The 121896-nt window shown below is 38.3% G+C and overlaps 2 protein-coding genes across 3 annotated transcripts; both read right to left on the reverse strand.

The window, feature by feature from the left end:
* Positions 1-22708: 22708 nt before the first annotated feature.
* LOC752046 (homeodomain-interacting protein kinase 2) lies at positions 22709-104739 on the reverse strand. 2 transcript variants are annotated; one of them, XM_030989473.1, is made up of 15 exons: positions 104329-104739; positions 84334-85477; positions 63455-63578; positions 58405-58524; positions 49630-49772; positions 48561-48689; positions 47357-47531; positions 43370-43558; positions 42684-42785; positions 33683-33859; positions 32884-33011; positions 32081-32213; positions 29977-30149; positions 29283-29639; positions 22709-28858 (listed from the first exon to the last, which is right to left on the reverse strand). In XM_030989473.1, the coding sequence occupies exons 1-15, from the start codon at positions 104333-104335 to the stop codon at positions 27592-27594; spliced, it is 4368 nt and encodes a 1455-aa protein (XP_030845333.1). In that variant the 5' UTR covers positions 104336-104739; the 3' UTR covers positions 22709-27591. The 2 variants fall into 2 exon arrangements, with proteins under 2 accessions (XP_030845333.1, XP_030845334.1); XM_030989474.1 differs by lacking the exon at positions 104329-104739 and adding an exon at positions 87028-87189.
* A 4872-nt stretch (positions 104740-109611) lies between these two features.
* On the reverse strand, positions 109612-118183 carry LOC105440275 (dentin sialophosphoprotein). The gene is made up of 12 exons (XM_030988855.1): positions 118127-118183; positions 115212-115356; positions 114851-114870; positions 114018-114206; positions 113594-113692; positions 113089-113187; positions 112155-112343; positions 111734-111832; positions 111251-111349; positions 110829-110911; positions 110447-110546; positions 109612-109859 (listed from the first exon to the last, which is right to left on the reverse strand). Exons 1-12 carry the CDS (start codon positions 118181-118183, stop codon positions 109854-109856), a joined length of 1185 nt encoding a protein of 394 aa, XP_030844715.1. The 3' UTR covers positions 109612-109853.
* Positions 118184-121896: the final 3713 nt, after the last annotated feature.

Genomic DNA, 121896 nt, shown 5'->3' on the forward strand with positions numbered 1-121896 from the left:
TGGTGTACATAATTATATTTATTCAGAATTTCATTTTGGAAGAAGTTTACATTTCAGTATCCTAGTGTTATTATGATGTCTTTGAAAGTTGGATCGCAGTCGGATTGAGTGGTGGACGCTGGGCCTGACCGAATAATAGTTTTAGACCGTGTGGACTATTAAAGGGGGTGTAGCAGGACGAGACTACGTGTCTTTCCCGTGGCCTAGCTCGGGGCAAACGCGACCGCAGTATTCACGTGCGTGCTACATACGCGAAACCAAAGCGTAAGGAGAACTTTAGCGCGCGCTGACCATTGATCAAGTCAATTCGTTTACGTGCAGTTGTCCAAAAGAAGTCGTAGATGGCGTTAACCAGTATTTGCCATGCTACACTCCCTTTAATTCTTTATTAAGCCACACAAATAATCTCCCTGTTCAACATTGTATTCATCATGATTGAGACAGATATACAAACAGCTTCAAGAGTATTCAACTGCTTACTATTTAGGGATAATTAAGACAAGAATTGTGTTGCAGCAATCCTTCCGTCCATTGGCGCGGATTATTTCGTGCAAAACTGCAATTGTGGCTAACAAGTGACCGCGTATAGAGAGGCAAAGGAAACAATCGAAGAGTTCTAACGTGGATAACTGTTCGCATTTAACTTCAAGGCTTATGCATGAGAAATTCTCATCCCTGTTCCGCGAAAACAGTTTCCGGGATAATAAACATGATATATTCCTTCGCACATGTCTCTTTATTTGGATTCATGTCCACATTTCAGATCAATTATTCACAGTTCACACCTAGCCCCCATTTGAATCGGAAATGAAATTCACTCACGGGCGAAATACGATGCCCCTTCAGCGGCGTGAATGGTTCTTGGATAACACTTTGGATGTTTCAATCCGGGTATTTTCTGAAGGCCCCTTTCGAACTTAAAGCCACGCTATATATTGACGCACCAGCTCTAGCGCCATTTCAGGTCTGATGTAGCAGTATGGTTCCGTAACTCGCTGCGCGCGCGCTGTTGGTTCCACTGAACTGGCGCTTGGAATAAACAGCAGACTAGGGCAGAACGTTCATCAGTTCAGTATTGCTTTAATGAGCCCAAAGTTTTGGACAGTCTCCCTCCAAGCCAATTAAACATATAATTGTTAAAATTGCTTTAATTCAATGAGTAAATATCAGCAATATGCGTTACAAAATCGTTATCAGTTGACGAAACATAATTCTTTGTTTTCTTTGAAAGTACAGTAACAGATTTCCTTATATTTACAAATTACAAATACTCTATATTATTATTATTATTATTATTTTCTTTTAACTATTATAGGTATTCCATGTTGGTGTTTGTTGCTTTTTATTATTTATTTATTTACCTAATTTTTGTTTATTAATTTATTTATTTATCTTTTGATATAAGTATATATATATATATATATTCATTCAGTTAAAGTAGTCAATTGGTTTTATAATTATTTATTTATTCATGCAACCATATATGTATGTATTTTTATATACTTTTGTTATACTTATTCATTCATTCATTTATTCATTTGTTACCTTATAAATACCTACCAATTCTTTTGCTTATTTATCTATCTATTTATTCACTCACTCATGCATTCATTCATGTATCTATTTATTAAATTAATTATATATTCATTTATCTAGGCCTATAATGTGTTTAGTGCATTCCAAGATGATCCATTTCTTTCGCTTTGTACGACTTTACTATGGTTCAGCCAGGTCCGGATTCTATAAAATCAAACAAAAATGAGGTAATGTCATGATTTCCCCTTTTTTCTCTCTCTCTTCTCTTCTTACACGAGGGGAATTTCTGTTTTGTAATTGGTCTTTAAAGATAAAGTTAAGTTCTGGTCATGCGATTGCAGTGTGAAATAAGAGATGTGGAATCGATCAGCAAAGTTGATCATCTAGCATAATTATAGGTATTGATGTGTACTGCAAGGTTCTGGAAGCATCAAAATGATAAGAAATTTGGCCCAGTCTTGGTAATTTACAAGCACTGTACACAGAAATAAGTATATGGGACTACACAAACATATGGCATAAAAATCCGTCCCAATCGTTATGCTGTTACATGCTATATTTAGACTAATAAGGCATTTGAGGAGCTATGCTTTTCAGGAAATACTTTTTATCTGATGTTCTTCCACACTTGCATAATAACAACGATAGCAGTCGCAAATTATTTTCCACCTCTTCCCAGAACTCAACCTTCCCTTTAAATTGCCCAGGTATGAATGTGATAGACCGGAAATGAACTCCTCTCATGGAAGAAATGCAATACCCGATTCGGGACATGAAAGTAATTTGCCCACACTTGGCATGTTTATATCATCGATTTTTCAATTTCTCAGGCCCGTCTTCAAACTTGAAGCACACATTTTTAGAAAAGCATTCACACTTTCTTTCCCCCTCCCCCAACCAATAAAAAAGACAAAGCTTTACATTTCTTGAATCCATTATATTCAAATATCGGTGTGTATTATATTTACTTGTATCACAAAATCATGGTAGAATATTTCCACAACGTGGACCAACATGCATACCATTATCAGTAAGTTTATCAATTATTAATTATTCTTTCTCATCTGTAATCTCAATATTTGTGTAAAATTTACTTCCTCTTAGCATACATAGATACAGGTAATAGCCATATTAGACTTTCTTTGTTTGTAAAAACAAGTTCGATCCCACACTTTTGTTGATGGGGGTTTTTGAAGAAAAGAATTAGAGGGTGTGGTTCTTTTCCTCCAGTATGTACTCTTGTATAATGTGTTCAGACATTGCATTTTTTGTATGAAGACGGCTTTCCGGAAAACAAAATCACTCATTTTTGCCCCTTCTTTTTCACTAAAGGTTGAAAGTGAGAATCGCCGCAATTTGTAGGCTGTCTATTAAAAAAGAAAATGTTCGTCTATGAAACGGAAATGAATTCTACTTCTGCGTGCAATACAATACCTCGCCGAGGACATAAAAGCTAATATAATTTCAGCTGAAATGCACCGGAAATTTCTTTATCGAATCTTTTCGAATTGAATTCGTCTTAAAACTTTGACATTATGTATTCGATATCACGTATAGTCTTCCTCAATTCTGCAAATTTTTGCATTATTGGTAGACTACACCTGAACATCAAATTCGTGGAAAATACATTTTAAAGTGAAAAGTCGGAAGGTCGACCGCCTCGGACGAAAAATACCCATTTCTAAAGAGAGAGAGAGAGAGAGAGAGATGGAGAGAGAGAGAGAGAGAGAGAGCTGGGACAGCGAAGAGTATTACGCAAGTATAGAGAAAAGGTCTTCGTTTCGAGGAATTTGTTTTTTGCCCTATTTGGTTACCCTGTATTCAATAAGATTTCATCCTGTAATGTATCTCTATATCAATAATAAATATCGACTACAAACTTTTTCTTTCGAGGTAAAAACCGCGTAAGGTGTGTGTTCATTGATTTAACTGAACGACACATACACAAATCAATACCATTTCTTCGATATCCTTACAACCTTAGAGCTGTTATTGATTTAGTGCGAAATTGTGATGTTATTCCGACATAAACGAATTCATTTGTAGCTATTATGACATTAGAAACATTCCTAACAGTGTTATGTTACCATACGATAGCTTCCTTCTGATGTATAAAAGTAGAAATAAACCCTTTTTTTTTCTTCTTTCTTTTTTTTCTTTTTTTTCATACTAAAACGACAACAACTACTTTCGAAAAAATCAACCTAAGGCAATTTTAAAGTAATCACCCGAAGAATCCAAAGCGTTTTGAATTGATGCAAAATTCATATCATTGCAAAGCAGAAGCCTTACCGATTAAATATAACAGCTCCCCTCTTCAAAATATGTTTGGGCCCGCGGTAATCATCTCTCAAAAATGTTAATTTTGAGATCCTTATTTTCTGCCTTCAGCGGTCCTCCGTAGAGCATCACGATTCGTGACGTCACATGCGAGACACAGCTAGCAACAAAGCATTTTACGCCTTTGCATGATATCTATATAATGTTTCAGCTGATTGTTCTTTATTTCCAAGAGAAAATCTTTCCATCCATATATAATTTTTCCATACAAATTATTATCAGTTGTCGTGAATTTTCTTCGGGTGACTACTTTAATAGCCCTTTGCTTCACCTATTGAAATTGGCGAATATGGCAATGATGTATTACGTAACCATTACATGATTACTATGTGACGTACAATACATCTATATTTTTCAATAATATCAATGTGTTATGCTGAGTAAAAGCTCTTTGAAAAGTCGAAATCTAAAGCTTTGAAAATCGAAAGAAATAGCTAGTATCGACTTGATAACATGTAGTACGCATAATTTTATTTACAATGACTTTGCATTAATTTAGCACTGCTTATCGACTCAGCTATAGAAGCGAACCGATCGAGGCCACACGTTATGTCGTTACCGTAACTGTGGTAAATTGGGGTTTTAATTTGCATTAAGTGCAATACTACAAGAGGGAACATATTTTTTATGCCTTAATATTTGTATCCTACGTTCATTCAGCTTTCCATTGATATAAAGTTGTATTTTCATCGGATAGTATCTTTAAGAATTCTGGCTAGCATGGCTACAATAGAAAACTGACCTATAATAATAATATTCGCTTCTCGTATAGCGCATATCAAATGATATAATGTCTCTATGCGCTTCCAACGAGCTTTGGGATTTATTACCCTATATTAGCTCCGGCAGCCGTGATCAACACACAGTGCACTTCAAGGAATAATCATACCAGGTACCCATCTACCTCACCTGGGTTGAGTGTGGCAAATGTAGATTAATGTCTTGCCAAAGGACATTATTGGCGCTGGAGCAAGACCTGAGATTACAGCGGGAAGAAAGACATTAAGTATTACCCTAGCTTTAGCTCTGGCAGTCGTAATCAGCGCACAGTGCATTTCAAGGAAAACTCCTACCAGGTACCCATTTACCTCACCTGGGTTGAGTGTGGCAAATGTAGATTAATGTCTTGCCAAAGGACATTATTGCCGCTGGAGCAGTGTCGTAGAGCCGAGATTACAGCGGGGAGAAAGGAGAACCAACATCACTCTTAAGAATAATGAGGATCGGTCTTTCGAGAGTGTGATTTATTCCGCATCTTCAAGGACTACATTCTTCATCTCCAAGGGATCGTGAAGTGGGTTCGAGCAGGGTTTGAGGCTTCTCATGAGGAGCCACATGATTGCGTATTCTTAATGGCTCGTGACTACCATGTACGTCAAGGCGTTCCCTTGGAAAATGTGCACTTAAAGATGAAGTTGAGTTCTGGTCATGCGATTGCATTGTGAAAGAAACGGTGTGGAATCGACCAGAAAGGTTGATCATCTAGCATAGAATTTGTGTGTATTGCAAGGTTCTGGAATAATCAAAAAGATAAGAAATTTGGCCAAGTCTTGGTAAAGTTACAAACACTGTACACGGAAAGATGTATATGGGACTACACGAACACGTGGCGTAAAAATCCTGCCTGGATTTTTACGATGTTACATGACATATTTAGAATGTGAAGGCATTTGAAGAGCCATGCTTTTTAGGGAACATGTCTTATCTGATGTTCTTCCACACTTGCATAATAAGAATGATAACGCTCACAAATTATTTTTCACCTCTTCCCAGAACTCAACCTTCTCTTTAAAGGTGTTTTTCATCATTTGAGATTATATTCCCGAAGTAGTAATTTGTTTTAAATAGTCACTTGGTAGTATATAGTGAGAAAGAGAGAGAGAGAGAGAGAGAGAGGGGGGAGAGAGAGAGAGAGAGGGAGAGAGAGAGAGAGAGAGAGAAGAGGTGAAGGGAGAAAGAAAGGGGAGGTTTAGTGAAAAAAACATTTATACGTGCCAATGATCCGATGCCATTTAAGATGTTAACGGAAAATGGCTGAATAAAGAGAAAGAAAAAAGAAAAATAAGAACATTCCAACCGCAGTACAAGCATGAAGTTACATAAAGGAAGGTAATAGCAAAACCCATTATATGGATAAATAATTATGTGCAACTATTTTTTCAATTTAGACCAATGTTTGTCGGTCTCCTTTATGCTCCTGGGTAATGGATTTTCCATGCTCCGTTTGTATTGAGCGACTGAATCAGTATGTATTGAACTTTTCTTTTTTTCTTTCTTTGCCTCATCAGAGGATTTATTGATTATATATATATATACATGGTTACATTCAAAGATACAATACTACAAATCAAATTTACATAATCGCAAAAACATTATGATTGTCATAACAAAGAATTGACATTAAGTTTTGCTTTGCAAAGCAATTGAATCATAATTTTGTTTCCCTCTCTTTTTATTTTTCTTTTCTTTTCTTAAAAAAATGTATGTATTGAACTAGTTCCATTCCACTCCCATGATGTTCATTTCGTATGTATCTTTTTTTCACTGTTTGTCATTTTCTTCTTTAACTTGTTCCCCTTTCTCGTCTTTCTCTCATGATTCTCCTCTCTACCTCATCGTATACTTCTCCTCGTCATTCTTCTACTTTTATTTATGTTTCTTCCTTTTCTTCTTCTTTTTCTAGGTTTTCATTTTCTTTTTTCAATGCATCTCCTTTTCCTTTTCTTTTCTGCTTCGTTGTTTTCTTCTTAATTTTTAACTTACTTTTTCAACTATGTTCTTTATTGTGCAAACAATTGATATGAAATGGAATTAATTCGAATCAATCAATAATCAATCTTATTATCATTATTATTTTTATTCCTCTTGTTTGTATTTATCTTTCTTTTTCTTTTCTTCATTTTCATCTTCCCTTCTTTTATCTCATTCTATCAGATAAACCCGCCCTTATTACGTTTCGAGACATTGTCTATGCATAATGTCTGTCCGTCTGTCATCACGTTCGTGCGTTCCAATTCTCCTTCTTCAAAAGGTTTCTTCGCAAAAAGAAAAAAGAAAAAAGAGAGTCTTTAGATAAAGGATCAAGTCGTAAGCGCGGCGGTGGAAAAACAGATGAACTAACCTAGATAGACGGATAGATACCAATTCTGCTGAAAGAAAAACAAAACAGAGGGAGAGAATAAAGAAACAAAATCTTCTAAACACGACTGCCAGCATAAATGGAAGATTAGAGGGCTTAGGGGGATTCCGCGCGATCACGTGACACAGTCCAGCGGAGATTAAGGCGCTCGATGAAACAACATGGCCGCGCTGGGAATATGAAATGTGTCTACACTGACGAGCGATCGAAATGGCGCTTTTTTTTTTCTTTCTCGCTGGCCTGAATATTAGGGGTTGATAAATAATGTAGTGACAATGTGACTGGATGTCCCAGGATGATTTCACTTTCTGGTCACACTCGGTTTACCTCAATTTTTCCTCTTTCTGTCTTTTTATTCCTCTCATTCCCAGGGTTCCTACCTCCCTTTCTTTCTCTATCCCTCGATCTCGCTCTCCCTCTCCTTCTGTCTCTAGCTTTCTCTCTCTGCCTCTCTCTGTTTCTGTCTCTCTCTCTCAATCTCTGTTTGTCTGTCTCTCTGTCTCTCTTTCTTTCTCTCGTTCTATTTCTTTCTTTCTTTTATCTGCGTATCACTTTTATATAAAATGAATTACATAAAAAGACGACTGTATAAACTATATAATTTTCCAATTATTATTGTCTATAGAACGATATGAATCATGAATTTAAAAAAAAAGTCATGAATAAATAATAAATACATAGACTTTTCTATAAAGTTTTTTTTTTTTTTAACTGAAGGACGGAGAAGAAAGAAGAAAAAGAAAAAAGCAAATTGCAAATTATTTACCTTTGTTTCTCTAAAATCCCCCCCCCCCCATTCCCGAAATGATCTCAGTAGGTCTTTCTAAACCTATGATTTCTCCTCTCTCACTTTCTATTTCGTCCTTTTTGACTCTTCTCCTTTACCTATAAAATTCGCCAATTCCAACTTTTTTTCAGCTTTCTTCCTCTTTCGTCAGCTTACCTCGAAGTGTCTCTATAAGTTTGTTTGCATTGCCAGGGCAGATGTTTTGACCGTAAATCTCATGGGGCACTTATTCGAATTGGATTGAATCACTTTCTCTCTCTCTCTCTCTCTCTTTCTCTCCAATACTTTCTCTCATGTTGTAATCCACCTTTTTCACTATAAGTTATCGATGGGTATCTGCATTTCTTTCTCTCTCTCTCTCTCTCTGTCTTAAATACGTTCTCTCATGTTGTAATCCACCTTTTTCACTATAAGTTATCGTTTGGTATCTGCATTTCTTTCTCTCTCTCTCTCTCTCTATCTCTTAAATACGTTCTCTCATGTTGTAATTCCACCTTTTTCACTGTAAGTTATCGATGGGTATCTGCATTTCTTTCTCTCTCTCTCTCTCTCTCTCTCTCTCTCTCTTAAATACGTTCTCTCATGTTGTAACTCCACCTTTTTCACTATCAGATATCGTTGGGTATCTGCATTTCTTTCTCTCTCTCTCTCTCTCTCTCTTTATTTAGTCTCAGTCTCAGTCTCCCTGATTTACTCTGTTTGTCTTCTCCAATCCTTCCCTGCCTTTAGTCATTTCCAACAATATTATCCTGTTCTTTTAAAACATGGTGGCATCCCACCCCCTCTCTCACTCACACTCACATATAAACACGCATAATTATGTGAGTGCATATACGTAAATTTGAATTCAAACCAAATTTGTTATAGTATTCGACAATATTATAGCTAATGGTAAAAAAATGACTGACTTGCCTACATCTGACTTGAGTGACGTGACAAAAACAACAACATTAACAAAATCTCTCTCTCTCTCTTCTTTTCTCTCTCTCTCATTATATATGTTGTCATTAGGTGGTCTGTCAACGACAGATCACCTATTGATTTCGTTAGAATTTTCTTTCTTTCTTTCTTTATTCTTTCTTTATTCTTTATTTTTATTTCTTCCGTACACTTTTTTGTCCACACGTTTACTCAAAATCAACATGGTCAATTGCCTTCAAATTTCTGTCAGTTATCAAGCCCTATGATTTCAAGTAAAATTAACTTTTTCAAGGTCATTTGGTCATCGTGACGTCATCCAGGCGCCATTTTGTAAAAATCAGGTCATTATCATATCTCGATAACGAGTCATCAAAAATATACCATATTTGGTATACATCAACTTCAGGTCAAAGGTCAACTAAAAATGTTAACAAATTCCGCGCGCGCACCTTGACGCGCACGTACGCGCGCATCAAAATTTTATAATGCTCCGATTCGTTTAAAATTAATTTTGCATACGTTTCAGGCCATTTTAAGCATTTTTAAAATTTGCGCGCGCGTAATTATGCGCGTGCGTTTCCGCGCGTATCCGCGCGTCCTGGAATTTTGCAACGTGGAATCGCCAATTTTTTTCTGTTATCATATTTATTACATTTTTCCAAGCATTTTGATACCTTGTTTACCTTTTTCCGACCAGTAATAACGCAATTAGCGGCTGTCAAAGTTGAACGCACGCGCCGACCTGCGCTATCTGTATCCACAATACATGGGCAAAAACATGCCTATACAAAATTCATTTTAACTCTTCAGAATGGATAGATACCCCACAATTTCTTTCATATTTAAATAGATTATGAGTTGGAGATATGATTTCATGTCTCATTTGACCCTCAATTAACTCATGACGTCATCATAATGGCCTCCGAACTCAAAATTTTAATTTGCATATTATGACGTCAGCAGATTTTTGGAAAATTGATTCTATCTCTGTAAATATTGATTAATTTTCTTTCAAATTTTGATATGTTCTACCTGAGAATATTCTCTACAAATGCAGTCTACACGATATTTCATTTTGACAATGGTATCATGGCGTATTTTTGCGATTAAAGAAGGCATGTCAATTTTTCACATTTTGCGTGTATTCTCTATGGGACATGACTTTTTCTCAAAACTGGATTCTACATTCTCGTCTTTCGCGAGCAATATCTCTGTCGTTTTATCTTTGTTTACGCTGAGCTTTTAGTATGTTGTAGCTGAGACAATAAGCTATCACAAGTGTGTCATTTATTTTTCGATCAGATGCCGGAATCATGCTCATATTTCACTTACAAAGTGGGATTTGTAAATTCTATTTTCCGTTTACGTGTAATCTCTACGGGAAATGTTTGGTATATCGGTAACGCACTTGACTTCCGACCTCGAGGTCCCTGGTTCGAGTCCGGGCGTCTCCAACAATTTCTTTTCTTCACTTTTTTTTCTTTTTGACCTTTCACTCTACCATCTCCTTTGAATATTAAAACACGTAGAATCGCAAATAATGTAATAAACAACCATATTTACTTTATTATTACCCTATTATCACTTGATCCATTACTTTTTGCGTGTAATCCTTATGGGAGATGACTTTTTCTCAAATCTGGATTCTACATTCAAGTCTTTTGCGAGCAATATCGCCGTTATTTCAGCTTGATTTTTGTTGATTTTTGAGTATGTTGTAGCTGAGACTACACGCTATCTAAAATGTCCCCTCTTTTTTTCAATCAAATGTCATCATGGTATGTTGATGATGATCATCAACATCACCATGATCATCATCATCGTCATCACCATTACTATCAAGATCATCATTATGATCATCATCATGATCATCATTGTTTACAGGTCTAAATAACTTTTCCCTTTTTCAATATAGTAAATATTGAATTAAAGATGAGCATGAACATAGGAATTGAAGACAGACCACCTAATTCGTCCCCATGACGAATTAAATTTCTAGTTTTTAATTATATATCACAGGAATCTAAATCGCTGTATAATTAGTTACCAATATCCTATCCCAACTATCCCACTTGGCCACTGCCATCCCTTTCCGCTTATAACTGGTAAGATCTGCATTCGTCGAATGCCTCAGGAGTTTTTTCCGGTAGTAGAAATACACCTGCGCATCGGTAGTTTGTTTCATGATTTGATTTTCTGGGACTGCTTATTGAATAATTGGCTCATAACTGCCCGGATTCAGCAAGAATTTGGGCCAAGAATTTCTTCGAGCAAGCTGGCTAAATTACCTGTAGCCTTATATTCATGCATTATATTTGTATACATATTGTATTTTTACAATCTCTCTCTCTCTCTTTCTCTTCCTCTCTCTTCTCTTTCTAGTTCGTTTACCCATCCCCCTCTCAATCCCTCTCTTTCTCCCTCTAGGCAATTATACTCTCTCAATAATTAAGCTCGCCTTTTTCAATTTGAAATTAGTTGGTTTTCATAACCAACAAAGCAGGTTTCAACCGTATTACGCCAATTTTTACCTACACCCCCCCCCCCCCCCCCCCAAATCGGGCGCATCGAGTATAACCCAGACAACTAGGCCTACATTATAAAACAAACTTCCCCAAATAAATATTTTGGATAACAACTCGCTATCATGACAATCGAACTACATGGGCTTTTTATATGGTAGTCCTAGTGCTAATTGTCCGGATGTCCTCGTCCAGGGGCAGCTATTCTAGGGGTAATTGTCCGGGTATTCATGTCCGGGTCAGCTATTTTAGGGTAATAGTCCAAAGTGGTTAGTATTTAACAAAATGTCCGTCTAATGTCCGAATATTCTTTCAATGTTACAGTCATTTCGGACTCCCGATCTATCCACATCTTCATTAGATTTCAACGTCCTTTTCCGGGTCAGCATTTCTAGGGATGATTGTCCGGGTGTTATTGTCCGGGGAGCTCTTCTAGGGGTACTATTGTCCGAGGTGGTTAGTAATTCACACAGCGCTCTTATATTCTTTCGGTGTTACAGTCATATCGGACTGTCGATCTGTCCACATCTTCATTAGATTTCAACGTCCTTGTCCGGGTCAGCATTTCTAGGGATGATAGTCCGGGTGTTATAGTCCGGGGAGCTCTTCTAGGGGTACTATTGTCCGAGGTGGTTAGTAATTCACACAGTGCTCTTATATTCTTTCGGTGTTACAGTCATATCGGACTGTCGATCTGTCCACATCTTCATTAGATTTCAACGTCCTTGTCCGCGTCAGCATTTCTAGGGATGACTGTCCGGGTGTACTTGTCCGGGGTAGCTATTCTAGGGGTAATAATATTATCAGAGGTGGTTAGTTATTCACACAGTGTTCGTATTACATACACTTTCAGTGTTACAGTCATATCGGACTGTCGATCTGTTCACATCTTCATTAGATTTCACCGTAATCTAAATCAGATGTGAAAGGACCGTATATTTATTGAATGATGAAATTTATATAAAATACAATAAATCGTTGCAATTGATGTTATATGTATCTTAATTGGTAGTGTCATCATAATTATTAGCATGAATTTATGGAATATGGAGACATTTTATTGAAGTGGGGGCGCGTCCACCCCCCCCCCCCCCCCCCCCCCCCCCCCCCCCCCTCCCCGACGACGCTCTTGCTTGGGGGCATGTGTCAAGTAAATCAATATAACAGCCACTCAACCGAGCACTCAAATTGTTTCTACTGTAACGGCATCATTTATTATTTACTCATGGCTTCCTTTGAGATAATGTCATTACCGTAACGATAATGTTGTTTTTCATCAGTTTAGGCATATCAATGTATCACAATAATCACTATCGCAATTTTTTTCTCTCGAAAATTAATCTAAAACATTTTTTAAATAGCTTGTCAATCAGTCCATTACCTTTTACAAAATAATGCGCGAATATTCCAATGACATTATTACGTACTCCGAACAATATGCCATTTTCGTAATGTAACCAAATTTATACTCAAGTACTACTACAAATCATTTCATTCACCTGTTACTAATAACTATATTTCAATAGTCCGAATGCAAATGCATATACCACGCGTTGTTAGGTAGGGCAAGCTATAATATTTGTTTTACCTGGCAACAACTAATGTATGCAGTTCCTGTTCTGACCGTTGAAAAACAATTTTTCGTAAAAGATGAATGAAATAAATTTTCAAAGGCGAATGCATTATATTTCGTTACATTATGAAAATAGCCTATTAAAGCAAATACATTGATCTTAGATCTTAATAGTGAGTATCATTACACATCCCCCCCCATAATCCTGGCGATGAGACAACGTCCATTTCGGGTTACCTTATGTGTGTTATATGTCAGGAATGCCTCAGGCAACTGTCTTGTAGATGAGATAAACCCTTTTGTGACAAGTCGGAGTAAGAGCGAAAAATAATTACATTACCATGATCACTGACAACATTACCTGTCAATATCTCGGTTGAATAGACAACTTAATTTGACGTTGATAATAGACCCGTTCACAAATGCGCTCACATTCATGAACCGTCAACGCCAGAGAATCCGTTGTATTCATCTGTTACGTGTTATCGTAATTGAATGACCAGAAAGCTACAAGAAGGACGTTAACTCAAGTACTTGAATATGTTTAACACAGAACAAAGTTTATTTTACACGCCCCTGGCTCTGATCAGACGATGTATTACGTGTTGCTATATCAGAAAAACCTTTCACAAGCCAAGGGTCCTCATTAAGATCCATTGTAGCAGATAGTCTATCCCTTCATTGCGCGTACATGTGAACTGGTATTTTGTTCATCAATAAATTTGTCGCGCTATCTTGGGTGTGCGATATCCCTCATTAAATATGCGTAATATTAGTTGAGTGGTTTGCAGAAAGCATTATAAGAAGGAAAGTAAATATAGTTTTCATATTATAACGTTGGCTGTACCATTATATTGTATTCAGCTTTTTTTGTAAGAGCTTTTCCATCTAGTTACTTTCGGTTAATAATAAGTGAGCTGATGATGACGTATGAATACGAATTGATTATGATAATTACTTGTTCGTAAATACTAAGTAGTTTGGCTAATAGTCTAGCGGATGAAACGTATGTGGATAATAATATTTAGGACATTAATATTAACCCCGCCCTATGCCACGACAGCCATAATCGACGACAGAAAATCTATGAATACTTTTTTATCTTCTTCTTCTAGCTTCTTCTCTTCCTGTTTCCTTCCTTTTCTTCTTCTTTTTCACTTATTCTACTTCTTGCTCTTCTTCTTCTTCTCTTTTATCTTCCCCCTTCTCCTCCTCATTCTCCTCCTCTTTCTTATCGTTCTTCCCCTTCTCTTCATCTTACTTTTTCAATAAAGAAAGGTGCGGGCCTGTGCCCCTGTAGCCCCTGGATCCACCACTGAGTTCGTGTATTTGTGTGTCTGTTTGTTTGTTTGTTTGTCCGTTTCAGACTAGCAATGACATACTCGTCTATCCATACTGTTCGTGTGCTGTACTTTCATTTAAAAGAGGCACACAAACAACTTCAATAACAGGCCTCATTCCGCAAATGCTTTTAACAGTTACTTTACAACTGCTGCACGGATAGCCACATTTAGAATCATATGTTACAAATTATTGCATTTCAAAAGCCCGGAAAGCAAGTTGAAAGAACATTTCTTGTTGCTATGTCGGGTAAGACTGAGTCAATGTTTAGCGTCACCTAAAAAAGCTATACCATTTTAACCAGAATGAAACGGAGACACATCAGTCTTTCAATGAAGAAACACTGAAAACAAATCAGTTAATCATTTCTTACCTTCTCCGTCGACGCGTGGGCTTCGCAAGTCTCCTTCGCAAATCTCGCCTAAATCTTCCTAAATATCCAGAGCTAAAGAAGAACAATAAAACGCAACAATTTTTCCAGATGCCAAAATAATACTCGAGCTTAAACAAAACAGAATAGCCGGAAGGTATAATCACGCAAATATCCAATGCGAGTCATAAATACAGACGAGAGAGAGAGAGTTTTGTAGGTACACTTGTTGTGAAAAGCGCGGGAGGAATAATATTCTTTCATCAGCGATCGTTCGACGTGTCGTCTGCAAACTGTCGCTTCATTTATCACAGTTGGAAGCCGAGTTTTCCCGGTCAATGTCCCCAATTATACAGCGTAGATGTACATAGTACGTGCACGTCTTTAGATGGAATTGATGATGATTGAATACGCGCGCGCCATATTCAATGGCAGACATTTCATAAAAACTTGCAGAAAGCTTACGAAAGGCTTGTTAAAATATAGCGCGGTAAACTCCCTGTAAACAAAACTGTAAAATACGTATTTTCCAGATCTGTGAGTAAACCAACGCAAAAAAGAGCCGCCGCTGTTGTTTTTACTTTTGCGCGCAACAAAGAACATACACATAACGTCATCATAAAAAAAAAAGACGGCTGCGGTTTTTTAGCAGAAAGGGAGTGACACGGAAGGTGACAAAATAATAAAGCAAGAGAACGAGGAACATGGGAGAGATAAAAATGAAGGGAAAGAGAGGGGTGAAGAGATGGAGTGATTACGAGACGAAAACAAAATGAGAGCGAGAAAATGAGAAACGGACAGAGGGAAAGAGAGTGGTTGTAATGGAGGAGACGAAGAGAAGAAGTAAATAACATTTAAGAAAGCAACAAGTGAATTATGACAAGAAAGAAAGAAGGACAGAATCATTACAACTAATGGAGAAGGCTGAACAAAAGCAAGACACTATCGTTGAAATCATGACACGTGCGGTATACTTTTCCATGACAATCATTTTCCAAGCGGGAAATTGACTGATAATTGAGTTTTTCAATGGATAGGATGTCACGAAATGGTACATTAGTGATGCCAAAATAAAGAGACGGCCAACGCACCAGTCGTCAGCGGAACGATCGCAAACACTTTCAAATAATCAACTTCGGGGTAATTTTATTCTTCACAATTTAATGGAAGTCACGTTCATGCAGACCTAATAATGTCATTGTAATGTTCCATAGGTGATTCACAAGGCTATTGCAATTACCATTTTCTCGTTGTTGATTGTGTTCAGCATGCTTTTAAATACTACTTTGCCATGTAATTTCATTTGATGTTTGAGACTTTTTGACGACTTGGTCTTTGGCTTGCCCAGGGCAGTTAGCCTTGAAATGTGTAAAACATGCAATGTGAAAGTGAGATGAATATGGAAGAGAGTGAACAAATCTATAATTTCGCCTTGCGTCATGCATGCATGTAGGGTAAGAGAAGTAGACGATTTAGGAAGAGAGAAAAGAGGAAAAGGAGAGGCAATATTATAAGGAGGAGGAGGAGGAGAAGAAGAAGAAGAAGAAGAAGAAGAAGAAGAAGAAGAAGAAGAAGAAGAAGAAGAAGAAGAAGAAGGAGAAAAAGAAGAAGGAGATGAAGAAGAAAAAGAAAAAGAAGAAGAAGAAGAAGAGTAAGAAGGAGAAGAAGAAGAAGAAGAAGAAGAAGAAGAAGAAGAAGAAGGGGGTGATCATAGGTTTCAAAGGGAGGAGAAGAATGAAACAAAGAAGGAGATAACGATAATAATGATGATGGTGATGGATGGATGGTGATAATGGTGATAATGGTGATGATGATAAATGTGTGCTGTTGAAAAGATGATAATAAATTATTGCAAGGGAGAGGGGCAGGATAACTAAATTTTAAAAAAAAAGCGTAACTGCAAACAGAAAGCAAAATAGAATTAAGGAAAGAAGGAACAGATTAGAAAACACGACGGGTATCATATTTACGCTCTCCTATCCCTTTAAGGGCCTTGATCGACTCCCCGATGTATTTCTCAGCAGCAACACACACACATCATCGCACCCTCTGGCGTCCTTCTCATTAGAATTGCCTATCTCCCGTCGCCATGGCAACGTGAAGAAGCTTTCTGATGCGATCCTCCATCTCCGAGGAATTAAAAATTGAAAGAGAGAAAGAGAGGGAGAGGGAGACATAGAGGGAGGGAGAGGGGAAGAGGGAGTGGAGAGAGAGCGAGGGAGAGAGAGATATAGAGGGGAAGGGGAAGGGGAGGGGAAAGAGAGAGAGAGGGGAAGAGAGAGAGAGAGAGAGAAGAGAGAGAGAGAGAGAGAGAGAGAAAGAGAGAGAGAGAGAGAGAGAGAGAAAAGAGGGGAGAAAGAAAAACAGACGTTGCTCCTTAGAGATGATTTAAGATTATAAAGCGTTGCTGGGCTACCGTCCTGCGCGTTGGGAGCAGTCGGTTGCCAATTTTAACGATTTTGTTGAGAAGCTTAGTTGGCTGTTTGCATCAGCAGTTGTATCCAGTTACAGGGGGTATATAGAACATTTTGGTTATTTTAAGGGGCTAGGCGCAACGATCTACAAGAGTGGCCCAACTGTAATTGTTATTAAACAATTATGATGGTGTTGGTGTAATCATGGACCAATCAAGATGTTATAGTTTTAAAAGGGTAGAAACACCAATAGAAATTTTAACCTTTTCTTTTGAGAGCCAGAATGGCGTTAATTAGTGTACTTTTAACATGGTTAATACTTTCTGGCTCTCAACAGACGTCAATTTGCTTTTAATAATAATAATAGTGGCTATTTGTATAGCGCACAGGTCCACCTTTCGGTGCTCATGGCGCTTAGAGAAAAGGACATGTAACAGACATAAGAAAGAAAAACAACAATAAACCGAAAAACAAAAATCGAAATTCTCCTAGACATGGTAAATTAAAATATTACAATATTTACAACGAAAGAAACAAATAAGTTTTCAGTTGTAATTTGAATGTTTCTTTTGATGACAGTTGGCGTATTTGTAGAGGGAGCTTATTCCAAAGTTTTGGACCCATTGCGGAGAAAGCCCGATCGCCCCAAGCAAGTTTTATTCTGGGTGTATTAAGTAATAGTGTGTCTGATGAGGAGCGAAGACTTCGTGTAAGGTTGTATTTTGAAACAGAGTTGTTCAGGTATGTAGGGGAAGAAAGAGAGTAAACTGAATGATGAACAAGTAACATAATTTTAAAAATAATCCTTTTGTCAACTGGCAACCAATGGAGAGAACGGAGAATTGGTGATATTGAATCAGATTTCTTAGTGAATGTTAATAGGCGGGCTGCAGAATTTTGAAGTCGTTGAAGTTTTGTGATATCTTTTTTTGGAAGGTTACAGAACAAAGAATTTGCAAAATCTAAACGAGAAGAAATTAAAGCATGAATTAAGATCTCAGCCGCAGGTTTAGATAAACACTTTCTTATGAAACTTAGATTACGTAATTGGTACCTTACACTCTGTTGGACATGTGTTATATGATTACGAAATGACATTTCCTGATCAAATATTACACCCAAATTACGAGCTGTTTTTGATGGAGTGATACATGTTTTTCCAATATGGAGATGACACGATTGATGGTCAACCTTCCGTAACATGTGCTTGGAACCTAATAATAAAAACTCAGATTTATCATCATTCAGCTTAAGGCCATTAGATATTAACCAGGATTTGAGTTCTTCAAGACATGTTTCAAGTTTTGAAATTTTTTCTTATTTTTGTTTTCTTCAATTCTGTTAGCGCGGAGGCATGTTCCACTCTTGATTGCCTGTAGAACTTTCCATCTATTTCTGCCGATTCCACCACCCAAACCCCTGTTACCGCCCCCTCCTCCTTCCCTGTCATTTCCCCTTCTTTCTCTCTCGATTTCGCTCGACATGTTCAAAATCACTCCCGTCTCCAGTTTTGTTGTAACCCTTTGTATTTCTTTACTACCACTTTGTTCTCTTCCCCCTCTCTCTCTCTCTCTCTCTCTCTCTCTCTCTCTCTTTATCTTCTCTATCATTTCTCTTTCCTTAAGCTTTTTTTTCTCTCTCTCTCTCTCTCCTCTCTATCTGTCTCTTTCCTTCAATACACATTAATCAAATGCAACAAATATTCAACAATACGAAATGTCAGGTAGTTTTTTTGCAATGCCAATAAAATAGCTTATTTATTTTTGAAACATATTGTGCCCAGTAACCTCACAGGCAAAGATTTTTTTTTCACATTTTTTTCCATAGTTTTTTTCCTTTCTCTCAAGTAATTTTCTTTGATGAAGAAGAGAATGCCATTCAAAATATGTAATCCTAACAAGTTTGGTGTACAATATATATAACAATCTAGTTTATGATAATAATCCATGCTTTATTTCTTGTCGGTGCGAATGGGTTTCGGTGTAATACAACACAATACAACCCGACAGTACACACAAGGGGGAAACAGTACCGCTTTAAAGTTTCAGACAATCACTATCACCGTAGTACATTCATTTCAACTTCAAATTGGCAACAATATACATGGTTAACTAAAACTCCAAATTCTCAAAAATTTTCAGGCTGAATTGAAAAAATCCATAAGTGGTGACCACTTTTCCAGGTAATAATACAAGATCTTTAAGAAATCAAACACTTTAATTAATTAATTTACAACCATGTACAGTGCAGTACCGTCAGTTTTTCATGAATGTACTAAAGTTAATAATCATAGCTACATACGATGTATCTAATCACTTTTCTAGGCGTAGAACTGCTACCGATTATCACCTAACGATTGCAATTTCTTTCCGTACGAAGCTAAAACGAGGAAAAGGCAAAATTCGCAACAATTTCATCCTGCTAAACACTACAATCTATTATCCGTATTGCACACACACAAAATGTATACTGTCGATAAACACAACAAAAATGACAATGAATCATAACACTAATGCTAGATGACTCTAATTAACACACACACAACCCCAGATACAAACAATAACTGGATTAAAATTAAGTGCAGAAAGATTTGCAACTTCATAGCAAACAAGCCTAAGGAAAATTAAACACTTCACTCTTATTACAAAATAGTAATACTTATATACTAAAAGTAGATTATTAGAGGGTTCTACTTTAAACATGAATTTCATGTTGGACGTTAATTGGATTATTAAAAAGAGGAAAAGGTATTGATTGGTATAAATAAGTATGTATGGCTGGATATAAACCCACGATTAAGCATTATGAACTCATTTGAGTTACGATTAAAACATTAAATATCACATTATACGCAGCATTGTCAAAATTATTTCATTTTATAATTGCATACTCCCTCTACAGCCCAAGTAAGGTCTGTTGAAAGCCAGAAGGGCGTTAGCTCGGCATTAAAATGTGAGTCGACGCCCTTCTGGCGCTCAGCAGACGATACACTATATAAGGCTTTAACACTCTTCTTTGTCTTTTTACATCTTAATCAATCTCACAATTTTCTTTAAAAAACAAAATAATGGAATAATACAAAGTCATGCCTTGAAGAAAAATCTGTGAAACTTAATAAAGTCCTATCAACTTGGCAAAAAGCAATGAAAAGACCATTCTTGTTATCAATTAATATTATCTTCATTATAGTATTGAACTGTGTTGTTTGTTTTTTATCACATTAATTTACACGAAAATGGTATGGTAAATTGGCACGGTGTAATTCAAATACGCTTTAAAACTATGTGGACATGTACACAAGATTAGATGCATAACAATAATATAACCATATGGAAAAGATTGTTGGGTATACATGTATCACTAGTATATATCTAATTCGAATTGAAGAAAATTGCTTGCTAACAATAAAAAATCCAATATTTACTTCTCTCTCTTAAAAGGCACATGCAAGAATTTCTTTCGCAAACATTTCCAAAAACACAATTGTTCAAAAGAAACAAGAAAACTCAAGTTTGTTTTTTCATTACTCTTCCCCGCTCTACAAACACTAATAATTTGGTGTGAATATAAGAAAATTCATTCACAAACATTGGAATATGAAAAAGCATCTATAATATATGAGGGGGCATGTGACAATGATATCAAATGAAAATGGGGGGGGGGGGGGGGGCAAGGAACTGCTGTTTTCTGAAAATAACCTTTTATCATCTGCCGCAGAAATTATTTTGTGGGCTGTCAGTTTTCGAGTAAGACACCAAAGAAAAAATGCCAGAGAAGCATTGCCCTTTACTTGCTAAATTCCAGGTAATCAAAATCTTATTTCCTTTTCAATTCCATTTTAAAACAATAAAAAATCCTCTCATTTAAATGGCAGGGGTGGGGGCACAAGCTTACCCATATTTTAAAAACAAAGATGAATGCTAAATCACCTGTTTAACATAGGTGCAATAAGTTGTACATTGTCCTTTCATATCTATGTGTATATGTATATAAATAATCATACATGAAATATATGCTGGTATAGTTTATTAAATAGTGAGTCTGCCAAAAGTTTGATCCTTGTTATTCTTAAAAATTTGTCTGTTAATGCAAGAAGGACCTTAAGGTCATTAAAACAAATAAGCTCCCTACTGCCTCTGAACATATCATCTGTTCATAACCAGAAAGACATTAACTCAGCGTAGAGTATGAGTTAATGGCCTTCTGTCTCCAAACAAACGATGTATATATTAATGATGTTCTTCTGAATACAGTTAAATTCAAATAAAAATTGTTCGTTGATGGCCAGAAAGGAGTAACTCCATGTTGAAGTGAGAGAGGTAATGCCACTTTAGCTGCAAGCAGACATTTTTTTCTTGCATCATTACGGTACTGGTTGAACACCGGATAATGCCCTCATTAATAATTAATAAATATCAATAATATTCATGAAATGGTAATTCAATCGAGCAAGGCCAGCCTGGCACAAAGCAGTTTGACAAAAATAAAGCATTATTAGGAAGCAAACAGTAAAAATAAAACATCAAAACTTCTATACTTGGCAGATAATTCAAAAATATTGAAGTGAAATACAATATATGCTGTTAGAAATACATAATAAATCCAAGATATGTGAAGTAATCTTGGTTAAATGATTAAAGCGTTACTATCTAGGTCTATTATTTGCAGTGTCGGAGTGTGTGTGCATATGACAGAGTATACTAAATAGTACCACACCATAACGTACCCCTGGGACTAGTTTGAAAAATCTTGTGAGTTAAACAACACAATCTATATGGATATATAACTAAAAAGAATTCACAGCTATGGATATATTAAATTAAGAGAATTCACAACAAAATTTGGTTAAAAATTCAATGTAACACCTCAAACAAGCCATTTAAAACCACTTAGAAAACTCGCCACGCAAAAAAAGTCATAAAATTCCTTTACAAACACACAATATCTTCAGGGAAAGTAAATAAAACAGAGCAAAAATATAGGTAACATCAATTGATTGATATACGATACAACTCACTATGGGTTAACAACTATTTCAAACTATGTATATTAAATGCAAATATATATATGTATACGGACTTGAAACAAACAAACAGACGACTTCTCGCAGAAGCTAGCTAGCTACGATTCAACGCACTCTCAGACGAATAATAAGGAATGGATAATACTGTTATCGAAAGATACTTTAAATATTCATCATGAAAAACGTGCACGTTAACTATATTGCTGCGACAAGACAAGTCATCGTATACCGGTCATTAATAAGAGACAATAGACCTATTACAATTTTAAACCAGTTACAAATGACATCATGTCAGTTTACTACATGTATGTGACAATATTTTCTTCAAGAGCACTTCTGTACTATGTATAACTATCTAGGCAGTGACTTATTACAGTATTATATATATAGTTGTAAACATTCAAAGTAGTGGGGTATTGTGGTGTAAATTGCAAATTGAGAGAGAGAGAGAGAGACAGGGAAGGGGAGGGAGAGAGGTGGAGGGGGAGAGAGGGGGAGAGAGAAAGAGAGAGAAAGACAGATAGAGTGAGATAGAGAGAGGAAGGGAGAGAGGGAGGGAGAGAGGGAGGGAGAGGGGGAGGGAGAGAGATCCAAGCTTTCTTCTTTTAAACCCTTTTGTGGGAAGAAAAAAAAGACTTCATGCCATAAAGCTATTCACCATTTGTTTTCAAGTGACACCGACTTCAAAAAGGTCTCGACTTCATTTCATAAAAACAACAACTCATGACTTTACTGTCGTTTGTAAACTTGGATGGTTACACCAATATGTGTAAAAAGGTCTTAAGTCCCTTTTTATCAAACGGACAATGACAAGTCATAACCAATTTACTTGATCAAGCTGTCCAGTATTTTTTAACCATCATAACCTTAAAAACTCCAAACATAGTCTACACATACGGTACATTCTTGGATATTTTTGGATAACAACTACAAATACCCCAAAATTCATCAATATTCATTGATTCACAACTCTCGGTTTAAAATAACATCCTTTCACTTCAATGGACCCTTTTTGTGGATTACAAAAGGGAAAATAGCATTTTCTTTGAAAATTATCAAGAAATTCATTTCGAAAATTGTACACGCACCAGTCAAGGTAATTTTAGCCCAGCACAAAATCGATCGTGCCATTGCTAGAAATGTTGTATCAACTTGGAAGCCTATATTAGTGTCTCAAACATCACTACACATCATATATATATATATATTTATATATTCACGAAACGAAACGTCTCACTGAAACTGTCATATGCAATCAACGCTAAATTTCTACAAAACACCAATAAAATCTCGACTAAAAAACACAGCCTAATTAATATGCCTTTGCTAATCATACCCCAAATCAAGAACACAAAAAAAATATATATATATTTTCCTAAAACAAAACCGGCACGTAAAAGTGGCAAAAATGCACTTATATTGAAATGACAGAGATAAAATACAGAGTACAACACTAACTTCAATGAAACTGAACAGCTCTCTGTCAAGACTAAACTCTCAATCGCTAGAAAAAGAACAATTCCGCTACATGATATCCTCATGCTAAAAATTTGCATATATGCAAATATATATATATTTATATATCTATATATATACTTGTACTGACAGACGCCTCGCTGATGTGCGACGTAATGACATTTTTCGAATAACCATCTAATGTGCGTACCTCCTCGCTCTAACCCCTTCACACGATACACAATTTCAGGCACACATTAATAAACAAGTTACTGAAAACGCAGTTCTGATAATAGTTAACATTTTTCATAGATTTAGCACCTCAAAAACAACTATCGACACGAATGAATATAATACAGGCAAAGTTTCGGTAAATCTGGATAGAGAAAAGAAAAAAATATATATACGAGACATCAGTCCATGATTATAAGAAAGATACAAGCTCAAATTCATAAAAGAACTACATACTACGCGATACCATTGAACATTAACCTAGAGTAAATCAGACTATGAAAAACATGAAATCTGCTAAGCGTTAAATACAATCAAATCATTTCAAATCGAACACAAAATAACTACAAATACGACTTTTCAAAGCATCTATGGTCAGTCTCTGACGCTATTCTTATTTACAATACCAGTTCGAGAACTGGTTCCTTTGGAATGATCATAAGAGGGTCAATATCCTAATTATTTCAGGTGGACGAACGATGAAGAAGATCAAAAAATGGTCAAAAGTTCCTTTTTTATGTACAGGACGAATTAGTTGATAATTTAAGTTTCATTTACAATCGTAATTCTATTCACAAGTTCAGGAAGGAAATTTATTTTACAGAATTTATTTTACAGAATTATTCTATTCACAGGCAGGGGAAGAAAAAAATTAATTTACAGAGTTATCTTCTTCATAGGAAAAGTAAGAGAAGAAAGGTACAATTTATAATTTTATTCACAAGAAGGGGCAAGAAAAGAAAGTTATTTAAAGATTTTGACCGCCTTTCTTTCTCTGTTGTATATAAAGACAACAATTCTTGAAACGCACGGAGAGAAATCCAATTCAACTTAAAAACTTGCAATTAATTAAAATGTTAATAACTTGAAATTAATCATATTTCCTTAGTTATAACAAAAACAATTATTCAAATATATGAATAAATATGTGATATGTTGCAAGTAGCATAGAATATAGAAAATAGAAGACTTCTTGGTTTATACAAAAAGTTATAACTGTCTTCGTGAGCAGTGTAACAAGATTTGAAACAAGAATAAATATTTGAGCTCAACTCAAATGTAATTTCACAGGGCAAAAAATCCGCTAACTCTAGGACAAATCTTTCAAGAAAGACGGAACACATGCTTGAAAATCACACGGAACAAAGGCCTATACTTTTTAAAACTTCTACTGAACAAATGCAAAATTCAATAATGCTTCAACTACGAACATACAGCAAGATGATCCCCATAAAATGTGCAATATCTCAAATAAGGTTTACCTCAAAAATTGTCCTTTTCTCCAAATTCTCTAGCAAAAATAGTTATTCTCTATGTTTACAAACTTCATCGTTCACAAAATGTACAAATTTTATTCACAAAATGTTTCAATTTAGTTCCACAAATTCCATCAAATTCACACAAAATCCATCGAAAGTTATACCATCCATAAATCACAAAACTTTGAGAAACACAATTCCAAGATGAAAAATTTGGTAACCTACAAATTCTTATGTAATGCATTTTGCATACATCTCAACAGACATGGACATATATGAGAATATGAAGAAGAAAAAAAAACTCTTTTGGTATCGTATCGTCTAAATGACAGTCTGAATGAAAACACTCAATTCTACAAATCCACAGAAGAATGATACAAAAAGAACAATTCCAAAACTTGCCTTCAAATGCCCACTAAATCACATCTATGCCACAAATTACAAAAATACTCGGATTATCTAAAATATCAAATACTTCTTATTAAAAATGTCAAGTATTTGTCCAATATCCAAAACGCTACACACATCGAGTATAAGACAACGATTACTCGCGCCAAACCTGACATCAAATGCTCATGTGAACTAGTATACAACTTGAAGTAAAATTTGGATAATGCTATATGAACGTGAAGACAGAAAATACCACAATTAATTTATGTTTAAAACTATGTAGCACCTGTTAAAATTCAAATATATCAACGTTAATCTTCTCTAAAGAACTTACTTTTCGTGACTTTCGTCAGAAAGAACACAACTATTCGCCTAAGTCCTCAAAGTCGAGGAGCGAATTAAACAGTTATATGAAAATTACGCCATTCAGAAAATTCATTGTAGTGATTTCTATCTCGTGCTAGCTCAATTAGTCTGTATTTCTAGTTAAGAATGGATATCTAAGACATTTAATCAAACATTTTCCGTAAATTCCGCGCCCCTCATCTCACAGAAGACTTAACCTCCTTCCGTTTTCATAAGTCATAAGTCTTTACCGCTAAAAAACAAAACACATCTCAACTATGAAAGAACAGAATAATAAAAGCAGGAAAGGATTTTTGCCCGTAAATACATGCTTTTAAAGCTTCTCAAATACAAATTGGGAGGAAAAAATATGTCACTATCATTTTATATACAGGCGATGAGGTATATGTTAAAAGGCAAAAAATATATATTGCAAAACGTGAACTTTTTTATACAAAGACAGGGCGTAAGTAAAGAAATAACGCTACGGGGACCAACGTGTTAACAAGAAGAAGAACGAGGTCTAAATTTAACAACGGTATCGTGTACGAAGGGGAAGATATAAGAAGGTTAAAAGCTCGAATCCGTAAAAACATTAATGAAAAAAGAGCGTGCATGCTAAAGAAGAGAATAAAAAGCGCTAGTGCGCAATAATGCCTCAAATACTGATGAAAAAACATAGAGGCTTTAGACTGGTAGCGGCGATCTAAATAAGAGCTCTCTCTGAAAACTACTAAAACAAGGCCCTGAATTTTTTTTCAGGGAAAATTAAAAATAACGATATGGGCAAGACAAGCGATGGGCCCACCAGCTGCACTCTGCAAACTCTTTTGGGGGGTTTCTTTTGACACGAGGACGGGGTCTCCTAAACACGATCAAATTGGCAACTATGCATGAATTAAAACGGGGACGCTACAGAAAATTGATTCTCGCGCTACGACACGGGTAAAATGAAACTGAAGGGTTGAACAAGACATTTCAGCGTATTGTAAATATCAGGATAACCCCTGAATTATATGAAGACAAAACTGTTTATTGATCCCCATACACGATGCATCTGGCTTATCAACACTATTATACTGGTCTTGATGGTACTCAAGAATTAAAATATTATTGAAATTGTACATACTACATATTGGACTACGCCAACCATTTAATTAAAACGAAGCTACATGAAATTAGCTATGCTATTAGCCAAGTTCTGATTCCGGACATATTGTTTTGATTTAATATAAAATGTACCTCTTTATTTCATTTACATTACTTTGTGATTGCTCATTATATATTCTGAATACATTATAATTTAATAATAAACAGTGTTTAATATTGGAAGATTTGCTGTTTTCACTATATATGATTTCATTCTGACTGAAATCTAGACAGCAAATATGAGACTGAGTTCCACATTACATGTTTACAAAAGGGAATTCCCCTAGCTATATTCTTGGGGAATCCCCCTAGTTGTCAACACATTACAAATCCAGTCTATGCTTTAATAATGAGGTCTGAAAAAGCCTGCCCATTTTCACAATTCAAAGTTAATTTAAAACAGAGCGAAATCCATTTCATGAAACAGATGGTTGCAATTGAGTTTGCTAACAATTTCAAACAAATCACTGAATAAAATCACTTCCATTACTTTCGTTCTTGTAGGTACAGTTGACTGAGACTGTGAGACATAATAAATCAAATCAATTTCATTCCCTGGCCCCATATATAGCAAATTGTGTCACCAGTGTTGACAATTCCCTGATTGGTTCCATTGTTCTTATTCCATTGGGTTGGTTGTATTGAAGTTATTTGCCAGAGATGAAGTGTCGACATTCCCTGCAGACACCACCCCGACCCATCCCGAGTCTAGAAAAGGCCAATCATTGAGATGGTTGCCATCCCATCCCGAGTCTCAGAGATGCAGCTGGGAGAGCTTGTCTTGCACCAGCAGAAGTCAATCACCTTGGTAGACGTACTGGTAGGGTCTCGCCCTTGTCGGACTCAACGGGTACGTACTGTATATGTTACCAGACGGAGACCGGACGTAGAGAGGTCTGTTGTAGGGAGGGTGGTGGTGGTATTGGTGCTGGGGTGGGCCTGGGATGGGCGAGGGGTGGTAGACTTGGGGCGGGACCGTGGGCGAATGCAACACCTGCGGCGGGAGGGGGCCTGGAATGTTGGCAGGGCGGTAGTGGATCTGATGCGGCGCCAAGGTCGGCAACGCCCCTCCTGGAGAACTGATGGGCGTACTCCCGTAGGAGTAACTCACCAGTTGCGACGTCGACTGCAGGTGGTGTGGGGGTGCCTTTGGCTTGTGGGAAGGGCTACCAAGATGAGCAGCGGTCGTTCTGGAGAGTGCTGCACTGGGTGCTACATGCAGCTGTCTCTCTTGGACCAACCCTAGCTGTGAGTGGGGTACCTGGTTGCTTGTTCTTTGGGTTTGAGGTTGATCTGTCCGATTTGAACGTTTCCTTGATGCATCTCTCGATGCTAGTACCGACGTTGACAAGTTGCTGTTGTTGTAAATGGGGAGGGATGGTAACATGCTACTACTCGAGTTGTTATTGTTATTCGCAGCCGTTGATGACGGTTGTGGTGGTATCGACGGCGTCTCCACGTTTGAGCCTCCAGCCCTTTCCGTTTGTAATAACGGAAGATTGACAAAGGCGATTGAAGAGTCTGACCGATTATGCAATGGCCTCTCTTTCTTCAGTCTCAACTCACTGGCTTTACCAACCAGCCCGCTCGCTGTCTCACTACCCTGTCCCCCAAAATCATCAACATCAATCTCTTCTTTAATCCTATCAACACCTCTTCGAACCCCACTCCCCCGAGCAACCTCATTGACAACCTTCACCGTATTATCTTTAACATCACTGAACGACCTTTTCTTTCCCGCCCCACTCTTGGTCACACTCTGCTTCTCCGCGTCTCCTCGAGGGCCACCCTTCCGCGACGTCCTGGTGTCCGGGCTGGGGTTAGGGCTGTCAGGGATGGTCACGCAGCTCACCACGTTGGGCCTGTTACCCTTGACGACGTCCCCGCCTGTCTTGGTGATTGGGGAGGGACTCAGGGAGGAGCAGGAGGAACCGGGGGATGAGGCAATGTTGTGGCGGGCGTGGCCATCAGGACTCGCACTCAGGATACTGTTGGAGCTGCTTAGTGAGCAACTGTGCGTGATGCTGTTGTCGTTGCATGCTGTACAGCCCTTATCTTCACACCTGTAAGTAAAGAGAATGAAACCAATTACATAGTCCTCTTTCTTTAGACACAAAACATATTTGATTATTTTTAACCTACTGTCAATAGGGATCACAAAAGTTTGAAAGTAATTATTCAAGAATGTTATAATGAAAAAGGCTTTAAATTCTGCCATTCCCCCCCCCCCCCACCTCAAAAATAAAATCAAGTTCTAAGTTTGACTTATTAGCAACTGTTATGCAGGCAATCCCAGAAGAAGAAGAAGAAGAAAGAGTATTAAAAAGTATATTCATCAACAGGGCATTATGATTGCCAATTATGTGCTGTTCCTATGTTCATGTGTTGAAGCAAGATTGTTAATGTAAATATAAACAATTATCCTATATGGACACAATAAAGAAATGAAATTAAATGAAATTTGTCATTGTGACTAGAGGATCTTACCCCTTTGCTGGCCGAACCACCTCATCTTCACTATCGCTACTGATGGTGATGACACTCGGCGTTGGGCTCGGTGAGTCCGGGATCACGATGGGTTCCCGCTTGTTGGCGTAGGACGACGTCTGCCCCCCTCCTCTCCCGCCGCTGGTCAAACCCCCTTCTCCTTTGGGGTCCTGGTCCCGCTCCTGCTTCAGGGCGGGGCTAAGACGCAGCTCCGAAGCGGTGGTGGTGGAGGCGGTGGTGTTGAGCATCCGTCGGCCCTGAGGGCGGGACTCAGAGGCATGTAACATAGGGGGCGTGTTCCCTTTGATGCGCTTGATCTTCTGCGGTGAGAGACTACTGCTGAATGCCGTGTGCGTCCTGGGGTGAAAAGATTTCAATACAAATAAAGTTTGAAGGTATCCTTTGGAAAATGGAAGGAGATGGAGTATGGGATGTGAGGACTGCTAGACTAGCTCCAACCATCAAATAAAAGTTGTTTATTAATTCAACTAGCAATTTTAAAGCAGTTATTCTTCTGCCGCCCCTTCTACAAATCTGCTCCTGTATCTTCTACTTCTACTACTTCTCTTCTGGAAGGCTCTTTATTCATGAAGATGTCCCGAAATATCTACTACATACTGAGCACCTCTTTAATAAACATTCCATGAAAAAGTGTACAATTAATTTCTGTTGCCAGTACTTTTGTTAAACTCACTTCTTATCTCCTTGTTTCCTGGCCAGCCTGTGCTGTGAGACACCCCTGTTGGTGGCTGCCGATGCATGGGGCAGGTTGCTGGTGGTCCCCCACGTCTGGGAGTGCTGCAGAGAGTGCTGGGGCGTAACGGGAATCATCGGGTGGAAGTGGTGCCCCGCCGGAAACTGGGCTCTCTGTTAACACGTAGAAGAGAAATAGGTGTTAGTTCTATCTTTTAATGGAATTCCATGTTAGGAACTAAAAGTACTAGGGCTATGATTTCAGTTCAATGAACATGGATCAATTTTATGGGATCTTTTTGCCAGTTGTTTGAGGAGATGTCTTTGAGAACTGTATGTGTACACATCCATCTATGCCAGTCCACCTGGCCACGATAAATATCCCTCACTGTAGCGGCAAGACTAGTTTGGTAATGACCTTCTACAGAGGCAGGGTTAAGAGTAAACAAACTTGACCTCAAACTTGACCTTTGTGCTCCTAGTTTCGATGAAGGTCAGTAGAAGGTATGTGTCATAAGGGCGAGGCATCGCCCAAAGAATAAAACAAGAGAAAGTAGATTCAGAAGTTGCAGTATATTTAGAAGAAAGTAGTCAAGGAATAGTATTCCTCCCAGTAAATTGTGAAAGTCCCCAGGATTGCAAACAGTTGGTAAGCTAAAATTACATTATTATCAAACTTTATATCTGTGCTGTCATTTATACCATAATACTTGGTTGAATAACTTATTCATATTTCTGTATTTCAAGCTCAAAGTAGAGTGATGGAATTTGGCACTTTGCTCTCCATCAAGCATTATACTGCATATACTGTACATGTATACTTATACACACACATTGACAGTGATAGGCGTTAAGTCAGATTCAATCGATGTGCTATATACCAAGAGATATACTCTCTATCTTCCATGTTATTATTATGTGCTTATGTTCAAAGGAACCCTTTATTGGTTTGGTTGATTGATATAACAATATTAACTTTGTATTCACTATCTAAGAGTGAGATATATGGTCATTCACACATATATTTGTTGCCAATCAGTATATAACACATCAGCTATATTGTGTTTGGTTGTTGGATGATCTCTGCGCCCAAGCATGGGATCATTAGTAGGTTATTATAACGTTGTAAGGTTGTATCAGTTTATCATTTACATATTTAGTGTTGTTGTTATGAATTAGTCACGAATCACATATATGATCCATCATTACCGCAAGACTATTAGATATATTCAGATACTTATCCTGATAATTAATACAGCCATTTAAACACTGATTTGATAAGGTACAGTTGTTCATGGAATAACAATTATTCCATTCAATTATGAACAAAATTACATGTCATTGATTTCCTTGTATGTATATACATTCATATTAGTATAGTTGAGACTAATTCTTTGTAAGCATATATTGAAGTTATTAACTAGATAGTCAGTCATGTTTGATTCATGTTATTGTTGACAATGAATATTAACACTGTATTTGTGTTTATTTGTTTGTTTAGCGAACCGCTGGTCGCTAAGGCTCTGTTGGCCGTACTTCGGTGTCCGGTTGTTGATCTCTGGTCATGATTAGTACGGAAGAAGTTGAAGAAAGGAATAAACAGACTAGAAGTTAAAGCTACTGTTTCAGGACTCTTCAATCAGCGTGTTTGAACTTAAGCAATTTGAGAATTTCACTGTAGTCAGATAAGATACTACACTCACTAAAAACAGAAGTTTTAAACATTGACATTGTTGTGCGTCAGGACAGAGAACATAATGCAAATAATATCTCCATCAGGGAGCTATGCCTACTAAAAGGGAGATGTTAATTGGTCTAGCGGTATGTCCACTTGGTCAGCTCTCTATTTGGCCTACAAACTGGCTTTGGGCAGACCCTGGTGCGACAACAAGTCATGCCTACGGGATGGTGACATTAAATGCTCGGTCCTCACACATAAATAATCTTATCTCATTGATAAAACGTCTGCAAAAATCCAATTACACAAACAACACAAGCCTGTTTAAATTTAGAATAGCAGGGGCGAGGTTGAAGCCAATTTGTGGAGGTTCATCTGCACTATGCCCTTTAATGTAAAGCCCTGCACTACTGCATGGCCAACCTACCTCAATGCCGTGATCGTAGAAGGTGCCTTCCCCAACGTCCATATGGAAGAGGGCGGGGCTGGGTTCGGTCGTGATGAAGCCCGATTCGTCAGAGCTACGCCACGATACTGGGGCTGCAGAAACATACTGCCGTCTGGAAAAAAAATAGGCAATATGTGAAAGGGTCAATCATATAGAGATATTTGTAACATCTGTCATTTGTTGAAAGCCAGAAGACCATTAACATGTTACACACCTTCTGACCCCCAAAAGACATTTTGTGTAATTAAGATTCATCAGCAGGACGCTGCCAAAGAAACTCCAAAACAGCAGAAAAAGGATGCAATATAAGAAAGGATTCATCTCACAATATTAAATAGTTGTTCAATAATTTGTCTTCATGGCCATCTTTCCTTACGGGCTCTTTGGATTTATACTGTAGGCATATACATGTAGTTGTTTATTGTTTATTTTTGTTTTTGTTGTTGTAAAAGATGGACTATGTTTCAATCCATATGGCAGTCTAATGCTCATGTATTTCATCTGTCAGAACTATAATATTTAAATGCTTACCGGTACACAAATGTGGGGGCATAGAATCAGTGAAGCATGCAGTAATTTCTATTCTATATCAAAAGGAACAGCCGATGTCTGTATAAATATGAGCACCAAATGCGTTCAAGTCAGCAGCTTAAAAATATGTTTTATTGGACACAAGAACAGCTGGTTTAGGACATGATTGTCTGTTTGTCTGTCTGTCTGTCTATTTATTTGTTTATCTGTCTGTGTGTTTGTCTATTCATGTGTGTGCGTCTGTGTCTTACCTCCAAGTCTCAGTCAAGGTTTGTGCCTCCGGAATGACTGGCTGCTGTGTCACTGCTGCTGCCCCTTGTTGCCATGGTGAGAGGAATACCTGCCCTCCGTTGGGCGGCCATGATTGGACTGGCCCATTCTGTCAAAATAAAAAAACATTTGCAACATAAATAACTTCACGTTACTTGCTTACTTGGTATACTTGGTAGATTAGCCCTCTTTTCCTAAGGGAAGGGCTCTCAATTGACTCTTTAAATGTCACCATCCCATTTAAAAGTGTTCATTAGTAATAACTGTTGCACGAAATGAGAACATACTGTACAAGCACGCTTCAATATGTTTAGGAGCAAGGACATACACAGATATTCAGGGAGGAATAGTTTTCATGGTAAAACTGAAAAATTATATTTTGTTGGAAAGGTTGTAGGATTTGCAACTTGTCATCTGATGGATAGCAATTATTTCTTCCCGATTATGCTGGAAAGAGATCAAAACAGTTGTAGTCCCATACATTCTCTGTTATGTTAGTCCCACATGTCTAAAAATGAAGGAGAATGAACCAGAAATGAGGCAAAGATCATGAAATTAACATCTCGGGTCATGAAATTTACTTCTCGGGTCACGAAATTAACATCTCGGGTCATGAAATTTACATCTCGGGTCATGACATCTACATCTCGGGTCATGAAATTTACATCTCAGATCATGACATTTACATCTCAGATCATGAAATTTACATCTCAGATCATGAAGTGTGTATCACAGATCATGAAATTTACATCTCTGATCCTCTACATTTTGGTTATGTACCGGTAAGAAAACTGTCTGTCCCTGGGCTGCTGGCCTGGGCGGCCATCCCTGCTGCGTTCCTGAGCTGCCCACAGCCATCGGTAACGCGACGTGCTGGATTGAGTGGTTGCCTCCGTGCCCTCTCTGCCCTATGGGGGCCACCACTGTGGTCGTGTGTCTCGAACTTAATGATGAACTCTGTGGAGGGGATAGAAGAAAAGTAAGAGTATATCAGACATTTAAATCTTTAAGTTGGCAGTGCATCTGCATCACATTATTTCCCATAAAATTCATAAAGCATGAATTGATTCTTTTAACATTCAAAAGACATTAATTAAACCTGACAAAATGGGGAGGAGGAAGAAGCTAACAATAATCTTGGCAATACTGACTGTGTCGGTCAAAGAAAATCATCTATCATTCTTTTATGTCCCACAAATCTAAACTAATCCATCTTCCATTCAGGAGGCAAAAATAAACATTTTAAGTGAGAATGAGACAATGACAAATATTGGCATTCCTTTACTGTTGAAAATGACTTTAATTCTTCTTATGCGTTTTATTAAAGAATATGAAGGTATCTATGTATTCATGGGACACCAATAATAATTTAAAGTTAAATGTTACATGTAGGGGGACAATGAAAATCTTGGCAGTATTATGCTGCTCAAAATGCCATTCATTGTTTTTGTGTCTCCATAATAATGTCTTGTTTTGTGTCTTTTAATAACATAAACTAATCCATTTGAGATTCAAAAGAGAACATTTACAGGGAGAAGGGGAACAACAAAAATCTTGGCAGTATTATGCTGGTAAAAGATGACTCCCATTGTATTTGTGTTTCAATAATAATATCTTGTTTTTGTCTCTTTTAATAACATAACCAATTCATTTAAGATGCAAAAGAGAACATTTAAAGGGAGAGGGGACAATGAAAATCTTGGCAGTATTATCCTGGTCAAATAAGACTGCCATTGCATTTGTGTTTCAATAATAATATCTTGTTTATGTGTCTTTTAATAACATAAACTAATCCATTTAAGAAACAAAAAAGAACATTAAAATGGAGAAGGGACAATGAAAATGTTGGCAGTGTTATGCTGTTCAAACACGAATACCATTGTATTTGTGTTTCAATAATAATATCTTGTATTTGTGTCTTTTTAATAATATAAACCAATCCATGAACGAGACAAAAAAGAACATTTAAAGGGAGAATGGGAACAACAAAAATCTTGGCAAAAATGCTGGTAAAAGGTGACTGCCATTGTATTTGTATTTCAATAATAACATCTTGTTTTTGTGTCTTTTGAATAACATTAACTAATCCATTTACAAGACAAAAGAGAACATTTATAGGGAGAAGGGGGATAATGAAAATCTTGGCAGTAATGTGTAAGTTCAAAATGGTGCCCATCTTTGTTTTGCGAGCGAAGCCTGCAGCATACAATTGCATTGTCGCAGTGTTCGATAGATTTGCCATGCATGTATGCCTGCCTGCCTGCCTCCTTACTTGCCTGTGACTGGCTATTAATAGCATGGGGAAAGGATTTAGGAAGATGACTCAGAGAGAGTAGGGAAACAAGGGGCAGAGAGACGAAGGAAGAGAGCAGAGAGGGAGAGAGCGGAGAGGGAGAGAGAAAGAGAGAGAGAGAGCAGAGAGGGAGAGAGAGAGAGAGGGTAAGAGAGAGTGCGGAAGAGACACAAAGAGATTTAGGGACAAAAAATAGAAAGAAAAGGGGAAAAGAAAATGGCGAAGAGCAAAAAAAAAAAGAGCAGCAGAAAGAAATAAGTGTAAAATAAGAAAATAGAAATATGTTGAAGAAAATATTTAACAAGATACAGAACAAGCGAGAAAACACAAAAGCGGAAGAGATATCATAGACATAGATATTTTTTGTTAAATCATAAAGTTGCAGAGAGATAGAGGGACGGAGAGAGAAAGAGACAGACAGAAACAATGGTAAATAAATGTAAATAGAAAAACGAATGAGAGACAAAATATCTGACAAAAAAAGTATAATTGACCAAAGAGACAGAGACAGAGAGAAAAAGAGAGATAGAGAGAGAGAGAGAGAGAGAGATAGATAGAGAGAGAGAGAGAGAGAGAGAGAGAGAGAGAGAGCTAGTGAGAGAGAGAGAGGGGGGGGGGGGAGAGGGTTAGGTGAAGATGATCCCCTCACTTCCCGAATCTATTTCCTATTGTCTATGCACGAGAGTGCTCAAATTAGTATGAGCCACACAGAGAGTGACTTGAACCACTCCTTCCCTTACAAACAAACAAAAATTTCACTAACTTCACAAGCCACTCACTAAGGTTGAGCACCGACAGGGATTTGATAGTCATTACCACATATCAGAATAACCATTTAATTCTAACAATAGCAGCATCCCCGCCTTTCCTTTTCGCTTCTTTGAACAATACCTTTCAAATTCCTCCCTTCCATGGAGTGGAAAATGGAGTTCAAACACTAAACTGGAAATTTTAACAAACTGTCACATTGAAAAAGCACTCTCTGCTATTTATCCACAAGAATTTCTTCAAAATAGTCTTGAAAGTCTATGTCAACTTCTAAAGTAACTACCTGTTTGCACTGTTTGGGTTTTGGTAAAAGGGTGTTTTTCTTTAAGATCATCATTCACTTTCCCTCATTGTCTCGACCTTACCAAGTTTAGACAAGTTTACATTATCATTTGTTTTCATTTTGATGAAATAAGTATTGCATATTACCTAACTTCACTCTTAATGAGTCCACTTAAACTTCAATAGGAAAAACATTATTCATTAACCAAAAGCATTTCATTCATGCATTTGAAGTTTGGCAGTCAAAACCATTGCAGCACTGACATGGCATCTAGATTTACTATACTAGTTATGGTGTAAGATCAATGCCTTGTATCAACATACTGTATGCATGAAATTTGTAAACACAACATGCAATTTTGTAAGTTATACACTAATCGAGTTTATGGTTACTGAAGTCGTTATATTTCACGATGTGACCTACAAACTAGGATTAAAATTCAACGCAAATAGTCACAGCTGTCGGAGGCTAGGCGTTTGTTATAAGCCCTCTATGACCTTTGCGAGATGTAGGAAGGCGTTGAACTGTGATATGTAGACAAATTATATGCACTTTGGAATGGGAGTAGTACATATGGACCTACTTAAAAGGGATCGTACTATAAATTCTGTGACTGTTTTTGTAGTAATTATGCAATGACCATGCATGTGTAAATCACAAGTTATTGTGACATCATACTTATTTGCATGAGGAAATTATAACAGTGGAGGTTGAAGAAATAATATACATGTATATGTATGCAATATGTAAGTGACAAACGTAGAACAAAAATTGGTCATAATAATTATTCCTTACCAAATTCATGCTTTATGGTTTTCAAATTACTTCGATAGTTTGAGTAAATAACAAATCTCTACAAGTAACTCTGTAATTATTTCACAAGTAGCTTCATGAATTGCTTTAAATTCCCTTTTAATTATGCAAAATATTACTTGTAATAATTTTCAACTTGCCAGTGTAGTAATCCCAGTAGAAAAGATTTGAAAGTAAGGTCCTCAGGAAAAATGTTATATTTATGAACAGTTTTCATCCTAGAAATACACTGCCAAGACAATTGTCCCTATTCTCAAATACTCTATCCCCCATTTCCTCTGCTTAAATATATTCATTCTTATTTTTCTTAAATCTTGTTAACAACTTAGCTCAACAAGTTAAATTTCTTTCCAGACCGTTATGACAAAGTCCCAACAAATAAGGCAGTTTGTCGGACTACATGGCAAGTTATAGTCGTAGTCATCAAGCCCCACAAACAATGGCATTACGTGGGACTATGGAGCAAGATAAAGACGTCACCATGATCTATCGAGAGGAAAGCCTGCGCTTTCATGATAAATATGGCATGCTCGCTTCCCCGCAGAAGATCCTAAAGCCTGCATGTTACTTCCCAAATCAGATATAGGTGGGACTACATAATAAATGTTGTCCTGTTATTGTATTGTATTTTTAGCAAGTCTGCCCTCCATATCGCTTCATCTCTACTTGTTGATGCAAGCGATAGCAACGGTTTCCTGCCTCTAAGATCACCTTATCATTTTTACCCTTAGAATCTCTTTTCTTGTCGCCTCTCTTACTTCTCCTCTCCTATTATGATTTGACTGTTTTGTTCAACTCAACAAGGAGTATAGATAATCATCTATATCTTCTCGTCAAATTTCAACACAATCTTCTCATCAAATTTCAACACAGTCGCCCCAAAATGGAAAATGGAACATCCTAATAATGACACTCTTCACTAAACAATGGGTTATACCAATCAACGTTACAGGGGTGATGGTAAGATAAATGGGGAGAGGGAAAAAAATCTTGCAATAATCAAATGAGGACTAGCATAGAATGACAAACGTTTTTGTCTTCTAGTTTTATTCAAAACCTTCATCTCAAAGGCTTGCACCACAAAAAACAAACAAAACAGAACAAGGATATTCCCAGAGAATTAAGAGCAATTTTGTAAACAGTACTGATGAGGTTAATCGGTCTGTCTAGCATGAAGTCTCATGTGTAAGCCAGGTGTACGGCCTTGCTCGGTCCGAGGTAATGCCATAAATTTCCTGCCTGTGACTAACTTCCCTTTGTATGTAGTAAACTGCTTAGCTAAACCTGACTTCGATACACATCAGCTCTCAAACATCAGGTTTGCTCCGTCTCTTTCTCTTCTTTCTATACTCTTCCCAGATTTCTTCTCCTTTTTTGTACTTCTCTTTCTATTTCAGGATTCACTTCTCTTTTCTTCTATTCTCTTGATCCCCAGTGTTTTATACATTTTTTCTACAATATTTCTTTCCCATCTTATTCCAATCTTTTTCTCCTACTATTTCTTTCTCTTCTCTTTTTTCTTTTACTTCCGCCACACCTTGCCACTTTTAAAAGTGATACATTTCCTAATTTGATCTAACTCCTCTTGTTTATAGTACATTTTTTTTCCACTTTTTTTTCTTCCAGAAGCTAAATTACACTTTATTTATTTTCATCAATTCATTCATCTTTATTTATTTGTTGTTTCAGTGCTAATATAAACAGGGAGAGCAAGAGTAATGTTTCTTAAAAGACGCACTCTTTTTTTCCTGTATTCCTAACTGTTTGAAGACTGAAAAGAAAATTCATTTCCCAGAAAAATGTCCATCATTAGGGACAGCCTTCTCAATTGCATAACGTCTCGAACAATGAAGATTGTATGGAAGGATAACAATAGCATCTACTTAAGGAAAGGCCAAGCACGTCTCACCAGCAGGGAGAAATTGAACAGGAGACTGGGGATCAAGTCTAATCCAGATGCGTTTCTACTCCTCGTTATGGGCAAGGCCATTGGAGTTACATGCAATAAGAGTTCCTGCCTAGACTCGGTACAAGGTGATTAGAAGTATCCTGCAATTAAGAGTGTCTGGCACCGGGCGTCATGTGGACCATGCGTGAGAAAATTCATGTGAATATTGACTGTACAGGGCCTATCATAAGGGTAAAGTAGGGGCATAATGTGGGGCTGGTGGTTGAGGGGCACTGATACCATTGGAGAGGGTCAGAACAGGGGATGGGGGTGGGGGAAGAGAGCACCAGTCTAATGTGCAGATGAAAAGTGATTTTTCAAGGGTCATTACTGAGGATTAGGGAGGACAGGGTAATACCTTCTTCTCTTTCATTCCACTATCCCTTCCCTTTTTTCATCTATCACTCATGAGGGCATTGCACCCCCCCCCCCCCTCCCCAGTCCCATGCCCCCTTCTTCAGCTACAACACTGTGTACCATGAACATACTCACAGTCTGTCCTTATCGTAAGATTATGCCTACTTGTTCTATAATACAGTACATGTAGTTACAAAATTATTAAGCACCCCCACTCATCCCCCCCCCCCTCCCGAAAAAAGAGAAGATGTTTCCAACTTTCTTTCAACACCTCATCATCACATCAGATCCTACCAGATTTTAATTCCTGACACGCTCTCCCTGGAAAGTGACCTCAAACTACATACCATAATGAGTCAAACTTGTTTCCCAGAATCAGCCCATTCACCCCTAGATTATCATTAGGAAATTAATGGCCTCCTCGTATCATGATTATGCACCCTTAATGTTGCATTAATTTAGTACTGGAGGGACTGATTGCTTCTAAGCCATTAAGATTAATCCATCAAAATCTGAATTTGAATTTGAATTTGAATAGTTGTGTATTCTCCAACCCCCCCCCCCCCCCTCCCCCTCCCTCTATCCCAATATTGCGTTGTACCTCTGGAATACACCTCTCCAACCTCTAATCATCATTCATCCTTCTCCATCCCCAAAACCAATCTAAGATAATGCTTATAATTGAGCTAGGAAATATGCTATCCCATGCAGTTGGATTTCCCCCAGCCCCTACCCCTCCCACAGTACTCAGTATCACCATCACTAGCCCCCCTCAAACTCCTTCCCACCCTCTTACCCCCACCCCTCCTACCCAGCCCCCTCCATTGCAGAGGAGCACATGTTACAGAGATAATGCTTAGGCTTGATCCATGGAAGATTAAGCCGTAGCGCCCGCACGATCCTGTCACCTGGAATCGCGCTTCATCACTCCGTGAGTCAGGGATATTAATAACCAATCATACCCCCTAGTCAACCCCTGAGCCCCTAGAGGCACCCCTAAAGAGGAACCCTACAGAGATGATCCTTAAGGAAAAAACAACTCAAAGGAACTTGAAAGAATCTTCCAAGAGAACATCTAAAAGGGCCCCTCTCACTGGAATCCTCATCAAAACATCTAAAAGTAATTCTTTACAGGAAATCTTTAAAGGTTGTCAATACTACTGGGCCAGAAGGGATTAGACCACACAGCGAGGTCACTGACAGGTGGCTATCTCATTAACTCGGCTCTCAACTAACATAAGAAAAAGAGGATCATGGGGACCAACAGGCACCGATTTGGGAAATTTTCTATATAGAGGGAGCAAGTAGCTACAAGTAGGACAGTGGGGCTTTAAAAGAACTTGAAAGAATCTTGCAAGGGAACTTCTAAAAGGGCCTCCTCACTGGAATCCTCAACAGAGCTTCTAAACGAAATTCTGTACAGGAAGTCTTTAAAAGAGCCCCTCAAAGGAACATTTTGAACAAACTCTTACCAGGAACTCCTTAAGGGACCATCTAAAATAAATGCCTCACCATAATACTCAAAAGGATATTATAGAAGCAAATCATTTTAGGGAACTCTTTAAATGAACTCTTACAGGAAACACTACTAGGAACTCATCAAAGAAAATCTAAAAGGAACTGCATACTCAAATGAGCTTTCAAATGGCGACGAAGCGATAATGAGTGCACATGGGGGAAGCGGGATCTCAATTAGTCTCTTCACGAGACTCACAGAGTAAATAACCACTCAAAGGAGATTCCGGAGGTAATCTTTTCTAATGAAACACCTAAGTGGGAACTCCTAAAAGGGAATACTCAACTGTATACTTCAGGAACTAATACCGTAATTAACAGTGTATTAAGCGCACCTTTTTGCCGCCGAAAAAAATTCAAAGTCGGGGGTGCGGTTTATACACGGTACACCAGGATTTATGCCCCTCCACCTGGCGCTATGCCTGGCAATGTCTCCCAGCTCAGTAATCGGTGTGTTGACTCACCACTCGGAAACTAGAACAACACTCAAATTTGTCTGTCATCTTGGTTCGAAAGTAATCTTTCTGATAGATTTCAATATGTAGTTGATAATAATAATTCCTCCAATTTTTCTTCTATTACACGGCATACCACAAGGTTCTATCCTAGGTCCTGTTTTTTAAGTCGGCTAATACACGAGGGCGGTTTATACACCGTTAATTACAATAGGAACTTTTTCAAGGAACTATCATAGGAACTCTTAAATAGGAAGGAAGCCCCAAGACTCCCTCAAACACCTGGAAAGAGCCCCTTACTGAAAAACTCATATAGGAACTCATAAAAAAGAACTCTTGAGAGGGCCTCTTTGAAGGAAAATCTAAAAAAAAAAAATACATAAAACAAAATCCCAAAATTATTTGAATCTGTCAGGAACATTTAAGCAACTCATAAAGGAAGTTTTAAAAGAAATAAAAACAACCACTAAAAGAATCCTCAAAAGTTAACCTCAAAAAGTATTCTGTGAAAAACTTGATCATCTCATAAACATTTTATTTTTAAGTAATATTTTTAGGATATTTGCAATATTCAACCACAATTAGGGCATGTCAAAGCTTTTAAAAAGTGGCTTGGATGTTGCTATTAATTCTCCTTCCCCCTTCTCCCCAGTAAGGTGTGCTTCTATTAATATTCTATTAGGAAACTGGATGTTTCTCGGTCGTCTCTCATCATTTTTGTTTTTAGTTAGGGATTCTCCAGATGCTCTGGAGTGATCTATTTCTGCCGTGTTTCGTGTCATATGGGATTGAAATCAAGAAACCAGCAAAACCACAGAATTTCCTCCCTCAAAGAGGAATACCCTCATCACACCATCAAAATTTGATAAAATACTGATAAAAAGATAAGTGATGAAGGAGGGCATGATGATTGAGAAAGACAGAGAGATACACAGAAAGAGAGACAGAGAGACAGAGAGACAGAAAGATAGAAAGAGAAAGATAGAGACAGAAATAGACAAAAAGAGTAAGATAGACAGACAGACAGACAGAAAAGAAAGACAGATAGACAAAGAGAGAGACAGAAAGAGCAAGATAGAGAGACAGATAGACCAAGAGAGAGACAGACAGACAGATTGATTGAGAGAGAGAGACAGACAAACACAGAGAGACCAGGTTACATTTGGGAATTAAGAGAGGAAGGCAGAATGAGCATGATTGTGGTACACAAATTATGTTCAAAACAGAATATAAAAAGAAGAAAAAAAAGAGCAGGGCAGAGAAGGTCATAAAAAAAGAGTAAAAACAAAGAGGGGCACATACATACAGATGGACACGCAGACAGACAGACAGACAGACAAGTCACTAACCTGGGTGAATAGTTGGGGTTGAATCTGTAAACTCTGGGGTTGAGGGGCCTGACTGACCATTGCTACGTGATTGTCCACTCGGACCGGGTACACCTGCAGGGGCTGAAAACAATCACATTCATTACATTGTTAAAGAGAACAATTTATTCTGGTAAAGGAAGATTCTGGTAAAAGAAGATGCCTTGCAATGTGTCCCAACAACATGTCTGTTATCCACATATTTTTTTGAAACATGAAAATCCCTTTATTTGTAAAATGAATAATGACTCTGACCGATGTCACTGTCATTACTAATTTTGGTCATGTCAAGATTTGTCTCTTTCCTTCTTTTTCCCCCTTTTTCTTTTTGAGGGGGGGGGGGGGGGGGGGGCGAGGGGTGGGGAGGTAGGGGACAAAATAATTTAATTAAAGGCCTACTCTTAGCCATATGGAACCCATTGTTTTTGTTCTTGTTAGGAAAATTGCAGTGATTGCTCCTAAACAGCTCTACTATTCAAACTGAAACTAAGGATCATTTTAATACAAACTTTGAAACAGAAGCTTTGAACTTGAAACTTTGAATTTAATGGGACATCTGTAGTCAGAGGGTAGTCTGGTAGGGGATATACATGTAGGGACCTGTCTTTATAGACAGGTGGTCTTTCTATATAGGTCATACAGCAGATTTAACTGTAAATTACCATTACCTGTTGGAAGGGGTCTGGCCTAGGGTACTGTGTGGTTGCAGGTTGGGGTTGGTTGGTGTTTTGCGACACCCTCTGAGCGATCTGGGGCGGCTGGTACGGGATGTAGGGACCGGACTGGAGGTGGTACTGAAGGAACGGGAACTCGGGCGCCTGGGGTCGAATCGAGGTACCTAACGTCTGCGAGTGTGCCTGCAAGAAGAAATAGATATTCAGAATTCAGTTTCAATCAATTTCAAATATGCATTCAGGGAAAGGGGTAACTGAAGAAAAGGGGAAAGTCTGGGCCCTGTTTCATAAAATCTGTTATCAATAACAAGTTACAATAACTGTTATAAGCTACTGAAGTCATTCCAATTGATTGGCTAAGAGCAAATGTGTCATATAATATTAGAATTTGTTATTGATAAGAATTTCTATGAAACAGGACCCTTGAAATTGATTGAGGAACGAAATGTCAAGGTTTTTCTCTCTAGCTAAAAAGAAAATAATGAAACATCAAAAATATGAAGAGGTGTTGTGAAAGAGTCTTGTATGGACTGAATCAGAAGGTAAGAGGTTTAAACCCTTATTCGTTGGCTAGACATTTTTTAAATTCTGCCGTACTCTACCCAGGTGATGGTAAAGGGGTATCTGGTAGGGGGGGGGGGTTAAAATGCTCCAGCCCCTTATAAAAGGAGATTGGCTATAGCCTGGGTAATGGTATTCAGCTCTTTGTACATATATCAAAGAAAAACCCTGTACAAAGCTAGCTACATGTAGTGTCCTATGTCTAAAATTACACATAGATCAATGATACCCCAATATCTTTATTTTCAAACTCTACAGACAGCTTTCTACTTATTTGTGGTTTATTAGTCATTTCTGGCATGACCTTTTCTTCAAAGCAAATGTTTTGTTAAACCTTTCAAAGCCATGAACAATACTCAAAGGGATCAGAGATATATTTAGGTTGATCACTTTCAGTTCTCTAATTCATTTCCATTGAGCCCCAAAGCCTCTATAAATAACGGTGACAAATTTCTAACTCTTGCTATGATTAATACAGGTAGACTTGTGGTCAATCGTGAAGGGTTACTTTAAATTGGAAAAAATATATTATTGTCAAAACTTTCGTCATTATTACATCATAATATGATTATGGTCAATTGTAAAGAATACTTTGAATTGAAAAGAATACTTTGAATTGAAAAAACATGTTTAATTAAAACTTTCATCCTTATTACATCATTATAACATACAAAATACTCATAAAATGTGTATAAAAGAATCTGCCAATAATGATGAAAAATGTGCAACTGCTGAATAATAAGAAAATAAACGGAGTTCATGATTTTCAAGGAAACATGAATTGCCAAGCCTTTGCCACATATTTAACAATGCGTAACCCTTTATAACCATTTTCTTAATGGTGCTTTCCTATCTGTAGTACCGGTTATTTTAAAAATAAACAAAAATGAATGCCTCTTTTGCTTGTCTACACTGCCCATAATATATTTGAATGTTTAAATCACATGTCTGCAGTTTCACAGCAAGTCCTTAAATTACATTGTTGTTTTAAAAGCCCAGTTTTATGGGGCCACTGTACATGCTAATATCCAATTGGTTAATTTATAGCAACAAGTTTTGTGTTGACTCAGATGGTATTGTCTACAGATGGAAAAACAATCAACTATGTCCGTCGCTATGACAACTAGTATCATCAATGCAATGACGTTAGTCTTTGGAGGAAAAAAAAGGAGATATGGACTTTTTTAACATACGTTGAATTCACCATATTTTACCCGATTTGCAAACATAAAGTAGGTCAAAGAAAAGAGATCAGAATTTTCTTTAATTATCTTAAACATGAGGGCAAAAAATAGACTGGTGTAAAATAATCATCACTAATAAGCTTCAATATTTCTGTAGAAATTGTGGGTAACTCTTTTCAAATTGCTAAAATAGTGCATGTAGAGCTTGCTAGTAACCTTTACAGAAAGAGATCTGCAGTTTCTAGAAATTTGTTGAAACACAGTTAAATGTATTTTTGTCTTTGCTCCTTGCCTAGTGCTTATAGAACTTCCAATTACCCTTTACACCTACAGATATATTATCTCTCATAGCTTCAATATATATCTCTTCTGTTTTTGCATTAGCCACTTCACTGATAAGGTGTGGGTGTACTACAGGATAATCAACATGTCACCCAAACCATCCATTTATTCACCTATCCATTGAAAAATAATATTTCCGTATGGTTAAATAAATTCGATTTCCAACCTCTTGGGAGATTTTAATAAATTATAATAAAATACGATTTTCTCATTCCAAGAACATAAAAATCATAATTAACCATCCTTTACAGAAAAAATGTAACTCAAACCTTCACCATATCCATTGTACATGAATGTTTGTGGAAATATGTTGAATTGCATTGAAATGTATTTCTCACTGCTCATGTTTGTACAACTTACAATGAGCATTACTCTTACAGTTATATTATCTCTCATAGCTTTGTTATATATCTCTCCTGTTTTTGTCTTAGCCACTCCACTGATTGCGTGTGGGTGTATGTGGACGAGCCTGGCCAATCAACGTGTCACGCTTTTGGCTTCAGGTCGGCGACTGTCCATTAATAACTAATGTTTCTCCGTGGTTACGACGGCATCCACGCAATTGTGGGCGAGAGCATGGACAATCAAAATGTCACTGCACACATGCCACACGTACATCTTCAGTTCAGAGCCAGAAAGACGTTAACTCTCATCATTTTACATCAAGTTGATATCCTTCCGGTTTTCAGAAGATAGTCTGTTTAGTGCCACAAAGGTGTTAACTTTCATCATTTTACATCAAGTTAATATCCTTCCGGTTTTTAGAAGATAGTCTGCTTAGTGCCAAAAAGGTGTTAACTCTCATCATTTTACATCAAGTTGATATCCTTCCGGTTTTCAGAAGATTGTCTGCTTAGTGCCAGAAAGACATTAACTCTCATCATTTTATATCAAGTTGATATCCTTCTGGTTTTCGGATTGTCTGCTTAGTGCCAGAAAGGCATTAACTCTCATCATTTTACATCAAGTTGATATCCTTCCGGTTTTTAGAAGATAAGTCTGCTTAGTGCCAAAAAGGTGTTAACTCTCATCATTTTACATTAAGTTGAAATCCTTCCGGTTTTCAGAAGATAGTCTGCTTAGTGCCAAAAAGGTGTTAACTCTCATCATTTTACATTAAGTTGAAATCCTTCCGGTTTTCAGAAGATAAGTCTGCTTAGTGCCAAAAAGGTGTTAACTCTCATCATTTTACATCAAGTTGATATCCTTCCAGTTTACTGAAGATTGTCTGTTTAGCGCCAAAAGGGCATTAATCCCTATCCTTATACACAGAGTTAAAACCCTTTAAAATGGGTACAGGGCAATATTCATTCCTTGAAATAGACTGCAGGCAATATAATTCCTTGAAATGGACTGTCCGCTAATTATAACGACTGCCAGAATCAAAGCTAGGGAAATGATATATAAAGTCCTTTGGAGGCATGGGTACACTTCTGCATTACTATGTTGTGTGCTCCACAAATTTCTTCTGTTGGATGTGTTAGAAATGCGTACTTACTTTGGTTGGTGTTGTTTTTTAATAATTTGTTAAAAGATAAGTGATAATACATGGCATTTTCTGAGCAGCAGTAAACAAAATTGCTTGGTCTATTAAGGACTCTCATAACAGGGGCTCCTGGTGTGACCAGCTGTCAACATTTATCTGTTGATACCTGAACTGGCTATTGTTTGCAGCTAAAATACATACAACAACAAAAAGTATGTGCTGACATTATGTAATAATTTCATATGAACTGTATACAAGAATATATTTTTTCATCATCACAATTATTCTTGTCACTAAAGTGCTTAGAGACTTCGGTGGAAAGTGCTTTATAAGCACCGTTTTATTATTCTCATCTTTATTGAGTTCAAGAAGTGTGGCGCACAAGGGCTGAAGTAAGTTTTCCCTTACCTGGTTCTGAATGGCTGCATTGATCTGGTTGTTGAAAGCGATGTTGAGGTTGCCTGCGCTGGCCGCCGACGGGGTCATGACCCCTCCAAAGCTTGCCGGGACGCTGGGCAGGTTGCTCTCGAAGAGCTGGGTACCTCGCTTGCACACCTCCATGGCTCGAACAGATGCCTTGGTACTGCACAATGGAGAATAACACAGCAGAGTTAGTAATCATAATCATAATCATAAATTTTTCATAAAATAACTGAAAATTATATTTTTAAAGTTAAATGCATGTTAGGAATTCCCAATCATAATTTGTTATGAAGTGCCTCTTTCATCCATGAATGTCAGGCCAAATAAAAAATAAATAAAAAAAGTTTTTTTCGAAAAATAGGAAGGAGGAGGCCCTTTTTTTCTTTTCTTTCAAAATGGCCGCTCGGTACATTATCCCTGACAGTCGGGCTATTTTTCAAGATGGCCGCCGACATTTTTTAATTTTTTTTTTAAAAATCAGAAATAGATCCATTTTAGCAGTGTTTTTCATGTTATTTTTCTTTTAAAAAAATCAACAAAAAATCAAAAAAAAAAAAAAATAGGAGGTGGCCCCCAAAAAGGAAGCGGGCAGGGACGCTAAACATGTTTTTTTTTTTAATGGCTTCACGATACTTCTAATTTTGAATCTGTTCATATTTCTTTGAGTTTCCATTCTTCAAATACATTTTGAAAAGCATATTATTTAGTATAGAATTGTTTGTTTATTATTGTTGCTGTGGTTTTACAGGAGCTTCTTTGTGGATGTTTTAATCAGGAAATGCAAGATTTCCGTGGGAAAATATTAGCGGTTAACCATTTACTGGAACTTTGTTTTGAGTTATCAATAGTTCTTTCGGGGTTCTCAAGGGCACCATCACTCCAAACTTTTTTCCTTTTGTTATTTCTTCTTCCTTTCCTCGCTCAACTCATCTTCTACTCATGGTATTACTTGTAAAGTAAAAAGAGCAGGAGGAAGAGGAGAAGGATGAGGAAGAGAAGAAGAAGGAGGAAGAAAAGAAGAAGGAGGAAGAAAGAAGGAAATAATACTGATACATCAGTTGGCATATTCAGCTAGATGTGACAGACTAAGGGCCTCTAAACGGGCTCTAGAGAGATGAAGGAGAGATTAGAAGAGGGTTAGAAAGGAGGAGAAGGAGGAAAGATAGAAGGAAGAAATTCAGATACTTACTTCCTACAATGAGCATACTCGGCGAGATGTGACAGACTAACAAAGGGATGGTTGAGGGCCTCAAGAGGAGTGATCCTCTTGTCCGGATCGATGGTTAGCATCTTCTTCAGCAGTTCAACAAACTCTCGCCTACACAGAAAAACAAACATCACAGACTTACTTCATTCATTCATATGCATACAGCTTGTAAACTACAACAATAAAACATTTATTCCAATCTTTCAACTTTGCCAACGAGAGTATCAACTGATGAGAGAATGAAAGGGCTTTCACTAATGATATCTTTTTCAGCAGTTTAACAAACTTGTCTACATGAACGAAAGAAAACATTGTAGTTTGGTTATTTCTACTGATTCCTTCTTCATACATGTACATGTACATCGTACTAAAAGGAAACAAAATTGTTTACTCTTTGAACTCCCATGAATCTATACTAGACAAGCTTCTTGTTAGTCACTGTATCATGACTGCACATCTAAGGTCACGAGCAGGAAGTGTTTGTTACACCTGTCAGTCTTCTCTGCCAGGTATTCACTTCCTTCCAGGTCGCTCTGGCAAGTCACCCAGGTAATCATCTCTCTTCAAATTCCCTCTCCCCGCCACCACTACACAAGCCACGGGAAAATATCCTGCTAATCAGAGCAGTGCGACCTCAAGTCTAAGGTCACGTACAGGAAGTGTTTGTTACACCTGTCATCCTTCCCTGCCAGGTATTCACTTCCTTCCAGGTCGGTCCGCAAGTCAACCAGTTGATCCCCCCCCCCCCCCCCACCTTCTATAAATCCCATGAAAAACAATACTAGCCATGCAGAAATATCTCCCCCCAGTCAGAGTAGCATGACCTCAAGTCTAAGGTCACGTACAGGAAGTATAATTTACCTGTAATCCTTCCCTGCCAGATATTGACTTCTTTCCAGGTCGGTCTTCAAGTCAACCTGTTGATCATTTCTCCCACCCCAACCAACCTACTTTAAATCCCTTGAAATACAATACTAGCCATGCAAAATATATCCCTAGTCAGCGCAGCATGACCTTGATCCTTAGGTCACAAACAGGAAGTGTACATTACCTGTCAGCCTTCTCTGCCAGGTAGTCACTTCCTTCCAGGTCAGTCGGCAGGTTGACCCCAGCGATGTCATCCAGGCAGTTAAAGATGTACTTCCTCGCTTCCTTGGATTTCACACTCGTCTCTGTCTCGTGCTCCTCAGGGTTCTGTCAAAATGGAAACACACAGATAATTCTTTGTTCAACTGTCACTTCGGATTACGAGGTGATTGCGATGATATCATTATTCACTTGTAAGGTCAGGGTGATGCATGTAATGATTTGCAATATTTGAAAAGTGGGGAATATTGAAGCCCCGTTGCACTACTTATAGCTACTTGCGCCCTCTATACAGCCAACAGTGCCTTAGCAGTACTCGTTGATCCCCCATGATGCCCTTTTTCTTATGTTAATTGAGAGCTGATTTGATGAGATAAACTGATGGCAAAACTAGTGCAGAGGGGTTTTAAAGAGTTCTCCTCTTGGGTAGTGAGGGCAAATATTTTGCCAGTCAAGGAAAATGTCCTGCTAATGAAATGAACTTATATTTGAAACTAATATTTGAAACTTATATTTTGAATAAATGCAAAATTGACTCAATAGTCGAACACCATTTGGACTGCTAGCAAAATCTGTTCAAGGAGCCGTTTGTTCTAGGTTTTGTTTGGAAAAGGCATTATTGGGGTTTGGGTTACAACAGGATGTTAGGTTAGTCTAGTGTTATGATGAGGGCGAGGGTTAGTGTTTAGTAAACTCTCAGTCCGAGGTTGAAGTAAGGACTTGACTTGGATAGAAATTGACCATGTGATTATCTATTTAAATAAAGCCTTGGAAGTGGTTAGATCTACATCTAACAATGCATCTCAAAGAGAGGGAAAAAAATCTCCATTATTTCCATCAATGCCTGCCCTACTGAAATACCTTGCTCCTGGGAAGGTGGACAACTTCATGCAGCACCTTCACATGCTACAGTTTACAAGCTTTACATCTATTTCTTTTTTCTAGAACAATCGGGAGAGCTCGGGTTTCACGACTCTGTCATCGCAAAAAATACCTCAATCTTTGCCAATTTCTTTTCTCTTTTGTCTTTCAATCCCACCATCCCAGAAGACTCACAATGGAAAGACTTGGTTGCTAAAAAGTTGGCATTAACACGAAATGGAAGAAAAAATTGGCCGATAGCGTGAAAATCCAGGCACTTCTAGGTAAACAATTCCCAGGCCCGCCTAACATTGCAACATGACTCAGGGAATAATGATGAAAAAATTGCGAAAGGAAAGCCTCATTTGCAAGGAATTTGAATTAACTTTGATGAAAATTCATGTACTTACATCTATAAATAATAAGCTTCAAACAGAATTTTTAGTGATGCAATCTTTGTAAAGTAGGGGAAATGATAAATAGGCTTATAATACTATACTTCGTGTGCATTATCTTCATAGGAAAACAGCCCTTTCTTCAACTGAAAAGGGTTGTTCCAAAAGTCTGGGGGCAACCTGCCCTGACCCTCCCCCTTCTATTCTTTTCACAGAGCTGTTTACCCTTCCTAAGTGACCTGCCTCTTATATGATTGTATCTGAAGTCCAACTTTAACAAAAGTACTAATGATTCCTGACAGATCGTCTTCATTTTTTTTTTATCTGTCTCATAATCATGAATAAATTGGCATTTCCTTTGTTCAAACTTTTTGAAAATCATTTTTCTTTGTCTCTCTTTTTTGTTCTTTTTCTGCGAAAGAGAAGATGACTACAATGTCAAGAGACAGATCAATAAACAAGAAAGCTTCCTCCTGCAGAATGTATTTGACCTTTAAAAGACATTTTAATACCTCCTGTTCTGGGGAGAAGTTTCACCTGAACAAGCTGGACTTTGTCCAAATCATGAACAGAAATGTCGGAGCTACGGTACTCCTCTCTTTCCTATTCTCGTGATTCATCTCGAGGTGCTAGTTGTATTCCAGCCAGACAGAGTGTGTGGGTGACAATGTTATGTCTCTTTAGTTTGCAACAGGCATGAACATTTTGTCGCCTATACATGTAGGTGAACGTCTGTGCCATGGGCGCTGCCAGCAAATTTTAACCTTTGGGGCCATGTTACAAAATTGGAATAGATGTATGAGGACATGTTTTTGCAGTGATCAGACCTTTGCTCTTGCGACAATAGAGTATAGGGTTAGGGTTAGGGTTGCTATTTGGTTTTCAGTGAGGTTAGATTTAGGTTTAGGTTAAAGTTTAGGTTTAGATTTCGGTTTAGGTTTAGATTTCAGTATAGGTTTAGATTAAGGATTAGGATTGGGATTTAGGTTCAAATTTCAAAATTCAAATTTATTCATGTTTCCAACGAAACATTACAAATCAATTATAAGCATTTAAAACAAATGTAAGAAATACAGGTTAAGGTATAGTGTTGGGTCTAGGGATGAAGTTTGTAATGTGGTTTATGTAAAAGTTGGGAATTTGTTTAAGGAAAATGATAGCACAGCATTTTCCGCCAAATCACGTCATACAAAAGAAGAATCCCATCAAAATTTCTTGGTTATTCTGATGTTTTGTTTTTTCTTGGTAATTATGATGCTGACAACCATGTGTGGCTTCATCTTTTCCTTTAAAGGCATCATTTAACAAGGTTCAATCTGAGATGCACGGACCTATGTGTTATCAGTGTCTGTGATATGGTGTAATATTGAAGCCCTAAAAAAATTGTGCTTCAAAACGATCAAGAAGTGCCGCAAAAGGAAAAAAATCTTTGAGTGACCGGTTTTCCCCAATTGACTGTAAATTTGTAAATCCAATCATAAATATCTTGATAATCGGACAGGCAATCGGCTTGTTAAAGTCATGGGGTTCCTGACTGACCTAAAGGTTTATAATTATCGTTGTACCATGAGCTAAATCCAGGATTTTGTTTCAGAATCTGAGACAAACTTACCGGATCCTTTTAATCCCAGATGTTTGTTTGTTTCTTTGTTTGTGTGTGTTTTGGTTTCAGTTTTTCCAAATGCTACAACTCAACTTTACACAAGCCTAAGGGACAATTAGAAAATATCAATAACTCGCTATTTTCAGACTCGGTTACTTATTATCCCGAAGCTCGAAATTGCGACTTCACCAGATCGATACGCTCATTACAAACTAGCTTGGACGGCACAAATGAGCCCGCTATTTCCTAAATAACGGGATATTTTGGAAACAAGACCAAGATTTCTCTAGATATTTTCTCGACCAAATATCCCGCTAATTGCGATCGTGATAGTTAAAGTAGCAGGTTATTTGGCAAGCTCAAGCTGATGAAGACAGGCCTAATGAGAGTCACAAGACCCTCTTGATCCAAGCATTTGTATCACAACCTGGCATTTGTGCATTGTCCAAAACTCCATGTATGGTTTCACTTTCAAATAAAATCAAATAAGATAGTGGAGATGCTGCCAGCTTTAGAAAGGTGATACCACTATTAATCACCCAGACAGCAATTAAATTCCAGGCACAACATAAACTCTGAAGACACATTCCCTTTCATTTCGTGCATCTGCCACAGGGTTCCCAATTTACAGATCTTGCCTGTCTTCTTTCATTGGTTTTATCACTCTCTCTCTCTCTCTCTACCTCTGTCTCTCTTTCTCTCTTTCACCTCTCTATCTATCTCTGTCTCCCTCTTTCTCTGTCACTCTCCCACTCTCGCTCTTTCTCTGAAAACACATTCCCTTTCCAGGCCTTAAATTAATCGACGGCCATCGACGGCCAGGCCGTCGATGCCCCTATGACTGGCCGCGGTGCCCTCCCAAAAAAAGATAAATTCACGGCCAAAAAGGCCGTGCCCTTTTTTTCAAACTGGCCGACGTGCCTTTTTTTCCAACTGGACGTGCCCTTTTTTTTTTAAATTTGCGCACATAAAACCACCAATTGCGCCCATAATCATCTAAAACTAGACGGCAAGGCGCAAGTGTTTTTCGTGAAAATGCGCCCATAAATTATTAGAACAGTAAAAATACACGAATCACGAACAGTCTGCCGCCCACGAGCTCTCTTCTAGCTTCGTATTTAGTGCTTTAATAAGGCGCAAGTGCCGTGAAAATGCGCCCTTTGTTATTATATAGGCAATGCGCTAGCGCACGTACAATCACGCGATCGCATGATATGCATATGGTGCATGCTGTTGACGCACGCACGTACGTACGTACGTACAAATCGAAGGCCAGGATCAAGAAAACAAATCGTCAAATGGAGAAATAAACAAGCATTCAAATAGTCATTAGAGATCTGTCGAGGTTTGTTTGTAGGTCTAGTTTATTATTTTATCTCAAATAGAATTTAGAATTATCTTATTAATAAGTTAAGAACACCTACGATGTTCTCGATCGTAGTTACTCTCATTTTGCCACCAGCCGACCTCGCTTCAAAAAGCTACCCCGCCAGCTTCCCAAGACGAACGTTTCGAGTCCCGGTAAAATTACGCGCTGCGAATCTCCGAGGGTGCATCGGTTTCGCTGGCAAACTTCCAGCCCGACAGCTTCCCACCAAAAGTGGCGAGAGTGTGTGTGCGAGGAACGATTTTGGTTTCGTGAATGCACGTTACGCAACTGAGCTGAGCGTGTCACTTTCAGCTGTCGAATGTCTATAAGGCAGGGAATAATTTTCCCGGTATCGCATCGCAATTTGCGACGCATTTTCAGCCATTTGCTACACATCTTTTTTTATGAATCGCAATTGCTGCGATGCAAATGCAAACATACATGTTTAAGGGCGGGCTCATCCCACCTCTGTACAAGTATAAGTGCGAGTGAGAAGCCCGTTTCGCGATCTGAATAATCTGAATTACTAGGCTAGCTCATCACACCTCAGTACAAGTGCGAGTGAGTAGCCCGTTTCGCGATCGCCGGCCCTGTAATCAGAATACAGGGCCGGCGATCGCGAAATTGGCTACTCACTCGCACTTGTATGTTTGCATTTACAGCGTAACTACTGTGCGTGAAGTATACTGCAGTCACTCTCTAACCGTGAAGCTTATACACATACACCCATTGTCGCGCAAGCACATGGCATGCTACGATCACCTTCTAACCGCGATTGTTGTTTTGAGGCATGGTTCGCGCGATCATTGCACAATGCAATGACAATGCACGTGGGATCTAATTACATGCATCGCATGTGCGCGATGATCGTACCTGGGAGTTGTTTGTTTACTGTCACTGCAGCAAGTGTTGAGGACTAGAAATGTGAGTACACCCACCATGTTTACATGTACATTCATCTTATTGTAGTGGGCTGAAAATGTGCGCTTTGCTATATGAGAAAAAAATTGCGATACAAATTTATCCAACTGCTATGCAAAAATTATTTTGTATAGCAGTTTTGCTATGCAATTTTTTTGCTGAAAATTATTCCCTGATAAGGACATTTTTACATCTTATTTCATTAGTTAGGCCTATCTAGACCTTTCTATACAACAGTTAAAAAGATAATTTCTTCAAATTTGCTCCTACTACCGAGAGAGTGGCGGAAGGTTTGTGTGTGAGGTGCGATTTTGATTTGGGATACCCGGCCCGGTAAACTTGCCAAGTCCTTCTGACTTTCGTGTTTGTGAAATTGACAATTTATTTATTCATTTGCTCATCAATATTTTTAGTTACTTTAAAATACTGTTTAATGTGCAAGTTTGATGTTCTTAATCAATCTTTCCTGTTCATATTGTTAAGATTAAAAAGTTATTAAATTGATCGTTCGATCTATTCACATTATGAAATTAACATTTGTAGACTCTCTTTGAACTTATGATTAGATAAGGGGGCCTATCTCTTTTTGGAAAATTGCCCCTTGCTCTGGTAAATTCCCGTGGCAAAGGGCAACTTAAAAAAAAAATTGCCCCTTGCTCCTGGCTGCTAAATCTAAGGCTTGCGGGCCGCCGCCTTGTTTGTATGTACTGTAGACCTCTATACATTCTGTGAAGAAGCTGGTGCTAAAAGTCATGGGAAATTGATCCCGCACAAGTTTCATAAAATACACATGACATCTAACAAAAATAGAATCAATTTTTTTGGCCTCATACTCGATGCCCTTTTTGTAAAATATTTTGGCCTCGATGCCCTTTTTGTAAAAATATTTTGGCCTTGGTGCCCTTAAAAATATGAGGTACTCAAGGCCAAACTGGCCTTGCCCTAAAAATGACGAAATTTAAGGCCTGCCTTTCATTTCGTTCATCTGCCAAAGGGTTGCCAATTTAACTCTCTTGCCTGTCTTCCCTCATTGGTTTTTTATCTCTCTCTTTCTCTCTCCCCCATCTCTCTCTGTCTATCTCTCTCTCTCTGTCTGTCTCTCTCTGTCTGTCTCTCTCTGTCTGTCTCTCTCTTTCTCCCTCTCTCATTCTCTCTCTGTCTGAAATGAGGGTACGCAACCTGATATCACCGCTCTTGGAATTGATGCTTACATATCATTTCAATGCACGCCACATTCTATGACTTGTTTCAACTTTCCAAAATGCTTTGCTACATTTCTTTGTATTTTAATAATTTTTCATTTGCCTGCTTTTTCTTTCTTCCTGTTGTTATCCGTTTGTCTTTTAGTGAAATAATGAAATCGAAACGGCAAAATTGGACCCCGCAGCCCCTCCCCCTTAAAACTAAATCTGGCATTCCTAAAGTACTGTACATAGTGCCTCTCTCATTACGGTTTCGTCTAAGTCAGAATTCCCTTCCAATGTTCAACCATGCAGACATTTTGGCATCCCCGCTATCAACGAACACCACCGCAACATGGAGAAACATTGGTCATGTGTCATGTCATTGACATTTGGAAGCGATGTGAATCATGTGTACATTTCATGTCAGTGGAAAACAACAACGAAGATATGATATAGCCATGACTGTTACATGACACGATTATCTATAGATGGGGGTGGGGAGGGAAGGGGAGGGAGGGTATAGTGTGCATGTCTGAATGCTAGGGTCCTTTCACACTGGCAAAATTAGGTGTATGTCATTCTCATTGCAAATCATGATTTTGTGCACACCAGGTTCAATCTGAGCATTGATGCACAATACTTTGGTTCTAAGAATTCAATAGCTCGTGAATGTTAACTCTGACAAGTTTATCCAAAGCAAAATCATCATGAGCCTACCAGTGACTTTCAAAAAGTTTGAATTACATGCAGGCCTATATCATTTCCTTACACGCACATGAACATACGGTACAATAGATTTCCTCACTCCGCAAGATGGTTGGCAAAATTGAAAATTCATGTAAAAATTCATTGGGCTCTGCTAAATAAAGAAATGGACCCCCCCCCCCCCCCCCCTCCCCCAAAAAAGAAAGGAAAAAAGAAAAAAGAAGAAGTCATCTAGCATTGTATAGTGAAAATTCAAAATTCATGTCAGGGTATATCAACAAATGAGGCTGCCCAAGGATGTGGTGAATTTTCATATTGTCATCAACATGACTGCCCCCACCCTCCCCTTGAAATTAGCATAACAAATTCGAAGCTCTGATGGGACAGAAATTTCCCCTGATATGACCAGATAATTATCTCATGTGTGCTACGTAAAATTTCATATGTGAACACCTCCATTTGAAATGTGACGGCTAATGTTTCGAATGTGAACGCTGAAATGTGTCCAGTGAGAAAGGGGTCCTCTGACACATAGCCTAACTGTGTGTAGAATGCTAAACGAAGCCGCACTTAGGCTATGTTAATTAGTATCTACATGTAGTTCTTAAACGGGTCCTTGCCATCTGCACGTAGTACTAACATGGGTATAGCATCTATAGAGACAACAGGTGCGGAGTGGTTAGTCTCTGCCACCAGACCCAACCTATGTTATTCATTCCTTCCCTACAGGATCACCAGTAGAAACAAAAGGATGGGCACAAGAAAACAACTGTAAAGCCAGAAACTCCCACTTGTATGTAGGAAGGGCGAGTGGTACATTTAAATCAATGTGTTATATACGGCAGATGAGAACAGATGGACGTTTTAGATTCAACTTGTAGCCTGTCAACGAAGACTACACCACTCAATGTGTTGAGGGACACTTGAGATTCAACTTGCAGCCCGTCCACGAAGACTACACCACTCAATGTGTTACCTATGTAGGAAGGGTGGGTGGGAGTTACGTAGTGTAGTGTTTCTACATGACCAGCCTTGCACTCGGGATTCTCTGTATCCTTTAATAGAACAATGCAGATTTACGTACAAGCATTGATTTTATCACCGTTGCTTCCACTGACGTAGCCTTTATCTGTCACGGTAGATTTACGTATGAATAATTTAGCCATTTCTCTTGCAAATCTGCTGCTCGTTCTCTAGAGATAGCAATCGTGATTTACATGTTGGGAATGCTAATTTTGCTTTTTGATATTTGGATATCAGATTTATCTCGATTGTTATTCCTTTTGTCGGCATAATGATCATCACTTCTGAATATCTGTTTCACAGTTCATTGCTCTGAATCTCATTAGATTACAAGCCCTTGCCATTGTGAAGGCTTTTGGTTTGTATTATGACTTGCAGTAATACATTACAGAAAAGCTGGCTTACTATTTATTCTTTATATTCTGCATATTTTCATTTCTATTTCATTTAAAGGCATACTACTGACACTACTTCAGATTTACATATTATACTGCCACCTGCTGCTCACAATTCACCAATGTGTTGACAGCCGTGTCCCACAATGCAACACCAACTGATGACGTGCCCATATAGGAACCGGAAATCACTATACGTACGCCTTCACCAAAAATTATCGGCTGAAAATACATTATATGGTAAAATAACCTCCCTTTAAACGTTTTATCTTGCTAACTATTACCTTTAATCTCCATAGTGGAAAGTTGGACTCGATATCCCTCTTGAAGAAGCGCGTTGTCTTGGTCGCTGCGCTCAGCAGATGTTCAGCTGGCAAGCCTTGCGTCTGGGAGATGTAACGGATCTATGGATGAGAAAACAAGAAAAGAAAAATGTCATTTATTGTACTTCAGGGAAACTTGATCAACAGTGTAGAGACCACCTGTCTATAAAGTAAGGCTGTGCACAACAGTGTAATGAGGTACCCGAGTACACTCCTATGCTTACAAGGGAATACTCGAGTATTCGGACGCCATGTGTTTTTTTTTTTTTTTTGTTGAATTTTTTTGGAATTTTTTTGGATTTTTTTTTTTTTTGGATTTTTTTTGGATTTTTTTTTTTTTTGCCACCACCATACATACCACTGGAGCAGTATCCCAGTTCTGTCGCCGAAAACGCATGCAATTTTACTTTGAGTTGCAGTTGAAGGCGCCGATTTAATAATAATAATAATAACAGTGAACAATGCTGTTTTAAAAACCAAGGATGGCAGAATAATCCATTTTCCTCCAAGTCCAAGCAGAAATCCAGACATTTGGTCCCAGTTTCTGAGTGGTGAGTTTGACAGTGCTTGAGTTGAGAAACATTTTACCGACGGCACCATGCCAGCGGCCGCCGCTCACCCAGGCACGGGTAAGCGTCGGCCTGGACATTTTAATTTTTTTTTTTTTTTTGCGGCCGAATATTCGGGTACGAGAAATCGTACCCAAGTAGTTGTCAACCGTGCGGGTACTCGAGCATTCGACTACCCTTCACAGCCTTACTATAAAGGTCAAAATTCTTGTTTCCCTTGAAATGATTTCTCATTGAAACCTCTACTTAAGAAATCTGTACATAAAGACCACTATTCTTGTCTCCCAAACTAGCTGAAAATGGTTTACCATTCTATAAGTATAGTATTTTTGAGGGATTTAAAAGTGAAAGATATTTTACAAGTTGTATTTAACCACTTATGCATGAAGATGCCATCAAAATAGAAATTGAAAGTGAAAGCCTTGAAAATAGACTACAAATCGCACGTCGTTATAAAGTGAAACACATTCTTTACAGCATGACTGGCAGTCCCATACATGTAACCATTGAAAAACAATAGATAGAGAGTGAAACGTTTTCAGCAAAATACAACATCAATTGACAACCATGCCATATTTAACAATGAACATTCTAGTCCAATGCACTGGATTGTTTCTTTGTTTATGTATTTGTTTAAGTGTCTTTTTAAATTATTTGCTTGTTTTTGTTTTTTGTATCTCGGCTACATGTAAACTTATGAATTGAAATTTCTCTTGAAATGAAAACTATAACAATTATTTTTTTCAAAACTTCACAAGGTACTTTTCCTCGCCATACAATCCTTCAGCAAAAAATAAAGAAGATTATGGTGCTGAATACATTTACATAAAGTAAGTTGGTTAAATGGACTTCAGATATTGTACTCTTTATTTAACATGTACATGTACACATATTTCTAATCGGTTTCAAACTCCCGCTTTCTCGTACAACAAACTTCTTGGCAATCTTTAGACATTGAACCCCACATGACCCCTTGTGTTATCAACTGGAAAATGACCATTTCCAAAACGTCAACTCATAAAGGTCATCGAGTTACAATTTCCTTGTCGGTTCTATAATTACTTCTTCCCCTTCCCGATTAGACACCCGTGTTGTCATACTAATGAGGGGGATGTGTCGTGACAAATATCGGACACTCAGGCAACGTATGTTCAAAAGCGAGTTATCATTTCTCCATCTTTCTTCTCAGTCTTAAAATAAATTTCCCTCATCCTCCTTAGCCCCCAGTGTGTTGTGCTATTCTCAGATATCGCAGGCTGTAGTCCGACACATTCATGCTCGTGTTCTTTTTATAAACCGGCCATCAAAGCAATAAACTTGTTTCCTTTGAATGAGGAGTTGACCCTAAATCATCCTCCCCCGAAAGCTGTGTAATGTGCTATTATTGGACAACATAGCTTGCGATGGTCCCACTCACATAGATTGGTGTGGGCATTTTTAATCTAAACTTAGCTTTCCTCTCTATACATATACACCAAGTGAAAGTCAGTTTAATTTCTGCTCAATTTAAACCCGTTGAAAATGTTCATATTTACTGCAACCCCAAAATAAATGCAATCTTTCACGCTTGTAACTAACATTGTTGTACCTTACAACATGAATAACCAGGGGGGATACATGGGGGCTTGGGGCAAATTAGCCCCGAAATGCCAAAAAGAGCCCCCGAAAGTCATAAAAGAGCCCCCCAAAATTGCATAGTTCAATGCAAAACAAATTAAAGAGTGTCATTTTCATGCAAGCAAGCTTGAAAAGTAGCCTCCCACCCCCCCCCCCCCCCCCACCAAAAAAAAATTAAATATTTTTTTCCTGTGAATAACGGTTGTATCTGAATTTTACCGCATGACTCTCGACATCCACCTACGAGTACACTGCAACCTAAATATAACGCTAAATCCTATTTGCACTATTTCTAATCTTAGCTCAACTGGGCTTCTTCATGACTCTAGTCCCCACACTGGGATATCGGTGTTGGGTTCCCTCAAACCGACGACGTCAGATGACACTTTCTAAAAATAAGTGGCCCCTTCCCCCCTTGAGCCCCCGAGGCAACATTTTAAGTTCCTGCTTTAAGAGCAGAGTCCCATACAATCGTTTTCACGTCATGTGGACCCCTAATGCCTTTGGAGCCAATATTCTTGTGTACCACAAAAGATCGTGGCCGAGGCTAACAATAATAGAAGCAGGATCCTTTTCTGGATAATTATTTTTGGAGTCACTTGAAATATTGTTCTTCTTCCTTGAGATTTAAAAAAAAAAAGCACAGTCCCATGCTATTGTTTTCATGTCATCTCCCAAGAGTTTTGGGGCTGCATGAACCCCTAATGCCTGTGGAGCCAATATTCTTGTGCACTGCAAACAATTGTGGTCCAGGCTCAAGATTAAACAAACAGGATCCTTTTCTGGAGAATTATTTTTGGAGTCACTTAAAATATAATTCTTCCGCCTTGAGATTTTTTTTTACAGAGCACAGTCCCATGCCATGGTTTTCATGTCTTCTCCACGAGTTTGGGTGCCTCGTGAACTCCTAATGCCTATGGAGCCAATATTTGTGTGTACTGCAATAGACTGTGGTCAAAGCTTAAAATAAAAAAGGCAGGATCCTTTCTGGAGAATTATTTTTGGCGCAACTTGAAATACCATTCTTCCTTGAGATTTATTTTTGCAGAGCACAGTCCCATCCTTTTCAGGTCATCCTCATGAGTTTTGGTGCCTCGTGAACCCCTAATACCTATGGAGCCAATATTCTTGTGTACTGCAAATGCAATAGATTGTGGTCGAGTCTTCTTACAATAATAAAATAATAGAAGTAGGATCCTGTTCTGGTAAATTATTTGTGTAGTCACTTGAAATATGATTCTTCCTCCTTGTGACTTTTTGTTTTTATGTTCCGTTCAAGTATCATCTAAAGGATTGTGAATAACTTTCTGCAAAGCATATTTTCCCTTTCCCTCTCCCCCTCATTCGTCATACAATCCTTATGGGGGTGGGGGATGTACAGGGGAAGGAACTTACAAATTAAAATAGGTCCTATGTTTCCCTGTGATAAAAAAAAATATTAAAAAAGAGATTTCTCCTGTGGAATTTAGAAGATAATTTGTACCTAAACTTACTGCAGGAAATTATCAAATTTGTATGAAACTATAAATTTTCATTTTTTCATTTGTATTGAGGGAACAAAATAATCAAGCCAACCTGTGGCTATACAACAAAAGGCGTTATAAAGGAATTCAACTGCTGTAGTAAGCTATAAAAGTTCTTGAAACCACCTTCTTGGATGGATCATTGCAAGGAGTTTGTAAAGACATTGGGGGGGGGGGGGGTTTACACAAAAGAGTCTAAAAGTTTTCAGGATATTTTGAACGATGTTTATTTTTGGTGTTTCTACATATGTATGCCTTGTAATATAAAGAGTTTGGGTTGATTAAAAAACAATAAGACCTCTGATTGATTAAAAAATTAATAGTCAACTTGTGCACAAAGTTACAATTGATATGAATCTCACTTTTAAAAATCCTCGATCGATTTGGATCTCGTGACTCTTCATATAACGTGACCGTGGTTTACATTTCACTTCTGTATTTATTTTGTTAAAACTTGGAAGCTTTCCTGCCAGGGCAAACCCAGTTCAACCTCTAACCAAGGTGCGTTCTTTCATATGTGTGCATATTTACCTATTGATTGATACGACACAAATGATTACATGTTCAGCATGCCCCGTTGGTTGTTATTTCCTGACTTGTTTATATTTCTGGGGTGCCGGGCGCCTATGCTGCCAAGTGTTAGGCCTCGAATCAGATTACTTTATTACATTACAACGCAAATCCAGGTGGGGGGACCGAGTTCCCGACAACGATTCTGTGAAATTCATTAAAGACTTCCTCTCCAAGTCAGAGTTGCTGGTATGGGTAACGTGCGAGTTTCAACCCATGTTTCGGTTAAGGTTGATTTGAGTGAGATATTATTAAATTCTCTCTGCCTGCCGTTTTGCACAATGAAAAGACTGGAAAAGTTGATGGCATGTCATAAAAGATGTATCAAGTATGTGCATCAATTATGCTCATTGTAATGTACGCAAATCATGAATATGTACAAGTACATCAGTGGACTGTGTTGCATGTCATTGATGTAAAGTACATGGATAGATTAGATGCAATGTACATTGTATCAATGTAATGTACATTGTACAATGATACGTTAATGTAATGTACAGTACTGTATTGTACATTAATGCAATATGCAGCAATGTAATACACAATCATGTTAAGAACATCAGTGTGATTTGCATTGGCTGTTTAGTTGCAACATACATGACATTTCCTCCTTTAAAAAAACAAAAAACTTTCCATTATGTTACACAATATTTTTTCGGAGGCAACTTAACAGTAAAACAAACACACCAGCATTGCCAATTTGAAAACAAAAATGTTGATCCAAACCCTTACCTGATCGTATTCCGAGGCTCCCGGATAGAGCGGCCAGCCGAGGAAGAGCTCCGCGACCACGCATCCAAGGGACCACATATCGATGGCTTCACAAAACGGGAGTCCCAGTATGATTTCCGGGGCCCTGCAAGAATCATAACAGGAATCGGAAAGGGAAAGAGAGAAACAAGAGGAAAAGGCATCATCAGCATTGTATTACATTCAGGCGATTACCATATTTGGTATTTATTGATGCTACCACTGTCTTCCTGTGTAACATATCTCTCTAAACAACCGCTTTCATGTACCTGCCAACCATCCATAGCAAAGTTAGGAATCTCTGAAGACAAAGTTAGGAATATTGAGACTTTTACACATGAACAGAGGTCCCGGTTTCATAAAACTTGTTGTCAATATAACAAGTATAATACCTGTTATAAGCTACTGAAATCATGGCATTTGATTGGCTGAGAGCAAATTTGTGATAGAAATTTAGAATTTGGTATTGAAAGCATGTTTCATGAAACCGGGCCCTGATATTTCACAAATGACAGAGGAATGTGGTTAATAACATGAGTTACATGGAAGAAAAATAGATATCATTTCTAGAGCATAGCACTGGAATGGTTGACAGCTCTGCAAATGAATAGGATTGGAAAAACACTTTTGGGGAGTCATAGCATGGATCGCTTCATTCACAGTGGAAATCAATGAAAAAATATTGGATTCCAAAATAGTTTATCAACCACTAACTTGGAGTGGATAGCATTGTAATTTTGAGTACATTTAACTACAACAAAGGGAAGTGAACCTGAACATGACTAATAAAAAAAGGGGATTCCCCTTCCGCTGCATTACTGAGAGTACAAAATGTCTCCCCTGATAATATATTCGGAAATCGAGAATAAACACATTTCACCGGTTTAATAGCAGAGTTGAATTTAAAATGAATTCTTTGATAAGATTGTAAGATTGCATGGAGATCAAAGGTAAACTCAGACAATTAAAGTATAAAGAAAAGAGATGGATTACATTCAAATGATTCATTTCCAAAGGAGTTAAGACCACCCAGGTGTTCTAACGAGAACTGCACCTCAGAGATGTTGTAGTGATGTAGAAATTGTGCATTATTCATAAACCGGGGGGAAAGGGAGGGGGAGGAGGGGGAATGGGGTACTATCGCACATTCTCTAGTAACGATCGCTTTGAAAGTCAATATAAAATACTAACTTCAACTCTAGACCAAACGATATACCTATACCTATATAAAGCTATCCTATTTTGGTAAACCTTAAAGATAAACTTTAGTACTGGTAATGCGATTGCATTGTGAAAGAAAAGGTGTGGAAAGGATCAGAAACAGTTGATCATGTAGCATGTAAGTATTGGTGTGCACTGCAAGGTTCTGGAGTCATCAAAATCATAATAAATTTGACCGAGTCTTGGTAAAGTAACAAGCACTGTACACAGAAAGCTATATATGGGACAACACACATGGTGTCGGGGCTAGTACTACCTTGATTTCCTTGTCTTTCTATGCTCATTACTCAGCCAGTATACATTTTCTTCCAAAATTGTTTGGCACATGTCATTTATTTGTAATCTTGAACATTTAGTGTAAGTTTCGTTTGATTCTGTGAGAATTAATTTTCTTTTTTTACCAGAACTGGAGTTTATCTTTAATGGCCACATTAACCCCAACCCTGATACCTAACCCAAGTCACACTACCAAACCCACTCCAAACAGATGTCCCTTTAATTCTCACCAATTGGACACCTATGGTTATATCTCTATTCCAGAACACCTTGAAACCAATGACACTTTGGAATGACATCACCTAGAGGGGGCCATCGAATTCCAGCCACCATCGGTTACGTTGCAATGGTGGTCAAAGGAAAGATGGTCTGGGACCTACATCTCGCTGGGTCCTTCCCTTTAATTCTCACCAACTGAACACCTATGGTTATATCTCTATTCCAGAACACCTTCGAACCAATGACACTTCAGAATGACATCACCTAGTAGGGGCCATCAAATTCCAGCCACTATTGGTCACCTTGCCATGGTGGTCAAAGGAAAGATAAGCCTGGAGACTGGGACCTACATCTCGCTGGGTCCTTCCCTTTAATTCTCACCAATTGGACACCTATGGTTATATCTCTATTCCAGAACACCTTTGAAACCAACGACACTTTGGAATGACATCACCTAGATGGGGCCACTGAATTCCAGCAGCCATCGGTCACCTTGCCCTGGTCAAAGGAAAGACAGTCTGGGACCTACATCTCTCCGGGTACTTTCACACAAGGACATTTTTACTAGACATAAGATGGCTCAGTGGTTCTGGTACTAGCAGTCCTATGTTCTAAACCAAGTTAATGTGTGATGCCCTTGAATAAGGCTTTGTGTATAGTGTTTGAACTGACAAAATGAAGCAAGTACACTTCTTCAAACTTTGCAGATTTTTCTTACGTACAAAAAAAATCTCTACGCGACAGTCATATTATTACTATACCATTTCATTTTTACTATGTAAAATTTTATCATCTTATCTATGCAAACAAGTCCAGTGTAAAGAGAGGTGAGGATAATCGAGCAGCTACAGGTGATTATGAACTAACTATTGTACAGCTGTAGCCTGTGCAATTTTAATGTTGGGCTTTATGGGGTCATCGTTCAATAATCCATATACATATAGTTTCCCTTGTGTGAATGGTGGGAGATAATCACAGATCGACCTCTCTTTATCGGTCTGCACCTCGCAGAGAATGCTATGGGTTGAATTGGCTATGGAATGTTTGATTGGTTATGAGGTAAGAGCACACCAGGTACTTTCTCCTAATATTCTCTCTCACCTCTCCTCCTTCTTTACTTTCTCCTTCCTTGCTCATTCTTTCTTTCACCTTTAATCTATCCAGCTCTCTACCTTCTATCTATCTATCTTTAGTCCTACTCTGTTTATTTCCTGAGTAATTCCCAACTTTTTATCCTGCATCCATTGCACCCCTCTCTGCCTTCTCCCTCCCTCCCCCTATTTTCCTCTCCACTCCCTCCTCCTTTTTGTTTAAGTTTCTCTTTATATTGAACTTTTAGGCATATAAAAAAAAAAATGAAATAAAATAAAATAAAGCATAGTAGCATATCTTTTAATTAAAAGTAGTTTTAGATACTTAATTAAATATCTATTTCTTTATGTAGGCCAATGATTGCATTATTGCTGGTTACTACTAACTGCAAAGCGTCTAAATCTGATCTGACCCTACCCCCTCCCCTCCCCCCTCCGTTGGCATTTGCCCCTAATTAAAATGAACTCCGATATATCTTTATTGCTCAAGGAGCGCACCCTCACGCAAGGATAATCATTAGATAGATACTGGACATAGCATCTCTTAGTAATAAATCATAAACGCCCGTCTTAAAGAATGTCCAAGTGTGTCCTCTATGCCATAAATAAATGTTCGATGATCGGAATAGAAGAATGGTATGGCGGTGATGCGTGGCACATGAAGGGTCAACCCCCCCCCCCCCCCTCAGAGAAGAGGGAGGATGGAAGAAAATAAAATGATGAAGACAAGAGGGGAAGGAATTAAAATCAAGGAGACAGAAATGAGAGGAAATAGAAGAATTCGAGAGAAACAGAGAGAAGAAAAAAGAGAGAAAGAGAGAGAGGAGAGAGAGAAAGGAGAGAGTGTGAGGAGATAATGAGAGAAGACAGTGGGAAAAAGCATAAAGCAAATGGAGTATACGACAAGATAGAGAGAGAGGTAGAGAGAGAGAAAGAGGGAGGTAGAATACAAGATAGAGATAGAAGCATGCAGAAGTACAGAGAGGGAATCATATAAAAGGTCGTTGTTCTCCCATGCTATATCCAACAATAGAGAAAACACATTCTCTTGTTGCTCCCTAACTCTCCTGACACTGAACGATAATACTTGGACTTTAGTCTCTCTTATGACAAACACTGTCTACATGAGCACATTTTCACAGACATTAATCATGTTCTAATGTCTCTCAGACAAAAGGAAGCATTATATTATGTTAAGGGTGACGTGAAACGAGGTGCGTTGAGTGCAAAGAGGTTAGAAGCATGTCAAGCCTTCTTTGATTTCCTGTACTAAACAGACTCTTTATTCCTCCATCTACTCTCCACCATTACAACAAACCCAGAAATTTGTGCATGCACACAGAATTTTTTGGGTACAAACATTTCTCAAATTGTGTGCATCGTCCAGATTTGCATGCCAAAAAGAATCACTATTAAAGTTGTATCACTAAACATGGAAAAGTTCTTGGTTGCAACGGCAGCTGTTATTATTTTTTATTAACGATTGACAAACGTTTCTTGTTGTACAGAGTTACAGTAGATAGATTGCAATCCCCCCCCCTCCCCCCATTGCCCCTTCCCTCCTTCTTCTAAAATTTCTTGACCCTAACCCCCCCCCCCCCTCCCCCCTCCCAAACAAACAATATTTTTTTAAAAATACAAAGTTTCTGGTTTAATATTCCAATTTGTCTTCCCCTGTTCCCCCCCCCCCCCGCACCCTCCTTCTCCAACACCTGTCATCCCGCCCCTCCTTCCCCCACCCCCTCCCCCCCCCCCCCCCCCCTCCGACACTCTGGGGCACATACACGTCGCCCCTGTACCCCTCGGCTGTGTGGGAATGTTATGTGAGGCTACAGACCTAGGCTAGGAATGCCTGGCAGAGTATCAAGAATCTCATCAACCCATACTTCAACATATATCACCTCTTAAGAGCCAAAAAGGCATTAACTCTGTATTATAGTACATGGGTAAATGACCTTCTCACTCTCAACAAACGATAGGTATGTGAGCTGTTACACGCAATGTACTATAAACTGCTTTCTTAAATTCAGTTGCCTATTCCAATCTTAAACTCGATTTCGTTCCAGTAATTCTATCAGCAAGCTCTATTACCACACTGAACGTAACTATTTATTTTATTGCAGTCGTGACGGCAATGCCTTCTTCCGTTGAGAGCGAGAAGGGCACTAATTCTGTCCAAAAGGATATGACTTAAGGCCCTTCTAATTCTCATCTGATACTTTGAAACTTTGCAAGACCAGTCACAGAGTGCAAGACCAGTCACAGAGTACAAGGCTTTTAAACAAAAACTTGACACCCTGCAACCTTTCTATGGGAAGTACAAGACATTAAACTAGGAATGCAAAATTATGATAATAACATGAAATCCCAAATCACTTAGAAATTTGTGCGGAGTCTGTAAGGAAAATAATCTTTGATACCTTAAACATCGCAATTATCAAGCTTTTCTATTTGATACTGATATACTGTAAGCCTTACTTGATTAGGCCTACAGTTATCATTTGTTTTGGGGATGCAGCCCTGTATATTGTTTATCATTGTATTTTGTTTGTTATAGCGCTTAGAGACTTTGGTGGTAAGCGCTTTATAAGCACCGTTTTTATTATCAATGTTATTGTTTTTCAAACCTTTATGCTGCATCCCCAGACATGTTTGGTTTTGACTGAATGTCTGAATAAATACGATACAATACAATACTAACCTCTTCTCGAATATAGGTTATGTGTTTCTAAAACATATTTCATTTCAGCTAGATACTATTTGAGGCATGCCAATCATTTAAAAGGCAATCCTATCTTGTTCGAGTTGGAATGTAAACTTGGGTTTACATCAACTTCTTAATATTCCCCCCTGGGCTAAGGCTAAGACTGTCATTCCAAACGTGCGATGATATCATATCGAATAAATAAACATTTAAGGGAACACATTAACACAGTGGTTCAGACTGCCAATGTAGATTTCAGTCCCATATGTTCAAAATCATGTCAGTCAACTCAAAACTATCACGTTTTTAGCCACATGTAACATCTGTGATCTAGAATTACTGGACAAGGATTATTATTTGAAGGGGGAAAATAAATCACTAAAACAAAATGACAGTTCCAAGAAATAGGCATAGGAGGAAAATACAAATTAATTAAAACTATCGCTTACTTTTTACAATCCTTTCCTGGTATTGCATATGAAGTTCATACGCCCATAGGTAAGAACACGTACAAATGTGGGATAGAATTTAATCAGTTTGTTAATTCCTCTTAATCCCTTTACTGCCTGGGGCATATCAATGTTGTAAATTACCATGTACTGACATAATCTACGCTTATATAAATGCATGGGTATTTCTACGTCTGCAGGTAACACATGCTCAGTCAAGAGACTTCTGTAAATATTCAGTATAACAAATAACAAGAAATTAAAATATAAACCTGATATCATGCAAATGCAAATACTATAAATCCAAATTAAAGGATCCAATCAATGCAAAACTTGAAAGTTTTTAAACCTGCACAAATAGTTTTCACTTACAAATATATTTGAAGAAAAGCTTTTCATTATATCATGAACCGCATTTGACTTTTAAAAATGCAAGATTTAAATATAGGACTTGTATTTATATGAACTCAAAAATATCTGTCTAGACCCCCCAAGAAAAATGCCTGAGTTGAAAATAAAATAAATATATCACAACTCAAATCAAATTTGAAGGGGGACAAAATTGTTTTCATTAAAACATTAAAAAGGTCAAATACACCCTGTAGCTAATCATATTTTCATAATTTCCAATTAGGGATCTTTGATTAGAATTGAAAAACATTCTGTCAAAGTGTTTTGCAGGAAATAATCAACAGGATTTTTAAAATCTATTTTCTGGGATGACGGGGAGAATGAGTTATTAGCACAGCTGTTGCTTCACTCAACGAGTTCATATTATTAGCACAAACAAACATTATGGCAGTATCAAAGCAGAAAGTTAATCAATTGTCAATCTAAAGATGATCTTTGCAAAGGAAACGAAAAACATTGATTGCGGGGGGGAGCTCCCACGCTTCAAACGTGACTTAACAGTAAGATCTCAAAATGGAATGAAAATGATTGCATCAACTTCAGGCGACTTCAAATGCTACAGTTAAAATAGCTCTTTTTCCAATTGAATGTGTGTAAAATGTTTCTTCTTTTCTTTTAAAGAATCTCTACAGATCAAATAAATTCTTAAGTTCCAAAATAGCTTTGTTCCCTTCCATCTGCAAGAATCTTCAGGAGTGAAGGAGGCAGATTATGACGAAGAAGAAGAAGAAAGTGCATGCTTTCACACATTAGGAAACTGCATTATGATTTGATAAAAGAACTGACATGTCATTCATTTCTACCAATGTGACAAAAGAACAAACTTATCAGAGAACAATTTCTTTCGATTCTATAGATAGAGAGAAATAATACAAACATGTGACAAGATTTAGAGGGCTGCTAAGCAAATTTCGATGGGTTATGACTCAAAGGGATTTTTGATTTTGAGACTTGAGAAGACAACAATATCGCTCTTTGTACGGAAAAGAGAATACGAGCGAGATCGTAATCCAAGCACGTCAAACGGAATCTTCCGTGAATCAGCGGCTTCCATCATTATCAGCACATTAATGTTAATACCCCCTGCCCAATCCCCACGGATCACGACTCATTAGACGTTTGCTCCTCATCACAATAGAACACCCTCCAAACAATACCGCCACGGAATGCCACAAAGGAACTCGTCTTCACGAACACCGACAATGTCAGCGATGACTGTGCACATGTATTTCATCGATTATGGGAGGGGAGAAACATTGTCCCTGCGACCTTTTGATGCTTTAATCAGTTGTATTAGCAATACAAACATGACGATGGAGGCATTCATGTTTAGCAGTTGTACAGTGTATGCTATCCATGAGTATATGGTTCAGTGGGGAGTTTGAATAGATTTGGCGTAATCCTGAGCAAATATGACATTTGATTGACAGATATCGACATGAGTTTGACTTGTAACGATTCAAGTGATAAATTTTGGACAGCATCAATTGAAAACTAAGGGGTAATGCGAAATCCTCAAATGAATTATGGATATTATTGACAACACAAAATGGAATCTGTTTAGTCCAGCAGTTGAAGAAACATTTTGCATTATTCTTTTTTCTTTTGAATTCATGACTACTTGAATAAATAATTCATAGTTAAAGAAATGTATAATTATTATTTCTTTTGCCCAACAACAAAAAAATCAATTTAAAAGGCACATTTTTTTTTTTTTTTTTTTTTTTTGGTGGGAGGGGTGGGGGGGGGGGGGGTAGTTAACTTTACAGTTTTCCTACCAAGCTTGGAGGAACCCCCTCTGAAATATGAATTATACATAATACTTCTTGACTAAATAGCATATATCCCCTGATTTATTCCATAACTTTTTCTTTTTTTTTTCCATTTTTTGGACCCTCCAACAGGCCATTTATTCCATAACTGCATACTGTACAGTATATCAATGAGAGAAAACAAACATAAGGGAAGACCAGAAAAAATACATAACACATTCAAATCTAACATAAAGTAAAATATGGTTGATAATACGTTTGGGTGTGCCGTCATCAGTATACAGTACCTAAATTTTTCTCACAGTACACTCGTATTTGTCTCATTCAATTCACGCTACATGTATTCCATTTATTTTCCGATTCAATCATGCAGCTCTAGATCCACATGAATCCAAACCATAAAATTCATCTGATTCTGAACAACAGAATGTTAACAAATCATTAAAATTCACAGATAATAAAAGAAAAGAAATTGAATAACAGAAATGAAAGAAATGGCCCAGCAATTTGGGGTGGGCCATTACAGGGTTTCAAAGTTCACAACTATAAGTATTTGTTTCTCTCATTTTTCATTTTTTTTCATTTTTTCCCATTCAATCATGCAGCACTTGATCCACATGAATCTAAACCATGAATTCATCTGAACAACTGAATCTATGACGTTGACGAATCATTAAAATCTGCAGATAATACATGAATGAAATTTCACAATACCGGTAAACGAAATAAATGAAATGGACCAGCAATTTGGGGTGGGCCATTACACGGTTTCAAAGTTCACAACTAAAAGTATTTGTTTCTCTCACTCTTCTGTGTACTGTCAAACAATGCTCTATTATTTATCCCAATCCATTTCGCCTATCCATTGTCAAAGGATGGGTAGCAGACGGGAAAAAAGGTTGTTTTGCCTAGAGGCTGGGCGTGCTGAAATCCCTTTTTTCCGAACTGTCACGGTAAATTTAATTCTTTGTTTCTCAAGTACTGGCGTACTGATCCACTTTTAGTGGTAGTCACAACGTTGGAAGCAATTAGTTTTCCTGTGGGGAATTTGAAGTCTTTTCATTGATTTGCCCCAATGCATGGGGAAAATTATTATACATTGCAACACTGTTCAGCCTTGGTTTCTGCTCTGTCAACACAATGTTGGATAAGTATGGAAATATAATGCAATACCAGGGACTTCATCAAAATTTATTTCACAAGAAATACAGATTTTGAAGTCATGTTTTGTGCAGTGTAGATACATGCAGATGTTTGAATATTAAAGTAACATCATTTTCATAAGAAATGAATTCTATAATTCATAGGCTTACATTTTATAGGAATGTTTTGTATTGACACAGAAATAAGGACCAACTTTTAATTCTTTATCCATATATTCTTTTGGGCGAGGCGGCCTTTAGTATTAAATCAAGCAGAATAATAAAGACATTGGTTTCACTATGTGTGGTGTTTGGAAACAAGCAAATTAATGTAAATCCTATTCTGTGTGAGTTAAAATCTAAGGCTGCAACATTATTCAAAGTGAACTGAACATGTGCGCCAATAGTCGCCTGTGGCAATTCGCTGCTTGTTACATGACTCGACCAATGCAAGGAAAGAATCAATTATAGGGGCATTTACAATGCAAGCAAAAAACCACTAGGTTGTTCTCACATTCCAAAATTTCATAGAAAACAAACACCAATGCTTTGTTTAAATACAAACGATGGTTTTAAAAACTGATTTTTCAGCAGTGTTAATAGGCCTTGTGTTTTCTCTTCAGTCGAATGCACTATCTGTATTAACTGATCATCGCACAAACCGGTTGACTAATGGCATAATAGATTAGATACCAAAGTGAACGGCTGAACCTGTCAATCGAGATACAAGCTTTAAAGGGGCCTCATCACACCAAATAAAATGGTAAAGATAATCGTCATCATTATGTGTCGGTTCCTGAGATGTAGTTTGCTCTCTGATGCCACTTTGATCAAAATAAAGAAGACAATTTTTTTTTAATATAAAAAAAAAATCATCAAATCATTCTAAACAGTAAGGTCCTACCGAGAAGATATTGTGGCTACATTCTTCTCCCTAAAACAGGAGGAGGTACGATCGTTGTTATATACTGTACACACCCATTTTAACAAAGCACAATAAGTCAAATTAACTCTTTCAACTTTTATGACAATTGTTCTAAGGCTTGGTCGTATGGAATAGGTTATCACAACAGATCTGTCTAGTTGATCCTTCCATTTACTTTGATAAGATAAAGATACCAATACCCTTGTTATTGAATATCCTCCATGGGTACAGCAAAATAGGTGTATCTCTATTAACCCAAACAAGCTTTGACGTGAAAAAGTTAAGTTGACTTGGTTTTACCCGACTGCTAAAAGACGGTATAGCAAAGGGCACTTGCGCATCGACTATGTTTAAACCAAGGGCCTCCCATTTACGAGACCACTGCTCTACCGCTGAGCCAGCGCGATTGGCACTTATCAAAAAGACAGCTCAAGTTTGAAGTTTCCCAATCTCCCCAAGCCCAAGTCGAGCAACCTTTGCATGTATATTAAGGAATTACCTTGAGCCAGAGTTTGAGAACACCTTCATACTAACGAATTAGCCCTTGCAAAATAGCCCTTGCAAAATAGCCCTTGCGAATCAGCCCTCGTGAATTAGCCCTTGCAAAATAGCCCTTGCAAATAAGCTAATAGCAGGCCATTTTATGAACCAGCCCTAATTTAACTCGAACCATATCTCAAGCACAAGTGGGAAAGTTTTCCTGGATCAGAATTAACAAACTTTGAAGGTATTTTGAAACTCTGGCCAATGAAAACGGGCCTAGTCTCTAGCAAAAATTGATAATATCAACAACACCGCTGACCTCTACCCATACAGTTTCCTAATCAGTTCAGGTTTCAGTGTTATTTTCCTCCTCCAGATCCAGGTCATCGATAAACAAATTTCCAGGATGTACTGGTAGTAACTTTTTTATTAAAAGAAGTGTTTTTTGGATTCACTATTGAACTCAAATTGATGAACTCAAATTGATTTCCTCAAAGTGCCATTTGTTCATTGTTTTTCTCAATTCTCATTAACTTTTCATTATTAAAACTACACTGTACATGTACATGTAATCATATACATGTACAAATGTGTTCATTGTCCAAATGGTTACTTTACTTGACAATTTTTAACAAAAATTAAAAAGTCTGCAGTGAATTTGACAAAGATTGAAGGTGATGTCAACGTGTAAGGGATTGAATGTTGTGATTGTGAAATATCAGACATCCTTGACAAAAAAGCTAGTCTGGTTCAGTAAATTCACATCCAGAAACCTGTTACATGTAAACCCATTACTTTTTTACTTGCATATCCAACAAACCCTGTGAACAAATCATTTTCTTTTAGGGGGGGGGGGGGGTTGCGACTGCTTTTAAAAGAAGGTTGGAGTGATGGAAATGTATATATGGGAGCCAGTACATTGAGAAGAAAAAAAACGATCATCTACTGCGTAGTTCAAGTTACGACCTTCGAAACAGCTCTTGGGTTTTACTGCATGACCTCCTTTCCATGAAAGTTCATGTGTTATAAAGTGCACCAGACATGCTAGCAATGTACATTGTACATAATACATGTACAGGGCTCGAATTACCCACCGGCAATCGGCAATTTGCCGCCATGCCCCTCTCACTGGCCGGAATGCCCTTTTCAAAATCAAACCGTTTACGGCCACAATATTTTAATCCACAAAAGTTTTGCCGACATTATAGTCATCGTAAGCCAACCCGAAAAAGGTTTTGTTGCCCATACGGAGCTCTAAAAACAATGATAGTCGGCAAGGTTTTGTTGCCCCTCCGGAGCTCTAAAAACAATGATAGTCGGCAAGGTTTTGTTGCCCCTCCGGAGCTCTGAAAACAATAATTACCGGAAAGTTTTGTTGCCCCTCCGGAGCTCTAAAAACAATGATAGTCGGCAAGGTTTTGTTGCCCCTCCGGAGCTCTAAAAACAATAATAGTCGGCAAGGTTTTGTTGCCCCTCCGGAGCTCTAAAAACAATATTTATCGGCAAGGTTTTGTTGCCCCTCCGGAGCTCTAAAAACAATGATAGTCGGCAAGGTTTTGTTGCCCTTCCGAGGCTCTAAAAACAATAATTATCGGAAGGTTTTGTTGCCCCTCCGGAGCTCTAAAAACAATAATTACCGGAAGGTTTTGTTGCCCCTCCGGAGCTCTAAAAACAATGATAGTCGGCAAGATTTTGTTGCCCCTCCGAGGCTCTAAAAACAATAATTATCGGAAGGTTTTGTTGCCCCTCCGGAGCTCTAAAAACAATAATTACCGGAAGGTTTTATTGCCCCTCCGGAGCTCTAAAAACAATGATAGTCGGCAAGGTTTTGTTGCCCCTCCGAGGCTCTAAAAACAATAATTATCGGAAGGTTTTGTTGCCCCTCCGGAGCTCTAAAAACAATAATTACCGGAAAGTTTTGTTGCCCCTCCGGAGCTCTATAAACAATGATAGTCGGCAAGGTTTTGTTGCCCCTCCGAGGCTCTAATACAATAATTATCGGAAGGTTTTGTTGCCCCTCCGGAGCTCTAAAAACAATAATTACCGGAAGGTTTTGTTGCCCCTCCGGAGCTCTAAAAACAATGATAAGTCGGCAAGGTTTTGTTGCCCCTCCGGAGCTCTAAAAATAATGATAGTCGGCAAGGTTTTGTTGCCCCTTCGATGCTCTAAAAACAATAAGTATCGGAAGGTTTTGTTGCCCCTCCGGAGCTCTAAAAACAATAATTACCGGAAGGTTTTGTTGCCCCTACGGAGCTCTAAAAACAATAATAATCGGCAAGGTTTTGTTGCCCCTCCGGAGCTCTAAAAACAATAATAGTCGGCAAGGTTTTGTTGCCCCTCCGGAGCTCTAAAAACAATAATTACCGGAAGGTTTTGTTGCCCCTACGGAGCTCTAAAAACAATAATAATCGGCAAGGTTTTGTTGCCCCTCCGGAGCTCTAAAAACAATAATAGTCGGCAAGGTTTTGTTGCCCCTCCGGAGCTCTAAAAACAATAATTACCGGAAGGTTTTGTTGCCCCTACGGAGCTCTAAAAACAATGATAGTCGGCAAGGTTTTGTTGCCCCTTCGATGCTCTAAAAACAATAAGTATCGGAAGGTTTTGTTGCCCCTCCGGAGCTCTAAAAACAATAATTACCGGAAGGTTTTGTTGCCCCTACGGAGCTCTAAAAACAATAATAATCGGCAAAGTTTTGTTGCCCCTACGGAGCTCTAAAAACAATGATAGTCGGCAAGGTTTTGTTGCCCCTTCGATGCTCTAAAAACAATAAGTATCGGAAGGTTTTGTTGCCCCTCCGGAGCTCTAAAAACAATAATTACCGGAAGGTTTTGTTGCCCCTACGGAGCTCTAAAAACAATAATAATCGGCAAAGTTTTGTTGCCCCTCCGGAGCTCTAAAAACAATAATAGTCGGCAAGGTTTTGTTGCCCCTCCGGAGCTCTAAAAACAATAATTACCGGAAGGTTTTGTTGCCCCTACGGAGCTCTAAAAACAATGATAGTCGGCAAGGTTTTGTTGCCCCTTCGATGCTCTAAAAACAATAAGTATCGGAAGGTTTTGTTGCCCCTCCGGAGCTCTAAAAACAATAATTACCGGAAGGTTTTGTTGCCCCTACGGAGCTCTAAAAACAATAATAATCGGCAAGGTTTTGTTGCCCCTCCGGAGCTCTAAAAACAATAATAATCGGCAAGGTTTTGTTGCCCCTCCGGAGCTCTAAAAACAATGATAGTCGGCAAGGTTTTGTTGCCCCTCCGGAGCTTTAAAAAGCAATAATTACCGGAAGGTTTTGTTGCCCCTACGGAGCTCTAAAAATAATTATAGTCGGCAAGGTTTTGTTGCCCCTCCGGAGCTCTAAAAACAATAATTACCGGAAGGTTTTGTTGCCCCTCCGGAGCTCTAAAAACAATAATTACCGGAAGGTTTTGTTGCCCCTACGGAGCTCTAAAAACAATAATTATCAGCAAGGCTTTGTTGCCCCTACGGAGATCTAAAACAATGATAATCGGCAAGACTTTGTTGCCCCTACGGAGATCTAAAACAATAATTATTGGCGAGACTTAATTTTCACTATGGAACTCCTAAATTAATTGGCGGGATTTAATTGCCGATACGGAGATATGAAAGAATGTCTTCTTCCAAATGACTGAAACGTTTGGCACAAAAACCGTAATGACTCAGGCTTAGTTTTGCAATCCATCCTTTTTATTTGAACCAATCAATATCGGGAAGTTTTGTTTACCCATCGTTGGTTCAACATCTTTACTTCGCGTTGTGACCTTTTTTGGTGCGTTTTCACAGTTTTTAATCAGTGAAAAACTTGGAATTTTCTCGGGAGGAGGGTCTGGAATTAAATCAGAAAAGGATTAAGAGTCGAGATAATGGTACAAAGAATCGTCTTCTTTACCATACGTTTTAATTAACGTCATAGCTTCCGCCCATCGCGCGGGAGGGGTGTGAATTGAGTTCAGAAAAGGATAATACCGGTAGTCGAGATCGAGACGAATCGTCTTCTTTCCCTAATAATTTATTAAAAACGTCTAAGCTTCCGCGCTTCCCTTGGAATTCAAAAAAGGATAAAGAGTCAAGAACGGTACAACGAATCATCTTCTTTCTCTTCAATGAAACGTCAAAGGGAGAAACTCCCCCCCCCCCTCCAGCTCCCCCCCCCCCCCAATTTTTTTTTGAAAAGCATTTTTAAAGAGAAATAGAAAGAAAGAGAGCAAGAAAGAAAAAATAGTTAACTTCCAGTTTCTCAACAAAATAAGGTATCAAAAATTGCTCATCTGATCGTAATTAAACGCCTAAAACCCCTGAGCTTCCGTGGGCTCTGCCCCCGGGACCCAACCAAGGGCCCTTTGGCAGGCCTCTTGATACTCATCTGACTGCAATTTAGTGCCTAAAACCCTTGATCTTCTGGGGGCTCCGCCCGCTGGACCTCACGCCAATCAGTGTCCTGCCAGTGTCACAAATAAAGTATAAAAACATGTTCATCTGACCGTAATCAAATGCTTAAACCCCTGAGCTTCCGGGGGCTCTGCCCCTGGACCCCACTGGATGCTAATCTGACGGTAATGTAATGCTTTAAACCCATGGGCTTCTGGGGGCTCCGCCCGCTGGACCTCACGCCAATCAGTATCCTGCCAGTGTCACAAATAAGGTATAAAAATATGTTCATCTGACCGTAATCAAATGCCTGAAACCCCTGAAATTCAGGGGTTTCCGCACCCTAGACTCCACCAGGGGCCCTGAGGCGGGCCCCTGAATGCTTATCTGACCGTAATTTGCCTTCAACCCATGAGTTTCCGGGGGCGAACAAGGTATCAAAAGATGTTCATCTGACAGCAGGCACGTAGCCGGGGGGGGGGGGGGGGGGGGGGAATGGGGGCACCCCCCAAAAAAAAGCCAAAAAAAAGAGAGGAGAGAAAAGGAAGAGGACGTATGAAGAAAAAGGAGCAGACAAAAAACATTTTTGAAATTCAGACAAGGATTAAGAGTCGAGAACGGTACAACGAATTGTCACAAACTAGGCGTTGTGGCGTGCGTCTGTAATCCAGCTAACAGTGGAAGTTACAAACTGATTCAGCCGAGAACGCAGGTTCGAAACTGAGTCACGTCTTTCGGATGGTGACGTTAAAAGTCGGTCCCCAGACGTAAATAATCATATCTGATTGATACACACACACACACACGAATCGTCTTCTTTCTCTAATGATTTAATGAAACATAAAAGCTTCCGCGCTTTGCGCGGGAAGGGGAAAACTGTATTCATGCAGGCGAGGATTATTTTCGAGAACGGTACAACGAATCGTCTTGTTTCTCTAATAATTAAATTAAATGTCAAAGCTTCCGCGCTTCGATCGCGCAGGAGGTGGGGTAACTGAATTTAGACAAGGATTAAGAGTCGAGAACGATACAACGAATTGTCTTCTTTCTCTAATGATTTAATAAAACGTAAAAGCTTTCGCGCTTTGCGCGCGCGGATGGGGGGGGGAACTGAATTCAGACGAGGATTAAGAGTCTAGAACGGGACAACGAATCGTCTTCTTTCTCTAATGATTTAATGAAACGTAAAAGCTTCCGAGCTTTGCGGGGGAGGGGGGGGGGGGATGAATTTAGACGAGGATTAAGAGTAAAAAACGGGACAACGAATCGTCTTCTTTCTCTAATGATTTAATGAAACGTAAAAGCTTCCGGAGGGGAACTGTATTCAGACGAGCAGGCACGTACGCAGGGGGGGGGGGGGGGGGGGGTTTCGGTTTTTTTATGTCTGTATTTTGGAGCAAACCCCCCCCTTTTTTTTTTTTTAATGAAACACACACACACACACACAAATTATGCCAATGGCTGATCTAAAAAAGGTGACCTCACCCCCCCACCCCTCCCCCCACATGTCAAATTTTCAAATTTCGAGACCAAAAAACAAAAAAAGTGTCCTCTTTCCCCCCCCCCCCCCCCCCGCTTATTCAGCGGCTGGCTGAGTCGTTGCGATTTTTTTGGGGGACAAAAAAAAAAAATGGGCCCCCCCCCCCCCCCCCCCCTAAGGAAGAAATCCTGGATCCGCCCCTGGGTGCACATATCCCCCCCCCCCCCACCTTGAAAACAACGGCGTGAGGTGATTTTACGCGCACTTTCCACGTTGGCCTTAGTGCCCCTTAGGATAGATTTGTGCCCCTTTCAGTGGATTTGTGCCCTCTCGAAAAAGTGGCCTTGACCCAAATTTGATGTAATTCGAGGCCTGCATGTACATCTGCAGATAATGGAGATGATGATGATGATGATGATGATGATGATGATGATGATGATGAAATACTCTTTATATGATGATGAAATACTGTTTGGTATACAGCTCCATGCAGCTTTTATAGTCTGTGTGAGAGACAAAAGGGCCTTAATTCTGTGTAAAATGATTATGCAATAACGCCCTTCATGCTCTCAGCAGACAATAATATGTCTGTTTGAAGCCAGAAGGGCATTACATCATATAATTTAAAACAAAATTTAAAGGTAAAGACCAGTTATGGTCATGCGATTGCATTGTGAAAGAAACGTTGTGGAATCGATCAGAAAAGGTTGATCATCTAGCATCTAGCATCTGCAAGGTTCTGAAATCATCAAAATGATAAGAAATTTGGCCCATTCTTCGTAAAGTTACAAGCACTATACACAGAAAGATGTATATGGGACTACCCTATATCTCTCACAGTCCATGAGAGAAACAAATTTACCAACTTAGTAGGTGGTTTCCCGGCAAATTTTTTATCATCATGTATTAGTCAAAACATATTCTTTCACATGATTGGAAATGAGAGCTTCTATTTCATTTTTTGAAATTGGGGCGTTTCCAATACTGGCCTTTACCTTTAACACCTTTCAAGCTCTCATGAGTATGATAATTCAAACTACATTGTACGATCCATTGCTAGACATGGTCAGGCATTTTGGGTTGCCAATTTGCTCATTGCGGCCACATGGCCCACTTTCACGGAGACTGACAACACACGTGATGTTTCGTAGAATCTATTCTGTCCACCACCGCCCCCTCCCTCCCTCACCCAGCTATAAATTGATGACCTACAAAAAATGCCCTCCGACAAAGCAGTACACGCACAGTAGCTGTAAACTCTCCCACTCACTTTCATGATTTTTGATCCATCACATTTTCTTCCACTGCTGGCACATTTGAAAACTGCTTTTTCCAAAACGCACTGATCATTTGAAATTTAGAAAACAAACGATCTTCTAGGAAACTGCTCTTCTCATTTTCATAAATATATTGCTTGCTTTTCCCTTTTTTTCCCTTTGACACTACCGGTATATTCCAGGTTTGTATGTGTAGTACAAGGGCAATCCAACTATATTGATTACAACTTTCAAGCATTCATAGCTTTCTCATGGTTTGTTTGATTTTATTCAAACTTCACCAATCTGTTTCTCTGTTTTTTCTGCTTCCCTTGAGAGCAATTTGTTATTAAAGTGGTTTTGTTTCTTCCTTCATTCCTTCTTTTTTTACATGTGTACATGTTAAAGTAAATTAAGGGAAAGCGGGGTTTAAAAAAAAGATATACAAAAGCTCCTGCATGCATACTCACTAGTTGTGTGTTCTAAGATTTACAAATGAAAAGGTGAAGCATGTCATTAATTGTAAAAGAAAAATTAAACAAATAATTGCTCCTGCTCACCACTTCATATGTGGAAGAAACTTAATTCATCCATCAATCTAAATGCTCAGCACATACAATGTAACCGGGGCAAGGGAGTCCTTTATTGAAATGAATGACAGGTTTCAACACAGCTTGTGGTCTAACATAATTACCAGCAAGTGGGACTACGCTCCACTTGCTGTCTGGATCCAACATAATTATAAGCACGTCGGACTACACGCCAGTTTCTGAAGGCCTTTTGCTACAAGCTTCGTCTTTTGAGAAGCCATGTGCTACTATTTAGGACAAGACAAAGGGATATGGAAAGCCAATCATGTATGTCCGTGCATAGGTAGCAAGGTCTGCAGACATAGTGGTCCCACGTATAGAGAAATCTGCTGGTATGCGCTGGACTGTGAAAGTGGTTATAGATTTTATTGGATAACTCCTCTAGCACAAGGCTAATCTGACTTGTTTTTCAGATTTAAGTGTGAAAGGCCTGGAAGGGCAACTATTCAAATTCCAACAAATACTTGAATGATGTAACAATTATGCAGAAATTATGGCTTCCTGACATTTACGTGTATACAGAAACTGACATACATGTACCATCCAACGTAAAATGTGGTTTGAACTATTATTTATTTTTTTATTTTTTAAATTCATTTGACTAAAATAAAGCAGATTTTTCCCTTTCATGTCGTCAAGTTGCATCTCAAGAACTCATAAATGCTGCACAAATGTAGAATACTTCCAAACTTGAAATATGCCAATTACAAGCATTTCTACATTCAACTTTGTTGCATTATTTGGCATGAGGATAAAAATAGATTTGAAATCAAAGGAATTCAATGAATTTGATTGAATTTAGCCAACTCCTCCCCAAATTTTGCTCATGATTCTACTGAACAAGCCAAGAATAATGACTGTACATTAGAGAAAGTGATCTTTAGAGCAGATATTGCTCTCGTCCCACATCCTTTTTGGCACTCCAGTTTGCCATCGTAATGGTGACAGTGTCACGAATGATCGTTTCCTGCCAAAATAATTTCTAATCGTTCATGCTAATTGCAATTGTGCGCTGATTATTCCTTCAAATAAAGTATCTTTAAACTCATTTCCTGTTTGCTTCACTGGCATAGCCGAGGAAATGGATTAATGTATGAGAGACGACTCCATGCTAAAAAAAGAAAGCTATTCGAAATAAGTGACAAATTGACTAACTGAATGAAATACTCCAATTATGTGAAGAAGAAGAAAAAAGTAAAGAAATATTAATTACAAATAAGTGACGCGTGAACTAATCAAATGAAATATTCCAGTTATGTGACAACTAAACTGCCTATAGATAGAGAATTATGCGATTCTAAGCAAAGGACAGATTAGTCAATTCTTTAAATAATGAAAAATGTGCCTAGAAAATAACTGGTTAGTCAACACACTTACAAGGAATGATAATAAGGTAAATATAGGCCTTTATCATTTTATAAGCTAGAAATAGATCTTATTCAAGTACATGTACACATACTTGAGCCAGAAATAATACTAAATTTGTATAATGAAACCAGAATAAATTTGTATATCTGTAAAGACAGTTCCTCTTCATAAAATATTCCTGCTCAAAAGAAAATTTGAAGTCATCAAAAACATACAAAGAGAAACAAAGTCTTGATATTGTATGGTTTATGCTCAGTGGCTCTTCGAGTTGTTGCTATGACTTTTTTTCTCAAAGGTCTGTTTATCACAAAGTCTGACCTTCCAAAGGTACCATGCATAAATAGATCCGTGGATTGATGATATTTTCAGATTGCAAAATGCATCAAATTCCCTGATTTATAAGCACACATTTCATGTATTTCATTTTCAAGAATAAACCCTCAAGTCCGTATTCTGACTATATGTTTGTTCGATTTGAATTATGAACATCTGCAAGAACAAGCCTTTAAAGTACAGTTCATCTTTGAGTCCCATTAATGACTTGTTTGTATTTGAACAGTAATTCAGAAAAAACGAGCCTCATCACATTCCATAAAACCTGTCATAATAATATCCTAATTGTCCCCCTTTGAAGCCACAAAGCAATAAATCCAAATTTGATTTTATGAACATGAACTACAGTTGACACCGACATCCGCAGTAAACAACAGATATCGGTTTATATGATCTATGGATATAAAAAGCAAAAGGGTCATGAAAAAAATATATTTGAATTCCTATACCATCGCAGTTTGCATGTTAAGAAACGAGGTTAACGCAAGAAAGAGACTTCATGCAAACAATGAAACTGAATTTATGGAAAATTTGAAGATGGAGAAGGAAAGAGTGAGGAAAAAGTAACCAGAAGAGTTCCTCTAAGTGATCTTTAATTACAAACGTGTCTGCCATTAACCGAAATGCTGCTCACAAATTCAAATTTAATCTTTCAATTTATTTCCGAGCATGTTAGGACACAGCATGTGAAAGAGAAGAAAACATTCTAACATCATTTGAAATTCTATTAGAGTGATTGAAAGAAGAAACTTTACACACCTGTAATATCTTGATTGGAGATACGTTGAACACACTGCCTTCGAGACGTGACTCGCCGACCCGAAGTCAATGACCTTAACGCGGTATGGCTGCCGGACGGGGTCGACCAGCATGATGTTCTCAGGCTTCAAGTCCGCATGTATCAATCCTAGGGTCTTGAGTTTGAGAAGCGCTACCAGTACCTGTTGCAGGGTGGGGCGGATGTGTTTCAGAGGGAGGGGGCGGAACTTACTCTGCTTGAGGAAGTCGTAGAGGTTCTTCTCAAGGAGTTCAAACACGAGGCACGTGTGGTTTTTATGCTGGAAGTACTCGTAGGCGCGCACCAGGTTGAAGTCGTCGGCGTTCTCGGCGCTCAGCCGCGCCAGGATGCTGACCTCGATCTGACCCTGCCGCGCGTAAGAGGGGTGGTTCTTGAGGATCTTAATGGCAACGATCTCGTTGGTCCCGCGCTTCCAGCACTTGACCACCTGCCCGAACGTCCCCCTTCCCAGGAACTCCAGAACTTCATAACTGTTCGTTAACGAGCACAGCACCTCGTGCTGTACCAACTGATAATCGCCTTCCCCGCCCGACGAACTCTTCTTCGACGAGTTCGCATTCTTATTCGAGTTTGTTGCCGTATTGGCGTTACTTGTTGTTGCCTTACTTGAGTGATTAGATGTATGCGGTTTCTCATGTTTCTCGCTTCGTTCCGTCCTGTCTTTGTAATCATTCCGGTTAGTTCGTTCTTGGCGCTCGTGTCGGTCATGCCTCGTGCTGCTGTACTGACGATGATTATCCAAATTTTCCTCGCTCTTCCGTTTCAACCCACATTTCTGGTACGTATCCAACAGCCTTACCGTCGACGCCTGAATGACGTTCTGAGTTCTTCGGGACGATGAAGACCCACTGCTCTTGGAGGTCGACTCCAAGGGCAGTGGGTCCTGTGAATTTGAGTCTGTCAAAGGGACTGTCCGTAAAGTGCTTGTGGATGTGGAGACCCCTGTGTGGGGATTGGTGGTTACTATGACGTCATTGTTGTTGGATGCGGACTGCCGCAGCTGATGCGTTGCCGCGGCGACATGGTCGACGTGACCCTTCTTGAAGGAGCAGAAGGCGCTGGATTGTGAACCAAAGTTTGCACTCCGGTTGAGGGATGACATTCCTGGAGACAACAGACAAAAGAGAAAGAAATTATGTTAAAAATCATTTTAGAGAAAAATATTGGAGGAGTCGATGGAAATGTCAGAGACTACTTGCCTCTTTCAAACTATATGTATAGTACTTGGAAGTAAACTTTTACTACTACACTGTACACATATATGCCATTGTTCACATTTCCAAGAAAGAAAATTTCACAGGGTACCGAGGGCTTGAAGTCCTCTCCAAGGAATTTGAAAATGAGGATCAATGCCTTACAAGAGGGAATGAGCGCATCGACTTGGTTTCAAACCCGGGACCTCCCAGTTACGACACCACTTCTCTACCACTAAGCCAATGACCCAAAATAAAGACAGCAAAACAAACATTAACAAACTTGTCTTACAATTGCAATTTTGTTAGGATATAGAAAAGCTTTGTTATGGATGTTACTTAACAGGAACTTCATTTCCTAACAATGCCTTATCCACATACATTATTGGTGCTTGTTCAGGCAGGCAAACAATTTGCCAAAATGTACATAATCATGTAGATGTTTCTTTGCAAAAACCTTAAAATATGGAATCTATCAAAATATCAAAAATATCACTTGAAATATTCTTGTCTCTAAATGATTCATATGTTGTCCACTTCATATTCCCATCGCTTCCTTGTGTACCAGCAGATGCGTGGTTGCATGTACAGTACTTTCCTAAGGTACTATTTATGTCATATGATATGACCACAACACAATAGAGACCAAATTAGAAACTTGCTATCACCTGAAACAAATCTATTCCTGTGCTGTCCTTGCAGCTATTTTGGGGACTGAAATAGCTAAAATTGGGTGTTATGATGGAATTGTTGTTTCACGCACAGAACAGCGCAAGCTCTCTATAATTTCCCACTTCATCTTATTGAAGACAGTGATTTTACGAAGATAGCATTTGATAAAGCCGGGGTAATAATCTCCAAGTTTGGAAGCGCTTAGTGATTGTAATAGGCACTATATAAAAACAATATTATTATTATTATTATATTGTTAGAAAATAGAATTATTATCTGTACTGACTGTAAATATGTTTGCACTATCAACATTGGCTGGCAATATCAGACTTATATCATATAAAATAGTAATAATAGTAATGATTTATTTAACCAAAAATGTGCATCACAGCTCAAAGGTTGGATTGTACAGTATTTTTACAAAAGTATTAACATGATAAAATAATTCACTAAATAGAATCATATGAAGTGAAAAAATAGCAATACAAGCAAAAATTCCTAAAGCAATTGTAATTTACCCATGAACATATTACATGTGAGTCATTTCTTGTTGCTAAACATGAAATGTGTGCACCATCTCTCTCTCCCTGGGGAACATCCAAAGCCATACTGGTACAATTTTTATCACATGATAGTGATAGAATATGCATCCACAGGTTGGAAAAGAGAAATAAATGACTTGAACAAAGTTTGGCACTGACATAAATCATGACCTTTCTGATAAAATGATCTCACGCATTGTACATTTGTATGTCAATAAGGGTAAAAAAAGTCTGTAATTACACTTACCCAAGACAAGCAATATTCCCTAATTTCATCTACTGGTTCCTCAATAGGCAAAATGTTTTCTGGTATTTAAAGTTACAGTGTGCGTATTAACCAGTGTTCTATTAAAACAGTCCAAGGCAGAGGGCTTCAAAGTTAGACTTTATCTCAAATCAAATCACCAAGTGGGAACAGCCCATGGCCCTGTTTCATAAAACTTGTTATCGATAACAAATGCTAAATTTCTCTGACAAATTTGCTCTCAGCCAATCAGATGCCACGATTTCAGTAGCTTATAACAGTAATTGTAACTTGTCATTGATAACAAGTTTTATGAAACAGGCCCAGACCTCCATATGCAGATCATCCTCCTTTACAAACTCATCCTTAAAGGTATTACAAAGTTTTGGTATGGGGTCATGAATTTGGTTCAAATTAACATATTGGAAGCATATGCGTTCCTACAATATACATTAATCGTTGTCGCGGTTAAAATCGAGTCTAAAGTTATGAAATTATAAATAATAAACTCTTTATGTTGTATAGCTCCCTCTCAGGGTCAAGATATTAATTTAGCTATGAAACAATGTTTCTTGATTAAAATCGACCGATTAGCTATTTCCGTTTGGAAATTGTATATCCCAACTACATATTCTGAGATTTTCATAGTTGCAGCTACCAGGGGTGATAGTGAGCACTAAAAAAAAATAGTTTTTTTTGTTTTCCCCTCAACCACGCCCCCCTTGAGTAAAAAAAAAAAAGACGATTCGCGGGGAAAAAATGGCATCTAACAACATTCCCCCCTTTCGAGTAAGAAAATTGAGACAAACTTGGGAAAATTGAGACAAACTTGGGAAAAATTGGGGGGAAAATTGGGGGAAAAATAGGGAAGAATAGAGATAATAAGAGGGAAATCGGGAAAATCAGGATAAAATAGGGAAGGAAAAGAAAATTGGTAAAAAAAAAATAAAAAAAAAAATAAAAAAAAATTAAAATCGGGAAGAAAAAAAAAATCGGGAAAAAATCGGGAAAAATAAAAAAAAATCGGGAAACCGATTAAAATCGGGTTTTTATCAGGCCTGAGCTACCATTGTACGGCCATAGGCGCCATTTGAAATTTATCAAAATTTATCAAAATTTACCGGGAGCACCGGTAAATTTGTATATTCAATTTTTCTCGAAAACAGAAGTGTTTTAGGGGCTAATTTTTTTAGTGCTTATAATACATCCACAGGGGCATCCACATATATCAAACTTGTAAAGATTCACTATCCACCCAATTTTCAAAATTTCCCAAAACTTTGTATTACCTTTAAGGTCCTTCCTCAACAAAAATCAATACCGACTAGGAACCTCAAGATTTCTTGGACAAAGGCGAGGAGAAAAGATCTATTGACCGTCCCTCAAGCACATCTATGCTGACCAAGTAGGGGGTTTAAATGAGATGAGTGAAAGGGTCACTTGTTGGCGCTGCCTTTTGTTCTTGGTCTGGCCCCCTTAGCAGGCCGAAGAATAGACAGGAGGTAGGATCAACTGTTAATTGAACCATTGATTGGGAGGACTAATACTGCCAAGGTACATAGGGATTAAAAGGGGGTATGAAAGGGGAGTAGAGGGGGGGGGGGGCTTAGACAAATTTGATCTAGTTTGCAAAGATGCATGGGTACATTAGGGAGAAGAAAAGAGAAGTGAAGAACATGACACTAATATGTGGTATCTAATCTAGAACCGTTTGACCATGGAGGTACCACAAGGCTGTCTTCATCAGGGATTAAAAGGGGGTATGAAAGGGGAGTAGGGGGGGGGGCTTAGACAAATTTGATCTAGTATGCAAAGGTGGATGGGGCACAATATCACCATTAGGGAGAAGAAAAGAAAAGTGACCGACATGACACTAACATGTGGTTTCTAATCTAGAACAGTTTGACCATGGTGGTACCGCAGTGGCCTATGCTGAGAACGAAGCCAGGTGGAACTTAATTTACCTTGCATGCAGATAACAGCAGATTAATTAGAAACCTAATCTATCATAATCCCATAATCTCTTAATCTGACAAGTCCAATCAAGTTTTGTCTAAATTTTCTGTTAAAAAGTGCAATCCTAATCGACCCAATACCTAAAATAGGAGAATCAGGTGGTTCCTATTAATTAAACCACTGAATAAACTCTTTAATAAATGAGCAAAAAAAGGAGAGAATTAGAACAAAGTACATGTTGCAAATTTGAACTTTCCGTTCTTCACTAAAGCATATACTGTAGATAGATACATGTAGTTGTGACATGCGTACACGAAGTTGGGTCATACAGTAGGTTAAATCACGTTGCTTCAAATCGTTCTCTCCCATGAACAATCTACATGGGAGGGACAATTTTGGAGCTTCATGAAATGCCTGACCAATCAGACGCAACTTCCGGAGACATGACTATCCCTCTCAGGTAGCTATGGTCTTCACAATTATTTGACGATCCATACTCTGTGTCCAGAATTTCAACAGAAGTGAACACAAATTGGCATCTCTTTCTCTGATGTTCTACTCTATAGGCTTTATTAAATAGCCCTGCAATACAATTTTACGCTACAAGCATATTTTACACTGCAACAAAAACAGGACACAAATTGGCAACTCGTCCCGATCAAGGGCTATTCCATGATATGACCTCATTGGGTTTCCCAGCGTCAGGAAAAAGCGTTCCACAGCTCACTCATCGTTCGATCATGTGACCTTTGTAGATTAAACAGGAAACCACAGCCTAGGGTCTCCGAACATAGCGCAGTTCAAGGCTTCTATAGGATTGCCCAAAAACATAGGCTTGGTGATATGTAAATAAGAAATGGCATAATGCCTAGACATGTAGTGAGAGGCTAGTCAAATGGTGATAAGGTTCACTCTGAACAGACAACTCAAATAATAAATTTTACCTTTAAATTCTGTATTATGTTGAACAGGAAATATTTCCAAGATAAATAGTACTGAAGACTTATAAACCAATTTAATATCATTAAAATGTAGGCCTACATGTATGTGTACAGTATGTACATGTACTTTGTGGTCACCTTTACCAGAAAGACCTTTGTTTTTTGTTTTTGTGTGCAACCATTACATGAGCACACTGCTAATCTCACTTGTATGTAGAAGAACATTGTAGAATACCAAAGTTGATATCCGTCTTATAATTGCAAGTCCTCCAATCAATCGTAAGTTTGCAGTCCCCCATCTCTTATAAATGTAAATAATTGCGATATATCAATCGCAAATTAGTTGAGATTAATATCACCTCCTTATAAAATGTGGCCCTGGTAAAACTTTAAAAGTTATGGACTGCTCCATATCAGAAATCAATACAGGGGTCAAAAGGTCAAGCTGACAGGCGAATACCATCAGAGCCACTAGCTTGCATCAGTCACACAAACAAATGTGTTTAGACGGACAGAGAGGTTCAAAATGGTGATAAACGATGGACGTCATCTTGTTTTGAAGGTACCGACAACGGATCCAAGCGCTGGCTGGCTGGCTGGCTAGCGGAGATCTATTTTTGGCCACGCTCTTTCTCTCTCGTGAGTCCCCCTTACGCTCGTAATCCGGCCAGAGGTTGGGGGGACAGGAAGCCAGCCATTTGCTAGTTGTCAGCACTCGGCTGTAGCTAGAATGCAGCGTAGTCTAGCATTTGTAAATACATAGGCCTATGACTACATGTACAATGTACTATCATACATGTACATGTAAAGAAGGGTTTCTTGTTGCCATTTTCTGTATTCCAATAATATGTTGGGCCTGAAGTACATGTATATGTATATTTTGTACATCAAAAGGGTAATATTTGCAGCTTAAATAATGTTGTTTGCACTTCTTTAAATTTAGATTAATTAATAGATAGAAAGCGAAATATTGAAATGTTCACTTATTTTACTTTTCAAATCATGTATTATTGACAGTATAAGAAAAACAAATTTAGAGCTGTTTATGATTCGCTGCTGAAAAAGTGAGGACATTTCAGAGTGACTTCCCTGTTTCTCACTGATTTGTAAGAGTGCTATATTTTATACATTCAAGAGCTCTTTAGGACTTTCCTAAAATAAATTGCTCTATGATCCTGGTTTCAGTCATTATTGACTAATTATGGCCTAACTGGTGATAAAAAGAATCCATAATAAATATCCTCTGATATTTTTATGAGGCTTCAAGATGGAAAATCAGGACTTTGGAACACTAAAAGCTCATCAACAGGTTATTATTATGCATTAAAAATCAATAAACTGCCACAGTATCAAATATGTACTACAAACCCACATAACCATACTTTTTTTTTAAACTTTCAGTTTCTGAAGTTTTCTTTCCATGTCTCCAAACTTTGATGCATGGTAATATGTACATGCTGTATAGCACATTGCCTCCTGGATACAAGTACAGTCCTGTCACCATCAGACCAAAGTTGCAAAATTGGGTCTTCACCAGACCGATACTCTCATCACAAACTAGCTCGGACGGGGCCAAATAAGCCCGCTATTTCTCAAATAGTGGGCTATTTTGGAAACAAGACCAAGATTTCTCAGGATATTTTCTCGACCAAATAGCCTGCTAATTGCAACTAATTTGAGATCGGGCTAGTTAAAATAGCGGGCTATTTTGCAACTTCAGTCTGATGAAAACAGGCCTAGTGTAGCACATTGCCCTTTTCCATTGTTCGGGACCCCTTGCTTTTCCAAATGTCATTTCAAAATGTTATTCCATGCCAGCAGAAGTCACACATCGCATCAAAGATCAGGTTGCTCTATCTCATGACCTAACACAACAAATTTGCCTTGCGAATGCCCTATTGGAATCAGGATTCAATTGTTCTGTCACCCCAATCTCGATAAACGCAGCAAGAAGGGCCGGGATGAAAGGAAGATCTTTGGCCCACACATCAAACAATTACGCAAAATATTGACAGCGTGCATACTCCGCTTTTAAAGAGAAGGTCGAGATCTGGGAAATGTTGACATTTGTGAGCTTTTTCATTCTTTTAAAACTTAGAGATAAACTTTAGTACTAGTAATGCGATTGCATTGTGAAAGAAAAGGTGTGGAAAGGATCAGAAACAGTTGATCATGTAGCATGTACTGTACATGTAAGTATTGGTGTGTACTGCAAGGTTCTGGAGTCTTGGTAAAGTAACAAGCACTGTACACAGAAAGCTATATATGGGACAACACACATGGTGTCGGGGCTAGTACTACTATGACTTCCTTGTCTTTCTATGCTCATTACTCAGCCAGTATACATTTTCTTCCAAAATTGTGTGGCACATGTCATTTATTTGTAATCTTGAACATTCAGTGTAAGTTTCGTTTGATTCTGTGAGAATTAATTTTTTTTTTTTTTTTACCAGAACTGGAGTTTATCTTTAAAGACGGTTTGGAAGAAAACATGTCTCCTTGTAAGGATGGCTCTTCAAATGCCCTCATATTATGAATGTGACAAGAAATAGCTAAGGTGTGTGGCCAACACAAACATGCCATATATATGTGTGTACATGTAGTCCCATGTGTGCATTTCTAAGTACAGTGCATGTGACATTTAGTAATTGTTGATCATTTTAACACTTTACAGTATACACCAATAGACTACTTATAATAATGTGCTTCATTATTAACCTTTTCTAATCACCTTCAAACAGTTTCTTTCCGATGCAATCACATGACCAGAACTCAATTTTACCTTTAACTGGGATCGATATTGCTATACTTTGTGCAGCTGTACAAAATACTGTTTACTTGGATTTATCAGTTTAGATGTTCAAACTCAAGGCATTTCTAGCAGTGCTTCTTATGCTGGCTACATGTACATGTAGATAATATTACAGGTTTACGTCGTATCATACTTTAGGCAGCAATGCATGCTATGGCTTCTTTTTCAAATGCATTCATAACCTAAATAACCTACATAATAAACCTACATTTTGATTCTCGTGTTTTGAAAAGAAACTGAAACTGAAAAGGGAACAGTACATCAAATAGATACTGAACACATACGATGGACAATACAAAATATGGTCTATAGAATGATGTACAATGTATCTCTTTGGTCATAACAGAAATAGGAAATACAGATTTGGGGAGCTCTTTATCCTGTTTCCTATCAGAGTTTTTTTTTTTTTTATCTTCAGAATTTGAAGTTATCTAAGAGTGACTCTGTTTGGAAACAACAAGTTATATTTCACAATCTTAATATCTGATAAAAGTAGGTCAAAATGATTATATTTTTTTCTTCTTTCTTTCTCTTTCTCTTTCTCTCTCTCTCTCTCTCTCTCTTCCTCTTTCTTTCTCTTCCTCTTTCTTTCTCATCCATTCTCTTGCTGACCCCCTCCCTTCCTCCTAAAACTTCACTCCCTTCCTCTCCAATACCCTCTCTCTCCCTCCCTTCCCCTGATCTCTGCCTTCTCTTGCTTAAATACCAGTACCGTTATCTTCTCCATTTCCCTCTCTTTCTCTCACTTTCCTATTCTATTGCTATCTCTCCCCCTCCCCTCACCCTCCCTCCCGTCACCCTACTCTATCCATCTCTCCCTCCATCTGTTTTAACTTTCCCTAGCTTCTTTCATGTAACAATCTTTGAGAGCTAATTTGGAGTTGTCGTATCATCGTCCCGCTCTGAGTCAGCCATCAGATAAAAGAATACACATCCTCCCTCGTACGGTCCCACAGCTCCACAGACTAGCCTCATTTTCAAAACGCCCTAGATCGTACGGAGGGGCAGATGTTGGTGATTGCCCAATCAAATATGAGAGAGTCGCACGATTTTAAAAGTGAGAATGTTTTTTTGATCTCACTCATTCTGAACATGCTTAGTCCAGTTTTTGGCCTAATCTTGATCAACATCATCTTATGGGCAGCTTCAAATGGCCCTTGTTTTAAAGTTTAAAACACCATTCAAAATGTAATTACAGCACATTAAAATATGAACATCAGGGTGTATTATGCTTAATCAGAATAAAAACTGGGTTTTGATCAATACCATTTTGACCTTCTCTTTCTTTCTCTTCCTCTTTCTTTCACGTTTCCATCTAATTGCTATCCCCCCGCCCAAGGAAAAAATACACAGGGGCTCGCGGTGAATTAGCCCCCAGAATGCCCAAAAGAGCCCCAAAACTTGCATCGAGTGCAGTGCAAAACAAATTAAAGAGTGTTATTTTCATGCAAGCAAGCTTGAAAAGTAGCCCCCGAAGTTGTTTAAATATATTTTTTCCCTGATCTTCCCCACCCTCCCTCCCTCTCTCACACCCTCTACCCCCCCCCCCCCCCCTCTTTCCATATTTTGGATGTGAACACACCTACTGTAAGAAGAATCTAGGGCAGATCTGGCTTTAGATCAACAGCAGATCCCAACTGGGGACAGCTGACATGGCCCTTTCGTCCCCAGGCGCCCAGTAAAACAATGTAGACTGTCTGTTAGGGGTAGGACGACACCTACTCTCCCAGTCTATCCATGTTATTGGAGTGCAATGTCACATGAACAGGCTCGCATACCAACATGTAATATGTCCAGGGCTTTGCTTTCTTGGCAAGGCTTCAGCCCTGTAGTAACCCATGCTAGAGCTCATGTGGTAACTTATTACAGCTCATACTCCTCATGTACATGTACAATAGGAATGGCATCACAACCAAAATCATAACATTCAATGCTCCTGAATGCACTACCAATCATCAATGTAAATGAAGGGGAAATCAAATCGTTAAAGAAAAGTATAACTAAAACTAAAAGCAGACAAATCTGAGAAGCAGAATAGTGAAAGTTTGAACAGAATTGGACAAGAAACAAGAAAGTTATGAATTTTTGAAAGTTGTAATAATGGGCTCTTCGATTGCCTGACTGGGAACGTCAGTGTGACATAGTGCCCAACAACTTTCCCTTTTGTTTCAACACACAAAATGACTAAATTACCCATTTTTTAAATTGTATGACCAGGAAGGTCTTTTGTCAATAGAAGACCAATAATATTTTATCCATAATATACGTTGAGTAGTGTCACAGTCCCTTTTCATTGGTCCGATCTAGTTAAAACTTTTGCAATTTGCCATGACGTTTCTCTCATTATCTGCTTTCTTAGCAATGACCCTATTACAAGGGTTGGGTTGCCCTTTAAGCCTAAATTAATATTGATACAGTACACCTGCTCATGTAAATGTAGTCAAGCCTACCCACAACGTGTATGTAGGCTCTAAATTAGTTATCCATTCATCATAACACTGTTAAGGAATGTTAATGAAATACATTCAGGAATGAATAATGACCGAATTATCAATTGTGACACTAATGCATATTGTGTACTACTACCACTATGAACATGACTGACAAAGAAAGCGGACAAAATATACAGTTCCTCAGGTAGACAAAGGAACATCCCTTCACTGCTATTATGTAAAAATGTGTAGAACAGGTGTCACATGCATATTCACCTTTTTACATAATAGCAGTGAAGGGATGTTCCTTTGTCTACCTGAGGAACTGTATATTTTGTCCGCTTTCTTTGTCTGTCATGTTCATAGTGTACAATACTTGTCAGTGAAAGTACAAAGGACTACACCACATACATTTGTACATGTGGTATACACACACACACATGTACAGTGTATGACTGTATGTGTATGTACACAAATTATGAGGATCTGTAATCAGGCATATGTTACACATCCTGTTCCCAAAACCATACACTGCTTCCCCATATCATAATCCACCACTGAAAATCCCTCAACTACTAATCCTTTATACATGCAGATTAAAAAGGAGTACAAAGTGTTCCCATATATGGGGCTATGAGGGGCTTTGGGGGAAACATTGCAGTGCTTATCCAGTATCCACTAATGCCTATCCACTACATGTTTTGCGTAGGAGCAAATTTCACACAAATCCCCTTCACATCAAATGTGTTCTAAATAGGCCGAAAGGGGTACAAAATAGTGCTGAATGCAGAAGCAAGCGTACAGTACATGTGTTTGTGTGTGTGTACATGTAAACACATGTAAGGTGTACTGAAGCAACACAACAGCCCCCATTGATGAGTGCACACGACAGATTACCTCTCTTTTTATTTGCTCTGTGTGTGGAAAGTAATTTTGAAAGATTTCCTCTTTTTCTAGGAAAAAGAACACATGGCTTGTATGATAAAGTTCTTCATATTAAAAGTTTTTGGTTTAATTCGACTTATAATGAATTCTTCTGCCATCTGTCTAACTTCTATCTTACTTCTGTTCCTTTGTTTATAATGCAGATCATGTTTTCTCATGTGACCTTGTTTTGTTTTTGTTTTACAAGTGCACCTTACAAATCGCATATATCATTATCATCGTTGTTTTTATTCTTGTTGTTGTTGTTGTTATTACAATAATTGCCCTTGTATGGCCCTTTCTCTTTCATGATACATAATTTTTATCTGTAAACAGTGCGATTTGTAACGGCCCTAAATATTCACTTGCATTCATTTGTAAATGTCATTTTAATACCTACCGGTAATCCTTTTTCAACTCTTCCCACCCAAATATTCATAATCATCCATGTACATGTGTAATTCATATTTTGAGGGAGGAATGATGATGCTGCTGATAATATTGATAATATTATCAACAATATCAACAACAATTTCAATATTAATAATAATAACAAGAACAACACTAACAGTAATCATAACAATAATATTTTTTATTAAATAATGTTAATAACAAACTCAATTTATCTATCACATATTAATTAATACTCTACATGAAGGAAGGGAAGAAGGATATACATTAAAATTAATTGTACGTCTCCATTGCAGTCACAAACAAGTCATACGCTATCTTAAAATCATGGATTTTGAGAGGATGTGCAAGAAACCATTCCATCTTGGCCTCTATTTACGTCACATCTAGAGGGATTCTAAATAAGTGGATATCTAAAACTTGATCAAATCAACAATCTTAGAATTGACCTTTTCTTATCGAGTCTACGCTAGACTTGTTTCCTGGCAAATATATTTGTTTTTGTTTTGTTGATGATTTTGTTTGTTGTTGACTTGTTGTTCTGTTTGTTTGTTGTTGTGTTTTTTTAGTGGGGTGTTACTGTGTTTTGCTTGTTGGTTTGTCTAGTCCACAACGTGTTATTCTTTAAGGAGTATGGTGAAATTATTAGAAAAGAACACTGATATCATGTTTGTCTTTTTTCTGTTTTGGGGTTTCGTTTATGATCTTCTGCCTGAAATGAACTGCATTGTCTGGGAGTAAGGCTATGCCAATGCAATTGCTGTTGAAGCTAACATGATGTTTGTGTAATCTACACACTGATAAGGGAGGTATGGTGATTGACTTTCCCATCTCGCATTCACTATCACATGAAACCGTATCTACAATTAGCCTCCGGTCCAGCCTCTTCATGGAAAAGATTGACATTTAAAGAAACCCTCGGGAAATGAAATGTGCTGATGACATTTGAATTTAATCATTTTTAAATAGTTTGGTCTGCAATACATTTTTGTTGATATATGTACAATTTAGGAAATGAATTGGATTTAAAAAAAAACTTTATTGAAACTTTTCTACTATTGTCCTTTTTAAAAGTATTTCTTCTCTTTTCCTCTCTTCAATCTTAATACTTTGTGACTGAAACATTCCTACTACTGTCCTTTTATAAATTATTTCTTCCTTTTCCTCTCTCCAATCCTAATACTTTTTGACTGAAAAATTCCTACTATTGTCCTTTTATAAATTATTTCTTTCCTTTTCCTCTCTTCAATCTGAATACTTTGTGACTAAAACATTCCTACTATTGTTGGTATTTGCTAGATCTACTTGTTTCCTTTCTGCGTATCCTTCCACCTACAGTGTACATTGTACAAATAATTTCTGTTATTGTAAATTAAATAGTACAATCTTGCAACAATTTCCCTTGTAAACAGCACACCTGTCCCTGTCCCATATGCCTCAATGAATATGTACAGTACATGATGTACATTAACAAAAAATATGTATATTCATAATCATATACAGGTTTGTTTACTACTTTACTGAACTGTAGCGTTATTAATTTCTCCAAAAACCCAAGGCGCCTGCACGATCAACAACAACATTGCCATTATCATATAATGGGAGCCATAAGCAATTGTGGATGATGGATTCTCAAAAAACAATTGGTACTCTTGCAAATTAATGCTAATGGATATGAATAATATGAAGCGCCAGTATGATTGTCTTGGGCTGTGTTCCCCGAGAGGACAATAATTCAATCCTTAGCAGAGCTGGCTACTCATGGCTTCTCCTTAGGGATCCTCTATGCAAATGAGGTCAAAAGGTCAGAGTGTGAGGATGTGAGTTTCCTGTTGAGCGCTGCCTTGGTGTAGTCTGTAGGCAAAGACTCAAATCAGACACAATGAGACACAATTCCATAAGGCGGGATATTTTTTTTTAAATGAGACCAAGATTTCTCGAGATATTTTCTCAACCCCCCAAAAAGCTGATTGCAACTGCGGGCTGATGAAGACGCAAATTAACTGGGTAATTTGCGATCGGGATAGTTAAAATAGCGGGTTATTTGGCAAACTTGAGCTGATGAGGACAGGCCTCATGACTGCTAAGGGGTTGTTCCTGCAGACTAGCCTTGGTGGGGAGAGAGAGGAAACTGACAAATTTCTTCTCGTGAACTGGGAGGAACTCGACAGGAAAGCATCAATCTATCTTTAGATGAAAGTGAGGTCCATCCAAATTAATCAGCAATTTGGATGGCATTAATGTTTTCTTCACACTTTGATCTTGAATTATTCCCCCCCCCCCCCTACTCTCTCATTTCTCTATCACTCTATTCATTTTTTTTTTTTCCTGCCCTATTCTAATTTTATTACATTCTATGACAAATATTTATCATTAATAATTACTAACTCATTTTAAAAGTACATGTACAGTATGACATTTATTACTACTTATTGTGTTTTTTTGTTCAAATTTCCATAAGCCCTTCATGTTTTTTTCGTATCCCCCCCCCCCCTTTCTCTCTCTCACACACACACACACTGTACGTGCATGTACACTCACTCTCCACATTTTACTCTCGTTATCTGCCTCATTATAATTCTATCTTCATTGACATTCATTTTCACATCCATCCTATTCCAAATTTAATCTAGTTCTCTTGTCATTTCTCACTTAAATATCCAACAAACATGATCTACCACGATACAAAAATTAAATTGCTACAAAAATTTTCAATACCAGCTCATTAATGTTCTCAAGTGGAGAGAGCTGCGCAAGATTGTATGAATTTATCATCAATAGTAAATTCAGAAGGGGGAAATACTGTATGAACCAGGTACCAGCATTTTAGCCAGCACTGTGGGCCAACCAAGGAAACCCAAACATATCATGTTACGTTATCGAGTTACCTCTGTTTTTAAAACATTTTCCTTTTTCTTTTCCTTTCTGGCATAACAATCATAAGTGGAGAAGAAAAAAAATGTAAATGGGACTCTATTGCAGGAAATTTGCTTCCTCAATTTTTAACCACCCCCCCCCCCCCCACAAAAATTAGAGAGCCTATTTCTTTTTCTTTAGGACTCTTCATGCAACATGTTTAGTCCCCTTTTCTTATAATGTACATTGTACAAGTAGTTACTAAATTGCCATTTGCTTTGCACTTTAACAATAACAATTCACTTTAAAAAGACCAGTCAGCCAATAAAAATACAGAAATTTGATAATCCAGAAGAAATGGGCTGCATCAATTTGTTTGGAGTCCCTTGCCACTAAACATCCTCATCCTGTGTATTCAAGGGGAACAAATTCTTGACCTCTTTGGAAGAACGGGAGCAGACTGAGTCAACTGATTGCCCTGCCTCCCTGCATTAAAGACAAAGTCGCATTCTGGCCAGGCTATTTCGGTGTGGTAAAAATGGAATGGAAGCGTGTAAGGAAAGGTTGATGTTGTAGCATAGGAATGTCAGAATCAATTTTTACTGTGAGATTCAGTTGATAATGTAGGGTTTTGGAATTATCAAAATGATATAGAAAATGAATTGACCCAGTCCTGCTGGAAGTAAAATGCACTGTATGCAGAAATGAGTACATGGGACTACACAAACGTTTATCAAGAGACCGAAGAGAATTTGGTCGTAACATTTCTTTTCCTTCAATTTCCTTCTTTGCAGTTGACATTTCAATGATGATACTCTTCGATATTAGCATGAAAATAATGACAAAGCTCACAAATTATTATCTCCCTTTTAGAACTCGACTTCCCCTTTAAGAAGGCCATTAGCTAAGCTTGACCCCTCACTCACCAAAGGCATGCACATGCAAAACCTTGTGACCAAAACTGACCTGGGTAATGGATTATAGTGTTATGATGAAGAGATTTCTAAGAAGGGGAGCAAAATTTGTTGTATCATTTTTTCCAAATAATAAAGTTTACAAGTTGTGGACTCTTGAATTTTTATAATATTGTGAATCAATGATGATTATGAAATGTTTATGTGTACAATCAAGTATGTCTAAAAAACCTTGCAGCACATCTTTCAGTAGTATTTCAAGTAAAATGGCTTTCTCTTTGGTAACGTGGAATATATACACGCCTTAATCAAATGTAGACCTACTGTAAGTGTCTTAAAAATGCAGCCTTCAACTGGCAAGGAAATTATTTTAAAATCACTTTATGTTATAAATAACAAATTTACAACATAAATTAGTAATACACAGCTTGCTGTCTTTGCAGACATTTTCAAAATGCAAAATAGCACTAATACTAATGCACTTTCCCCAGACAGACTTTTGACTTTGTATGATTACTTTTTTGGGGGGGGGGGGGGGCGGAAGGGTTTCGACTGGCAAAACTAAGGTGACCCCATGCAAAGCTTGATGGCTCTATTGCTCATGTTTCCTCGGAGCGGTTGGAGCCTCTTAGCGCTTGCTTCCTCTTTCACCTACTCTCCCACACAAAGCATCTACAGTACAAGGCCGCGGCAAGAAGCCTCGTCATACAAGTATACACAACTACATGTAAGCACCTGCAATTGGGCCTAATAATTACATCATGTACATGTCATCTGTTATTGCTTATGAAATGTTTGTTTCATACTGTCATATTTTGATTTATGATTTAAGTTTAGACATTCAGAAGAGAGTCCATAATCTTATTACTTTCAGAGCCCTAATTTCTTTCATAAATTTATACAGGCCATCTGATGGTCTCTTTCTCCTCCATTTGGAGTCACTTGTGTTCAATAACAGTTACATTAGGTACAGTGCATGCACAGTAGTACTTGTACAGCCCCTTGCTTCATGAGATTTTGAATATTTGTGTTGTGTAGTACTGCTTGTTCATATGCAAAAGGTCATCTGCTCTTACTACATGTATTTACAGGTAGGCTTTAATGTAATACATTGTCGGTACATGTACATGTAGGATGGCTAGCAAATATTTTAATCTTTGTACATTTATGCCTGGATTTACCATCTACCAAACACATATTAAAACTTCTATTTTTTCTAGATGAACGAACAAAAAATATTTGTACTTGTAGGCGACATAATATTAATCATGCAATGCACATGTACACTTGAGAGTTGGCTCTCCAATCCTTGCCTACATGTAGATGTTCATGTACAGAGCACGTTCCACAATATGCAAACAACCCCATAGGCCACGACGCCGCCATCGTAACCCCGTCTGGGTCACACGAGACACACACACGCACTGTAGCAGCACACAGAAGCCCAAGCAAGAGTGTTTACATGGAGTGTGAAGGCATGCGAGGCACTGATTAAAACCAGCACACTCTCCCATTGTCTGTCACCCCTATGCCCCTTTCAGACGCACACCTCTGCAGGTCAGGGGTCAAACAAGGACTGCTGAGGTCAAACCACTCACCAACCCCCCTCTGAACCGTCTCAACAAAGGAAAGACCTGCTGGTGTTTTTCGAGGAATACAGGTTTGTATAGTTTCACTTCCAATGAACTCTAGCAAGGTGTAGGTTTTCCATGCTTTTTTTTTCTTTTTTCCTGAGAACCACTTCCTAATAAATTTTATTGGGAGGGTTTCATCCGCAATGGTTCAGAAGTTTGATTTCCTACATAAGGCAATGACCCCCTTTCCAAGCTACACAGGAACTACTAGAGGATAGAAACTGCGAAATTTGAAACTTTGGAATATCTGTAACGACAGCCATTTAAGCATAAACAAAACTTCACCCAACCAAAAATAACACATTTGTGAAATTACTTTATCTTGTCAATCTTGAAAACAAACAAAAATTTTAGACACCCATAATCTTCTTTTTTTACCGGTACTAAGAAAAAATACAACAACTTAATTCTTGTAAAACTCTTTTTATAAAGAATTTTCATCTTCCGAAAATTTACTGAAATAATAAAGGAATAATAATAATAAGTAAATATTTTTGTACTTGTATAGATAATTTCATTTGAATCAAAAGAAAGAAATAAAAGAAGGCATTTCTTCAATATTGGTAAAAAGTTCATTCAGTTTGAAATCTTTTTGGTACATTTTCCAATTTTCTAACAAGAACTCAAGACTGCATTTATCGTTTACCTGTTCCAATTAAAGGGAAAGTAAGCCACAGGGGGTGACAAAATGAGGTCTGATTTTGAATAATGCCCAGCCAGCAAGCCAGCGAGCGAGCGAGCGACTAAGCCTCGCCATTCACAAACACACAGTAAGTGGGGTCAGGTCGAAGCCTACAGTTTACCTCCTATTCATGATGCAGACAATGAATGGTTCCCCCCTCATTCCTATACACTCCCGTCCCACCTGAATTCTATAGGCTCCTTTTGGTTAGGCAAACAGCTGCCACACGACCTATCTACCCTGCACCACCTGCCGAATTAGATGACCGGCTATTGTGTAAACTCTTTCCTTGAATAACCTGAATAAATGACCACATTTTCAAAGCCTTTTTTTGTATGTTTTTTTCTTGTAAGTTGTATTTTATTAAACAGAGCACTTGGAAACTATACACTTCGCCATAAATCGCTCTAATTCATGTGCAATTATTTTCTTCATTTTGATGTTTTTTTAATCTTTCTGTTTCTTCTATTGATTTGTATTTTTTATTTTATTTTTTGCTGCTGCTTTTCACTATTTGATTATTCTTTAATCTGTTCTTTTTTATACAGCTTTTGTATTCCAACTACAATTACAAACGACTCCCTTGGCCTTGGTAATATCCAACCAATAGAGAAAATATTGAAACCAGGGGGAAACAGAAAAAGGTGGCCACTGTAAACAGGTGACCTTTCTAGTTTCTAGACAGTTTGTATAACTAGTCTACAAAAAGTACAAGGCATAGATCTAGATCTAGATCTAATTATTTTTAGCATCTAGAAAGAGGATACAGATGACTGAGTGTACTGACCATTAATACACAGACACTGAGCAGGGAAAAAATTAATATTTATTTTTCGGGGTATACTTTTCAAGCTTGCCTGCATGAATATAACATTCTAAAAATTTGTTTTGCATTGAACTCTATGCGAATTTATGGGGGCTCTTTTCTGATTTTCGGGGCTCTTTTTGGGGGGCTTTTTGGGGGCATTTCGGGGGCTAATTCGCCCGAGCCCCCATGTATTTTTTTCACTGACACTGAGACATGCATGACAGGCTGCCTTGGCATTTATTTTACAGAGTACCAGGTGCAATGAAGTGCTAGAGCGGCTTAACGAGGGAAGGGTCAAATAGATCATCATTACTCAACAAACAAACTTCTTTGATTAACATTAACAAGTAACAAATTGAGTCTCCAACTTTGACCCACACATAGGTAGGCCTACACATCATGACATGCTCCCGTAGTCCCTACCCCCTCCAATCTCTCTCTCTCTCTCTCTCTCTCCTTTCCTGTTTTCAATTTCAGTTCTGCTCTGTTCACTACGACACTACTAATTACTATGAAGTACGAGTCGTACACATCACCTGATCATTCACAATCAGTTTCACATAGGCTAACCAGGATAAACATTTGAACAAAATAATAATCTTAAATTAATCTATTCTTACAGCTGATCCTTTCATTTAATATCGATATCATCAGTCATCTGGTATGACTTAGACTCTACATGTAAAATAAATAATCAGTTAGGGTCTATTGCAGTTGTGCAACTTATGCTGATCAGCAATTTGCAGAACGGACTCACAACATAACATGTGTACATATTTGTTTGTGTCAAATGAATGGGAATCGATTTGTTGACTCAAAATGTGGAGCCTTGCACATCAAAAATGTCATTCAAATCCTGGTTAATGGTTAATCTAGATTAGGAGAAACATAGAAGTATAAAGGGAATATTCGGAGTTTCAGACTTCATAATTACCTTGCATATGGTGGTAGTTTTTCGACAGTTTAATCTTGAAAACATCGCCCTGTTTGACGACACACGGGCATTTACAATTCCGTTTCTATGAACCCGCGAAAGATAGAATGTCTTCGAACAATGGACTTTCGCGTGTGTTGCGTGCATTCCCCAGCGACGAATTCCTCACGATGTCCGAGCACGTTGTTAGCAAATGTTACCTTATTTTCCACTCTCACGGTACTTGTTTCGTCTACTTCCACTAAAAATCCAAATTGGCGTGCTGTTACTAATACGTTCGTGTCCTTTCAAGATGCTGAGTCCTTATTCCGTGCATTTTCAGGGCAATTTTGCCGAAAAATCTTGTCTTGTTTTGGCCCTGTGTCTCTTCTCTCAGCATTTCGCCATCTAATCAACATGTCTTCTTCGGAATCGATCAGCTGCCAAAGGATGACGTCACGAAGAGTTCATTCGAGAAATAGGAACTGAAGTGTACGGTATTTAGGAGGGGTAATTACTATGCGCCTCTTTTTCAAAACAAAACACTTTCGAAATCATTACGTCACTTACGGGAAATAGACAACAGTTTGTGTGGTATTTCAATGACCATTGTCTTCTAAAACCATGGGCGTTTCTAGAATATTTTTAATGGGGATGAGTTTTATCTGAAGACGCTCTGAGATTATCCATTTTTCCTACAAGGTGATTTTCGGCAGGTGTTTTGAAAAAAGCAAATGTCAAAATAAAAGGAAATTTGGATAGACTCGCCGCCCCCCCCCCCCCAACCCTCCAATCTCTCTTGGATTTAATAAATATTCCCGATTTACATTATTTTGTATCATAGAAATCAATTGATATACTTTTGGTTCGCTAACTTCGCTCTGTAACTTGGTAAGCGTGATAGAAAGAGTAGATTTTCAAACATGTCAAGTGAAAATCAATTTAGCGTAGGAAAAAAAAAAACTTTACTTGATAATAATCTCGGCACATTTGCTTATTTTTCTTTTCATTAGTTTTATTCATAATTGCCCCTTACATTTACTTTCATCTTATTGTGAAGGATTGATCATCAGAAACTGAAAGTGTGATATAGATCAAATTAATTATCAACTGATCCAAAAGGCGGGGGAGGAATGGCTGCTCAAAATAAATTCAGATCTGGAGCATGGAGCACCGATGGATTTTCCCCTGTGAGCAATGCACATGAAAGTTTCAAATGATCTGTCCATTTTACTCCCTTCAAAATGATTTAATATTATAAAGTGCAAAGATTATTTTAACGCCTAATCAAACTGTCTTGCGGATAATGATGGAATGATTTATTGTTTTATTTACTCATTTATTTTATGTGATTTACCCAGGGTAAACCCATTATTGAGTAAATCATTGTGGTGCTTAGGGGCCCTGAAAATAGTACAACAAAAATTACAAACATAAATTTACATTAATACAAAACAACAAATACTACTAGTTAGGCCGTGCAAGAAATATTATGCTTAAAAAAAATGATTTGGAGGTTTAGTCAATTTAGTCAACGGAGTTAATTTGCTGACAGTGATTGAATAAGCATTATGATAATGATTATGTAATCTGATAGTTAATTAGTTATATGGAAAGGGGAAATAAAACATGAATATAATATAATATAAAGCGCTTTGCGAGGGCCTGCGGTCCTGAAAATTAGCTATATAACTTATAAGAACGAATTATTATTATGAACATTTTACAGCAGACGAGCCAAACAATTTGAAACAAGAATCAACTGCCGCTAGACAATTTTAAAAGATCCATGGTTGTACCTATACAATCTTAAAAGCATGGATATATTGGCAAAAACCTCATTTTATTTGGCGTCCAAAACACCACAATACCCTTTTCCAGTTCATTAATTTGCATACCCTAATTCATACGTAAACACAGAATGCGAATATTGTCCCTCCGAATCGGACAAAACTACCTACCCTAAAACGTAGTCTAATCGCCCGGCAACCAATCTAAAAATACCGCCAGTGATATGTGCGTGGTAGGATCCATGTGATCCCGCGGCGGTAGATAACTTCCATTGGCTTCGCATGGGCAGAGGAAAAGATGGGGCCCCCATTTTCCCTCTACGGCGTCCCTCATAATGCAATATAACATCCCTCGTAATACGGGTCATTTGGTTGAATCCACTTTCATTACATAATCGTCATACGTGCGGGGTTTTTCGTCATTTTTCTGCAGTTATCAATATTTATTTCCTTTCCATATGCGATGGAAATGATGGTTTTGGGAAATAAGAACTAATGTTTTGCAATTATGTGTGCATTGTAAGATTAATTCCATCGTCTTCTTTTTAGTGTTCGTATCTTTTCATCACGTTTTGTTGTGTTTTTTGTTTATGATGTTTATTTGTTGTGGGCCTATTTGAATGTTTTCATTACAAGCATATTTTAGCAAAAACTCTCTGGCATGTTCCATAAATCGAGTACTTTTCTATCATAACATGTTACTCATTTTCCTGTAAGTCATCTCATTGCTAAGAAGTTTGAAGCCCCCGCGGTACATTAATGACAAAGAAATTATAATATGTCATTAATTAGTCAATACGGCTGGAGTGTATAGGCCGCCTGCAAATGCCTAAATTTTCAGCCAAATCTTTTTATGTTGATGAAAAGTAATGAAGATGACCACATCATTTAAACTAAACTTTACTCATGCACATGCTCTTGTTTCATAATGAGAAATAAGCAATATAGTATAGTGTTGCATTGCGAAACAGTGACACTTGTTGCATAAGAATGAACGCCCCTTCTTGCATCATTTTTTTAAATCTTGAAGTTAAAGGTCCACTCCAAAAATGATTTGCTTTTAATAGGCGCAGAAAAACAAAAGAAACAGAGCAATTTCTGTTAAAGTAAAATCGGATAACTAATGAGGAAGTTATACATTTTTTTGTTTGAAGTATGAAAAACTATGGAACTTAGAAATCACTACACAAATTGCCAATTTGGTTTTCAGTTTGTGACGTCATTGCCTCACTATTAATTTTATCAATTGTTTTACATAGTTTTATCCCATTACCCTCCCTTTTTATGCCCCGCAACTTGAATTGTATATCATATTGCATGCATGACATTTCACAAAATCTTTTATGTACTTTTTTAGAATTTATACTATTTTCTAAATATTGTCTATTCATAATCATTGATTTTATATAAACTGTTCATCAAAACTAAAACTGTTCATGATTTAACTTTAAAAAATAATCTATTTTAGTGCATCTATAAAAAACATATTCGGCCTACTTTCAATATAATAGTTGCTGGTGTGAGTAAATAAGGATTTCAGTGGGAACATTAGAAATTTATATTATCAATATAGAGGGGGAATAGTGGATAGTGAGGCAATGACGTCACAGACTCATGATTGAGCTTCCAATTTGTCTTGTGATTTTCAAAGTTTTTCATATTATTAAAAATTCATAGTTTTCCGATTTTGCTCAAACTTGTTTGATTGGTTTGTCTGATTTGTCTGTTTCTATTGAAAGTAATTTATTTTTGGAGTATACTTGTTCTTTAATTAATTGCCTGCTGACATTCCGTTCTTAAAATCATATAATTTGATATGCAAGCCTACTTTATTGAGATCCATTATGGATTAGTATATATAGATGTTCATGCTTTTTTTAATGGACGACTTTACTAACACTACTAACCTTTGATTCGTCTAGGATATCTATTTTTATAAAGTTACTGTTGCTTTGTCAGGCATACCTCGTGAAAGCTTATTACGTGATTTTTAGTGACCATTATCAGGCGCGGGTCCAGGAATTTCTTGCCGGAGGGGGCACAGTGTGGTTAAGATATATATATTTTTTTAGTCTCCGACTCAGCCAGCTGCTGAATAAGCGGGTGGGGGGGGGGGGGGGGGGGGGGGGGGGGGGGGGGGGGTAAGAGGACACATATTTTTTTATTTTTTGGGGTCACAACATTTTTAAAGTTGACGTTTTGCTCCGTGGGGGGGGGGGGGGTAAGGTCACCTTTATTATAAAAAAAATAAAAAATGGCTGGGGGGGGGGGGCACAACCCTTTTTTCCAGTACATTTTGGGCGAATTTAGGGCTGATTTTAACATATTTTTTTGGGGCCGGGGGGCACGTGCCCCCTGTGCCCCCCCCCCTGAATCCGCCACTGATTATTTAAAATTAAGTATGCCCAATTGCCCATCGTTCAGTCCCGGCCCCCCCACTCAGTGTTATTTAGGGTACGCATATGCTCGTACCCTCTTTTTAAAAGCACCCCCTATCTGAGGACTGCCAACATTTCCAAACCCCCTTTCGCGGGCTTTTCGCGGGCTTTTCCTGCCTTGGAGACCCCCCTAAATCAGGAAAAATGCTCAATGTACCCCCCTAAATTCGGAATAATTTCTCAGGAGTCCAAAGAGATGAGAGAAAAAAGAAAAACACCCCCTTTTTAAAGAAATCTCAGGGTGGAAAGTCAAATACACCCCTTTTTTTACAATTCTCGGGCCGGACTTTGTCGCACGAAAAATACCCCTTTACCGGACATTTTGGCAACACGCATGCGGTCATTCCGACCTTTGAGTGGGGGGGGGGGCCGGGCGTTCAGTATAACATTTGAATAATAACAAGAGGCCGATAGACGCTTATCAGTCGCCGACCAGTAAAATGATAACGCCATCTACGACTAAAAGCATTATAGCTTTCAAGACCTCAAAATGCAACACATGCACGGTGGCTTTTTTACGATGGCTCCTTCTTTCTCTGTCACTATCTCTCTCTTTCTCTTTTCGCTCTCTATAGTCCCTATCTTTCTCTGTCTCTGTCTCTCTATTTTTTCTGTGTCTCCCCTCTCTCTCTCTCTGTCACCATATCTTTCTCTCTCTCTCTGAAATTATCTGAAACCAATAGCTTTCAAGACCTCAAAATGCAACACACCATGGCTTTGATGGCTCTCTTTCTCCGTCTCTCCCCCCTCTCTCTCTTTCTCTGTCACCCTATATCTTTCTCTCTCTCTCTCTTTCTCTCAAATTATCAGTTACAGATAGCTTTCAAGACCTCAAAATGCAACACACACGATGGCTTTTTAAGATGGCTTTCTCTTTCTCTGTCTCTCTCTCCTTTGCTCTCTGTCTCTCTTTTTGTCTCTCTCTCTATTTGTTCTGTCTCTCTCTCCCTCTCTTTTTCTGTCTCTCTCTTACTCTCTCTCTCTCTCTAAAATTATCTGATACCGTCCACTATACAACTTATATTCTCTTGTTGCAAATAATGAATACCAAAATGATTGTCACGATTTTTTTTTAATTTTTTTTTTTATTTACATTTTCTTTTCTCATTTTCTTTTTTTGACTCTGTTGAACCTACGGTTCAACAAGCCTTGAGAATTTTTTTCAAAAAAATCAGCCTCTCGTAATCACATAAGATTACTTTCTATCTCTGATAACGGGTACCGTAGTTTTGGGGCCTTAGGTCCTGGTCGGGTAGCTAGGCAATGGGTCGTTCATGTACGGGGCGGTACGGTTGTACAGTTCGGCGGTGCTGTTGTGCTAGTACTAAAGGAAATAGAAGGAATAAACAAAACAAAAAATATTTTCGAATTGATTCTTTCTATCCTTTTATTGGTCTAATTTTCTTGTTAAATCTTTCTTTCAATTCAATTCAATTTTATTCAATTCCAATAAAATATAAAAAACAGAATACAATCATGACAGAATAACATTATTATATATCCATCGAGTATTAAAAAAATTAAAAAATTCCTATCGTTATCCCATTTCCTTTCTCTGATCTCTATTTCTCTATCTCTATTCCTCCTTCTTCTCCTCCTCCTCCTTCTCTTTCTTCTCCTCCTCCTCCTCCTCCTCCTCCTCCTCCTCCTCCTCCTCCTCCTCCTCCTCCTCCTCCTCCTCCTCCTCCTCCTCCTCCTCCTCCTCCTCCTCCTCCTCCTCCTCCTCCTCCTCCTCCTCCTCCTCCTCCTCCTCCTCCTCCTCCTCCTCCTCCTCCTCCTCCTCCTCCTCCTCCTCTTCTTCTTCTTGTCTAAACCACCCTCCATCTCTCTTTTCTCTTTTTTGTTTCCCCCCGACCCGCCTATACTAAACCAAAATGTTTCAGTTTAATACAAGGCAGGCATAGAACTCACTTGAGATGACCGTTGGTCTGGGTCAGACTCGTCGGGAGGAATAACCATCCTTGGAGTACGAGTAGCTTTGGATATGTGAGGCAGTGCTGTTGCGCTTGTACTGGATGAAATAAAAGGAATAAAATATATAAGAATTGATTCTCTCTATCCTGTTTTTGTCTAATTTTTGCGTTCAATCTTTTTTTCATTCGTTTTCCCCATTTCCTTTCTCTGATCTCTCTCTCTCTCTCTCTCTCTCTCTATTCCTCCTTCCTTTTTCTCTTCTTCTTTGTGTCTAACTCACCCTCCATCCCTCTTTCCTCTTGTGTCTCCCCCCCCCCCCCCCCCCCGCCTTTAATAAACCAAAATGTTTCAGTTTAAACGGGGCAGACATACAACTCACTTGAGATGACCGTTGGTCGGGGTCGGACATGTGTCGGAGGAATGGTAGCTCTTGGACTGTGAAGTGGTGCTGTTGCGCTTGTACTGGATGAAATAAAAGGAATATAACAAAACAAAACAATATTTTTGAATTGATTCTTTCTATCATGTCTTTGTCTAGTTTTCTTGTTCAATCTCTCTTTCATTCATTATCCCATATCCTCTGTGTGATCTCTCTCTCTCTCTCTGTCACTCTCTCTCTCTCTCTCTATTCCTCCTTCCTTTTCTTATTCTTCTTCTCTTTCTTCTTTTTGTCTAACTCACAACTCGTCCTCCATCTCTCTTTTCTCTTTAATAATAATTTCTCTTTCTGTGTCCCCCCCCCCCCCCATGCCTATACTCAACCAAAATGTTTCAGTTTAAACAGGCAGGCATAGAACTCACTTGAGATGACTGTTGGTCTGGGTCAGACTCGTTGGAGGAATATCCATCCTTGGAGGAATAGTAGCTCTTGGGCCGTGAGATGGTGCTGTTGCGCTTGTACTGGATGAAATAAAAGGAATAAAACAAAACAAAAATATATTAGAATTGATTCTCTCTATCCGGTTTATGTCTAATTTTTGCGTTCAATCTTTTTTTCATTCGTTTTCCTCTTTCCTTTCTCTGATCTCTTTCTCACTCTCCCCCTCTCTCCCCCCTCCCCCCTCTCTCTATCTCTCTCACTCTATTCCTCCTTCATTTTCGCCTCCTCCTTCTTCTCCTCCTCCTCCTTCTCCTTGTTCTTCTTCTTCTTTTCTAACTCACCCTCCATCTCTCTTTACTCTTTTTGTGTCTCCCCCCTCCCCTCCTCCCCCCCCCCTCCCCCATCTATATACTTAACCAAAATGTTTCAGTTTAAACAGGGCAGTCAAAAAAATAAAAACTCACTTGAGATGACTGTTGGTCTGGGTCGGACTCGTCGGAGGAATAACCATCCTTGGAGGAATAGTAGCTCTTGGGCTTTGAGGTGGTGCTGTTGCGCTTGTACTGGATGAAATAAAAGGAATAAAACAAACAAAACAATACTTTTTAATTGATTCTTTCTATCATGTCTTTGTCTAATTTTCTTGTTCAATCTTTCTTTCATTCGTTATCCCGTTTCCTTTCTCTGATCTCTTTCTCACTTTCCCCCTCTCTCCGCCTCTCTCTCTCTCTCTCTCTATTTCTTCTTCCTTTTCTCCTTCTTCTTCTTTTTCTTCTTCTTGTCTAACTCACTCTCTATCTATCTTTTCTCTTTCTGTGTCTTCCTCCCCCCCCCCTATACTTAACCAAAAGGTAACAGTTTAAACAGGGCACACATAGAACTCACTTGGGATACCCGGTGGTCGGAGGAGCAGACGGGTAAAGATAGGTTGCTGGGGGGGTAACTGTTCCTATACGGGTACTGGTCGCTCTGGCGTTGGGGGTTTATTACGACGGTACGGTTGTTCTGTTGGAAGGTGAGGTTGTTCTGTCGTAGGGTGAAGTTGTTCTGTCGGAAGGTGCGGTTGTCCACGTACTAAAGGAAACAGAAGGAATAAAACAAAAACAAAAATATTTTGAATTGATTCTCTCTATCCTGTCTTTGTCGAATTTTCACGTTCGATCTGTCTTTCATTCATTATCCCATATCCTTTCTCTGATCTCTCTCTCTCTCTCTCAATTTCTCCTTTCTTTTCTTATTCTTCTTCTCTTTCTTCTTCTTGTCTAACTCACAACTCACCTTCCATCTCTCTTTTCTCTTTGATAATAATTTCTCTTTCTCTGATCTCTTTCTCTCTCTCTGATCTCTCTCTCTCTCTCTCTCAATTCCTCCTTCCTTTTCTTATTCTTCTTCTCTTTCTTCTTCTTGTCCGACTCACAACTCACCTTCCATCTCTCTTTTCACTTTAATAATAATTTCTCTTTCTCTGATCTCTTTCTCTCTCTCTGATCTCTCTCTCAATTCCTCCTTCCCTTTCTTCTTCTCCTTCTCTTTCTTCTTCTTGTCTAACTCACAACTCACCTTCCATCTCTCTTTTCTCTTTGATAATAATTTCTCTTTCTCTGATCTCTTTCTCTCTCTCTGTCACTCTCTCTCTCTCTCTCTATTCCTCCTTTCTTTTCTTATTCTTCTTCTCTTTCTTCTTTTTGTCTAACTCACAACTCGTCCTCCATCTCTCTTTTCTCTTTAATAATAATTTCTCTTTCTGTGTCCCCCCCCCCCCCCCATGCCTATACTCAACCAAAATGTTTCAGTTTAAACAGGCAGGCATAGAACTCACTTGAGATGACTGTTGGTCTGGGTCAGACTCGTCGGAGGAATATCCATCCTTGGAGGAATAGTAGCTCTTGGGCCGTGAGATGGTGCTGTTGCGCTTGTACTGGATGAAATAAAAGGAATAAAACAAAACAAAAAATATATTAGAATTGATTCTCTCTATCCTGTTTATGTCTAATTTTTGCGTTCAATCTTTTTTTCATTCGTTTTCGTCTTTCCTTTCTCTGATCTGTTTCTCACTCTCCCCCTCTCTCCCCCCTCCCCCCCCCCCCCCCCTCTCTCTCTCTCTCTATCTCTCTCACTCTATTCCTCCTTCATTTTCGCCTCCTCCTTCTTCTCCTCCTCCTCCTTCTCCTTGTTCTTCTTCTTCTTTTCTAACTCACCCACCATCTCTCTTTACTCTTTTTGTGTCTCCCCCCTCCCCTCCCCCCCCCCCCCCCTCCCCCATCTATATACTTAACCAAAATGTTTCAGTTTAAACAGGGCAGTCAAAAAAAATAAAAACTCACTTGAGATGACTGTTGGTCTGGGTCGGACTCGTCGGAGGAATAACCATCCTTGGAGGAATAATAGCTCTTGAGCTTTGAGGTGGTGCTGTTGCGCTTGTACTGGATGAAATGAAAGGAATATAACAAAACAAAACAATACTTTTTAATTGATTCTTTCTATCCTGTCTTTGTCTAATTTTCTTGTTCAATCTTTCTTTCATTCGTTATCCCATTTCCTTTCTCTGATCTCTTTCTTACTTTCCCGCTCTATCCGCCTCTCTCTCTCTCTCTCTCTATTTCTTCTTCCTTTTCTCCTTCTTCTTCTTTTTCTTCTTCTTGTCTAACTCACTCTCTATCTATCTTTTCTCTTTCTGTGTCTTCCTCCCCCCCCCCCCTATACTTAACCAAAAGGTAACAGTTTAAACAGGGCACACATAGAACTCACTTGGGATACCCGGTGGTCGGAGGAGCAGACGGGTAAAGATAGGTTGCTGGGGGGGTAACTGTTCCTATACGGGTACTGGTCGCTCTGGCGTTGGGGGTTTATTACGACGGTACGATTGTTCTGTCGGAAGGTGAGGTTGTTCTGTCGTAAGGTGAAGTTGTTCTGTCGGAAGGTGCGGTTGTCCACGGACTAAAGGAAATAGAAGGAATAAAACAAAACATATATTATTTTGAATTGATTCTCTCTATCCTGTTTTTGTCTAATTTTCGCGTTCGATCTTTTTTCAATCGTTATCCCATTTCTTTTATCTGTCTTTCTCTTTCTATCTCTCTCTCTCTCTCTCTTCCTTCTTTTTCTTCTTCTTGTCTTACTCACTCTCTATCTCTTTTTTCTCTTTTTGCATCTTTTCCTCCCCCCTAACAATTACAAACATGTGTGATTACATTCATATGAAAGAAACAGTGTTTCTCTATCAGCCACAGCTGTATTTTTCTTAATTCTAAATGTATTCATTTCAAGTATTCCTTGTTATAGTAGGGACTTTTAGATTTGCGTGGACTGATACGTGTGACGTCCATTCAAGACAGTGCATTAAAAGGACGTCGATCGTAGCAATCCACATTGTCTTCGTGCAAATCTAAAAGTCCCTAATACCATGTCAGAGACGCCAAGTTCAAAGATCGGCAATGCGTGACATTTTCATGATTCGGCGCGTGCGAGGGTATAACACACTTATAAGGTATAGCGTTTTTTTCAAAATCTAGCGCGCGCGTCATGCGTAAGAGCATTTTCAGATCCTCGAAATGCGTGATGTCACGCCTTTTGCGTGATACTTGGTAGCTCTGCCATGTTGCTGATTACAACAACAAGAAACAACCAAATTGACAAGATTTTCACATGCCATATTTTATTCCCTATAGAAATCTTTTTCTTAGATTAGGCAATGATCATGTCATGCTCGAACAAATGCATAAGGCTGTTGAAATTGCTCTACGTTAATTAACTTTTTTGAAAGTCTTTGCGATCATTTTAAACAAACAAAGACTACTACTACTACTACTACTAATAATAATACAGTTCTTATGGAGAGCATTATACCCTTGAAAAGGGTATCAACATAGATCTAAGTAATAAATGATTCATAATAACACACTTGGGTCTAAATAAATGAATAACTAAACTTACATAATTTACTGTGGGTGCTGGGGGCTGCTGACTGCTTGCACCAGCATCGTATAGCAATTAAACCTAGCGCTCCTACCGCTCCTACCTTGAGTGCAGTTGTCAAGCCTGACTCAGCTTCGTCCTCATCAGGAGGAGGCTGCTTTTGCCGTCCACTCTAGATTAAGAAATGGAATTGGTAGAGAAATGTTCCATATCATAAAGAATACAAATAACTTATAATAGCTACTAAATGTACTTCAGATACATGCTGCATTTAGCTAGGGGAGCACAGCTGACCCATGTCCCCCTTTAAAACCCAATCGGCATCCCATAAGTACAGAAAACAAATACCTGTCTTGTGTTTTATCCTCCCCTTTCGCAAAGGATAAATCCTGCTCCCTACCCTCCCTGGCCCAACTCCTAGAAAAACACTTTAATTTATTTTTCTTCATTAAGGGGAATTGACCCTTAATACATACATGTATATAGAAAAGGGAAAATCAGAGATATAAATTGTGGCACGTTTAAGATAAGTCGAACAAGGAAAATGTATTTTTATTTAAATCTGAAGTTTGAAAGTCAAGTTCACATAATGTTAAAAATATCCCATATATAGACCTATATAGATCTAGATCTAGAAATAGAATAGATCTAGATCTAGAATAGGTCTAGACCTAGACCGAAAACTTCAGTCTCTCTAATCGTCGGTTGTTCCACTGAGACTACGTCTGGCTCCACTTGACCTCCGATTATAGAGACTGAAGATTGTCCTATCGGGACTGTACGGAACCAATGGTTCGGTTCGGCAGGACCGCGATGAATGAGATATGCTACGAGGTTTTCACTCTTTACATCCTCATACATGCTGCAATATGACAATAATTAGAGTCTAATTAAAAATAACATATACAGTGTGAGTCAAAAAAACTTTACACCTAGGAAATTACTAATAATTTAAAAAATAATTTATGAACAGTAAAGTATTATACATCATATGAAAGAGTGTTTTATCCTGAATCGTTTGGTACCATTTTTGGGTGGTATGTGTTCACGCTTGGATGAACAGGAGGTATTGTTTGCGAGAGTGCAAAAATCGAATTGCGCCAAAGTATTAAAGTGAGAGAATGAATTGAATGTATGAAATGAGATGCATTGCAGATGCTTTTTTCAGTAGCAAAGTCACACACACACACACACGCACACGCACATATGAAACACACTCACTAGCACACCCACCCACACACATGCGCACACACACAAACATATGACAATGGTGCTCATTTGGAGTAAAATACGCATGTACAAACAAAAAACATTCTGTTTCAATATGCTTTGTCAAACTTTATTTTTTACTTGATCTTCAAATTGTTAACGATCATCATAATTATGATGATAATGTTAATTCAAATGCTTATCATCATGGATCCTTTGAAGCTTCATTTGTGACCAGCAAGTAACTGTCCGTTCATCTACTCCTCGACATGACCTCCGTCCCTTTCGATGCACTTTCTAGCGCGATGGAATTGTTTCTCCCAAAGGACTCAGTCAGTCTGCATCTAAATTTGCTATGCGAGTGTGTGTGGGTGTGTGTGCGTGTGTGTGTGTATGTGCGAGTGTGTGCGTGTGTTTGTGTGACTTATTGAGTGTGACTCTGTGTGTGTTTTGATATGTGTGACATGATTAATTTTGGTAGGGATGTTATTTTGATCTGCAAAGACCAAATTAATACCGAAATCCCAATTGTTTTATTCAAACATCACATAAGCATTATTTGGCGCAAGTCGATTTTTGCACTCTCGCAAACAATGCCTCCTATTTATCCAAGCGTGAACACATACCACCCAAAATGGTACCAAATGATTTGGGATGAAACACTCTTTCATATGGTGTATAATAATTTACTTTTCATAAATGATTCTTAAAATTATTAGCATTTTTCTAGGTGTAAAGTTTTTTTTTGACTCACACTGTATATAGCTTATTTGACTTACGATAGCTTGCTCATTTAGATCCTAAATTAATGATTAATCCGAGAAAGTCTCGTCGTCAACATTATCCGTCTTGGTTTTAGTTGATGAATATTAATTTTTTCTTTTCTTTTCGAACGTCCAATAGCTACCGTAGCTACATACGAGTCGGCCTGGCTTGACCAACGAACTCCCACGAAACGAGTGCTCTGATTGGCCATTGGCTATGTTTTGGTAGGTGGACCCGGAAATATATCAGCCGCCGGGTAATATTTCGAATGCATGAACGTACTGCTTCGCGGTTCTGAGGTACAAATTGGATAATTCATATAAGTAAGTCCGTAAATTATTTATTTAATATTAAGTTATCAAATTTTGAAAACTGTAATCAGGACAAATGACATACCGACCTAATTTACATCTGATTTAGAAATCAGAAAATTAGATCTAAATAAAGAAAATCGGGGGAGAAATGTCGGAAACGAAAAGCTGTTACGCTGTGGCTCTAATTTACCCGCACGGTACGAGATCTCTGGGTTGCCATCTGTATTGGGGAATGACAACAAATGTCAGTTTTATTAAAGAAATGACCCAAATCAGATGGTTATTGCTGTCTAGTCTAGACCTAGATCTAGATATTTTTTCCATTTTTTGTGCAGGCCAAAATTCTTTATTTTAAAGCATCTTTTTCCCACAGAAAATGTCCATCTCATCATGACATTTGATTGAAACAAATTAAAGGCCGATAGGCGATACTCTGTTTGATTTGAGAAGACTCTAGAGCCTATACAAAATAAATGGGAGATAACTCCTAATAATTAATAATCATAAAGACAACACAGTCACAGTAACACACATCATGACTGCATTGCCAAATTGCCCCATTCTGCTCAAAGGCTACTCATATAGCTTAAATAATAATCAACGAATAGTTGAAAGTGTGTGTGGGAGGGGGGCGGGGCAACTGCCCATACCCACATTTTCTGAAACATCACAGAAGTAGGCTAGATCTAGGCTACTCATCTCAGCACTCATGATCTCCAAATGCGGTAACTCCAGGCAGCTCCGACACGGGCGCCGCGCCGCAGTCCGACGCCTGCGGCGCCGGTGTCGGAGCTTCCTGGAGTTACAAATGCGGGAGGGTTGACAGCCCTGCAAAATACGATTAGTCTAGATCTACTATATAAATTTGGTCGAAACACATGTAAAACAAGCAAAATCTCAAAGTTAGATATACAAGGAGTGATCTTACTTACGGACATGATGTAGGCCTAACAGCTTTATTTCTAATTTATATATATTTTTTCTCGATAAATTGTTTCTTGTGACGTTGTTCTTGTGTAGTAAACAATTGGTTCACAGCTCACAGATCGTGTATGTTAAATGTATCGCACCTCCAGTTAAAAACACCTCCAGTTAAAATTCCCTAGTGGAATGTTCCGGAGGAATCCAATCCAAGATCCAAGTATGTACGTACGCGTATGGGTTCCATGTCAAGTCGCCCAATGTCAGCCCGCCCCTTACAAAGTCGCCCCCAATTGGTCATGTCGCCTCCCGATTTTTTTTGCCGATTTTGGGATTCTTGGTCAGCTCGCCCCCACTTTTTTGGTCATCTCGCCCCCTAATTTGTTGTTTTAATTTGATGTATTTTACAAGTTCAAAGTCAAGCCATTTTTAGTTCCTTGTATCTCAGTACTATGTTATTACTTTGTTATCCCTAAATATTCAAAATTTTCCTCGTAACTGCATATTTTCGAGGATATTTGCATCTAAGTTTCCACCAGCTTTACGTACTAGTACTACCACATCGCTCGTTCTGACTCCACTGACCACTGGCTTAGCTCTAGTGACGGAGCTTACGGATGTAAAATAAACTTGAATACAACCATATTTTCTGTATTTGTAATGAAAGAAAGTGTTCTCACAGTGAAAAGTTGTTAAAAGTTGAATTTTGAAACGGTTACATTTCAACTCTTAGACTATTGAATTATTCATTGGGAAGTCAGCGCTGCTGCGACCTAGCCTGCGCCTGCATGTACTGGCCGTACAACCGCCCACTCGCACGGGCGTTATTTTTGTAAACAACACACCCCAAATCCAACACAGACAGACGAGCGAAGCTACTTATTTGCATCTGGCCCATTCTAGGATTAATGTAGGCCTATAAACTTGTTTCTATGTATGTGTTTTGACAGTATTTGATAGGTAATGTATGGCAATAAAATTCATTAAAATGTAAGAAATTCTTTTATGGTAAGATTGGGTTATCAAGTTATCATAGATTTTTTGTAATTAACAACAAAAGCTAACAGTATACACCACAACGCTGTTAACAGTAACACAGACATGCAACAACATGAGCGAAGGTTTTTTTCAATACAGCTTCTTATTTGCATCTGGGATTAATACATTTAATTTATGCATACAATTTGTGTGTTTATGTATGTGTTTTGACAGTATTTGATAGCATACTGTCTTCTGTTTGGCGATTTTCGAAAGCACGTTTCGACATACTCCTCAATAAGAATTGTTAATCATATAACGCATAGCCAGATTTAACCCTATCTAAAATATTCATTCAAAGATATTACAATCATGCAAAGATAAAGGAATAAACAAGAGGATGAGATTAAGTATTGTCACAGACGAAAAATGATAGGGGAAATGTTTGCTTCTCTCTCGCTCGCTCGCTCTCTCAACGCCATTTTCCATCTTTATCTCTCGTATACTGCTTTTTGTTCCGCTTTTTGTTTTTATACCGAAATTATTTCTTCCGATTTTGAGAAAAAATATTATACAATAATTTTTAAATGAAGAAGAAAAGAAACCCGGAACGAACGGCTGATATCGAAATGAGAAGAATATTACTGTACAATAATAAATTATTATAAAGTAAAAGTTAGGATATATAAAAGCATCTCTTTTGCATACAATTAATATGAAAAAATATTTGTTGACAGTACTAATATACGTCGGACGAAGGAGATAACTCCTTGGTCGGACATTATAATTTAGCGAAAAGATATAAACAAACAAAAAGAAAGAAACCAAAGAAACATTCGGAAGGGGGAGGGGGGGGGGGAGGGGGGGGGGGTGATCGGAGAGAGAACTAGCATAATAATAAATACAGTACAGACTATACGTCCAACTTTCTAACCCTCCCCCCCCCCCCCCCACGCTCTCTCTTTCTTTCTCACTCTGTCTCTCTCTCTCTGTCTATCAATGTTGATCACAGAAAAATGTCACAGAAAATATGATTATGAAAAATGATTGTTTCTCTCTCTTTTTTCTCCATCTATCTCTCGCTCGCTTTCTCTGTCTGTCTCTCTCTCTGTCTATCTGCCAATGTTGTTTCACCATTTGCTTGTATGCCGGCGACATTCCTTCTTTGAGCTTAATTATTATTATAACATTATCCCTGATGATGTACAAAATTATATATACCGTATATTTATTATAGGGAACGAATAGAAAACGAGCGGCTGATAATGTCGAAAAGGGAAGAATGTATACTGTACAATAATAATATACAAAGTCAAAGTTTGAATGTAAATCTCTGTTGCATCAAATTGATATTAAAAAAATGTTTATTAATATTGACGGTACTACTATACGTCGGACATTGTACTTTAGCGAAACGATATAATCAAACGAAAAAGAGACGGACTAAAGAACAAAATCAGAGCTTGGGGGGGGGGGGATCGGAGTGACAAAGACAAAAATCATAATAATAAACACAGTACAGACTACGTCCAACTTTCTATCTCTCACCCCCCCCCCCCCCCCCTCTCTCTCTCTCTCTCTGTCGCCCTATTTCTCTCTCTCCCTCTATCTGTCAATGTCGTTTTCCATGTTCATCTTTCATAATGTTTTCTATTCCTCCATTTGCTTGTACGCCGGCAGCATCCCTTCCTTGAGATTAATTATTATAACATATCCCTGATGATGTGCATGCACAGTATACCTTATATTTATTTTAGGAAACGTTATATAGAAAACGAGTGGCTGATAATGTCGAAATGAGAAGAATATTACTGTATACATGTACATTTCGAGTATATTATAATTGGACAAAATATGTATGATACTTATAATGCTTTTAAAACTGTCGTATGACATTTAACTGAATAATGACTGCCACCAGTTAAAAGCTGAGATGTTATTCTTTACTCTCATTACATATGTCACATGCCGAAGCAAGTTGTGTGGGTCTTACTGTTTCAAATTGAATTTAGAGCTGAAACCGGCAAGTACGGGGTTTATCCGGGCATTTCGAGTATAATTATAATTGGACAAAATGCATTTTGTAATTTGAAGGTAATTAAAACTGTGTTATGACATTTTAACTGAATAATGACTGCCACCAATTTCATAGAGGGAAGAAAGTGAGCAATGCCATAAGAGAGTATCCACAAGCTATATAGGATAATAAGGATTGTATAGATTGGCTTTCTTAGCTTTTCTCGAGTATATTTTGTACACGCAAGCAAATTAGAGCATTTAAGATCCCTTTTTTATCCCCGGATTTGCGTTTCTACTACAAGACCCACACTAGAACGTGTCGTCATGATAAAAGCGCCGAAACAATAATATCGAAACATTGAGAGGCTTTACCGCTTTCAATGAGATCAACCCTCATTATACGACAAAAGCGTCACTGCAGGGGCGTTGCTAAGGGGGGGGGGGGCGGGGAGGGGCGGGGTGCGATACCCCAACCTGCAGGATATTGTCGGTAAACTTGCCCTGCT

This window comes from Strongylocentrotus purpuratus, unplaced genomic scaffold, assembly GCF_000002235.5.
Source record: "Strongylocentrotus purpuratus isolate Spur 01 unplaced genomic scaffold, Spur_5.0 spur5_scaffold_18, whole genome shotgun sequence".
Lineage (NCBI taxonomy): Eukaryota > Metazoa > Echinodermata > Echinoidea > Camarodonta > Strongylocentrotidae > Strongylocentrotus > Strongylocentrotus purpuratus.

Bases quoted from the DNA above. Each gene is read 5' to 3' on its own strand.
- LOC752046 (XM_030989473.1), bottom strand. The intron at 33,860-42,683 runs GTTAGTGACTTG...TCCCCTCCACAG, and splicing joins AACCCCAACTATTCACCCAG to AGTTCATCATTAAGTTCGAG. The intron at 29,640-29,976 runs GTGAGTTTAACA...TTTTCACCCCAG, and splicing joins AGGAAACAAGGAGATAAGAA to GACGCACACGGCATTCAGCA.
- LOC105440275 (XM_030988855.1), bottom strand. From the start codon at position 118,183: ATGAGTGCTGAGATGAGTAGCCTAGATCTAGCCTACTTCTGTGATGTT. The intron at 113,188-113,593 runs GTGAGTTTTTAT...TATTTCATCCAG, and splicing joins CAGACCAACAGTCATCTCAA to TACAAGCGCAACAGCACCAT. The intron at 111,833-112,154 runs GTGAGTTCTATG...TATTTCATCCAG, and splicing joins CCGACCACCGGGTATCCCAA to TACAAGCGCAACAGCACCAC.